Source organism: Ammodytes marinus, assembly GCF_949987685.1.
Source record: "Ammodytes marinus genome assembly, chromosome: 10".
In the NCBI taxonomy this organism is placed as follows: Eukaryota; Metazoa; Chordata; class Actinopteri; order Uranoscopiformes; family Ammodytidae; genus Ammodytes; species Ammodytes marinus.
The window spans coordinates 27,066,179-27,173,678 of NC_137214.1; the positions used below are offsets into that span (position 1 = coordinate 27,066,179).

Sequence of the window (107,500 nt, forward strand, 5' to 3'; positions counted from 1 at the left end):
AGGAATGGCTGCCAATCTGCTAATTGACAGTCTGTGTGTGTGTGTGTGTGTGTGTGTGTGTGTGTGTGTGTGTGTGTGTGTGTGTGTGTGTGTGTGTGTGTGTGTGTGTGTGTGTGTGTGTGTGTGTGTGTGTGTGTGTTATGGACTGTGACCCTACAGTCTAACCCGCTGCTGTTATGGTAACGGTTTGAATAGGAATGTTTCCTGTGCGTGGTTCTACCTGTCATGGTGACCTTTGTTCTGTGCGCTGGCTGAGAGGTGGATGAGAGCAGTCACAGCTCGTTCTCCACACGTTACATGATTTACAGATCCACCGTGACACAGGAGGCATATGGGGATATTCAGAGGCTGTACACACACACAATACACAGTCAACAAATAGACACACAAACACACACAGATGAATACTATATCAAATTGTGTTGAAAGAAAAATCTTTAAAAAGGTGCGGTTTTGCAGTGTACATCTCAACAGTTTCTTGTGTCTATGTAGCCTGTAGTAGCTCAAATGCTAACCCCTTATGTGTTAAGGAATTTCTGAATGTTTTTCCGTCTTTTCTGGTGTCAATTTTGTTCTTAAAGGGTTAGGCTGTTGAATAAACTCTGTTTAACTCTGAGGCACATTTAGTGATACATGCATGAAACTGACATACAGTAATTGTACTGAGTTTATTTGGAATTCTTGCTGAGAGTTAGAGAAGATAACGACTGCTATAGTATGTCCAGTAAATATGTCAGTGAGGTTCAAGGGTTGGACAAGAATAAATCACAAGTGCTTTAATTTTTGACACATTAATTATTTGTAATTAAATAACTGGAAATGAGAAATTACAGTATGAAATTATTTTACTATTGCTGAGAACACAGACCGCCTCTTGGCCCTCTCTCTTTCTCTATTCAGTTGTTAAAGCAGATGGTGTAATACATACATGCCTGTGGAGAAATAGCTCTCAACATGTACAACGTCGAGGGAAAACGGATTTAGAATCGGGGGATGTAGGACATGGACAAACATACTGCAGGGTTTTTTTTATTTTTTATTTTTTTTACTTGACCAAAGTGGTTTATGGAAAACATGGTCCCCACATTTGAGCAAACAAAAGCTCTTGTGTGTGGGAGATATCTCATGATGTACTTTTTTCTAAGTGGTGCTCAACCAAAAACCATAATTTCACAGTCCGGCATCCAAAATGCTAAAGGTAGCAACCACATATTTCATCAGCTCAAAATAAATACATCTCTTTTTCCACCAGAGTATTTTGGCTTTACTAAAAAAACAAAGAAGAATCATCCTTAGGACACTAGAATAAGGATAAGAGGATAAGTCTACTAAGATTATTTTATTTTATTTTATTTTATTTTTGCTCTTCTCTGTGCCCATATATGTTCAAGAATGTCGATTAAGTGCCTGTTGGTGTGTGTGTGTGTGTGTGTGTGTGTGTGTGTGTGTGTGTGTGTGTGTGTGTGTGTGTGTGTGTGTGTGTGTCTGTGTGTGCATTTGTATGTTTGTGTGTCCGTGTGTGTGCCTGTGACTGTGTGGTTGTGTGTGTGTGTGTGAGTGTGTATGCGTGCGTTTGTATGTTTGTGTGTGTGCGTGTGCTTGTGACACAGTGTGTGTATGTGTGTGAGTGTGTGTTTAAGTGCCTGAGAGTGTGTGTACACTCATCCTGCTTGTGTGTGTACACACGCTTGCAGGCTAGCTAACAGAGAGCTTGCAGTGCTACAGTAACCTTTTGCAATAATCAGTTCTGTCTGATGGGCCTCTTTAATTAACCTTGTAGGAAATTAATCCCAGTGTTAAATGGACAAGAAAAAGATGTTTGATTATGACCGCGGGCCAACTGGGACTTCTCTCCCTCTGTCTAATTGCCCAGGAAGAGAGAACAAGAGAAAAAGTATCTAAAATGAGAGAGGGAGACACAGATATAGAGAGAGAGAGAGGGGAGAGCCTAGAATCTTGTGGTGTCGTTGTTAGCGTCCTGTGTGAATGTCAGTTTGTCCCTGAAGCACTGATAAGGCTTTAAGGAGAGAGAGAGAGATGGGAAGGACGTCAGGGTGAAAAGGAGGAAATATTCTGTCATACTGACGGAGAAAAAAATACTATGAATAAGGTACAGAAATGCTTGAAGTAGTTACCGGGGAACGAGTGAGGAACTAACTGATAAGCCTAAATAGTTGTTCCTGAAGAAAGGCAAAGACAAGGCGTTTTTTTTATATAGCACAATTCAGACACGAGGCAATTCAAAAGTGCTTTAGGGGAACACAAATACATAAAACAAATGAGACATAAGAAAATATTAATGATGATTGTACAATTAGAAAATAACTATAAGCTTCCAGACATTCTCTTCAACAAGAAATTCACCTATGAGAGAAAGAGAGAGAGAGAGAAAGAGAGAGAGAGAGAGGTTGAAAATGTTGACGAGGCACACGTGGCCAATCACGTCATCAAGGGAGTGGGATTGTTTTCAGATATTCTGTTTCTGACGGTTGACAAATTGGCAGGAGCTGATGCTAAGGCCCTTGAATCTGAATCAAGGGCAATGTAGTAAATAACAAGTCACTTGAGAACGGACTGATAGGCTCTATGTTAATAGTGTGTAGTTCATAGATACACCAATCAATGTATCCGTCTATTCATCATTATATTAGTTTGCCTTCAAGGAGAGTGCAAACTGACAAGCAACAGTTTTCACTAGAAATGAACCAATATCCTGGGATTCTTCCTGAGAAGCTTCCTCCTCTTTTCTTAACTCTAGAGCTTTGCACAGACCTCCGCTATCCATGACTCATCCCGCAAGGCCTGGCTATGTGTGTGTGTGTGTGTGTGTGTGTGTGTGTGTGCGCGTGTGTGTGTGTGTGTGTGTGTGTGTGCGTGTGTGCGTGTGTGTGTGTGTGTGTGTGTGCGTATGCGTGCATGCGTGCGTGCGTGCATGCCTGCTTATGTGTGTGTGCGTGTGTGCGCATCCACTTCCCGGATCCCTGCAGGAGTCCATGTCAATAATCAGTGCAGAACGAAGAGAACTGTGTCCACTGGTGATGACTTGGTCTCGGTTTAGGTGGTCTCGACTACAACACTCGTATCAAATATCTTTGAAATGAATATCTAATCTGTGTTATCGAATTAAAAGGTAAAAAATTATGTTTTTCTAGTCGTATAGGAACTTACTATTTTTTAAAAAAAGTAATCAATACGGACCTTGTTATTACCTGCCTTGATGGACATCTGCTTAACCCATTTGAATATTGTTCTAGCCAGTGGAGCGTCCTCTTACCTCATTGTCTACGTCTCACCTTTTCCCTTTTCCTCTTGCGTGAGCTCGTTAGCGTTGGCTCATCAGCGAGGGTCAAACACTGAAACACACACATTACAACACGCCAAAGATCACCTTACACAATTTGAATAAATACAAGGCAATTTGTCACTGTCATGTCAGAGTTTTGCCCCTTTCTCTGTCTGCCCTCGCCGGCTCTCTCATCCTCCTCCTCCTCAGCAGGAAGCAGTAATGGTGATTGTATTAACCCCCTTAGCAGAGCTCGCTGACCTCCGCTTCTGTTCAGCTGGAATGGTAATAGTCCAGGAACACACACACACACACACACACACACACACACACACACACACACACACACACACAAAGACGTACGTATGTTTGAGAGCACACACAGTCATCCTACAAAACTTACCCAAAGTTGATGTGATTGAGCAAATGTTGCAGTATAACTAGCAGTATAACAGACATTATCTTAGCTGTTCTTGTAAGACAACGCACACAAGTTGAGGTGTGTAGGCTAACAAGTCCTCCAAATTATGTCATTTTGAATTTCCTTTTAGAACGACACATAGAACCACCATTTTACAGGCCGACATTGTTTTTCAGATGTTGTACGTACCACTATGACAACGTTTTGGTAAGATTGAGGCACACAAGTGGTTTGGTAAAGGTTAGGAAAAGATCATGGTTTGGGATTAAATTACTACTTTGTTTTATTTAGTCAGGCTTTCGGGGTCACAGTTACTATGTGGTAACGGTCTGGGAGCAAATCTGGACTGTCGGTAGGAAAACGGGAAATGATGCAGAAGTTTGGTAGAGCCTTTCAACATCAACTAACGCCCTCTTTTTCACCTGATCGACGCAGACCCACATTTCTTATGGCTGATGGAGTACAAACGGCATTTTCTGGAAACAACTGACACGGCCATTTTGCTTGCGAGGACAGTCTCTGTATTTTGGTGAAAAGAGAACTGTACAACTTTGCCATTGAAGCAGATGCCACAGAAAATGATTTATTATATTATATTATAAGGTTTTTCTCCACTCAGTCTTAATGAAGGAAATATTTTACTGATCGCTAAAAACTGTACATATAATAAACCACTAGAGGGCTGTATGTCTTAACGTTCTGTGATGTTGCCTAATTTGTTTGCACGCCAAAACACACACACACACACACACACACACACACACAGACACACACACACACACATACACACACACACACACACACACACACACAAACACACACACATGGATAACTTTGAACTCCCCAAATTCTTCATCTATAATAAAATCACCTACTCTGCCATGTTTAGTGTGTGATTATAGTCCGTGCTGAAGATCTTCTGCTTGCTTGTTACACATTTTTCCACCCTCTTCCTGCTCTTAAGCTGCTCTGTATAATAAGTAATTGGCTTTAATAATTAGCTAGATAAGCAGTATCGTCGGCTTATGTGACTGTTTTTGTATTACACTGATAAGAGTGGTGTGTAAGTCAGGCATAGATACATGGTCGGCGCTGAACTGAACATTTAATTACTATCTGGGAATGTGTATGTGTGTTTTATGTGTGTGTGTGTGTGTGTGTGTGTGTGTGTGTGTGTGTGTGTGTGTGTGTGTGTGTGTGTGTGTGTGTGTGTGTGTGTGTGTGTGTGTGTATGTCTGTCTGTGTATGTATATTTTTATTTTTATGTAAGGTAAGCTACAAAAAAGTGTAAGCGCATGTACAAAGTATTCTTTAACTACCAAATCTTCAAAAATAGCTGACTATACTGAATCAACAGTAAACATTGTGATGCGTTCACTTACTGTTGCATATAGCATGGTGCATTTGAACAGTGATATGACTGGTTAGCTTGGGGGAAAAAGGGTACTAACTGCATATGTATGTCTACGAACGTTTTAAGTAAAACAAATTAAAAATAAAATGTAGATCAAGTGATTTGTAATGTTAGCTTCTGAAATAGCTGAGTCATTTTACATTACCTTCATGCCTTATTTTCTTAAAAGGACTGTTTCATTGGGCTTCCTAACACATTTCCTCACACCAGTGCTGCTAGAAAGAATGCTTTTCCTGTAATTATAACACCTGGGCCAGAATCACCACCACCTGAAAAAGACCTGAATATTATGCTTGAGATATTTTCAGTATATTCTCTTATCACTTACATCCTGAGGAACCGATGTACAAACACCAAGAACTATTTCCTCTCAATTCTCCTGAGCCTTACCTCCTTAGCTGCTTTATTTTCTTTGCCAAGGTTGAAAGAAGTCTAGTGTATATCCATCACCGGTGGCTCCCTGTCCATGTGATATCGTGCCAAAATATCACCCACATCCACCCGACAGCTTCACACAGAGATCTGTGGGCCTTCAAGGCGAGACATGGCAGGCAAAAACATAGTTCTCTCAAGCAATTTTAAAATGTTTGTCTATTTTGCTTCCATAACATGTCTTCTTTCATACTAGTATAAATAAAAGGTCCATAATGTACATTGATTTAGGTGCTTATTTTAAAAACCTTGCCTGTTTGCGTCTGTATATTTCTCCTAACAATCTTTTGGGGGGAGTGTTTGCATTTATTGGACAATGAGTATTTGCATTGGGAGGAGACCAAAGAGAGAGAGAGCAGGATATGTATGCAAAATGTTGTTGTGAGTACAGTACATACATCACTCTACAATGCCTATCTACCATGGCATTTTTTTAAGAATGCAGTGCACCAGAAAGAATTATAAGACATCTGAAACCATGTGACAGAATACCAGCGCCCTCAGAAAACGACACTGCCAGAAGGACTGGCCTTATTGTATGCACTACTGGGTTGCTCCAGATCAGAACCTCTCATGATTTTATCAAAATGATCAGTTTATTTTAGATGATTTACCGACTTAGTGTGGGATGCTTTTTATATCCACATTAGCGTAAGGGTCATGTTCTGAAGCCCACAGTATCCATGGTGTGTTTGTTTGGTATGTCACGTCAATAAAAGGCAGAGGAAGCAGTATATGAGTCACAGTGGGAGGGATTCTTAAAGCAAGAAGAAGTTCACTTTTAAACTAGTGTAACATGAAGGAAAAGTTCAGGAAATCACATGTTATTGTTTATAGAAACCAACTGTGGGACTTTTCTTTCATAAGCAGCCATTCTGTTCCTCTGCACACAGATTAGATTTTTATCTGGAGTGTGCTCATATTCTGCTGGTTTAGGACAGTGCAGTAAAGAAGCATAAAGTCCCATCAATCACTGCCTCATTACCACCACCGCCTCCGCCGCCTTCCTCGCCAGGCAGCCCAAGTACTTAAAAGTGTGTGTGTGCGTGTGTGTGTGTGCGTGCGTGTTTGTGTGCATGTGTGTGTGTAAGAGAGAGAGAGAGAGAGAGAGAGAGTCTCCTCTGGTCCACTCAGGAGGAGAGTGCGAGCGATCTCTCCAGGATCTGAACGGCCTCTTTGATCTCCCAAAAGCCAAACATTGGGAGAGAGACGCTCGCCCCTCACAGAGAGGATTAAATATCCCTGAGTCGGGACATCGCACCCCACCACCCCTCATCCCCCCCTTTCCTCCGCTCCCTTCCTCCGCCCGTCCACACTGGTTATCACTGAGTCTCCAGTGGGGCTGCGAGGAAGAGGAGAGGAGAAAAAGAAAGTTAAGAAAAAATAAAATAAAAGAGTGAATGTGCAATCTTTTGCACATTCACTGAGGACATCTGGGTCCACGAGGACTTTGACTGTTTCACCCACACAGGTCAAAGTCTGGAGAGGTCACAGAACAGAACTGCCCCGCAGCTCTTTGCTGGTTTACATGTCTGTGAGTGTGTGTGAGTGTGTGTGTGTGTGTGTGTGTGTGTGTGTGTGTGTGTGTGTGTGTGTGTGTGTGTGTGTGTGTGTGTGTGTGTGTGTGTGTGTGTGTGTGTGTGTGTGTGTGTGTGTGTGTGTGTTTGTGTGTTTTGTTTGAGGATTTGTTTAGGAGAGCAGTTGCCAGTTCCAGAGTGGAATGGGTGTAGGGGATGGAGTGATGTTGAAAAAAGCTACAGTAGATGAAAGAGTGCAGGAGGTCCGAGCTGTTGTGCTAACCACTCGGAGTGACTTCCGCCCCCCACACATCCCACAGAAATTCCTCCATTGAACACTTTCCTTTCTGCCAAGCTAGATGTTTTTTGCTTTATTTTAGCCACACATATAATAAAGATGTAAAAATTGCTATAACCATATTTTTGTCATTTATGGTTACTCGTTATGCAGTTTAAGTTTTGCAAACAAATTAAAAAAGGTTGCTTTATGTCGAGCCGAGATTTCAACCCCCTACCCCTTGACACTGGCTGCATTCCAATACCCATACTATCTACTATTTAGTATGGTATAAAGGAAAGATTTAGGATGTCAGTATTTTTGTGGCCAAATTCAGTATGGTTAGAAATACCTGGATGTCTACTAAAACGGGCCGAGATTTTTACTGTAAAAAAAAACAGCAATCCTATTTGGGCGTTTCTGACCCACAATCCAGTGTGCACCTGAAGTGACGTCACATCAACTGAGCCTCCATATGAAAACATAACAGGGATGCGAGGGATATAAAATCAAGAGGCAAGATCATGGCGCAATGTTATGATGACATAAATAAGTAAAAATATGTCCCAAGTGTATGCCTACTGCATCCTAAATAGATGATTTTTATGGTCAGATGTAGTATCTGGAATAAAAAAAGAAAGAGTAGGCGATTTGGAACGCAGGGACAGAGGTAGTGCCGAAGATGAGAATCAGGATTTGACCTCAGTCTGTCTGAAACATGGAAGTATAGTCAAGGAAGAACTCCTTCAGGTGACATGATTGTAAATGGTCTTCTGTCCTAGTGTTCCAAGTGATTGTAACATTTAGTTTAAATGCAATACAGTAGAACATCTTTTATTCATTTGAATATTTAAATAAATATACTCCCATGGGAAGACTTCCAAGAGGTCTGTATATATACAGAACATCTGGCAACACTATCACCAGACAAGAGCGTTGATATTGGACATAAGTCAAACCTTTGAATACATACAATGAAAATATTTTTTTTTATGTCCAATCCAAAAAAATTTAAAATGAATCCCCCTTTCTGAAATATATACCAAGGGCAACTAAAGTATGGTTAATGTTACAGAGAAAAAAGCCTATAGTAATCCAATATGTATGTAACTCCTAGGGAATCAAGGCGGATCAGTTTCTCATGTTAGTTAAATGTGTTATCAAATGTTATCCCTGGAAACTAAACAGACTTGTGTCTCAGAATTAAACAAAAATTTAACAAATCCGTGAATGTAACTCGCTTTATTATTAGATGCAATAATGTGTTTTTTTCTTCTCATCTAATGCCTGGAATGACTTTCACATCCATTGCAGTCTTGCCAAGTGTTCATACTACAGTTTTTTTCCGATTGCTAAAGCACAATGGGCACAACTAAAACCTCATGTGCAAAACTCTTAACACAGTGTGCACTACAGAAGTCCATGTGTTCCAAACTGTGTTTCATTTTTCATTCATTTCACACAAAATGCATACAGAAACCTCATTGACCAAAACTCAAGAGCTCTTCTACCATTCATAATGAACAACCTGCAAAACACTGTGTATTTCTGGCAAAATGTTCAATTGCTAAGACACTGTTTTCAAAACTCTTAGGAACACATTCAAAACAAAATATTGGATTCTAAATTTACCTTATTGAAATTGTGGAAGAATATTACCAAGAATATTACTAATATGTAAAATAAATTGCTTATTGAATTTCAGCTAAAAGCACAAAACTTGAAAATAAAATATTACAATTTTTTTTTTCCCACTGAATCACAGACTGGTTTGCTGCCCTAAACATACCTCCATACAGAGAAAAAAGAAAATACATGTAAGATATGATGTTTATCACTGTAAAATGTGAGGCTCAATGCTGAAGATAGGGAGGAACGTAACAGTTCTCACCCACTCTGTATGAGAGATTATACTCTATTACATTTTGGTTTTTTGTTTTTCGTATGTATTGCACAAAAGGAAACTCTTGAAACCAAACCTTACACTCCCTTTTCAAAACAGTTTTTAGCATCAATATGATACACACATGCACCATTTGAATTACTCTTTCAAAGCAGCAACAATACATGGATGTGCTTTATGCAAAACACAGATGTTTTTAGAACTTTGTAAGGTTTTTGAATTTAAAAATATCTTTTTATATCTTATCTATATTTTATATCTTTTTTAAACAGACTTTTTGAAATATTGATATGCTAGCCTACTGTAAAGTTTATCTAGACACATGAAAATAAAAATAGAAAAGCTTAAAAAAGCACATTGCCTTATCCACATCACATGCAATGCCATCCTCTGACTAGCAAGTAGTAAAATATTGCCTGTTGTCCAGTCCAAATGTCCTAGTTATGGAGCTACTGTGTAGCAAGTCAGGTTAGACTCACTCAGGCCATGAGATACTGAATCAAATTGCTCTGTTTTCATTTACTATTGTTTTACCTAAACAATATGGTATGGTCAAATGGAAATATGTTACTCTTACAGTATTTTCTAATGAAAGTGCTTTATTTGAAATCACTCAGATCATTTATACCTCAAAGATTTTAAATATCAAAAGTTCATCTTTTATGTTTTGCTGCTTGTTGTTAGTGTTTTTTAAGTCTGTGTGTTGTGTGTGTCAATGTGTGTTTTTCATTGTAACATGTTGCCAGTGTTTTGCACCGGTGAGCTTGTTTTGAGACATGTATGAAGAGTTTTGTTGCTGTGAGTGACTTTTGGAGGCAAAATTAACTGAATTGCACTGATGGGTTTTAGTGATGAACACTGTGTTAAGAGTTTTGCACTTGTGGTTTCAGTTGTGCCCACTGTGCTTTAGCAATCGGAAAAAACTGTAATATTACTTAGAAGATATATTCTCTGAGTCATGCAGTGAGCACATTTCAGCGCTTTCTGTTTCATCAGCCCGGAGGAGTTTGCTAACAGAGGGAGTTAAAAAACCGTGGCGCTGGCGATAACAAAAAGTGATGATTCCAATGTTTCCTTTCTATTTGTATTTTAATTTTATACCAATCCCCCAGAAACAGACACACACACACACACACACACTCACTCACACACTCAGACACACATACAGACACAGACAAACACACACACACACACACACACACACACAGTCTCCTGCGCCTACACACACACACACACACACACACATACACACACAAATGTAAACCCGCCACTCCCCTGCCACTCGGCTTCTGAGGTTTGCAGGTCTCTGATAGGAAGCTTCTGAAATGGAAAAGAGATAACAGTAAATAAACAAACAAATAAAATAAAACCGAATTTGTGCTGGTTCAGTGCACACAGAGGGAGGGTGTGTGTGTGTGTGTGTGTGTGTGTGTGTGTGAAGCGCGCTCCACAAGGCCTGACGACCAGCCTCCACAAAAGGCGGCTTCTCAATACAGCAAAGAAACACCTAAGTGAATTTAAGCCAGTGGCGTTTATTCAGTGGGAATCTGTTGAGACTGTGTGCATTGATAGAGAGAGAGAGAAGAGAGAGAGAGAGAGACACCATTTGGCTCTCTAACAATGGAAGCTATCAGTTACTGCCTATACGCTCATTCGATATGATCTCCATCCATTATATGCAACTGAATGGGTCCCGAAAAAAAAAGTATATTATTCCAAATCACATCACAATATTGTCATTTGGCGGTGTCAGCTAATTCTCAACGGGATAACAAGCTTTCTCCCGGCTCCCTTGTCAATACCTTTTAGCTATAGTGGAAGGAACCGTGCAAAAACCAAATGTTCTGCTCAGCCAATCCGCCTTTAAAGCAGTGCCACGGGCTTTTGATGTGCGCCCACACTAGCACTTCACTCCAACTCTTCTCTGATGTTGCTTAATTACACTATCATAGTCTGTTAATTACCTTATCAGCGCCGCATAATCCCATGGTCAGTGTCTGATCGCCGTGGTATCAAAGCAAGGAGAGTCTCTTTCATGTGGTTTTTGTTTTTCGGAGTAGGAGGGGGGGGGGAAGTAAATCACTTCTGATTAGTGAATTTGGTTTCCGCAAATGAATAAGCAACGACAATATGGTGTTGTGATTCTAGGCAGGGTTTTTCGTGATACATTTCTGGTTGAACAACAGTTTCCCGCCAGGTGATTACGTGCATCTCTTGCAGTAGTACGGGTTTACAGACAGTCTTCTGAATGGTCTTTGGTTTAGGCACCTTAACAGGAACGACTCTAAATGAAACCTTATGACCTTGCATTGAGGGTTTTGTGTACGTTTACTATTTAGTGAGCTTTTGAGCAATTGCTAAACTTTTTTATTTACTTCAAAAGAGAGCAAGACTAGCTCCCATGCTAACCTGGCTAACCCTTCCTTACTCCAGTGTAAGAGATTTCTAAATTTTTGCTCCTGGGAAAGTAGATAGGCTACTGTATTTCCCAAAAACCTTGACTGTTTGAATAGTTAGTTGAACTTTAGAAGAGCAGCAATATAAGTAAATAAATAAAAGATTGTGTCAGTGAGATTTGGGAGCCGAGGGCCAACTCAAGAGTATACTTCGCATTAGAGACAGTCTGTGTGGATATGTTACGTTTGACTCCTAGCTAATATATAATATTTTAATAATATAATCTAAAATAATCCTCACACATTTTGGCACCTCTTGAGTGGCATCTGTATGTTTACCTTAGGTGCTATCTATGTGTTTGATTCCCTCTCCTTACAGCTATGTTTTCGACGTGAAGACGATAATTAAGAAATAATTGGAGGGGCCTAAGAAATGATTTCAAGTGTGGAAGATGCATGGCTTAATGTTAATTCCACTCAGAATATGTTAACGTATGCACAGATGTTAATGTATGCTTCACGTAGGGGCTCTTGTGTTGTGCACCACCTCAGTGCTTTCCCCCCACACGCGCATGTGTTCTTACCCTCAGCTCTGCCCGCAGCCTATGGCTATATACCGGCTCCGTCAATTTGGGGAAAATTTCCATTTTGCGGCAAACTCTGCAGCCTTTTGATGGATACGTCTTGCCGACTTTTATCTCTCTGCGCGTCTGCAAACTAATTAATATTTTTTTCTCTGGCACCCTCTCTCTCTCACCCTCTCTCTCTCTCTCTGTCTCTCACCCTCTCTCTCTCTCCTTCAGGCAAATATTTGTTTCCTCAGAAGTGAGCGTGGGCAAACCTTCCTCGCAGTCTCCATATGCTGCCAGCTGCCAATCAAGTGGGCTGGAACCCTGAAACGAATCGCAACCCCCTCCTCTGCTCTGTCTCCTCTGTCTCCCCTTCCTCTCCTCTAGCAGAAATGAGAGGTGTGTGTGTGTGTGTGTGTGTGTGTGTGTGTGTGTGTGTGTGTGTGTGTGTGTGTGGGCAGGGAGGATGTTTAAGGCAAATAAAGATGTACAGTGGAGAACAAGAAAGGAGATGGTTCAGACAATGGCCCAAAGCAGTGTCTCCTCTTGTTTGTCTGTCCTGCCTGTCTCTATATTAAGCTTTGTCTTTGTTGTTTTCACATTATTGTATGAATGTATTTGTTGTTCAAATGTATTGTACAGTATCTTTATAGTAGGCAAACTACATTTTTTTCAGTTCAGTTTACTTCATCATATCATTGATGAATAATTTCTTGATACACTTTACGGCAATGCAGGACACGTGAAATGTGGAACCCCAAATAAAAGCTTTTCTGAGAGGGCCCAATAACGCTTCAGAAACTATATGAATCAGCCTACCATGAAAACATACTCAGGATGGCCAACATTTATTCTGACCCCCCAACCAGTTACCCAAAACCGGAGATATAAACTTCCAAAATATATTAAGGTTAGTCTCAGGCATTCTTAAATCGCTTAATCCTAGATCTATGCTGATGGGCCTTAAATGTTGTCTTCTGGCATTGTACTGTTGGCTAAAACACAAACTGGGGAAAAACAGGTTAACATCCCCCTACAGGTCAGCAGGTGAATGAAGGCGGCAGCAGCAACAGAAGGGGATTAGTGTGTATGTGTGTTGTATCATTCACACTTCTGTATTTACTGGAGAGTTTGTCAGTTAATCTACGGGCTCAGTCACAGCAGGCCGACCCCTGAACCCCAACACACACAAACACTGCGTTGTTGTGTGGGGACATTTTAGTCCATGGAGGCTTTCCTCAACTTAGTGGCTAGTTTTACATAACGTTTGCACCGTGCCAGGTTTGGCAACTGTCAATTCTAAGACATTAAATTGTCACAAATGAAATGCACTCGGTCTTGGTAAATGTAGCAATAGGGTCGGTATAGCATGCCAGTTGCACACTCCTCCAAAACCTGTGTGTTAAAACTGCACATTTTAGAGTGGCCTTTTATTGCGATCAGCCTAAGAACACCTGTGCAATACGTAGTCAGATTTGAAACAATTTGAAAGAAATGTGTATTCGTAGAAAAGGTTTTAGATCTTTGATTTCAGCTCATGAACAATTGGAGCAAAAAGTTTTGCGTTTGTTGAATTGTTCAGTGTAAAAATGTAAGTCCTCTTATACATACAGTATCTCACCAATAACTCTGTCCCTCTTTTGCATGTTTTTCTTTCTCAATCTCAATCTAAATCGTACTAATAGGGAGATTTTTGGAAACCCAAATACACTGATGTTTTTGTGTTTGTTTGTGCACAAATAAGTTGATGGAAATATGTATTTTTTTAAAACACAAAAAAAATAAAAAGATCACTTGAGTTCAAAGTCCAAAGTGTGCCTTACATTCACACCTATGCACATCAATTGCAATGTACGTTTGTCAAGTCGAGTGCTTTAGAAAGTTACAAAAATTGTCCCCCGATCCCGCCATTGGAAAAGAGGCCACTTTACTCAATATAAATGTGGAGTAGGATACGGCATAAAAAGCAGACATTATGCTTAAAAGTACAGTCCACCAAGATAGAATGGAAACCATATGCTGTCTTCTATTATTCTGACTCTGAACAAGTTTTCAAATAGCAGCCCTTCCTCTCGGGGTGTTGAGTGCCAATGAATTCATCTGGCCGGTGCTTTTTAGCCCTTTGCTTTGAACCTCAACTTACCAGTCTATTGAATTTCCCTGCCAAATGCAGAGACAAGCTGCTACCTTTTACTGTAACGGTCCAGTATTCAATCTATCAAGGCTAAACGCAAAAGCACATTCCACTTTCAATTTGTAAAAAAATGTATTATACTTTAAATTTGCAGCCAAAAACAACAACTTGAATGTGCTGTAATATTGAAAAACACATTCTATTCATAAGTTTAAATGAGATGGAGATACACAAGAATGTAAGTGTAAGACACTAATAAGTTGCCTATTATACAGTATCATGTATCAATATGTATTAGACACTGTCTGTGTAGATAACAGACATTTACACTCTCTCTCACACACACACGTCTTTACTGTTTCCCTCCTGCCATCATCATCATCAGATGTGTGTGTAAGTGATCCTGTCTTTGTGGGGTTAATTGAACGCAGGAGCGCTGACAGTCTGAGACATAATCTGTCTGCACGAACAGAGTGTATACTTGTCTGTGAGTGTGTGTGTGTGTGTGTGTGTGTGTGTGTGTGTGTGTGTGTGTGTGTGTGTGTGTGTTGTGTGTTTCTGTGTGTGTGTGGGGGGGGGGGAGTGTTCGTGGGGAGGGACAAAGATAGAAAAAAGAACACCCACAGCAACTGTTCTTTATCCTTCCACCTGCTCCCTCTCTACCTCAACTATACGTATATCCCACAATACAGATTAGCTGTGTGTGTGTGTGTGTGTGTGTGTGTGTGTGTGTGTGTGTGTGTGTGTGTGTGTGTGTGTGTGTGTGTGTGTGTGTTAGTACTGGTGGTGGTGGTGGGGGGAGTGGGGCTGTTACTGGGGATTTAGGGGTGCACAAAAGAAACAAAAAAAGCAAGAGTGTTGCCATAAGGCTTTGCTATTATATTCTCTCATATCAGCTCTTATAATCGGTCAATTTTGACAGGAGGAAAAAACCCTTATCTAGGGGGGAGACTGTGTCCGTCTGGCCCCTACGCATGGCCCCTACGCATGAGCACACAAAACGGGCCACGCTTAAGGCCTAAAAGCAAGGGGGCTCACACACACACAGAGCAGGTAATCGGCTCACTAGCAGAGTTAGGGGTTAGAGAAAAGGGAGCAAAGAGCTCTCTCACTCCCCTCTTTTTGACTGGATTACAGCCCACCAGTATTTGGTCCAGGTGTTTCCATGGACTAAAGGGTGAGGGGTCTACATGAGGGTTAATATTCCCCTACCTACCTAGTGTGAGCCTATCCTGCTGTTTGCTGTCTGACACATATACACAGGGCTGCCCATAATAAAAGGGGGAGAAAGAGGGAAAGCTTTCTAGGGCGCAGCCAATATAGTTTTTGGAAATCAAGAACCTTCCTAATTAAAATTTATTTTGACCAACATTTTTTATTTTCACTTTAGTCAAACATTTCCTACTTCATCTTGAAAAGCTAAAATCTAAAAAATTGCATTGTTGATTGAATGGTGTTTTTATGTTAGTATTTCATGCAAAGTGTCTTTGTAATTTTTCTGTGAATTTGACAGTGAGTCTCTCTCCAAATCCATGTATGGTTTATGTAGGAGTAAGTAAAAGAGGCCCACTGACTGGACCTTTTCAGGGACCCATCCATTTGTGTGGGCGGGCCTGCATATACAAATGGGACCTTGGGCAAATAGTGCACAATTATCAATGAAAATCACGCTGGCCGTGTCTAACATAAATATATATGCATCACACACACATACACACACACACACACACACACATACACACACACACACACACACACACACACACACACACACACACACAGACTCATTACCCCTAATCAACAAGACGTATGCTCGTTGGGTTCCGTGAGTCTGTTGGGGTTAATTTGCAAAACCATTTATTACTTTATTATCGTGTCATGTCTTTATTCACGTGACGCCATATGCATAATATTAGAACGGCATATAATTGCTGACACTTCCAAGTGCAAGATTATTTCTTCCTTTAAATGAAGTGATAGTGTGTGTTCCATTGTTGTGGATGACAGGGGAGGAGACATAAGAGTTAATTAGCTGTGATTAGGACGAGCTACGGCCGCGGAACAAGCCCGGCTTCTAGCTCAATACTCGGCTCAGTAATTGCTTCCTTTCCTTCTCTTCACTTTCCACCGCTCCCTTATATGTTTCTCCGTTCTGTCCATCCATGCATAGGAGATGCTCATTTTAAAGGGGAGAGCTGGAGAGCCCTCTGCTGGCTAAAGGTGGTAATTCAACCACAGACATGAATTGAAGCGAGACTGAAGTGATAGGGTAACATTTTTAACTTATAGATATAGCATCATGAAACGTTGCCAGTTGATTACTAACATAAAACAATTATTTGTTTGCAATCTAACTAATTATGCATTTATTGGCATTTCTTTTCAATCAGAAATCTAGACGTTGGATCAAGCCAGAGATAAAAATGTTACTTAATGTTTACAGCATAGTAGAGTCCAAAGTTTTCACATAGCAGATATTGAATGCAACATTAAAAAAAAGACGCAAAACATCTAAAAATCTCAAAATGACCAGTGATTGAATAAACAATGTTTTTGTTAAATTTTATTTCTTTGTGTTTTTTGTTTCATATTGGTTGTTTGTTTTTGTTTCTTGAAGTGTGTGTTTCTGTTTCGTTTCTGCTATTTTTAACATTATGTATTATTTTGTGTACTAATTTCTTAATGCAGGATTGTTTGTAATTGGGTGTGAGGGTGGGATATGGGTGGGGTATGTTCGGGGGGGAAAAAAAGGGGAAAAAATGTATTAATCCATTGTACTGCAGTTGCTTTGCTACTCTGTGATTTAATAAAAAAAAACCTTTGAAAGAACAATGTTTTTGCTGGCAGTGTCTAGTGGGTCAGTTACCAATGTTTTAGATAATGAATGTTTGAAAACGCACAATTTGCATGGATGAAACGCTAGAACAAGTCATTCAAAATGAAACCATCTTCTATGTTATTTGGTTGTGGGTTTGACCCAACAGATAACTCAGTGAAACATGGGTCTTGGATGTGACCTTCTTTTTGGTGTCAGATATTGATCAGAAACACTTCCTTACTCATTGTGTTGAAAATTAGAATACAACCCAAACCATATATATATATATATATATATATATATATATATATATATATATATATATATATATATATATATTAATAAAATTTCCTTTTAAAACATTGTTATTGGAATATCAAGACCATCATGCTCATGCACTGCAGACATAGACGACCCTGATGCTTTAATCATGTTATCTTCTCACACCACAAAAATTGAGGGTCAAAAAATATCATGGAATTTAGCCAATTAGTTTTTAGATTTTTTTCCTTTTATTCACTAGCGGAAATATTGGCTCAGGGGTGGAAAAGTCAGGGGGTCGTGACTTTCATATTTTTTTTTTTTTTACAGAAATCTAGTTGTTGACGTAGTTTTCCTTGGACAGAATCTTGACATGGCCACCCTTAAGCTCCTCTGTGGTCCAACCCTTTTGACTGTGATGACCTCATGCAGCTGTAACTCCTCAGCCATGTCAAGCCGTTGTTGTTTGTGCCAATAAACTTGCATTAAAGAGCCAGTGCACAGCTGCTTCTCTCAACTTTGCAATGAGAAGCATCCGCAACCATTTGCCATGCAGTGCATAATATCCCAGACTATTATACAGGCTTGTGAGCTAAAAGGAGTGTCTGCCACTGATACAGCCAGTGTGTGTTGCGCTAAATGGTGGTAACAACCAGCATTGCTCACACTTTTTCACACTTTTTTCACTGTTGAACTTCCACTACTGATTAAAATATTTCATGGCGTTACTCCTCAACTTATGTTCAAACTCTTTTTTCAGGGTCTCAACTGCAGAAGACCCTTATTTGGTTAAGTTGGTTAAAATTTTAATCAACTTTTACTTGTGTCCTATACACTAAGCAAAGCACCAATCATGCTGTTGAGGAGAAATGACACAACATATTCTTTGGATCTCATACTACACGTGCCACGTTTAACCAAACACTAATCACATACTTAGATAAATGAATATATTACATTAACAATAACAATTCTGTTAAAGACAGCTATGTACCAAAATTAGAGGCCATGTTTCCATCTCTGACAACACAGTGACAGTTGACCTATTACATTTGATGGTTCTGGTGTTATATTAATGTTTAACACTCTGAAGTAGACTGTCCAACATCAGTCAGATGCTCAGATCTAGGATCAGCAGGGTATGTGCATAAGAAATACAGCATACTTCAATATTTAACTCTTGTGCGTTTTGGACAGTTTGCTCACAGTGTGTGTGTGTGTGTGTGTGTGTGTGTGTGTGTGTGTGTGTGTGTGTGTGTGTGTGTGTGTGTGTGTGTGTGTGTGTGTGTGTGTGTGTGTGTGACTGACACTGAACGAGTATGTTTTATGTGTTTGATCAGCAAAATGTCTTTGAAGCAAATATTCCCTTCCCACACACTCCACCACTCCTGCTCTTCAGATGAAAGCAGCTTTGTGCGATTGAGAATCCAACCGCTTGTCTCCACACGCTGCCCATTCAGACCAATAAAGAAAAGATGAGGATGATCCAATATCGTGGCTCTTCTGATAGCATCACAAGCCTGTGTTTCCCATATGGATAGAATGGAGCATTTGTGTGTGTGTGTGTGTGTGTGTGTGTGTGTGTGTGTGTGTGTGTGTGTGTGTGTGTGTGTGTGTGTGTGTGTGTGTGTGTGTGTGTGTGTGTGTGTGTGTGTGTGTGTGTGTGTGTGTGTGTGTGTGTGTGTGTGTTTGTGTGTGTGTGTGTGTTCTGAATTTCAGGCTTCTGTAAATAAATGTAACAGTATGAGGCAAAAGAGAGAGAAATCATAATGATTATATCTTGAGTGTATACGATCAAATATTGTTCATTTTATGTATAAAGTGTATTATGTGTATTGTATATTGTACATGATAATATACCAATATGAAAATCAGAAAATAACTGGACAATATGATTAGGATGAATGTGTAATTAGTGGGTAATTAAATTGATAATACATAAAAAAAAAATTGTTTTGTTTTCTAGTTCAAAATAAAACGATTTTCAAATCCAATTCCGATTCGATTTTGATGAGTGAGTGAAATGTGATTGGGGTGAGGGAGGCAGGTGGCTGGACTGCTGTACACAAACCAAACCCACAAACAGCTGTTCATTTCTAAAAGCCCCTGTGTGCCCCCCATAAGCATCAATTCTCTCTCTACCGCCCTCCTCCCCAACCCCATATATCCATTCCTACTAGCTAGCCCACTTTGATCACATGCCAACTCAGGACAGTAGGACACAGCTGGTTCACCCATATATATCTCACCTTACGCTCCGTGGACTCATCACAATAATGACAACAGCAATCAGCAGAATGACAGAAGAAGGCAACTGAGTGGAAGAAGTATTTATATTATTACACGATTGTTTAGAAAAAAATAAGTATTGTCTTGTATTGCTCCTTTAAAACCAATATCCATATACACCAGGTCAATCCCATAAACTGTAGCACTGGATTATTGTGGTATGATTACTCTATTATAAAAAAAAAATAACAAAGCAAGTAGTAAGCTACATTAAAATCTAATGGCTTGTGCTTTGATATTGATCATGTCTTTTTTTCCGGGCAGTTTTTACAATCCCACAAGTGTGTGCTGCTGAGTCCCAGTGCATGGCATGATAAAAACAAAATGTCAGTGCTTTCTTCTTCTGTAGGCAAAGATGGCGTTCTCACTTGCTGGCCCCCAGCGCGCGGCCCACTAGCATGAAGATCAAGCCTGCTATGAGCTCCAGAGGCACGCCGGCAGCAGCCACCATGAAGGACAGACCGTACAGCACTGAAACCTGGGCGTCAGGGCAGGTCTCCCCCCTCTCCTGGAGGACGTAGCGCTCAACCTCCACTGCCTCCATCCACAACACATAGAGAAGCAGCTGGAACAGGAACAGGCAGGCTGGGGGAGAGACATAAAGCGTATTAGGCAGAGGTGGACTAAGTACTCAACCCAAGTAGAGTCAGGGAAAATGTGAAAATGTGTTTGTCAAAATCAGTGAATATCTAATCACGATCAACGTACTGAGTGCGGCTGAAATAAATCTAGTGTTATTAAATAGCCTAGGTTCTGTAAACCGGTATGTTAACAAAGGGAGCCAACCATAGTTAGCACATGGCAGTTTACAGAGCCTAGGCTGTGTATTAACACTAGATTGTTTTCAGTGCACACACAGTATGGACAGGTAGCAGATATTGAAGAGATATTCACTGATTTCGACAAAAAGTGATGTTGACAGCAAGCATTCTCCTGAATCGCTGACTCTACCTTTATGACTTTCAAAATAGAAGAGATCTTGAAATCAGCAGTCAAAAGCAGTACTCTTCCCCAGACTTGTCCATGTAATTCTCTTCATTTCATGTGTGCGGTTTGAGCATTTCTGATATCAAGGATTTCAAATAAATGCTCAAATGGCTTTCCTTACAAGTTCCTATAACTCACTATAAAGTGTTGCTTGTTAGCTGGTTGTGTCCTAAAAGTGCCATGAGATATTTTGACAACAAATTGGACCAATATACTTGGTAATATTTTGAATATTTCCAGTGTGTAACTCCAGAGGAATGCATCTCAACTGTTACCACAGTCGCAGTGTTGTTATAGAGACCGCACTGTCTGCAGTGGGGACATCTGCTGCTCTGTGTTTGTCATGTGACAGGTATGAACAGCTGACAGCGGCGGTTGCAACTGTTTTTCTTTTTTTCTTTGTGCGTGTGTGTACATTCAACTTTTCCCCTGGCTGCAGACTTCACTGTGTGGCTTCTATTTTAATAACACGGTCATATCAACAGTCAACACATGACAACACTGACTGTATATTTTTACCGGCAGCGATGAGGAAAGCACCACTCAGCTTGTAGAGTTTGTGGCTGAAGAAAGGGATGCCGCACACCAAGAGGAAGCTTCCGCAGAGAGCCGCCACCAGACCCAGGATTATCAGCACGGTCCAGAAACCTCTCAACACTGCAAGATATATACGAACCAGGCAACCATTAACCATGAGCAGAGCAGTTCACTTTTTACATAAGGGATGTAGTAAATATTTGGACGCTGAAACTGTTAATGAAAATGTGGGAATTTTGGCAACCTGGGGGACATTTTCAAGAAGTAACTTTTTTGCCAAGAGTAAGAGTTAATGTCTATCTGATATTGCTTGGCAGGTTTCAGTATTTGTAGACTAATTTGACTACATACAGATGAATGCATGAATAAAATAATAATAATACATTTCCTTACCAAATTTGTATTCCTGGCAGTATGCTGGAGACCCATGATGACCTCAGTATTTCTCCATAGAAATGCTAATGAAGTATGAATGTAAACCCTATCTTTGCCCTTATTCCCTTTCCCAATGATTTATTTGCTCCTTCAGATGAACCCACGACCTTTCAGCTTCTCATGACTACTGAATACTGTTGGTGATTTGGGAATTCAAGCTGTTATTCCTACTGTAAAAACCCTCAGGCCGTGTATGGATACATTGATGCTTTCCTTATGATTTCACTTTCTAATTATCAATTAGATTTTTTCTTCTTCTTTGTCACCTGTCTGTAGATATGTGAGTGAGTGAGTGAGTGAGTGAGTGAGTGAGTGAGTGAGTGAGTGAGTGAGTGAGTGAGTGAGTGAGTGAGTGAGTGAGTGAGTGAGTGAGTCAGTGAGTGAGTGAGTGAGTGAGTGAGTCAGTGAGTGAGTGAGTGAGTGAGTGAGTGAGTGAGTGAGTGAGTGAGTGAGTGAGTGAGTGAGTGAGTGAGTGAGTGAGAGACTGTGTTACCTGCTGTAGCGTCATAACTTGGATGAGGCACCTGTCCGAGTGCAACAGGCAGAGGGAAGAGGTAACCATGCATACACACCTTGGATTCTGGTTGGTTTGCTACATGAAAAATAAAAAGAAGAAAATCTAATAAATAAGGCTCAAAAGAACGTACTGAGTCATACACAATTACTGTATGTAAAAGGTAAAGGGGACATACATTCAGAAACAAGTAAAACAAAAAGTTGTCTTCAGTTTGAGGTTAGGCTACATACTGCTTACATTTGAGCCAACTGTCCAAATGTTGACTCAAACATTGTTAAAACTATTTGAAAAACTTTCTGAACAAAAAATATCAAGTAGGCACAACTTTCACTTTTTTGAATTCCGAGCTGAACTCAAAACTTGATGTATCATTACATGTGGATGATAAATGATCATAATCTGAACAAAAGATAATCAGTTGGCTGAATGCAGTTTTCCTTATAGTTGGCCTCAAAACTCAAAAATGTTGTGCAGACCGTTTGAGTTGAGACACTACCTCTGAATGAACCTTTTCTTTAAGTACATGCTTTTACTGTTGTATTGAACTGTTTGTGTGATTAAATGTGAGTCTTATGTTTTTCTTATGTTGTTTGAGCCGCAAACTGAAGGCACTTTTCTATCACTTTCGGTTTTGAATTGAGTTTTACGACTTTTTCATTTTTACCGTGAAGACAAAAACTGAAAAACATTTTTCTCTCCTCTATATTTTCTGTCAAATATCCAAATTATACATATTTTTCTTCCCTGCTCTTTCTCTCACGTCAAGCAGAGCACATTGCTGAGCTTGAGACACAAAACCACATTGGACAAACCCCAAGAAAAACTTTTTGCTGCCCTCAGAAAGGCCCTGTATACATACTGAAGAGAGTGGCTAGGACTGCGTGAGCTTCGGGCTCCACCTGAAACACACATCGCCAGAAGAAGCCCTCGTGGTGCAGAGTGAGAGAGGATGGAGGAGAAGCCGTCACAACGTCCACAGACTGGATCTAAATGAGAGAAAATAAATATGGACTGACTTGGGGAAGGGACTTGAATTCCTGAACTTGAGGTTAAGAAATATGAATCGAATTTTTTAAATTGATATACGAAAACTTTTTAGTTTTTCTTACATCAAGTTGAGATAACTACCAACATAATTATGTCAACACAACTCATTACACATTTGCAACTTAAAAAGTTGAACTTAATAAACACATTTGAATGTTTATCTTGCAATCATGCATTTAACAACAGTGTGTAGATATAAAAGACAAAAGAAAAACATACTACTGGATATTATATTCCATTGCTACCAAGTCTGACCTGAAAAATGCAAATTAATTCTACACAATGCTCCTTTAAGTAGTGGTGAAAGTTCCCTTGAATAACAGACAGACAGAGAGAGAGAGAGATGGACAGTGAAATGCCTGAGGATGGATGAACCCTAAGTTCTGTCAGCTTTGTCGTCACTCTGACTCAGTGCGTCAGGGTTGCCACGGCATCAAACGTGGTTCTGATTATGGCCTGCTCCTCTGTGAGGTTTCCAAAGGGAGAACTTATGAAACACGCATGAGGGATACTCTCCATTTGCTTGTCAAAAAATATGATTGATGGTGCTGAATAACTTGCAGCAACGTTAACCATCCGCTTCTATTGGAAATGAAAGACTTTGTTGTGCTGTGATTTTGGGGAGAAGTTCACCGGGGGGATTAGCATTTTAAAAATATATCCCTTACGTTGCCTTTTTTGGAACGTTCTCACCAATGTGGCCTGGAAGATCAAACCAGGAAATTAAAGGGGCAGCTTTCCGAGTTAACACATGAACATCAGTTGACCTGTGGAGTAGGCCTACTACCAGACTGTATATAAGAGCTTACTACACTCTCTGTGGAATCAGTTGTATGGTGGATATGGAGGAGCTTTGTCAAGTCTGAGAAAATAACAATGATGATGTCTGTAGGGTGAACTCAGGAGACTTTTTTTTTAAGGTAGTTTGTGAGTTACCAGTAGCTAGTCGACCAGGTCCACCACTTTAGTCAAGATTTATACGTTGGTATCTCAACTGTCAGCATGCTAACACTAAGGTGTTGTACAAGGTAAACAGTACACCTTAAACATCAGCATGTTAGCATTTTCCTTGCAAGCATGTAAGCAAAATTAGAATTCAACCTCAAGCTTTTGGCTGCATTTTGGGATATGTAGGAGCCAGTGTTTCTGGAGTTATATCCATAGTGAAAGTCACTAAAACTAAGAGTCAGGATGTCTTTACATCTGCTTTATTTATTTGATCCATTCTCTTTTCAATTTTTTTTTTCTTCGAGTCCCCCAACTTTATAAAAATGCCAAACTCTTTTGGTGTCTCTTTAAATATCCTATAGTGGCATAGCGTGCAAACCACTGTCTACACATCATCGGATCAGGTTCCACACTGGTATTTTTGTGGTTCATATGTGATCAAAATAGTGTTCTGCTGTGAGTATTATTCATCGATAGTATAATTACATAATCTTTTTTAGTTGGAGGTCACCGGTTAATTCACTGTGTGAGGGCATATTGACGATTCTGTGCACACATGTATCTGTCTTACCTCTGTCCCATTGGCATCAGTCAGTGTTGTCTGTGTCGGCCATGTATACGGTCCACAGTTGTCACTAGCCAGCAGCCAGTAGTCTGTACCAAAGGCTAGGAACAGACACAGGGTCCCTAAAACCCCAAAAATCCCCCCAGCCAAGGTTGCTGCTCCCACCCTCATAACTCCTGAAGCCTAAAACCTATTGGGTCTTTCTCCTTAGCTGTTATAGTCCACCGGCTCCTCACTGGTGTCCACTCTGCAGCCCTCTGCCCAGCCCCTGTCCCAACCAAAACAGTCTGGTTCCCCCCTACCACTCCCTGGCATTCTGGGAGCAGTGGGGCAGAGGAGCTTCAGTAACTGAGGAGGTCAGACAGACAGGAGGGAGGGAGGGGGGCCAGAGTTATTTTAGGAAGCAGTAAGCCTGTCCTCGTCAAATTACCGTCGATGGGTGTGTGCTGTGCATTTATAAAGGAAAACAAGGAGAGGCAGGATTGGTTTGTGTGTGTGTGTGTGTGTGTGTGTGTGTGTGTGTGTGTGTGTGTGTGTGTGTGTGTGTGTGTGTGTGTGTGTGTGTGTGTGCGTGTGTGTGTGTGTGTGTGTTTGTGTGTGAGTGCGTGTGAGTGCGTGTGTGTGCGTGTGTGCGTGTGTGTGTGTGTGTGTGTGTGTGTGTGTGTGTGTGTGTGTGTGTGTGTGTGTTTATTATGGTGGACAGCGACTATCAGCATTTATGACTACAAGGTATTTTTCTACAGTAGGTATTACACTTGGAGCGTCACTTTGAAAACAAATTAGACGCAAATGACCCTGTAGACTTCCCAACCAATGGCGTTCAAGAGGTGAAACACGGAGCGAAAGGGAATATTTTTAATGCGGCTTCAAAAACACTCAAAACCAGATGGGGAATCATTTTCATTTGAACAGTTTTAATTAGAAGATGTCCACGAAATTGCAAAAAAAACATTTGATCAACCGCAAAGTCTCTGAAACCCACACCTCTAAGGCTAAATAAATATAAGGTACTTATCACTTTATGGGGCCATTTTGAAATGATTGAACACACTTAATTAATTTCTTTCCCCCTCTCTCTCTCTTTACGTCTTTTTTTCTCAGTCTCTCTTTTCATTGCTGCTTCTCGTTCTCCAGTACAAAGCTGAGCTGTTTCTTGGGAGCTCTTTCCGCTGGTTCTTGGTGGTGTGGGGTGCTCTGGTCCTCACTGCTGGCACCTAAGGGTGTTGGATCCACTGTCTGAGCTAAGGGTGCTGGGAGAGAGGAGTCTGATGAGTCCTGAAGGAAAGGCCTCATGGAAGGACTCATGGAGCAAACTACAGAGAGAAGAGACACACACTCAGTCAGAGTAGTGGGTCCTTAGTGGTCTGGGTCAAAGGTCACGAGGTGGAAAGAGGGAAGCGACATTTTTATGATAGGTCGTAATGTTATTAGCGGGTGGTTTAGTGAAGACTGAAAGCTTGAGTGACAGCAGAGGAGGGTGGGTGGGGGGGGGACTAGAATTATATATTGATTTCTTGAAACAAAAATTTGGTAAATATAGTGTTTCTATATTGTCACCCCTTTCCCACAGCAATGTCACCTTACAATAGTTTACATCAGTTTAAAAATATGTACACTTGTTTATGAAGTGTATACCCGACTGCTTAATTAGTTTAATATTAGTATTTTTGTATATTCAGATGTCATGGATTGTCGTTAGTTTTACCTGTGTGCGACCTGCTGAGTCCTGCTCTCACTCTGCGTGTGCCATTGAACTCTGGATCCTCCCCCTGGAACAATGGAAGAACGTAGAGTAAAACATACTACATCTAAAAGAGTGCTTAAAAGTAAGTCAATTGCTTCGAAGACTTAGAAGAGGATAAAATGTCGTGTTTTCTAATTGTCTGATGAGTTTTCAGATATGTTTTAATAAGATTGTACGACTTTGAAAAGTTCACTTTATATCTGCTGTATAAATCACCTGTGTGGTTGTGTTATAGGAGCATCTCTCTCCCAGACTCTGGTGTCTGTGAAGAGGCTTCCTTGCTCTGTTCAGTGCAGCGTCCCCATGCAGGGTGTGCCTGCTGTAGGCCGGTGTCTGCTGCAGTGAAAACACATGCATGAACCCAAATATTAAAAGTGAATAGTTTGCTCAAATTAAGTCCATATTTACTGAGTCCTTAATTAAAACACAAGCTGCGTGCACATAGCAACTCTGTGAATGTACCTTGTTGTTGAAGCTCTGAAGGTTTCTGGAGAGAATGCGCCGGATGCTGTCCATCTCCTCTGGTAAGAGAGGGCGACTGTTGGAGCGAGGGTCCACTCTGAAAGACAGGCGTTAATATTCTCATACCAAAAATGTTTGTTGTGAATACGGACATATTAAATTAGTTTTCAGTGGCATACTTGGGGTTTTATTGTAAGGAGCCTGAAAATAGACAATTTTGATTATGGCCATTTTTTTTTTTTTGACTTCAAACAGGTGAAAATATTGTCCTAAAGAATTCTGAAAAAATTGTTGTGTTGAATCAGGGTCCAATAATAAGAAACATACATTTCTTGGGATTTGAATTGGCACAAATAGCGATGATGCTAATGATACATGATTTGGTCCTGGAGATGCCTGAGACCTTCAACAAAAGACCCTGACATAAAGTTAAAAAAAAAAAAAAAACACTTCTCCTCACATTGGTGTTGGCGCCTGGTCGTCTCCCCTCTGCTCCCGTCTCTCCAGCTCCTGATAGACTCTGAGGATGGAGGAGCGAGCCTGGTGCTCCTCACGTATCAGGACCCGACGAAGATACTTCTTATTGAACTGCTTAAACCTCAACACACACAATCACAATGTATTTTTAATAATTTGTTGTACTATGTATGTTATGTTGTATATCTATGTGATCGAAAAACTAAACTTAATACATTACTGTGGCCATGTATAATACAACAATATAATAAAAAGTCCTAAAAATGATCAGAGACTTTTACATGTGGTATTTGCTGCCACCTTCTGGTCATAATCTGTATGTGCATCCAAAATCTCATTACAGAAAACGATGAAGTTAAATCATTAAAAACGAACTTGTCTTTCCAGTAGTGCTGTCCCCAGTAGCCGACCACGTCCTCTATTCCTGCCAGCAGGTGATCAATCAGCTGAGAGGAGACAAGATGTTAGTTTATGATTCATAGATTTGTTTTGCACCTAGATTCTTTATATACAGCTCCGGAAAAAATTAAGATACCAGTCTGGATTTTTCTTAAATCTTCCTCTCTACATAACTTCTAAATAGAAATGTTGTCAGATGTTTGCATTATAAAACCAAAATGTTCATTCTATTCAAACATATGCCTATAGTAAAACAAGAGACACTGAACATTTGCAGTGGTCTCTTAATTTTTTCCACAGCTGTACATTTTCTTTGTTTTTCTGGATGTGTGTAATGTCCTTTTAGTTTCAAAGTGAGTGTCCATGCTAGATATCTATTAAGGAAACAGACAGGACTCTTATCTGAATTACCACTATTATGTTCATTTTCTCAGATGAAAGGAAGAAGGTCAGAAGAGCAGAAGAGATCTTCGTTCACACAGATGGGTATCAATACCACAGCAAGATGAAAGACCAACTTCTACTACAGTTTTGCATTTAGACGATGTGTGATGAACCAAAACAGCAAGAAATGTATTTGAAGAAAGAACATTTGAAGATACAAAACGTGGCACTTTACAACGCATATTAACACCAAATGAATGCTTCTTATTTTGGTAAATTACACAGACTAAAACTTTTAAATAAGATAAGTGTTAAAAATGATGTTGTTTAGTTAAAACCGTATTATACTTTAATAAAGTCATATCAATGAAACATTTTGCATTAACAAACCTCACTATGTCTTAATTACTATAAAAAGTAGGCTATATGTTGCACCTGATTGAAAGATGCATTGAAGAGACATTCATATTCTTTTCCTATCACTCAATAAATAAATTGACTAATTAATCATGGAATAATAGAGCATACTAATGACTGTATATACTGTATTCCTCAAAGACCATATTGCATATTCCAGCACCTCACTGTGTGTCATGTCTCACCCTGCTGTGGATTTCCTCACTGACAGTTGGCAGCGCTCTCTTCTTCCTCTTCACATCCAGCAGATCTACCAGAGGCTTAATGGTCATCCCCTAGGTAACCAGGCAAACCAAATCTCAACAAATATTGAAACTAAAACTAAAAAGTACTACATGAAAAAAAGACTGAGTTTACATTATTCACTGTAAAATGTTGGAAAAATAAGTCAATTTTTGAGTTTTGAGGTCAAACAAAAAATCTTAATTAAGATTCAAATAAGTTTGATCAAATGAAGGCAGTTTTCCTTAAAACCTATGTGTTTGAGTTGGCATCAAAACTCAAATATGTCAGGACAAAGTTCAGGTCCAGTTTTCAATATAATTGACTTGAAAATTTGAGTTTTCAAAACCGTTTTCATTTTAACAGTGTTTTCCAAACCTGAACAAAGACAGTGAAGAGGATGACCACGATGGTGGTTGTGATGAAGAGTCTCTTCTTTGGGAAGTCGTCGATGAGGAAGACGAGGGAGAAGCAGATTGCCCCTCTCAGGCCTCCGTAGGCGATGATGAACTGATCTCTGAAGGTCACCCTGTTTCTACGGAGCTTGTTCACCACAGCAGTCAGCAGCAGGACACCTGCAGAGGGCCGGAAATGTGTTCACTGGTCTGTATGACAACTGTTTAACGAGTCAGTGATTCTGGAGAATGCCTGTATGTACTGTGTGTGTGCTGTAAGCTGAAAAAAACAGTGTTAATACACAGCCCAAGCATGTTCCTAGGTTGGCCCCCTTTGTTTTATATATCCTTTGTTTACATATCCGTTTACAGAGCCTAGGCTGTGTATTAACACTGGATTTTTTTTCAGCGCACACACAGTATAGACAGATAGCAGATCATGCGGAAATATTACTGATTTTGACAAAAGCGATTTTGTCAAAAACTATTCGCCAGAATCGCTGACTCCACCTTTATCAAGTATTATTTGTACATTTGTAGTTTTGTGTTAAGTGCAGGTACGATTGTTGAACCCACCCGAGGCCCTCCAGACGAGGCAGAGCAGCAGTGTGGAGCAGACAAAGGGCCAGCTCCACATGTGGACGTCCTGTATGGTGGACACGCCCAGGAAGATGAAGATGAGCGTTTCACTGACGCTGCTCCACATCTTCAGGAAGTACTGGATGCTGGTGTTGCTGCGCTCAGACACATTGGCCTCCACATACTGCTTCATGGTCACAGCACACGTCACAATGCTGCCAAAGGTGGTATGAATAACGCAAATATAAGCCATAAGCAAACAGATAAACCAGTGGTGTAGTGGTCTCTGAAGAAGTTGGTATACTCCTCATTTATGCCCCCTCCCAAAAAATGTTATGCCACTAGGAGGGCCGCTATAAAAAATATGCACTGTTGATAATCTTCAGGGAGTAACGATCATTATGAAATTAACGTTTGCCACAGGTATGGTTATCTATTTTTGAGTTAGGCAAATGCATAATTCTGCATTTGAGCAAACTATTCCTTATTGCATTTACTCACTTCACTTTATTTGAAGGTTGACAAAAGCTTGACCGCCAGTTTCTCTGCCTCTTTTGGCCTCTCCTAAACTTCATAGCCTGACACTAACCAATCAACATCATGCCTTAACCAGTACTAGCCATTCAACGGCAGAGTAGGGCGGTTACAGTAATGCCCAGAGACTTACAGTATACAGTCTATGCCAGAGAATATGCCTTATTAGTTTCTTTAGGAAGAAAATATGTTGCTGCACACTAGGCTACTAAATGATATGCAAAAGGATGTCTTTGAGTTTGAGTTGATACTCAGCAATACTCACGCCATGATGCCAGAGAGGTGGAGCATCTCAGAGGTCAGGTAGGACAGGTAAGAGTAGAGGAAGACAAAGAGCGGGGCGATGACCTGAGCTCTGGAGGTGAAGCGAGAGGTGAGAGCCGCCAACAGCCCAAAGAAGAGACCCACAAACAGCCCTCCCAGACCCACCACCAGCACCCTGCAGCCCCCCAGCAACACATCCAGAGCCGACACCGAGGGCAGCCGGAGGAAGGACTCAAACAGCTTGTAGAGCACCTGGTAGGAAGAGGGATATAAGGCACATACGTAGGGCAATACATTTTTTTTTAAGCTATAGTACGTAACTTTTTCTTATAAACGAATGTCTGGTAATATCAAGCCATTGCCAAATGAGTTGTCACAAAGTTGATTAAGCCTGCCAGCTCCACAAAACTTTCTCTGTAATTCTAATTATGGCTAGGTTTACCAACTGGTGTCGCCCCCTGACACTGGTGCAGGAGGTCCAAGAAGCGCCCACAAAATTTTTCAGTGGTTTATTCCACTGCTAAGAAAAACCTGATATAGCTGCGCCGGCAGTGTTGTTGAAATTTCTCAGAATTCCTGGGGGGGGGGGGGGGGGGGGCACAGAAGTTACGCACTATAGCTTCAGGACCACCTCTACAACTCACCACAGTCACTGCGTCGTTCAGCAGTGACTCTCCAAACACCAGGATGTGAAGCTGTTCGTTAACGTGCATCTCCTGGAAGACAGAGAGCACGGACACGGGGTCCACGGCCGCGATCAGAGAGCCGAACAGCAGGCAGTGGAGCAGAGAGATGTCTCCTAGAGAACTGTGGGCCAGCAGACACACTCCGTACAGAGACAGGCCAATGCCCAGCACGTTCCATAGAGTCCCCAGCACCGCATACCTGAAACAGAGATGTCACCCATTGACAAGGTGTTTAAGATCAGATCAAAGAATAGCCTATATTTAAGACCACTTGAAGCCAGTTTAGCCCCCAATATAACCTACTGTGACTCTTACATTTCCCTTTAAAGGTAGAATGTGAAATCATAGTTTTAGCGGCATCTAGTGGTCAAATTCTAGATTGCAAAGCTCCCTTGCCAACTCCTCCATTTGGACGAATTTACAGAAGCTATGGTGGCCTTTAAGGACAATAAGCTAGTTATTAAAAATGTCATCATCCACCACTGCCTCAAGTCTTTCCACAATATCAAGTGATGAGGTGAAGATGTATTTAGTTATTTATTCGAACTACTCACGTCACTACTGCTAAAACAATGTGCTCGATCACCGAAGGCTAATGTAAAGGCCCCATTAGTGTTGTTGCAATTACTCAGAATTCCACATGGGGGCGACAGAAAACTATATTGCTTTAATCTTTGTTAGAAAATGTTTTAAACTTTTTTTAAACTAGAACTTTGAGTACCTACCAGAGGATGGTGCCGAGGTTTTCAAAGAACAGCCTCCCGGGCAGGAAGTAGCCGGCGTCCAGGACGATGGGCGGGAGCAGGAAGAGGAAGAAAGCGTCTGCGCTGAGGGTCGGAGGAGCGGAGTGACGCACACCATAGATCACCCCTCCAACCAGCAGACCCACCATGATGAGAAGACAGCTCTCTGGGACCACAGCAGGGACCCGACCTGACCAGTGGAAACCTGCAGGTTAGACACATATACTGTGATCATTTCAATCGACTGTGCTGTTAAAGGCGGAGTCAGCGATGAGGAAAAATGTATTGATATAGATAAATAGGGAGTTTGACAAGTGATCCAGAATCGCTGACTCCACCCTTTAATTTTTAAGCTTTAACCTCAAGTGGAGCTACATCAGCAGCTCACATCATATAACATGCGCATTTCAGACTATTTCAATACATTCCCTAAAAATATCTTGGGAATATTTAAAATGTTTGGATTTGAATTGATGAAGCCATGGGTAGTGGCATGTGGTCCTGTTCCTTTACAAAATGAGCAAAAAGTAAATGAATACATTCCAATGTGTCTTGATGTAGTAAACTATGTAATAAAGAAATCTGAGAAACGCATTGTAACCATTGACTAATCAGAAGTCTTTATTTGCCAAAACATGTAAACATGTTTGGAATTTGTTTTGGTACAGTGGAGTTTGCAACAGGACAGGTGCAAGACAGGACAAGACAGTGCAAACCAACATAATAGTGCAAAATGAGTAAATAATAAATAATATAATAAATAAAGAAGTGCCAAAATGCCAAGAGATCAGTGATTGGGTACGACAGACCATTAGGTCACTGAGTGGGGAGACAGGTCAGGGGGGGGGGGCAGTTGCATTTAGGAGTCGGATGGCCGTGGGGAAAAAGCTGTTTGAATGTCTAGCTTTTAGAGCCTTTAGTGACCGCAACCTCCTGCCTGAAGGGAGCGGGGCGAAGAGACCGTGGCCTGGGTGTGCGGGGTCAGCCATTATCTTCCTGGCCCTCCCCAGAGCCCTGCTGTTAAACAGGGCCCCAAGGGGGGGCAAGGGGCAGCCAATCACCCTCTCCGCCGAGCGTATCACCCGCTGCAGCTTGGCCTTGTCCTTGGCCGCTGCAGCGGGGAACCAGGTGATGATGGCGGAATGAAGTAACTAACTTAATTACCCATAGTAACTTAACTACGGCATGATTGCACTTTCTTTGTTCTTGCCCAATAACAACAAAGTTCCTAAAAAGTGAAGGCATCACAACAAACCCAGAGTTTCAGTTGACTCTTTAGTTTCAGTTAAACTTTTACCCTCCAACAACATCTGACAACATCCAACGGTATCTTATATATTGTCAACCTTATATGGAATGGCAGAAAAAACATGTTACTCTCACCCAGCTTGGCCAGAGAGGCCAGCATGATCCACAGCACAATTTCAAAGGGAGCCTGCACATGGTGGTAGTCCACGCTGAAAACCCTCAGGGCCATGGGAAGATCCACAGAGGGGTCACCATCGCTGCTGTTGTAGCCCAGCGAGGGAGGCAGGTTTGGGAGTTGAGGGAGCTCCGCAGGGGGGGTCAGGGCCAAACATCCAGGCCGAAGCAGGGAGGCAGAGAGCAGCAGAGAGAGAGTCCATAGAGGAGCCATAACCTGCTGCCATGCTGGGTCAACATGGGAGAGAATGGGACAGGGGTTAGGGAGGTAGGGGGGAGGGCGAGCAACACACACACACACACACACACACACACACACACACACACACATGCACACACACACACCACAACACGACCTGGCCACAGTTCATGGAACCACTAATGTGCACAGGAATCCCTGAGCTAGCAATGATATCCATCCAGCAGTAAAGAGCTCAACAGACACACACAGACAGACAGACAGACACACACACACACTCAAAGTCCTACATTACTAATAGGACCATTATAGTAATTTTGAAAAGTAAAAAGTACATTCAGTACATTTAATGCCAAAATAATTGTATTTAATTTTTATATTGGCAGTTATAAATTAGCTGGAAAAATATAGAAATAAATAACCTAATCATCTAGATGGGGGCTTTAATCTGTCGACTCAAATCTGTTAATTAGAGAAAAACCTAACTAAATCTCTGTTTTCTATCTTTTTCAAAGGGATCATTAGCTTATGTTTTGCTGTGTGTGTGAGTGCACATTCAGTTATCCCCATTACCCAGGAAGCCTAGCTGTGAGGATTTGTCCTTCATAGCTTACAAATCAACCTTAAACAGGCAAACGCATCATAAATCTCAGCTTGTTATTTGTCAGTTCATGCTGGACCTCAGTGTGATATGCAGGTGCTCACCTTAATGACTAGATAGCCAGCCAAAGAAGAGTCAGAATGGTGGAAATATGGAGGCTGCCAGGTTGTGATGGTTGCACACGCCATGGATATTTATCAGGAATTGATTGATTACAATACACTTTACAGCATGTACAGTATACAGTGTTACAGTGATACAGGTCTTTCAGTTTTCAAACACATTAAGTGAAGCAGTCAAAATCTGAGCCTTGCAAGTCTTTGGACCGTGGGAAGAAATTCCTGTGCACTTCAGAAGAACATGCTCAATTCCAGACAAAAAGGCCTAGTAACACACCCTGAGGCAGACGTAACATTGTGCTATTCTAATTGTAATTGACAGAAAAGTCAACCTGTATGTGGAACTGTCATCCTTATGTGGAAATCAGAGCATCAAGATTACATTCATATCATCAATTTGGTCAGATTTTTGTAATTTAAAATGTAAATGTGACTGTCTTGGTATGGGTTTGTAAAACATTGTTTTGGGTAAATAAACCTCTAACGGCTTAAGAAAACTTCAATCATTTTACTATAAGATTATTTTTGTGAACTATTATCTGTGTTATAAAGCATGTACATTAATCTGAGAGTGATGTCAGGTTCCAGTCTAACATTGAGATGGTATGTCTGCATAATAGGGTATTTTTGTTTTCTGGCGACCATAATGTTGCAACCTATTTGATGCATTTAATTCATTTTGGAAGTTCAATTTGTTTTCATCATGTTTCACCACTGAAATTACATAACAGAACCCCTTTAAGTGACAACAACAAAACAAAACAAAATTACACCCTGACAGTCTCAACAAAAGCCAGATGTCCTTATGCTGTGTGTTACATTGTCCCTGTTTGTATCCACTTCAAGTCCTCCGTAAATGCCATGCTTTGTAAACGTAATGGCCACAATTAGCTGAAATGGAAGTAATCATACAAATTATACAGAAAACCCCTTTAATATATCTCAAGTATTTCTGTGAAAAGTATTAAAGGACTGACACATTATTTAAAAAACTATACATGGGCGTGCAATAGTGAATTTTGAAAATGTATTTAACAACTGAATTACCTTGTCTTGCCAAAAACAGAATATAGAACCAAAGAAAACACTAACGAGTAACAGAGAAAACAAAACAAAAACAGCAGAATTTCAAAAAATGTACTGTTGAATACTGATTTCATAACTTTTATTTTACTTCATTTTAGACCAGAATGATTCATTTACACTATGATAACATCTCTATTGACAAGTTAACATCAGTGTGTAGCATTAGCTTACACTGGACCACAGTTTGCTTGAATATAATAAATTCCTCACACATGTAATTAAAATAGAATACATTTTAACCTATGTCGGATGGTGTAGTACTAAAATCAGACAGCAGGTGGCACATGAGAGCAGTGAATGTTTCATCAAGCAAGTAAACAAAGACCTTGTACATACTGTTTACAGGTAAACAAAAATAGGCATGGATCGATGTATTAGACTGCACTTGTTTTCATGTCTCGGTTGCATGTGTGGGTATGTGAAACCTTTAACCCGTTCAGATCCCCGACAATTACAATGGACATAAATATTCCAAGGATTCTTAGACAGAGGAGAAGCAAGGAATGTGAGAGATTGAGGGAAATGCAATTAGATATTCCAACATCACCCTAGGAAGAAACATTGAATGGACCTTTAAAAACTTCAACAAGTGTTACGACTATGTCGTGATATCAAGCCAATAAACTGAATGTAGAAAAATAATAATAGAATAATTGAATAAGGGGAACCACAGTCAAGGACCACCCATTTTTGATTAATCAATAATAATGTTTTGTGTTGAAACAATACAAAATATATACATGCAATGCGGTTTAAAGCATCACTTTATTTGTTGATATTAGTTATCCATTGATAAAGAATAAATAAACTAATGTTTTTGTGGAAAAAAGTCTTTAAAGAAAATGTATAGACATTTTTACTATCAGGTACATGGTACGTGGGAACCATTACAACATTTTCTTTGTGTTTGGATCATAATTGGTTTCTGAACACGTTAAGAAGTGCAGCAGCCAAATAGACACTATAGTTGAGCATTACGTTTGATCAGGCCAGCTCCCAGCTGTATGCCTAGGAGCTAGGACTACATATTAGTCGTTTCAACTTCATTGCAGGTGAGCATTCTCAGTCTCTGAAATCCTCAGTACAGGGGAGCTGAAGTTGGATGAGCATGGAACTCCGTGCTGTGTGCTGAGGTAACTAATCTTCTTCCCACTGTCTTCTCTGGATCCTTCTACCAGACTGGGCTCCAGTGAATCAGGCCCGTTGGACTGGTTGCTAGGCTGCGGAGGAGGCACCAAACCATGCAGGAGGCTGTTCCCCAAGTTGGAGTTACATCGGGCCAAGTTATCGGTCAAATGCTGCATGTAAACCTCCTCTAGCTGTTTGTCTAGTAGCCCATTCAAAACCGAGTTAGACATAGGCTCCAAACCTGACCAGGGAAATTCTTGGCTTATGTTCACACTGGCCCCCATGACCAGATAGCCCTGGTCTGGTATGGATGGGATGGGCTCTCCTTGTTGGGCTGCCCTTTCCGAATGATGGCAGACTTCAGACACCATAATGTGCGGGTGGGTGAAAGTGGTTCTCTGTGAGATTCGGCCTGTGTCAGCCACTTGCAGGTCTGGGTACTGCTGCAAGAGGCTGCAACTGTCCAGGCAAACTGTGAAGTCAGGGTCCAGGTTTGGGACAGGGGCGCACCCAGGGATTGAGACGCCTACGGGACGATGAGGCAACACTCTCAGTCCCTGGAATTTGTTGCTGTCTAGTTCTTCCTGGGTGGGACCTGGACATAAATTGGTTTAGTTAGATGTTAAAGGTTGGTTAGACATGATGGTACCTGAAGGACAAAAACACAATGGAATTTCACAAAACACAATGACATTTTACCCTAAGGGCCACCGTATATTTGCAATATGGCACACAACTGGTATATTTAGATGTTAAGGTTGGATTGGTGTGTTTGTACGATGGCCTTGAAAATCACAATGGAATTTCACAAAACATGACATTTCACTAAATACAATAACAACTTTATGGCCACCGTATTTTTGGAATATAGCACAAAATCCTGACAAATGTATTTCTGACAAAGAAATAACATTTCAGCAAACGGGAAGTGAGTGGACTAGACCGTGTACAGTTAAGGTTAGTGCGGAGAATCAAAACAGAAAGTTAAAGATATCACTACATCATACATGTGATGTGACTTTTATAAATACATTTTGATCGTTTGGTTGATAAAGTTTTAACATTCCGTAAGGCTTGTTTACCTGCTTGAGCTGAATCTGTCTGTAGGTCTGTGGAGTCTGAATCAGAGTCATCACAGTCCAGTGGATCCGTACATTGAGAGCGTGTCTGTGATCTCTTTAGTTTGGCAGCAGAGGCAAATTTTCTCTCCTCCCTGTAACGCAGCACTCTGAGAAAACCTTCAGCCAACATGGCACTAAATGACTGTCCTATTCTTCTCTGTATACTTTTGTCTTTACCAACTTGCTGATTATTGTCTGTGCTGAAGTGTATGTGCAGCGGTGTGAATGCGTTTGTATTGGTAAGGTTCTACTGGCCTGTTTCACTTCTGCAACTGAGATGTGTCGCATCCACCCTCCCACACATAGGCCTACTTCCTTTATTAGTATGAACTGAGAATCACACTTTAGAGAGAAAAGAGAACTGTATATTTTAAACACACAGAAAATATGTTCAACCAATGTGGTTAGGAGTATTAAGATTCTTTAGTGAAGCGAAAGTAACAATACAACATATAAAGATATTACACTATAACTTTTCACTGGCTTCCTGTCAGTCGAGGAATTGATTTCAAAAATACTGTTGTTAGTTTTCAAAGCACTGAATGCGTTTAGGGCCAAAATACATTTCTGATCTGCTGCTACATTATGTATCTACTTTCGGCCCCCAGAGTCAAGAATAAACCTGGAGAAGCCACTTTCAGTTTTTATGCACCACATATTTGGAACAAACTAACATAACACTTGAGGTCTCTGTTTGCTTTCAATTGAACAAGCAACTAAAAAGTTAAAGCTAAACTTTTTAGTTGCCTGTTTAATAGTCTTGCAAATCAATCGTTTTTGATCATTTGTACATCTTTTATTACAATTGTATTGTTTAATATGTATACATTTTTGTATATTTTTCACAAAAATGAAATGAAGTTTGAAAAAAATAACTACAAATATTTGCCTCTGATATGTGGTGCAGTAGACATATCAAAAAGGCTAATATGGAAATTCTGGGGAAGGTCTGTAGAATATTGCAAAACCAAAATATAACCACCTCAAGGAGTGGGGACTTCTTCGTAATGATATCCCACTTTCTCTTTCATGATGTTCATATTTCAAAACCAATGATATCACCCATTCAACAGGCTCCTGTGTCTGTTTATCAAATCATACAGTCAGGCCACGTTCAATGAAAGATTCAGTCATATTCTGTTAAATGACGTAGGCCTATCTTAAGAAAGAGGAATTTCATGACCACAAAGGAGGACTAAGAGTCAGGTTGGCGTTTTATTTTGAAGTCTTATTTTTATTATATTTTAGGGAAGATATCTTATGTAAGACAGGGATTGCCAACACAATGTGAAACCAAACAGCGGTCCAACGACAATAACAAATACAAAATAAACTTAATTTCACATCCCTCTATGTTGCAGACTTGTTATTTTGGCATGTGTCACCATTTTTTTTTTTTTAAACATACATCATCTCGTAGAAAAAGATTTTGCTATTATATCAGCATTAAGACAATATAAAGTAAACAAAAACATAGAGAATGGGATTGTACTAGACAACTTTCACAAAAGGTGCTGCAGTTTTGGCGGTGACACAACTGTCATGACTGAATGTTTTCAAGATTTAACGGATAAGACTTGATAGAACTAATTAAACCTGTCGAGTTAAACAAGATGATCGAATGTTAACGTTGGTCAAATGATGATTAAACAAAAAAAAAATTAATAAAAAGTGTGTATATTGAGTTGTGTGTGATGGTTGTGTTCTCAAACAGGAGGCTACAGGTTCATGCTAATGGTTGATTGACATATTATTAGGCCAATAGGCTTAGCAGGCTGCGGTTAATAGGAGCAAGCAGAGCCGTTTGTAAATACCCATAATGCTCTGCTTCGGTACCTCCCTTCACTACAGCTGACAAGGCACAGCTGAACACAGATTAATACAAAAAAACATACTGGGAACAATTAATCCAAACAGTCCACATATTTATAAACTGAGTATAATTAAGCTTTTTCTTCTTCTTCTTCTTCTTCTTCCTTCTTTTTCTGGTGGATCAGTTCCAGGTTAGTCTGGATCCAGGTCTGGGGGTTCAGGGTCGATGGTGTGAAGTGCAAAAAGATGCTACTGCAGGGCTTTCTTCCTTAGAGCCTCGGCCTCCTGGAGAGATACAAGAAATTAAATGAAATTAAATCGTTATTTCAAAACAAAGAAAAAAATATATATTTAAAAAAAAACAGAACAATTTAAAAATAACAAAAAATACAATAGTAATCAAAAGCCAATTCAACATTACACACGCAAGCCCTAGACCTAGAAAAAAGTACATGAAGAAGCCTAAGCTTGTATATGAAGTCCCACCCCCAATCTTCACCATAATCAAGTGCAAGATCCAAGAGATAAGACAAAGGGGAGAAAAAGGAGGAGAAAGAGAGGGAGAGTGTGTGTTATATTAAAATGGAGGATATTGGTTTATATATCCCCTGCCACCACAGCACAGAGGGAAACCCCTGTGTTTCTATGGTAACTGGCACACCTCCATGCAGTGCCTATTGTGGCAGAGAGGAGGCGCCAGTGTGTCGGAGTGAGAGGAGAAGGAGAAGGAGAAGGGTGTGAGGAGATCATGAACAGATGTATTATGTAAGATGTGTGTTTTTCTGTATGGTAATCATCACACTGAGAGGATAAATATATATTTAGTCACATAAGCCGGTGTTACGGGAAATATGGTTTGGCTGCAGGAATTGAGGAATGCACTTCAAAGTTCAAAGAAAATGGACAGATATCAATGAGTGTGTGTGTGTGTGTGTGTGTGTGTGTGTGTGTGTGTGTGTGTGTGTGTGTGTGTGTGTGTGTGTGTGTGTGTGTGTGTGTGTGTGTGTGTGTGTGTGTGTGTGTGTGTGTGTGTGTGTGTGGTTTATGTTCATAAGCTTACTTTCGAACCCGGGGGAGCAGTCAGACCCAGAAATGCATACACGGCGTTGTCTTCTCTGGCATCGAAGAAGGCCTCGTAGTTCTGAGAAAAGACGAAGACACACACACACACACACACACACACACAGACAGAGAGAACTATAAGTGCAGGTCGATCAGGGGATCAGAATGTGGATCAGGCTTTGGATCATTGCCTGAGGGAGACAATATGAGCAGAGATGCCGCACGGATAACTCTTTGTGAGGAGCAGTTGTTGTCTTGGTGGTTTTATTTGTCAAAGGACCGGCCTCTTTAGTCAATCGGATAGGACGGCTATTGTATCTGAGAATGTATTAAGCCAGAGTAAACAAGCTAACGCATTCACCCGTTTGCTGTTTAGCGGTCTGCAGTCTCTCATTCTTGATCCCTCACTCCTTCTCATTCCTTTGTGTTCCCTCCTTTTTTCTCTCCCACACACACACACACACACACACACACACACACACACACACACACACACACACACACACACACACACACACACACACACACACACACACACACACACACACACACACACACACACACACACACACACACACACACACACACACACACACACACACACACACACACACATACCAGCGCACTAACACACACACACACACACACACCAGCGCGCACACAAGCAGCTGTAAGTATCCTGGGAAATGCCTCTCTATTTGTGTGTCATTCAATATCAATACAGCCCATCCTACATGTGTGGCTTCTCTTTGAGACACTGGTAACCCAGCACATATGCCAAATATGTGCACCCAGGCTAAAGGCCCCGGGTCATTCCAATGGGAAACTAGCATCTACAAACAGGGCAGGGCACCTGTAGAGTACAGCTGAGCTGGGCCAGGATATGAGTTATGCTACAGCCCCACCCATCTTAAGTTGGTTTTGATTAGCTTGATTAAATTGTGTCTCCACACGTGATGTTTAAAGGGATAGTTTGACACTTGAGCAACATGTGTTCACTTTCTGCTGAGAGTTACAGTATCACATTTCTGTCATGCTAGCTGTTTTCCCTCTGTTTCCAGTATTTTTAACTTAGCAAAGCTAACGTACTTATTGGTCCAGTTTCATATTTACCACACAGATGTTAAATATTGCTATTGATCTTCTCATCTTACTCTTGGCTTATAACTCCCTTTTCCCTTTTCGTTAAATGCTGTTCCTTCTGGGTTACATTTCTGGGGATGAAATTCTAACTCCTTTATACTGTATATTACATTTACTGTATTTTAAATGACTGAACATGTAAAACAGCCATCTTTTTTGGCCACTTGGGGGCAGCAGAATAAGCTAACGTCGACACATTATCTTAATCGTTAGCAAACCCTTTCCCTGTTACAAAATTCAGCAGATGTGAAGCAACTATATAGCTTGATGATCTTGTCCTATATAATGTTTTGTTTGGAAAACAACTCCTGAAAGATATATCTTTTTCAGCTGCTAAATGCTAAACTACGTTCACAAGCTGGTTGCTAACCGCCCGTCTACACTCTGGAGCTAGGCGGGGTATAGTGGATTTATCAGAGTTTTTTTTTTTACTGCTTCTACTGAAAACAAAACTGATGAGAGCCGAAGGTGTGAACCAAAATAGCAAAGTTGCAAAGCATAGTTTATTTTTTTGGCCACTTCGGAGCAGTAGACAAGATATCATCAACAGAGTTTCTACTCTTGGCTAAAATGTTAGCATCTGTTTTACACAATAGACCAGATAATGAGCAATTTCAGTATTGTACAATTATTCATTATTATGTGCAAATCAATTAAAGCATCTGTTTGCATGTGTGCCTTACCCCACAATATTTGCAATCGTTAAATATCTGTGGGGGGAGAGGGTTCCCCGTCGCCGGCCTGGACTCCTCTGGAACATTCTCTCTCATCCACTTCCTGTTGTCCTCGTCTGCGGCGATGTCACACTCCTCGAACTCGATCTTATTGGCTCCTAGGAAGCTCATCACATCCTGCTGCTGCTTCTTAATCTGCGGGTGACAGAGAGGAAGTTGTCATTTAAACATGTGTTAACTTCAACTTTATGACAGATATATATGATGCTACTGTGTTATGGCAGTACCATACTCTATTGAATTAGCCTGGGTCAGTATGTTATTCTGACGGTATGATTACCTTAAGATAAAAATAACATGATTTACTAGTATCTTGTGATAAGGGCTCTCAATTGAGTTATTTTGCAATGACATTGTCGGCTGCAACAATAAAGACTTACTCTTACTTTGATGTGAGAAACACAGATATATTGTATTGTCTTGTATTGGGCTGCTCTGTTACTAAGTCACCACCCTGGAGAGTGAACTCGGGCATGGCTAAGCAGGAACGGATTGTGTTTTATCTGCACCACAAATGCCAGATAGTGAGGAAGACGGCAACTCCCAAGATTGGACTCCAACCAAGAAATTTGACTCTTTTTGTTTCAAATGGAACTATTTCAGAAGCATTTATAATGTTTCATTGACAAATTGTCAAAACTTAAATCAGGGCTAAATGAGAAATTGAGCAAGGGAAGAATCAATTGTGTTTGCAATCCACACATGACAGTTGCTGTGTCTTCTCACAATCTTGGTTTTCATGCAGATGTGAATATGTTTGAAAGGCAGCACCCCTTTCTCACAAAAGGCCATTCTGTTTCACCATCCTGTTCCATGCAAAACCACAATATTTCCATTGAAGAAGATGCAAATAACCAACTCTACAACGCAACAGGAAATGAAAGTGTCTAAAAAATGACACTGTTGCATCCTGTGGGATGTAACGTCTTTCAATGTGTACTTTCAGGTTTGCTCTTCCATCCAAAAGCGTCCCAAATACAGTCACATAGAATAAGGAAGATACCAAATAGATGGAAATATGTGCTCATCTGGATGGGTTGCTCCTGCTTCTGCCTCTGCCTATCTATGAGGATGTGTGTGTGATTTAGTGTATTAAAGTGCGGTCCAATGAGGTCTCAGTGGGTGTGTGTAAGAGGGAGGATGGCCCTACAAGGCCAGACGGAAACAAGAGCTCCTCTGGGACTCGAGAGGAGGTAACTGGTCAAACAAGAGCCAAATAAGGCCTGCAGCACGGAGTCACACACACACAAACACACACGCACACACGTCTAGCCTCAGCTGCATCCACACACATTGACACACCTAAAATCAAACGAAGCCAAATTCATAGCATAAACACTACCAGGCTCTATGGATGACAATCAATGTATTGTCTTCCTGACAATCCAGACACCTCCGTGCGAGGGACAGGTGGATTGTTTAACAGCCATCTGCAGAAACGGCACCGTGGCATGTAAATGAGGGAGCTGACAATGCTGCTACATTAGCCTGGTGCAGTTTGAATCATTTAATGGCAGTTGCACTCCCGAGGCCAAAGTCCTACAAACTGGCTCTGTCCCCACCTGCTCTGAAACCAGCGCGGAAGTGAACAGCTGAGTGGAATGCATGAGCTCAAACTCACTCTAACTAACTTCATCTAAACAGTGACAATCCTTCTGATGTAATATTAACATGAATAGTACACAATAAGCTGGTGCTCTAACCCCAAATGACAGTGACGTAACTTCAACCTGAATCTGTTAAAAGTGGGGTCAGCAATTCTGGAGAATGCTTGTTGTCTAAAATATCTTCTCACGGCCCGCTACCTGTACGTACTGTGTGTGTGCCCGAAGAAAATAAATCCAGTAGTAAATACACAGCCTAGGCTTTGTAAACCGGCTTTGTTGCTAGCTACGGTGGGCCCCCTTTGCTTACATACCCATTGTTTGCATGCCAGTTTAGAAACAATTCTGACTAAAAGTGATTTTGTCCTCAAGCATTCTCCAGAATCACTGACTCCACCTTTAAACACAAGAGTTTACTTTTTCCCTCTCATCTCCTTTCTTTCAGTGCTCTCTGGCCTTCCCCCCTTTAGAAAGCCTGCATTGTACTGTTGCCAGGCAAAATTAATTTCTAGAGCAAACTGGCCATCTGCCCCCAACTCTAATTGCACAGTGAGAGTTCCCAGCGTTGCCCCTTTTAGCCCGTAGCATTGCTCCCCGGTGTCCTTAGTGGATTTCATGGTGATTTTAATAAGCAGGAAATCAGACTGTCTTCTAGCTTTGGGTGTGGTTATAAAGAACTACTTCACTTGTGTTCCGTTGAATGATTAATTCCTTAACTCTTCCGTCCTTGCAAGAAAGATAAGAGAGAGAGAGAAAGCAAAGTGTCAGGCCTGCACACAGTCCACAGGCAGAACCGACAGACCTTTCCATAATCAGTGCCCTCTCTCTCTCTCTCTCACACACACACAATACCTTAAGAGCTTGCCTTGGTATGCAAATACTGTATATGTTGATATTGAGTTCAACTAAATGCAAAAGCAAGAGAGACGTTGGCTGTGTTTTGTTTTCTGTAGATGTGGACCAGGCCTGCCAGCACCATGGCTGTATGGAGTCCACCACTTTGGTACAGACTGAAATATCAAAAAAAAAAAAACTGTTATAGATATTGCAATTAAATGTACGCACGATATGCATTTCAGCACCGTCATTATGAGCATGTTAGCATGCTGATGTTCGCATTTAGCTGATACCAATTTTATCAGCAAGTCTGAAAAGGCAATTACCTTATGTTATCACATTCCCAGAGACAGTCCATTTACAACCAATGAAGATATACACCAAAGTAAATCAGACTGAAATGATCAAAACGGGATTTGGATATGCAAAGATTTGAGTGGCCATCAGCACACTTTAGGGTCTGTCTCTGTATCTTTCTAGTTGATTTGAAATTTGAGCCTCAATTCATTTCCAGTGTCTTCACTATTGGAAAGTATGAAGGAATAGATCTAGGTTATAGGTTGCAGTGACAACTTATCTATTGTTGAATGGATCATTATTTTGACTCCAAACTTCGCAAATGTGGAGAGGGAATCTGCAACATAAGCTCTTTGTCTTATATTCCACATCCTCATCATGTGAGAGCTATGGTATCCAGGACAATGAGATCAGATTCAGACCTGATGATCAGCGCCTGAAAAAGGGCAGAACACTACTGGCACAGACAATGACCTGCATTGATTGGATGCACTGTATCCACAACACGCACACAGATCAATATGGTGGAGGCTGATTAACTCAGTTAGGTCGACTCGGGATTCGGTTTAATTTAATGTTCAATTCACTCTGAGAGATTATTCAATTCCTGACTACAAATAAAAAATACATTGTAACTTAATTTTGTCAAAACTTGATTACAGATATAAGCCTAAATGACCTTTCCAACAGCTTAGGAGTCCAACATTTTGAATACAGAAAACAAATCTACTCTGTGTGTGTGTGGACTGAAGGAAACATGAGTCAACCCCTGTTCCATGTGTTGGTAACAGATAAAGGTTTTGATTAGATCAAGAGTGATTTGTGCTGAAAAACAGTCGCTGGCTGGAATTTCAGCAGCAACAGTAGTCTAGCCTCCACCCCAAATCCTGAGCTCAGTCAGCAGCATTACAACGTAGTTATAAAAGAGCCTTATGCCGCTGCTCTGGCTGGGTTCCCTCACTGCTGCGTAAAAGCTTGAAACAACAACAAAAAAGGCCCAAAAAGACCTTCTATACTAACTGACTAACTGTTGCAGCTGTCCCACTTGAGCCTGGACCGTTAATGTACAATACAGCAGAAGGCTTGCTGTGAATCTGAAGGAGAGCAGTAAACACTAATGAAGTATTGCCAAGTTGTTACTGACTCTTGCTACGTTTATTGTGGCAATGAGGAAATAGCACAATAGTGGGGCTGTAGTTCTTAAAAGGGAAATGATGCAGCAAATAGGCTGTGGTGCTGACCAACAAAATCTGCTCTTTCTACAGAAGTACTTTGAATTTTAAGTTGTGCCCCATCGTCTAGATACACAGCAACAGGTGTGTTTGTGTAGGTGTGTGTGTGTGTGTGTGTGTGTGTGGTGTGTGTCTGAAAAAACGCCTAATTTGTTATTCAAATAGAGGCGTCATCTTTACAAAGTCACTGACGGTAACACTAGAAGTCTTTCTTTGGGAAACTCACAGTTACAGTCACAACACCATTTCTTCAGGTGACTCAAACTCTCTGCTGCTTCTCATTACTGTGTGGAATATATGATTTCACTCATGTCAGCTCTCGTTCATTCAGTGTTAGGGCCAACACTCTACACACAGGTCAGCGGTCAGGGCTGGAAATCAGTGCTTTGCTCAGGGAATCTAATGAATACAAATAATCCCATTTGTATCATTATAAATCCTATATATCTTTTATAGCTTATTATGTCCCTCTTTTATGACAGAAAGATTGTGTTGATTCCACACAAAAGCAATGTGTAAGGCTGTAGTTTGTTATGTTTTGCTACATGGAACTATATAATAATAAGGCACTCATGTTGTATTCTTACTCAAACTACAACTTAAAAAAGGTTTTGCCAGTTTAAAAAACATAATTATTCTACAAAACGAGTCATTTTATTGCCAAAATATTTATTTTTGAGAAATAAGAAATAGTGCACAATACACATACAATTTATCATCTAAAAAGTGTTCAACATTTTACCTTTTGCCATTTTGTCTGAAACTGTGTCCTGGGTGCTGACCATTTATGCAAAGACTATTGTTCTGGACTACAATAATGGACTTGTATAGAGGAAGAACCAATTGGCATGCAAACACACACACACACACACACACACACACACACACACACACACACACACACACACACACACACACACACACACACACACACACACACACACACACACACACACACACACACACACACACACACACACACACACACACACACACACACACACACACACACACACACACACACACGAAAAAACTAATCTATTCACAGAATCCTGCAGATGGAAATGGTTGAGGAACAGTCCTGTTGACACAGCTCTATCTGTCATTTCCATACTGTACTTCCCTGTAACTGACCTTAGTTCATCACTGCACATCTTTTCTGAATCGACTGCGGTTTGGGTTCAATCCGTTAAACCTCAAAACACACGACTTTAAGCTGGTTTTATTGATCAGGTTCTGCGTGAAACCAAAGCTAGAAATGTGGAACAGAACTTCATGACTTTAGGAAATACACATCCGTCTGAATAATGCTGACTGTAGTAGCTTTGACAAGTGCTGAGTGTAATACATCCATCGGGCTAATTTTACAGTCTCCCCCTCTGTCTCTCTCTCTCTGTCTCTCTCTCTCTTTCCCTCTCTCTCTCTCTCTCGTTGACCTGCAAATGTCTGGCTCAGTGGCGTAAGAGCTTAATATGTTGTTTTTGTAAATAATACTCCTACTTGTCTGCCTGTTATTTTGGCCGGTTGCTCCATTCAAATGCTTGAACTAGACCGGAGTGATTAACGGAGCAGCAGACCGCTGGATGGTGGAATGCAATCACATTGTTTTGTAAAGTCACTGATGCAATCAAACTGCAAGCTGGGAGGCAGAGTGTTTGGACCACAATGTGTCTCTTGGCAGCTATTGTACTGGTCTTATTGTGTAAATGGTTTTGCAATAAAGATAGGCAATACATGTAGATAGACTCTTAACATAAATCAGACAAGGAGAAAGCTGTATATAAACTCTGAAATGATATAGCATTCTCAATCCAACTATCCAATTAGCTACCATAGCTGTGTGGATCAAGATAACACAGATATACTGTTCTGTCATTTAGGCAGTAACAACTTTAGTCACTGCTTTCTGCTGCTCTGAATGTATTTTTTTTTAAATGGTCTTGCAATAAAGATAGACATGGCAATGAGATAGAAGCTAACATAAATCGGACATGGAGAAAGTCCTATAAAACCTGCGATAAAATGGCATTATCAATCCAAATAAGCTAACACGACAGTGGGGATCAAGATAAAACAGACATAATGTGCTGTTCTTTAGTAAGCTACAATGTTTCTTTAGGCTCTACTTCTATAGCTCTGAGAAACTGAGGCGACAATTTGAGTACAAGTGAGTCTGTGCAGTGTCTAAGAGGACATAAGCCTGTCCACTTGTTTGAGCAGACTCTACTAAAGAAGACGGATCAATGAGAGCTAATGTATGTTTCTCCAGGAGCCTGTCTGTCCTGGGAGACTGCTGCTGAGCTTCTGCAAACGCATCTATACTAGAAGGGCAATAAAGTCACTCTGCACCGCCCAATTAGAAGGGATCACTCTGTGTGTGTGTGTGTGTGTGTGTGTGTGTGTGTGTGTGTGTGTGTGTGTGTGTGTGTGTGTGTGTGTTTCTAATTTGCACTATTGAACATATAAAGGTGGAGTGAGTCAGCAATGCTGGAGAAGGCTTGTTATCAAAATCCCTTTTGGACAAAATCAGTGAATATCTCCTCACGATCCGCTTCCCGTCCGTACTGTGTTAGCGCTGCATGGGAAAAAAATCTGGGGTTAATACCCAGCCTAAGCTCACTAAACGGGCATGTTGCTAGCTACGGTGGGCGGGCCCCCTTTGTTTACATAGCCTGCCCTTTGTTCACATACCAATTTACAAAGTCTAGGCTTTGTATTAACAGCAGATTTTCTCACACACAGCCAGATAGCGTATTGTGAGGAGATATTCACTGATTTCGACAATAATTGAGTGAGTTTGACAACAAAGCTCTCTCCAGAAGGGCTGACTCCACCTTTAATGAAGGCTAGTAGTCATATAACATATTATGTTGACAATCCTGCAGTTGCTGTAAGAACATATATATTTGATGATAAAAATTCAAGCATCGATTCACGTGCAGTAGAAAGTTCTACATTCCTACAAATCCAGACCTCCAACAAGTCCTAAACAGAGCCTAGGTTTTCCTGGGCTGCAGCTGCAGGTCTAATAAGGGGCCCTGGGGAATTGCATCACCATCATTCCTCTCTTTACTCTGGGAGAAACTGGCAAAAGCTGAATGTCCACTAGAATGCAGGACAGTGAAGGACACACTAAAGACTGTAGTACTTATTCAGAACAAGTCAGATCTGTCCTCCTAAAACACACACACACACACACACACACACACACACACACACACACACACACACACACACACACACACACACACACACACACACACACACACACACACACACACACACACACACACACACACACACACACACACACACACACACACACACACACACAGTGAGCTGCCCTATCCTGTGCTATCAGATGACAGAACACACTATATTTGGGACATTTTATGGATTTTTTAACTGCATACCTTTCCTGTTTGTCAGCCTGGTTTCAGCAACTGTCACTACAGGAAACACTGTGTCAAACCACAGCGGTGTGAGGTGCACACTGCTTAGTTACCAGCATGGTTACCAGCCTCAAACTTCCTCACTGTCTCCTTATATGTGACAAAGTGGCACACAGTAGGCTAGTCTCGCATAGCCAGACTGCACTACAGCTAGTAGGCTAGTATGCAAGTAGTAATAGTAGTCTGTGTCCTACGTTGGCTATTGGGCAAGGCAGAGCAGCAGCATGCTTACTCAAACTTGAGAGGATGAAAGCAAGATGGACATCAGTTAATAAGTGTGTTCAATCAAAGTTAAAATGAATTCTACAGCTATTGTTGGATGCTGCAGCTGAACTCGCACATGCTGCAAAAGCCATATGCTATGCTAGTTGCGTCCATAGACTGTATACAAAGGTTGCATCTCTTACCGAAGTGGATCCGGAGGACGATGCTATGTACACTTTGATCACCATGATAAATCCGTGACGCTGACTGACACGGCTCCGGTAGACAGGCAGCGGTTGGTCGCCTATATGATTCTTGCAGACACTTTGCAGGTGGAATGCTCAGCTGCAGGACACACACTCACAAGAATAGCACACACACAAAAGCAGCAACAACAACAAACTTCGCCGGCTGCTGTAAACGCTGTGTGTCTGTTGAAGGCAGCGCAGCAGACTGTCTGCACAAATGCTCCAGTTCTCAGCACTGGATGGAACTTGGCATTCCTCCTCCTCTTCGCTCAACCTCCCCGCCCCTTTCTAGCCTCCCTCTCTTTTTCTCTCTCTCCCTCTGTCCGTAGAGCAAGAGCACACACTAGCAGACACGTACGCGGCGCGCGCACTCGCTGGGAGGCAATGGCCCTATCATGATGTCAAGACAGTGACAACAGGGTTATATTGTCTGAATATTTCAGCGTCGGTCGACCCCATTGTCTGCCAAGCCAGACGTTGCCTATTGTTCCCTTTGACACCGCAAAATGTGCGCCTCTGCAGGTGCCCTAGTAGCCTAAATGTTGGTATTATGAGTGAATTCTGAAGGGGGTGGTGGTCGATCAATTTCTTTTTTAATCTGCTGTGCTTTTGAACACGTTTTCTTGTGCGCTTTTGTGAAAAAGCAGTGTAGGTATAGAGCCAAGTGAAGCGCCCTTTTACTTGTCTAGTGCAGCCCAGTCAGCCTCATTATTAGACGGGCTTTGTAGGCCCCCTGCAGGCGTCTGGAGCAGGCGACGCAAAGGCTTCTTCCCTGAAACGAATTTAGGAAAGCCGACTGACCAAAAAAAAATTGTTGAAGAAGAGTGGGCGCCATATTGGACTCAAACACGAAGTGAATTTGTGGTGAAATGTCTCCTTTGCTGGACCGCTGCAGATGCGTGCCCGGGTTATATTTTTATTTGTTTTCTAGACAGAGCCAACAGCGGGGATGGCTGGATTTACACTGTAGCATACATGTTGCCTTCCGCTTGTGGCCTGTGTTGCGCCGCCCGAGGCCTATTTGTTACACTGTATTTAAACACACTTCTTGTACGGAGGCAATATGTCCTCGAAATGTTAAAACATCTCCACAATCTCTCGCTGGCTTCCTCCCATCTCTCTCTGCAAGAAGCCATCCGCGCACACAGACCCCAAGATCATCACCGGCCCTAAAAAAAAAAAATCCAAGTGTTCTGCAGCCCCGAATGGCGCCACCTGATTGGTCGAGCGCCTATCAATCATGCCTTTAGCCGCACCCCTCCCCCCATTCAACCACTCGCCTCTCTGTTCCACTGTGTTTACTACACTGCCGAGCATAAGGGAGACACTCGTCTTCACATGCACTGAACCCACCAAGAAAAAACAGTTTTAGTTGTATCTGTAAGAAAACCTCCACGAACTCAACATGCCCAAGAGAAAGGTACGTATTCTCAAAATACCAAAAATAGTTTGAAGGGGATATCCGCTTATAAATGCAATGCAAACGATTATGAACACATCCCTCTGAGACATTACTTAATTATAACGCATTCAAAATCCGTTATTTGTCGTCGTTGATTTTTGCCTATTTGCTAGATATAATCTCAATTTTTTTTGTGTTAGAATGAATATTTTCCCGTTCGAATTCGGCTTTTAAATCGCGTTTTTCCCCTTCGCGCCGCTGTCCTTTGGGGAGTCAGAAGTCCAGTCCTCGGTCTCCATGCAGTTAAAGCACAAGCAGCAGCCATGCTTTGCAGCTCTTGTCCACCTTCGTCGCCGACCTACCGAGAACAAACGCTTAGGTTATCGTCAATCCGCCTCCAAACCGGCTTAAAGTGGCATCAAAAAATACCTTAGTGACTTTATTTAGCATTTTGGCCGCAAAAACAAACATTCCCCGTCGTGTTTCGTTAAAATAATATATTTTCTCTCTTTGTTCATAGTCCCAAATGGCTGCAATAGCAGGGCTCTGCCGCCTGGGGGGGCGCGTGAGCACTTTTAGCAGGTCCCTCCCCCTTCTCAAAGACTCCCGCGCCAGCTTTCAAATGTGAGCTTCATGCATTGAATGGGAGAAAGAGATGGGGGAGTAAAAGAGAGGAACAGGGCATGGGCCCTCAAAACATGGCACCATAGGCCCACATGGCCGTGCCCTCACTGCCTACCACTGAGCTCACGTGCCACCTTTATATTTAAGACCTACAATCCTTAAAAATGAGCTGTATTTCACATAAAATTTAGTTTTCATATGAAACTGAAAAGTTTTTTCAGCAGGCCTATAATTATTCATAAAATGCACCTGGAGCATTTAGCAACTGTTTCCTGTTGTTATAAATACTGTTTAATCCCATAAAAATACTATTTAGACTTTTTTCTATTTTAACTTGTTATATTTGTGTTTTTTCAGAACGCAGGAGGAGAAGGAGGAGATCGGGAGGAGGTAAGAGTGCCCAAGTCAACTAACACTTCACAGCAGTGATTAAAAATGACATTTTAATCAGTATGTGGGCCATGTTAGGCCATTATCAGGAAACAAGTACTTTTTGCATTGAATTCAACTGTGTCTGTCCTGAATACAGTCCCCTATCAAAATAAAAGCCCTGTGATAACCATAGAGTTTTTATAAGGTGATAACAGTCTTTTTGTTGTTTCAGCCCGCCAGGAGATCGGCTCGGTTATCAGCGGTAAGAATAAGCACAACACACAAACTAATTAACATGAACTGAATCAGTTAATAAACATGTAAAACATGGTGGAGTGTTTAAAAGTAGTTAAACACTTGTTACTTATTACATATAGCAATAGTTTTGCTCTTAGAGACACAAAAACAAGTATTTACTCTGATAAAATACCTCAATTTGATTTATTTTGATTCAAAACTGCAAAACGTCTTGTTTTTTACGGAATTAAGCGTTATAATTAGTTAAGAATATGTAAGTAGCACAATAGGTACTAATAAAGTTGACAGAACACCTTATTTTACCATTAGGACAAGATTTAGAAAGAGGTTTGCCTGTAAAAAGTGCAGTGCTGGTATAAGGCACACTAAATACCAAATTATGGCCTAATAGAGGCTCGGAGACTCATTACTTTTAGTATTTTAATATTATCTACATTCCTTGATCAACCCAGTTAGTGTCAATCTTATGAACGTCATAAACACTCAGTAAAGGTCTTAATTAAAAGAGGTTTCCTTGACGGGAACATTTTAAAGTTGAATTCTTTGTCCCCCATTTAAAAAAGGTGTATTTTCTCACCCAAAGTCTTCTATTTATGATAATACAACTTTATGTAGCACTTTTCTTCAAGTTGTACAACGTGTTTAACAAAATAATATATAAAACAGGGCCAGGCAGGTAATGTGAGACTATAACATGAACACAGAGGAGTTAACAAACAATAAAATGCATTTTTAAGTAGATTTTTAGAAATAGAAACAGTTTAAATAAAAGCACGACCCTCACAATAACGAGAACATGTATAAATTAGCAAAGAAAGTCCAATTGTATTCAAATGTAGCTGCATTTTGATCCTATATTCCTTTTTTTCCTTCACAGAGGCCGACCGGACCCAAGGCGGAGCCAAAGGCCAAGAAGCCGGCAAAGGTGAGAGGCGCTAACCAACATAAGACACAAACGTGTGTGTGTGTGTAAATAAATGTACACGCCCACTCACAACCAGTCTGTTTTGTTCCCCCCTGCAGAAAGAAAAGGCTGTGAACGATAAGAAGGAGGACAAGAAGACCAAGAAGGCGAAGGAGAACGCAGAGGCAGAGGCAAACGAGGAAAACCACTCTGAGAACGGAGACGCCAAGACCAACGAGGTGGGTGCACCCAAAAACACAAAACCCATGTATTCCAATCTCCCTTCAAGGTTAAGTATACCAGAAAACGATTTAGGATGTCCCCAATACATACATGTCAAATGATGTATGCCAACAAACAACCCGGATGCCCTAATACATCCAATTCCATTTTGTAGTATGGAAACCAGCAAAAGTAGTTAAATAGAAAAAGTATGTTATTTGGAACGCAGGGAAAGGAAATAAAGTTGTCATGGTTTGTTTTGTATGATTCTAGACTTATTTTAGACTGAACAAACAGTATCGGCTTGAAATATGTTCAAAGTTTTGACCCTGTCCCGTCTGCTCTGTCCCACAGGTGGAGGCAGCCCCCGAAGAGGCCAAGGAGGAGGCCAAGTCCGAGTAGCACCACTGCCCAAAAGCTTTCTCCTTCTCCCCCCTTTACCCCTTACCCCCTCTACCCACCGTCCCCTCTCCCTCAACCCCTCCCTCCCCCCATGCCAGCCAGCCAGCCCCCCAAGTCTCTTCTCACACACGGTTTTCCCTCCAAGGCGTATTGTTAACAGAGGAATATTTTTATCAATGATTTTATAAGTATCCGTACAGATTTTTAGCACAAAAAGCAAAGCTGATTATGGAGCGCCTTGCAGATTTGCAGTGGTCATCATATCAAGTGTCTGCAAGCTAAGCAAGATGAACACACTAAAATCTTTTTTAAATGGCATTTCATGATTGTTGAAGGCTTGTGTGGTGTTAGAAAGTAAGTGCGTCCCTTTGCCGGATTGGCTATGTTGTGAGTTGTGTATTCCTGTGTTTTTCCTCCCTTCCCCTTCCCCTATCCTTACCTACCTTCCTCTCCTCTTCTTCCTCCACAAGGTTTAGACCCTTCCTATCCCCTTACAGTTCAGCCTTTTATCCATGTTTTAATAACGGTTCAGCCATTGTAAATGTGGGTGATTTCTTTTTAGATCTCTAAATGTGCAGTGAGTTCCCTTTATGCTTATGTCTCTCTTTGTTTTTTCTTTCAAATTTTTTCTTTTTTTCATTGAAAAATTGTGTTTTAAGAAAAAAAAAAAAAAAAGCGTGTTGAAGTGTGTTTGTCCATAAGAAAGAGGAAGATGAACATGTGAAACATTCCGGGAACAGCGATTGCCTCCGAAAAACCTGTCTCCCAGACGACCCTGCGTGTACAAAAAAAGCAAAACACAAAAAACAACAACAGCTCCTGCTCCATCCACGCTGTCATGTCGGCTTTTCTAAACACTTCTGTTTTTTTTAAAACGATTGGAAATTGGAAACCTTCTCTTGACAATTTGCAGGTGTCTGGTCCCTCTCTTATGTTCTGAAATTCTCTTAATAAAAAGAAGTCCTGGGAATTTTCCTCGAAAATCACCGTCTCCGGTTTGTTTCTTTAACAGTTGTTACGAGCTTCCACATAAACAAGACTATAGTCAATAATTGAAAAGGTTTTTAGTACTTTGCTTGCATACATTTATAACCACAGTCAACTGCAGTAATAGCTCATGTTTACAGCTGCACACTAGTAGTTATTTTATAAGTAAATGCAGAAACAATTCATCTTGTGAAAAAAATGTATAGGCATTTTTTATAGCCTGAAAACTTGTTCTCAAGGAACTTCATTACAAAGCAAAGAGAATGGGGAGATATAAAATCTGAACCTTCAACGATTCAGACAGTTGCCGTGACCTCTGACCATACAAAACATGCCTGTAATGTAATAACACTAGACAAAGCCAACATTTCCTATGAGACCATTGCTACTGGATACAGATCCATAACAGATGCAATTCATCCTACTTGTATGCTCCTCTTCGTTTAGTTTTTATCTTAACTTATTGTATGTGGGTGCTTGTTAGCTGAGGATTGAAACCCACCACCATTGATCCTGTGGTTCTGTTGTGTACGGATCTATAGGGAAGTCGGGTCAGCAAAAGGTCAGCCACAGTTTGGGACACTATTTTAAGATTCCTTGGTAAGGCGTGTATGTGTGTGTGTATGTGTGTGTGTGTGTGTGTGTGTGTCTTCTTGAGAATACATTTGCTTCCTCCTTCCTCACTCTTATACAGAGTGATTCACCCTTGCTGTGAATCACTAAAATATTTAAGTAAAGAACATACGCAACAACTGAATACCGGCTACCGGCCTCTGCTGAAGCCTCCTCCCTTTGTGTGCCTCTGTCTTTCAGCCATCACAACAGAGTGAAGTTATATACTGTAGCTGCTCTGCATGTTTTCGTTTGGAGGCCTACACCCAAAACATCCATCCACAACACATCTTTATTCCCCATAGGCTTCAGATTTAACTATATGAACTCAAGCATGTGCTTTGACCCACATTCACCTCAACCCTCAAACAAAACATCAGCCATTTATAAAGCAACATCATAAAGGAAGTTCCATATTTAGTTTACACACATAGGTTTGCATGCAATCCGTTCATGGTAGATGCCATACAAGAGGATATGCATGTATTATCAAGCAAGCATTGTGAATAGGCTTTTTTTCTGAGCTCTATGTGTGTGCATTTGTCCCCCAGCACTGACAGTGTCAGTGTGACTGTATGTATGTTTGTTCTGTGTTCTCTTAAGCCCAAACCTCCCTTTGCCACACATTAAATCATGCAAGAGTAGCCTATGTTGTGTCTTATATAGTGCAAATGGTGAGCAATGCCCTCTATTAATTATGTTAAAACAAGAGATTAAATAAGATTTGATTTGCTACAAGTGACTGCATTATGGCGTTTTCCTTGGAGACTATAGCACGTGGTAAAGTACATTTAACCGTAAATCATGCCTGAGTTTTCCTCTTCAGGTGACGCCGCGTTGCCTTCCCTCACGCTGTGTTGTGCGGCATTAACAGCCCCTCTGACCTGCATTGTCATGGCCGAGCACCGGGCTCCATTTTGTCGAAATATTTTACTGTGTGAATTAGCGTTATTGCGTCGCGCCACCACTAGATGGCAGCCTTGTCTTATATTTTAACCTGCAAACGCTCATCATGGGTTTTGCTCATAGACAGTATATCAAAGGTTTTGCTCTGGGAGATCCTGTCGGGCTTATAACCTATCAACCTTACATTTTATAACTGATGCGTCAAAATGATTGTTTTTTTACTCCCTCACGAGGCATATTTCTAGGAATTGTTGAATAGCCAGAACAGATCATACATGTATTCATGAAAAAGCACGTCAGATAGTCCAAAGTGGATCCCTCAAGGCGTTCAAATTTCCAACATTAAAAAAAAAAAAAAACTCCCATGTCTTTCATTTATAATACATGCTTCCTTTAAATTCCATGTCTCTGTTTGATGCTTTTTTCTATTGAACCAGACGTTTCAATTAAGAGCTGGTCCGAGGCCCATGGCTATGAATTCAACCCCCTCTGTGTGAGATCCTATTGATGAGTCCCCATGTGAGTGAGAACTAAAGTAAATACATTATTGATCAGACAGTAGTGTTTTCTAATCACAGACACGGTGGTCTCTCTCTCCTTCTTTCATGTGTTCAGTCCTTGTGCTCTATCCCTCCTCTGCTCCTCCACCTTTTCATTGATCGTCCATTCATCCTGTCTCCTGTGAGCGGCCCCCTGACTCGTTAATGCAGACAAACCGCCCCTCTCCGGAGGCATTCTGACATCAGAGGGCTCATTACTCCAATATTATTTTATCTTTCTCGTCTCTGCTGTGCATGCTTGCCGTATGTATGTCTGGCCCGCCTGAGCCGAATGTTTGCCTGCCTGCTTAACTGCCTGTCTGACCATCTGCTAGGCTTGTCTGTCTGCACTCTCCGGTCTTTCTTTCGCTGTCTAGTATTCTCAAGGGAGTTGTGCCCATGGTTGTGCCCCCACTGTGCGCTCTCATCCCGGCCTCTCTTAACTCTGATGGGTTTTGATTTTGTTGACTAAAATAGACCTTTTCCCCTTTTAAGCTTGTGCATATTGTATTTTGTCATCCCACGCATTTCCTAGCTGCTGTCTCCTCCTCTCACACATCCATTTACATCCACGCTGTCCGCATCATCCTGGTCAGGGTCTCTCGCACGCAGTAGGGGCTGGATGAGTCTATGTGTGTTTGTACTTGTAAATCCAGCTTTGTGAGGACCAATTTGAGGTTTTAACCTTAGGAATAAGGTCATGTTTGGAAAGTAAGGACATTTCCCCCTTCTTCCCTACTTCAATGGGCTGTTTGACAGTTCAGACATGGTTTTAAGGTTCAGGTTAGAACTAGGCCTACGTTTGGGTTAGGGCTAGAATGGCACTGAGGCATTTAGTAGTGATGATTAAGGTTAGGGTATGGGGCTTCACAATGCAATTAGGCAATGTGTGTGTGTGTGTGTGTGTGTGTGTGTGTGTGTGTGTGTGTGTGTGTGTGTGTGTGTGTGTGTGTGTGTGTGTGTGTGTGTACCTGTAAATGCAGCTTTGTGAAGACAACATTTTGAGTTTTTTTTTAACCTGAGGAAGAGTGAGGACATTTTTGAAAAGCGAAGACATTTTCACCATTTTCCCCGTATTCCCCACTTCGATGGGCTGCTTGAGGGTTCAGACGTGGTTTAAAGGTTTAGGTTAGAAGTAGTTTTAGGGTTAGTGTGAGGCAGAGCCGGCCCGAGGCATAAGCGAACTAAGCGGTCGCTTAGGGCCCCGACGCCAGGGGGGCCCCCTATACATTTTTTTTTTTTTATTTTTTTTTTTGGTTTGATATTAACATCATATTATGCAAATGTGAGTTATCTTACAAAAAAAGGCCTCTTAATTTCCCTCTCAAAGTGCACCAGATTCATGCATTTCACTTTAAAAAGGTTAAAAAAAAATCTCCGGGGGGGCATACCTCTAGACCCCCCTAGGAGGGTCTGAATCTCGGCTGTCTAATATTTTCGCAGCTGCATAGTGGAAGCACTAGCGGAAAACACTGGGTGTGTGAATGATATTTAACAAAGATCTATAGTTTCAGCAGCGCTAACATTGGAGAGGGGCCCCCTAATCATGTTTCGCTTAGGGCCCCCTGAAGGCTTGGGCCGGCTCTGGTGTGAGGGTCGGGGTTAGGCATTCAGTTGTAATGGTTAATGTTTTGTTAGGGTAAGGGACTATATGCAATGCGTTATTTCAACGACAGTCCTCACAAAGATAGAAGGACAAGAGAGTGTGTGTGTGTGTGTGTGAGAGAGAGAGAGAGAGAGAGAGAGAGAGAGTGATCGTGTTTGTTGTTTGCACACACATGTGCGTCGGTGTGTGTATTACGAGGGGGCGGGAGGGTTCTCCTCTGCGTAAAGGATGAGGATGACCTTTTACGAGGAAGTGATTTAAATGATGTCCTGTCGTCACCAGGGATACCAGTGTGTGTGAATGTGGATGATGATTTGTTGTGGAACGAACGTCACACTTTTTATGCAAATGCTAAAACACACACACACATTCACAATAGCAAGAGGAAAATATGCTCGCACACACAAGTTGCCAACAGGTCAACAGGTACACGTTGACATTTTGTGTGAAAAAGACCATGTCAAATGTCCTCCCTCCAGACGAGACCTCAGTGATGCCTGAAATAAACAGATGTTTGGTGGCAAGGTTCTCTACTATGCTACTCAGGTAGGATGTGAGGAAGGTGCTGTCTGGCTGTCCTAAATTGTTTGTGTTCGACTGTCTTGTTTATCTGCTGCCAGGCTTGCTGCACTCTATGGGGGTGGGATGTACCAGAGTGAGTGAATGGGAAGAGGCAGGGTGAGAAAGGGAGGAAGAGAAAGTACCGGGAGGTGTGTGTGTGTGTGTGTGTGTGTGTGTGTGTGTGTGTGTGTGTGTGTGTGTGTGTGACGGGGGGGGGGGGGGTGGTAGAGGAGAGGGAGCATGCAGGGGGAGAAGAGCTGGATGCAGATGGGGATCTATTCTCTCCGCGCACGCAGACAAGATGGAAATGAGTGGGTGTCTGTGACGTCAATCAGTGTAGACACCATAGATAGTATAATAAAGACACACACACACACACACACACACACACACACACACACTCACACACACACACACACACTGAGACAGTCCCCTCCTCCTCCAGTCCCATGCTAAAACATGCTTCACTGCAAACAGCAGCAGTGCCACGGATCACAGCCATAAACATCAGCACACACAAACAACCCCTCCTTCACACACGACGCCACCAGAAACAAACACAAGCCTGCACACCCACACACACACACACACACACACACACACACACACACACACACACACACACACACACACACACACACACATGCACAGTCAAACACGCAGATTTGAGTTTCAACTATGACCCGGCCGATTATGTCAGGCTCTCTCTCTTTCTCTTTTTCATACGGTGAAAAAAAGAAAGAAAACTAATTTTGTGCCATCAGCAGCATTAGTAAGAGAATATCAATAATTCAATGTAGTCCTTAGGATCTGGTTATTAAACATGTATATGCCTCAGTGTTGGAGGAAATAGGCAGATCTTTTTCTTTACTATTTGTTGACTAGTAAATGCAGCAATACATAAATATACTCCATTACAAGTCTAGTGTTTTTAAATCATACTTAAAGTGGCTACTAGGAACTTTCAGTTTTTGTTGATTTTAACAGCCCCGAGTGAACTAGAGACCGCAGGATCCATCCCAATCTATTTATATGTGACGATGTAAGATAAATAATGGTAATAAGATGATGAAGCAAGTCAACTTAGATTTAGTGCCTTTTCGGGAGACACATGATGTGCCGATCTGCCTGCTGTAAATTGTTTTATTTTAATTATTCAGTTCCAATAATGTCTCAAGAATCATAAACAATGGATCCTAAATTTCCCATAATGCAACTAGATAACAGCTTTGATAAGGATGTATCTAAAAAAGAAACACCAACGTCTGTCCAACGCCGCACCCGCAGTTTATAACGCAGGCTTCCTGTCAAAAACAATAAGTCTTAAACCTACGCCCAGACAACTCTGATGACCTCACTATGACATCAACAGCATTTTTTGAAAGCTACTATATAACCTTCTCATCACAAATAAAACAGCCCAGTTAAGACAATACACTTCACTTCACTTTTACGGTCACATTACATTAAGCTCTATCCATCTATCTATCTATCTATCTATCTATCTATCTATCTATCTATCTATCTATCTATCTATCTATCTATCTATCTATCTATCTATCTATCTATCTATCTATCTATCTATCTATCTATCTATCTATCTATCTATCTATCTATCTATCTATCTATCTATCTATCTATCTATCTATCTATCTATCTATCTATCTATCTATCTATCTATCTATCTATCTATCTATCTATCTATCTATCTATCTATCTATATATCTATCTATCTATCTATCTATCTATCTATCTATCTATCTATCTATCTATCTATCTATCTATCTATCTATCTATCTATCTACCATGGGCTGCTGTGTGAGTCCTCACACAGCTGTAAGCTTGTGTCTTTGTCACATGGCAAACATTATGATCCATTATGCTCCATTAAGTTTGCATAATTAACAAAGAAAGGTCTTAGTGACCCACGGGTTCCTGAATGGATTTGATGCCTATAAGAGATGAGAGATAGGAGGCACAGACTATATTCAGGAAACACAATTGCCGGCCCATATATTCTACACCACTGCACAATATGGTTTTATGTAAGAGGAGATAAAGGAACGATGGTATAATTTTAGCCTGAAGATAGCACATGTTGTAAGTGAAATAACAAAGTGACGTGATTACAAGTTTGACTCCTCAAGGTTTTCTGATTCAGGCTCTGTGTGTGTGCGTGTGTGAGTGGCATGTATTCTGCAAGTTCGCCTTTAAGAAATCATCCAACCATGTTACAGAGTCGTGACGACACAGGCCTCTATCTAGAGGAATAAAAACTATTTTGGATACACTCCGCACTGCTCCCAAATTTTCCTGTTAAGGATGAATTAGCAGATAAAGTTATAGTGCATCAATTTGAGTGTGTGTGTGTGTGTGGGGGGGGGGGGGGGGGGGCGGTTTGTTTGTGTGTGTGTGTTCTTGTACAGGCATCTTTGTGAGGACCAATATTAACCTTTAACCATCAGAGTGAGGACATTTTTGAAAAGTGAGGACATTTACCCCGGTCCTCATTTTTTCAAAGGCTGATACGGTTAAGACTTGGTTTTAAGGTTCATGTCATAATAGGTTTAGGTTAGGGTCAGTGTAAGGTTTGGAGTTAGGCATTTAGTTCTGATGGTTAAGGAAAGGGGCTAGGGAATGCATTATGTCAATGAAGGTCCTCAAACATACAGAAGTAAAAGAATGTGTGTGTTTAGTGGGTGGCATTATAGAACTGAAGATGCAGCAGCCACTTGCCTTGCCAATTGCTTTAGTCCTTTGAGTAAAATGCTTTTCTTGGCTGTTTTTCCCATCAAGGTTTTTATCCTCTTGTACCCTCCGCTGGAAGAGGAAGGACTGAGTCATAGCAGTCAAGGAAGCAGGTGCGCGGAGGCACAGATGAGTGTGTGCTTGTGTGTGTGTGTGTGTGTGTGTGTGTGTGTGTGTGTGTGTGTGTGTGTGTGTGTGTGTGGTGGTGGGGGGAAGGGGAGAAGGGGGGAAGAGAGTGCGTAGGTGGTACGTAGTGAATGAGTGAGAATTATGAATGGGCGAATACTATGGATCCGTTTTATTAGCTGTTGTTCATTAGTCACATAAGCAGTCACATATTCCTCTCTGCAAAGGAGCATAAAACCCTCGCAAATGATTATGGTTCCTATCCGTCGTGTGCCACTAAGTGCTTTATAATAGCAGGATCAGTGGCGACTTTCTTGGCATTCGATAAACACAAGCTCTCACACGAGACTCTTAAAGGGGACTGCTAATCGACAGACACAAAGTGACAGAGGAATTCGTTTAGGCAACACGATGCAGTTAGATGTAAATGAATGGCCTGGCAGACATTGTTATCTCGCTTCACACTTTAGATAGAGCAACATGTTTCATGCCTTACGCCTCTGTTAACCCCAACTTGTTGCTTTTGTTATGAGAGGCTGTTAGTGGCCACAAAAAAAAACTCTGAGGTAAAGAAAGATTTGAAAATATGAACAAATCAAAAGCCTTTTCCTTGTTTGTGAAATCTGCCAAACATATAGGAGAGATTATAAAATGATAAGGTAGTCAAATCAAATCAGGGACAGAAAAACAGATGTGTGGGGCTGACGTTCCCTTTTTGTCTCAGTGAGATTGAAACTGCCTGTGGTTGACGGGTGGGCAGGCCATTATGAGAATTAATGTGCATGCAGCTTTGTGTGCACATGTATGTGTGTCTTTGTGTGTGTGTGTGTGTGTGTGTGTGTGTGTGCATGCTTGTACACGTGTGTGCTGTGTTCTCCTGCTCTCACATCACTGCTGTCGTCACTGCAGCCACCTCACAGTGACTCCCCTGTGACTGAAGGCCTGACAAACCTCCCACGCTCTCCCCACCATCCACTCCCTCACTTTATCTACACTCTCACTCTGTCCTTGGCTTTCTGTCTCCCCCTCAAACTCTATTTTCTCTCAGTTCAATTTCTCTCTCTTTCGTTTTCTCCTCTCCTCCTTTCTCTCGTTTTTATCTCTCGCCCCCTCGTTCGGTGTGTGGGTCTTCCCTGTCTTCCGTCATGCTCCCTGCGCCCACCGTGCCCGCCTGTCTCCTGTCTCTATGGAAACCCGGAGTGGACAAGAGTGGCTCCGAGGTCTGTGAGATGCTGATACAGACCCTACTTGATCACAAAAGAGCCACATGCTTGCAGCCTTGCGCACACAAGCACAGAAAGCCTATACTGTGTGTAAATAGACGCATGGTGTGTGTGTGACAGCGACACTATGCCTGCCATAACACGAGATGCCTCATCTTCCCTCGTGCCCACGACTTCTCACGGGAGTGAAGTGACAGTCAAGGAAGGATGGCAATGAGTGAGTCAGGAGGGAGCTATTGTTTCATTACGCTGTCTAGGTCTCTTCAATTATAGGTGGGGAAGGGGACCACCTGATGCCACCTCTGCACATATAGTATATTCCCATCTAAGCACACATACACACACACACACACACATGTACATCCTCTTCTACTACTATCTTAGTGAGGACACTCATTGACACAATGCATTCCCTAGCCCCTATAACCTTGACCATCAGAATTAAATGCACAACCCCAAGTGAGTACCATGCAAAATGTCCTCACTTCCCAAAAATGTCCTCACGCCGATGGTTAAAAGCTAAAACTGGTCCTCCCAAAGATGCCTGATCACACACACACACAAACACGTGCACAAAGACACACACACGTATACACACACTCTCTGCCCCTCCTCCTCTCCTGTCTCTTTCAGTCTCACACCTCACGAACCATACTCTCCTCACATTTACACATTGTTGAGCCTGCTGTGTTGCGTAGCTCGTGCGTCATCGGGGTCCAAACACATCTAAAGGACAGGTGATTTGTGATAAGAGGCCTCACACACACATAATTTCACAGCTTTGGGTCGCTCTCATGGGCACCATCGTGATTTGACGGTCACGCTTAAGTGGATCATTGCAGAGCGCAATCATGGGTAGGATACGCAAGCTCTACATCATGTCGTTTTGGGAAAAATTTAAGGGAGGTGGATAACAATGAAGGAAAAACACATGAAAAAACTAATGTTGGAATTCTGTCTTCAAACCTGTGGATTATCAGTTTTTGAAATAATTCAATTTCTCTCACATTTGAAGGTTTGTTGAGTTTCCCCTTTATTTTATCAAAATGTACATGAATAAATTACAACAAACGGACTACATTAAAGAAGACATCAAAACGGGCAGCAATAACAGGGGTCAACAACTGAACACACACCCAACCCAACCCAGCCTTGGCCCAGGCCAGCCCCGTTTACACCCCCAGTGCAGTGAGATAAAGACATGCCAATGATGTCTCACATTTAGGCACTTGATTTTCCCTACAGAACCATCTTTGGTCAAAGTTGCTGTTGCACGGCTTTAGAACTTAGACTTAAACAGGTTTGAGGTGGATTTGAACTTGTTCCATGTGGATTCTGACTGTTTGAATTGGAGAATGCTGATTCATGCTGAGAGTCCCACAAGTTAAAATGCAATTCCTTTAAAGAGACTAGGAGGAAGGAAGTACATCTGCCTTGTTTAGACATGACCCAAAGATGGTTATAACCTGACCACCTCCATAAAGTAACCTTAGCATTAAATAAATCAACACTAGATGACAGTACTTCACATGATTACAGAAAGGACTCTACAAGGGAAAGGAATCAAGCACTACATCTTAACACAATTTACCTGAAAACAATGCAGTGTATCCGCACACAATATACTGTAACCAATAGGCTGTACATCTATTGCAAAGGCATTTGTTGTTGGCATTTTCTGTAGGAACTAACCAATATGTTTACCACTGAGTCTTATCTTGGAAAGTCTGCAAAAATAGATACATTTTTATTAAATTAAAAGCCTTTGCTTTGACTTCAGGATATGATCTATACCGTTTTAGCTACTCATGCATCATCTAACTATGTGCACACAGTAGACTGTATCATATGTCTGTTGCGTGTATGTACGTGTGCGTAAATGGGCATATGTGCTGTGCATGCATATGTTTGTGTTCTGATGAAAATACTGTACATACTGGTAGACTGGTCCCTCAGTATTTCTTCAGAATACACCCCTTCAGTAAAGGATTAACAAAGTTACATCAAACCTTTTAAGAAGCATAGTAGTCACACAGTATTTATTTGGCAGTGAGAGAACAGTCCTAATTTATCCATGCACAATATCAACCACAGGCAAGGTTCACGCTCTGAACAAACCCCATTAAGAACAACACAGTAAGAACATGAAGAGTGTACAAGAATTCAAGAACCTGGAAGTGTGTGTGAGTGTGTGTGTGTGTGTGTGTGTGTGTGTGTGTGTGTGTGTGTGTGTGTGTGTGTGTCAACAGCCCAGTTGGTTTCCTAGGGAGACCAAAGGGCTATGACTCATGCAGTGTTTATACAGCATTTTCTGGAATATCAACAAGATCGGAAGAATTATTATTTCCCATAAAGCCCAGATAATTACATATAATCATGTTAAAACCTTACAGAGTACTCAGGGAGTTTACTGTAAAATCCCACTCAATCCCACCCCCACAGGTCTATTATAGACCAAACAGTTTATCCCTGGATTAGATTTCTATTCTCCACCTTTGTCTTCACGGCAAGCACCTTCCCCTTGCCTGGCTGTGTGTTTGGTGTAATTATGTGTGTGTTTTAGACTAGGCCTGTCTGTGTGTGCAGGTGTAAGGGGTACGGCTGATAAAGCAGAGTTGATCCCCCTTGGGGTATGTAGTAGCTGCAGTAGCTGGGTTCTGCTAAATAGGGTGCACTGTGCTCTGCAAGGTATGGGGCAGGCTGGTAGAAGCACGTCACATGGTCTGTGTTTGGGATAATGTTCTGCTCTCCTAGAACCTTCAGTGCCAGCACTGTGATCATGTTGAGTGTCTGACGCCTCTCGTGTCCCATCAGACACACGGTGCTATCGTCCACTACGCGACGCAGCGTCATCAGGTACTGGTACTTGCTTCTCTCTTCGCCGATAAAGTGGTTCTTCAAGTAGGACAGGATCTTCCTCTGCTGCTCCTGCACGTCAGGGAAGTCAATGAAAAAGCGTGAGCACATGTAGCGTTCCAGTGTCTTTATCTGTGTCTCGCTGGCCGGTCGGTAGTCCCTGACCAACAGGTTACTATATTTCAACAAGCCACCACCTCGAATCTCCTCAGGGTTCCTGGTAGCTATCAGGCGGTAGCGAAGGTGGTCCATGGCCGCATCAAAGTCACCATACATGCTTTCTGCCAAGACTTCGACAGCAGGGACAGAACCAGAGGCCTGTGGAGTGTTGATCAATTCAAGCATGTGTGTGGTTACCTTAGGGGCCTCTTTGTTCTCAGGCACAGAGCTGGATGCCTCATCGGCCTGCGGAGGGTCCGATTCCCCTGGGCTTTCAGACTGAGAGTGAGGCGGTACATGTGAAGTGGAGCCGGGGTTTGTGATTGTGATTGGAAAAGAGACAGGCTCTGCAGCCCGAGGCGAGGATGCGATATGATCTTTTTCCTTTTTATCCTCCAACTGTAGGAGAGGAATTCTCGGCTGAGGGGAGGTCTCTAGTTCCTCGCTGTCTGTGTTCAATAGCAAAGGCTCCATGTCTGAAGATTCCTGAGGTACAAGGTCCTGGGACTCCACTGGCGGAGTTAGGCAGAGGAGGGGCGGGCTATGACAGAGTGGAGGGGGGCTTAGGCTAAGCATAGGAGGGGTCAGGTAAGGAGGTGAGCTAAGACAGGAAGAGGGAGGGCTAAAACTCAGGGGTGCTGAGCTAAAGCTAGTGGTGGGACTGACAGGGCTCAGCATTGGGGATGACAGGCAGTGAGAGGGAGGGGTCAGGCATTGGGGAGGGCTGGTGCTGGGGCTCGATGGAGTAGAGCAGGCAGGAGAAAGACTGAGTATGGGAGGGGAGAGACAGGGAATGGGAGGGGTGAGACATTGGGAAGAGGAGGGGGAACTGAGTGTTGTCTTTTGTGGGCTGCAATCTGTAAGATTCAAGACCATCTTTTTGGTCCGTAGTTCTCTGCTTTCATCTCCATCACTGAGCTCAACTTCTGAGGTATGCACAGTTTCTTGATTGTTTGAGCTGGACAGTTCAGTGTGTGAAACTAATGAGTCCACTGAGTCGAGAGGCTCTGATTGTTTGGGTGTAGGGGCCGTTTCTCTAGGGGAGGACTGGCTTTGCTCATCAAAAGCCTCATGTGTAGATGGTGATTCTTCTACAATCTGAATACTGGTCTCACATGAACTATTTGTAATAAGCTGAGGGGAAGGTGGCTCTTGAGGTAAAGCAGATATAGGATCCACAGCGGAAGTGGTGATTACATCAGGGGCTGGATCGGGAGCTGAGGTAAGGTCTGGGTTTGAAGGTAGGTCACTGGAAGGATTGGGTTCAGGCCCGGGGTTCATTTTATCAGAGACACTGGCTGTTGGGGGCTCACTGGGAGGTGTTGGTTTTGGGTCAAATGATATGATCTCAGGTTCAGGGCTAAGGCAGGGGTTTGGATCAAGATCGGGCACTAGAACAGGGTCACTTTCAGAGACTGTATTGGGGTACGGATTGGGGGTAACCTTCCTACACATCCTGCGAGGGGGTTTCGGAGAGGCTCTTTTGAGGACCACCATGTGAGATAGTCTTTCTGAGGCCTTACAAGAGGAGTTCTTTTTGTCAGAAACAAGGCTGGGTGGTGCAGGTGAAATATCCTGAGTATCTTGAGGGCTTTCGGCATCAAGTGTGTTAGGAGTTTTATCTGAGTTATCTGTGTGTAGTGTGCTGTCAGACTCCACTGTATCATGTGTGCCAATTGGCTGTGTGTGTTGAGATATGGAAGAGTCGGAGCAGGAACGATCAATACCTTGTGTGTCTTCTATGTTTTTTGCCTCTGATGCTAAAATCTCTTCTGTCATTTCCCCTATTCCCATGTCATTTTCCTCCTCTGCTTGCTCCACTGTCTCTTTTTCTACTTTAATTCCATCTGCTAACTGTGTCTCAATCTCTGCATGTGAAGATGTGCTGGATTTTAGGGCAGACACATGTTGTGTTTTATCTTCCTTTTTGTCTCCCTGATCATCAACGAAAGATTTTGACAAGTCTGTACTGTGCCATTCTTCGGAATCTGCCCAGTTTAGACACTCTGTCTGGGTTTTGTTTGAGGTTTTTGGCGGCTCTGACTGCCCCATCTGCTCTGTGAGTTCTTTCTCATCGGTGGGAGGGTTTGTGTGGTTAGATGGTTCTCCCTGGACAGACACTTCTTTGTGATTTGAATGTGCTGGTTTTTGGCCATCGCTGGAAGGAGTTTTCTCTGACTGTTCTATGTTTGTTGAGCATTTGGTCTCGTCCGAGAGCTCTAGCTCAGGTCTGAGTTCAATTTGAGTTGGAGTTTCAACTGTCTCATACGTTTCTTTCTTCTCTGACAAAACGTTTATAGATGTCTGATCAGAGAAGTCTGTCTCATTGAGGTTTTCTGTGTGTTCTGAAGCTTCTTTCAGCTCTGCAGGGGTTTTCTCTTTGTTGTCTGTTTCAACTTTGGAGTCTTTCATCTGCTTTGAATGTTCAGTTTGTTGTGAGAGTTTTGTCTGGGATTCGGAATTTACACGCACTTCATCTTTCTGTTGTGTCTGGCTGATCCGACCCCCATCTTTGTTTGATAAGTTTCTCCCGGTGGACTTCTCTGTTTCCGGAGCACTGGCTTGTTTGTGCAGAGAGGGAAAATCTTTATTCTTATTCTCTGCAGGCTGGTCCTTCAGATCAACAGTAATATTTTTGTGCAGTGAATCTTGCTGCATGTAGGACTCCAGCAGACGATCCAGAATGATCTGGAAGGAGTCGACGCTGAACTCAAACTGCCGCCTCAGCACGCTCACAAATTTGAGCTCCAGGTTTTTTCCAGAGTTGTTTGAGAGTGAAATGAGGCTCCAGCGGTCGTTGTCGTTATAGACCTTGACCATTTTCTGAACGTAGGCCTCTTTCATTGTAGCACTGCTGATCCGCTCCCTGTTGACCCCAGCAGGCAGGCACTCAAGCAGGCAGCTCATCACTGACTCTTTGATCACCTGTGAGGAGAAAAGGTCAACAATATGACAGCCAGAACTAATGACTGCAATCTGACCGCAAACACGTTTCTATCATTGAACTGACTATCGTGATGCTCTTGTGGTTTAGTTTTCTTCATAATGCAGGGATATTTTAAAACCAATACTATCGATTAAACTTTGTGCGTACATTTTCTACAATTATGTTACAGGATGACAATCAATTCACAGTCAATACAGCATCACAAAAATCTATACTGCAGACAGTAGAGAATCATTGCCGTGCTCAAGGATAATACAGCAAGTAAATGCCGGTTAATGCAGAGTGTTGATCCGCAATGCTCCACTGTGATTACATTGAGCTGCTTTCAAGTAATCATATGCTGTTTTGAAATGACTTATCTTATGTATTGTGGAAGAAGTTTTACTGATTTAATTACAATAGAAACTCCAGACAAGATACATCAGTAGTTAAGATGAGAGGAAATACACTTCATACAATGATCAAATAATGAATGTAGAGACAAGAGTAGAATTAAACTAATCAATATAAAATTGGCTTCCACAGTATTCACTTGCTTATTTCTTTGTGGATCAATATTTTATTGACACCTTCAATGCTTTTAAAGGCCTCTCTTTGCCTTCTTAACAGCACTGAGCTCTTTACATTTCTTTCTATTGTATCGTACTTTTACTATTATTGTCATGTCTATGTGCTTTTTATCTCTATTTTAACGGGAAGCTTTTAATGCATTTCTTGTTTGCAAGGTGCCATACAAATAACGTTTATTATTATTATATAGGAATTTTTAATCGCACCTGGAACTCCTCCTGATTGGGCAGCTCCACTCCAAAGATGATGTCCAGGTCCTTGTAGGTTGTTCCGTTGTCTCTGACGAGGACGTGGCTGGCCGTGGAGCCGTTCAGACGGACATCTCTGACGGCGATGCCCTGCCTCTGCAGCCTGGCCCGCACGGCGATGATGATGTCACGAGGACGCAGCTCCAACGTGGGGAAGTTCCCGCGGCCGTGAATTGGAACCACCTCCGACAGAACCTGATGCAGAACCTCCACCTGCTCAGTGTTCAGGCTGTGGAACCGCTGGCTGGATTTGGTTTCAGACATGCTGCTGCTGCCCTGAAGGGAGGGAAGTGGACATGACAATGAGAGTTTATCACAAGTCCCAAGATGTGCTATATGTTTAACTCTCTCTCACACACACTTAGCACTTACTCACACTCATATGCACACTCCGTGCCAGTCGGCAGTCAGCAAGTCACAGCTTGGCTGACAGCTTTTCCACAATGCTAATTTAACTGCTGTGTTGACGAGCTGACACATGGAGCTATTCACATTGATATGCTTTGCATAAATAGCCTTCCACTGCTCAAACAGATCATAACAAATTAAGAGAAAATGTTTTCCATGAATCACAGAATCTGAACCACACATTACGGTATTGACAAGCCAAGACTTCTAACACGTAAACGAGTCCCTTTATTTAAACCTCATCGTAGTTAGAAAAAACACCTTGCTCTGTTTTTTAAATAATATTTACTTAATTAAATTTAAATGTATTCATGCTTGATTTTTTTCTGTAAAATGATACTAATCATAATACTACTATGAAAGCTGACTAAATCTCTGTTTATTGATTGTTTCTACCAGAGGAGCAAGGGTTAAGCCGAATGAGTCATCACCAGCAGACTGCATTAATCACACCAACGTCACTAATTAAAGACACACATCTGTTTTTGTGTCTATATGTGCTGCACATGATACATTACAAAAAATGACTCCCACACACACTTATGTGAGTGCACACAAGCTTTTATATAACACCTTTGTAAAATGGAAAACAAATTGGTTCAAAGTGGGATTTCATTTTAGCCAATTATTTTTGTTTGGCTTTCACATGTGTAATCCTCCTGGCAGTTATACGTGTGTAGCCTTTTCCTTCAGACTCCATAAATCAATCTCTACAAGCTGTGGAGTGGACATATTTTTATCCAATAAACCCGACAGCATTTGCATAACCAAGTAAGTCTGAAGAGCCTCTGTAATTTGACTGGAGGACTTGCGTGCATAAAAAAGTGTTTCAGGGACTGAGTGCTCGGGGTTTGAATGTGCGACTGTGGTTCATATCGGCCCATTATGATCTATTGTTTGCTTTAATCAATACATGTCACTCAGTGCTACAGATGAATGCTGCTGATGGCTGTGATTTTGTCAATAGACACAGGGTAAACATTGGGATACTAATGAACAGTAATGGGTTGCTTTCTGGTTGCAGTTTGTCAGACACTAGACGGCTGTAGTCTGAGCCAACCACAAACAATCTATTATATATAGTGTTCAGAAATCTCCTCAGCCGTCTGGACACTTTGCAACAAACACTAAAGAATAGCACTTCACTCCACAGCTATAAAAGGCAATATGCTCATTCAGAAAGAGCTGAAGATGCTTGCCAATGACAAAGAAGTTGAGTGTGAGGACAGAAAGAACTACTGTGTGAGACATCTGTCTGCGCCACACTTTAACAAGGTGAACCTTAAACATCAGAAACAGCAATCATACGTTCAGAAGTGATGTTGACACTGATCTTATAAAGCCTACAATGGAACAATGTGTTGAGGGAGGAGGAGAAGACACTGCGGGACTGTTTTTACCCCGAGTATCTCCCCCTCCCCTATCGCACTGTTCTGCAAACTTGCAGCCTGTGAGTGACTCATCCAGGCGTACCGACTCAGCTCACACATAATCTATGGCCGTTTAAAACGCAACAAATCGGAGGGGGAATCTCACTGGACTAAATTTAGGTTACAGCAAACACAAACAAACAACACTCTGTTAACTTAGGCTGCTGTCCCCAGTAGAAAACATGTAAAGAAGTGCAGTATAGAGGAAGAAAGAAAACATGATAAAACAGTATTATCCCTGTTTAAAAAAAAACTTAGACAGTCATCTTGAAGGTAGGTTATCTCAAACTAATTTTTTTCTATTTTCACTTGAACAATAGTGGAGCGATTACCTGTGCTTCATAATAAAAACAGAAGGTAAAAATTCAGAATTTGTGGTGCACTGCAAAATGTTAAGAGATTTTGACTTACTTTTATAAAAGAAAAATCACAATCTAGTATGTGATCTTTAAAATGTATCTAAACTTGCACACTGACAATACTCTTCTAACAATATTGGGTAGATGTGTTCCCCATTAAAAAACACAAACTAGAACATATAGGCTAGAAAACTAGAACAATGTATTGAAACTGATCCAGAGCCCCTGCTGAATTTTACTCTGCCCTGCTGCTCCTCTCTCTAATCTTGTAATCACGCACTTACTCACTCCTGAGATACCAGGTGAAGCGAACAATTAACCACAATTAAGCGCCTAGCAGGATGACTTGGATAAAGGGCAGATGTAATTCTGAGAACTGCGATTAAAAACACGTTAGATCCACACATTGAATTCTCCACACAAAAAAGTAAATTAACCAACTTTACATAGGTGAAGGGTTCCTACCTGTTGCTGGAGCATTTGAAGGAGCGAGCGGCTCCTGGCGTGCCAGTAGAATATACCCTCGTGTGGGTGAAAGTGCGTGTGTCTTGTAGCCTACGTGGGGGTTGTTTCTCTGCTGAAGTTGTCCCTACTCACTCCGGCGAGGCTTGGTGCTGATGCTGCTCTGTCCCTTATAAGGCATGCGAGGCTAGAGCGTGTGCGAGGCGAGTTCATCCGGGCGCTGTCCAAGAGCTCGTGTGGTGCTGAAATGAAGACTCCAAACGAGTCCTTGCGCTCTTGTTTTCTCCTCCGGCCGCCCAGAGCGTAACGCAGTTTCCATAGCGACCTGCCGTCATTCAGTTATGGCTGGGGAGTGTGTGTGTGTGTGTGTGTGTGTGTGTGTGTGTGTGTGTGTGTGTGTGTGTGTGTGTGTTCCATAGTGTCACAACAATGATAGTGGAGTTGTGTGTTGTGGTGGTTGCGCAGGGAGAGTTAACAAGTGTAGCCTGATATAACGTGTGTATTTGCCTTGAAAATAAAACTTTATGGGCTAAATTTAGAGGAAGAAAAGGAAAGTTTTGTAGCCTACAATAAATGACTGAAACGACTCTCAAGGTTTTTATGTTAGCCTCAATGAAAGGGAGTAAAATCAGTCTTCTTACATTTTAATACTAGATGGGCTGTGCAGGACTTTTATGTTTGCAGTGAAACAACCTCAGAGGCTGATCATGGCTATATAATTTTGGGGGGATTTTTTTAAAAACACTTCTCATTCATCTCTGGGCTAGGCCTACTCACTCAAGTACACATCATTAGGCCATATCTGCTGTGTCCAAACAGGGTATGATGAGCAGATACTGTATGAGTCATCCATGCTGCTCCCTCCCCCTGACCCATCCGGTAATGCCCCCCCCCCCCCCCCCTTCTCTCTTCGGATGCCCGGTGCACGCACACAGCGGAATCTGACGTTCTTTTAGGACAACGAACCTGTTAGGTTTCTCCTCGTGCTGCAATTTCTTCCTGTCAGACTCTAGGCTATAACATGTGCACTGACCTGTCTAGACTGCCATTATCCATCCACAACTCTAATAAAAGATGGTTTCAGTCGCTATATTGGCTACTCAACAATGCACCAGAAAACCTGAAAACCATCACCACTGAAAGCGTTAAGGCAAACCTCGTGTGTCTGTATTAAAGGTCAATTTACCCCTTTCTTAAAACAGCACAAATGACGTCACTTGACGTGTAATACAACCTACCGATACCGGGTACAAACTATTTTTAGCCTGGATGGAACTTGTCTGCTTTGCACCGTGCACGCGCGCCCGTCCACTTCCACACAATCGTGACGTAGGAGGCGTGAGCGCGCCGTGTAAAATCGTGACCGCTTGACGACGGCATAAAGGAGACAAAGATAAAAGTAGCTCAAGATAGTTCACGTAGGCTATTTGGCCCAGCAATGGTTCCAGCAAATCGATGCCAATGCCATGCATTACCCAGTAGAGGCGACACATCATGTTGCATTATGCTGCCCTCAATAGTATGTTATGTATTTGTTAGCAATGCATTGAATCAGCATACAATACAAAACAGGTCAAATAAAAAGGAATTCGTAGAAAGTCGTTGCTGCTTTGAAGTCACAGTTCTGCGCATGCGTCATATGGCAGGACTTCGATGTTAACGTTTATAAGCAGCTTACAACGTTTTTCTTACCTGGTTGTGTATTCAAAAGCGGTCCCGAGACGCAATAATTATATTTTAACGATTAAAAGACAGTCTTTTTGACTGCAAGACAAATGCGACACTGCCACCTTGCCAAACTGATTTAAATCAAATGCGGAAGTACGTATAAGGGAATCATCTTGCATCGCTATAGGAGCGAATGTTCGCTAGCTTGAAAAAAAATCAAAACAAACGTGTGTGGGGGAAGCGTGTGTCTGGATGATACTTTGTGTCTGTACATAACCAGGCCGAGTATTTGTATCAGAGAAAGGCCTTCATCATGTCGAAAATGGATAGTATCCTTTTCTGTTTGTCATAAGTAACCATAGACTGTATAGGCACGACGGTATGCAGTTACCTAGCAGCAGCTTGTCAAATGTAAGCTGGATTTGGTAGCTAGTCTTTTTTAACAAAGCTAATAACTTCTGTCTAATCCCATAGTCTAATCATTCAATAATGAATACAACTCAATTGGTAGGCTAGCTAGCTCTCCATACTAATATGATGACTCTTCACTATAGTAAGAGAGAGAAAGTACTTGTCTTGCCTGCACTAGAGTTGGGTTCTCTAGCTCAATTTCTGTTGGTGCTTCATTGTATTCAGCGTAGCCTATTTTTTTTTAAAATTCTACTTTATAACCAGTTCTGTAACAAACCATTCCTTGACTACCCATACTACAGAACACCTGTTCAACCTCAAGTTTACTGCCAAGGAGCTACAGCGCAACGCCAAGAGATGTGACAAAGACGAAAGGGCAGAAAAAGCCAAAGTGAAGCAGGTTGGTCTGATAGATTTTGCGTTTACAGGGTTTACAGATCAACATTGTCCCTTAGTGGTTGGTTTTGGTAAAATATGTCCTTTAAATTAATTCAGAGTGGCATTAAAAAATCTTTAAAATTATTATATTTATCTTGCCTTGAGCTGTAGGAACTACAGATCAGCATCCAATTAGACTACAATACAGCTACATTCCATGTGATGTTTGGTTTATTTTCCCCTCTTTTCCCCTTTGTTCTCAGGCTATCCAGAAGGGGAACATGGAGGCAGCCAGGATCCACGCAGAGAACGCCATCCGTCAGAAGCATCAGTCCATCAACTTCCTGAGGATGAGCGCTCGTGTGGACGCCACGGCTTCCAGGGTGCAGACCGCGGTCACTATGAACCAGGTCAGGATAAAGCTGCTAGATGACAGCTCGGGAAAAAAAACACAAAACTTAATTTAATTTTTTTAATTTAGTGTCAAAACTTTATTGAATATAAACCCCGTAAGATGCAGCATCTCGTTTTCGGAGGGGGTCCTCAGGAAAACAACAAAAGGAACAAAAACATTGAACAAGTACAAAAAACAAGTGATACAAATATAATGACAACAACAAATTGCAATTATAGACAGAGATTGATGAAAAATAGGGTGAGAGAAGGAAAACACAGGTGTTTTGAATCCCTAACTGGAGTCAAAGCGGGCAGGGCATTGCACTTCACGGTAAGCACCTCAACCCCTAAGCCATTGAAAACAGAAGACTCAATATCAGTCCACTTTATTAACTTACTGAATAAGATGTACAAATAATATTATAGTTATTCTAGTCAAACTATGTTATACCTATACTATACTATACTATAGTAGACATGGTATACACATTTACATTGTAGATTTCAAAGTTTATATTTTGAAAGCTACATCTTATTTGAGATCATGGTTAAACAGCTGCAGTGTTACATTTTAGGGTGGTAAAATCCTAAGTGGTTTTTCCTTTAGATTCTCTCGGTGAAAGATCCTATAGAAAAGAGAAGGAGGGAGCGAGAGTGAGCAAGAAAAGCCTCGCAGACATGCAAACACAAAGCCACCAATTACATAATGTCATTAGATGCGACTCAGACTTGAGGCTTTTAGCTTTTTTGCTCTCATGGGAGTCAGCCTCCGTATATTGCTTTAATGCGGGTTCACTGTAGGACAGATAACATTTCATAGAAATGGGACTTAATGGTTGTTGTTGAAATGGAAGCACGGTGAGATGGTGTCGCTGAACAACTCTCAGAATATCTCATTGTTATGGTAATACGTCTGATTAAACAATAACACAACAGCATTCATAATAAACCTCTTTATCACAATGTGGTCTACTTTTAGGTATTAATGGGTTGGATTTGACAAGATAAGTCCTTGAAATATAGGTGATGCTTTTGGATGAGAGGTGGTCATGACAAAGTATCTGGTTAAAAAGGTAAAAGTGACACCTAGTGGGAATGTAGGGTAACAGCACTTAAAGCTTTGAAAATATCAACAGCCTTCTTTCTCCCTGTCTGACTTTAATTACGCTGATCCTGTTTTGAATCAAAACCAATGAGACCAATAAAAAGTAAGAAGACTACAGAGGCTTCAACACTTGATTTTATGTGTTTTTTGCCCAGGTTTCAAAATCCATGTCTGGAGTGGTCAAGTCTATGGAGTCTACACTGAAGAGCATGAACTTGGAGAAGGTAAGAAGCTTACCCATATCCAAAAGTGTGTGTGCGCGCACACACACACACACAAACATAAACAAAATATGTTGATTAACATTTTTTGAGTATTTTCTGTTCTTATCTTTCCCCTCAGATCTCAGCATTAATGGACAAGTTTGAAAACCAGTTTGAAACTCTGGATGTGCAGACATCTCTGATGGAAGACACAATGGGTGCCACCACCACTCTGACAACACCTCAGGTAAACAAGCACTGTCCTCTCTCACAAACCAGGGTAAACAGTTCCCCTGGGGCTACATATAAAAGGAAGTTTAACTTCAAAAATAATTTCAAACATTGAAATGATTGTTTCTCTTGGTCGACCACTAGAATGACGTGGACAGGCTGTTGCACGAGATGGCTGATGAGGCAGGGTGAGTATGGCACATATCTACAAACAACTTGGAAACATATTCTACATAACAGTAATGACAAAATCATTGGTTGATAAAGGATAAGTATAAATGCAGGGAACACAGCTAAAATGTACTAATGTTTGAAAATACAAATTACTTTGATTTAAAATTCTAGGTGCTATTTCACTGTTAGATACCTTCTTTGTAATAAAAAAGGGCCATAAATGTTTATGGTGCGATTTTTAAGAAGCTGTGTTATGAGTTCAGATAAGTTCTTCTGTTTATTATTCTATTGTATCTTGTGTATCTTTCTATGGTGTCTTTTACACTTAGTTTTATTGCCTATTCTGTTAATATTCTTTCTATCCTAACACAAATGTTAACAGTCTTTCAGAAGCAACCTTGTAATTCTTCTTTTAACAGTCATGACAGAAATAAATCCAGGCAGAAATGATAGTCAAATTGTTCCTGTATTTTTTTTCCCTTTTTTTAAGGTTGGAAATTAACCTGGAGCTCCCTTCAGGCCCGACTACCTCACTGGCTTCATCTGTGGCATCAACCGAGCAGGTTACACATCCACTATCTTTATCAATATGCTATTTTTAGTGTTTTACATTGCAGAAACACAATTCACACATATTTCTCATACAGAAACTAGTGTATTGGATTTAATGATACCCTGACAACAATCACTTTAAATGCAATTTATCAATCTGCCCCACACATGTTTTTTTTTTTCTTATTTGAGGCGCTATTTATACCGAGATGGCTACAGAAGATTTTATTGTCTATTATGATCATTTTATATTGTATTACTGCTTTTGATTTCAGTACACATCTAGCATGTGTTTGTGACAAATAAAGTTCTTGAATCCTGAATCTTGAATATTAACTAATACTATAGTAAAATAAAAATACTAATAAAATGAATGCCCTTGACAGAAAATATGTATCTCAAAGTATTTGACTGCAATCAAGACCCATTCAATTATATATGTTGCTAGACCCTCCCCTAACTGTTGTACCTGTATTGTGTTGTCCTCAGGATGAGCTCTCAGCGAGGCTGTCCAGACTGAGAGACCAGGTTTCCTAGTGACGAAATACAAGATCAGGAGAAGGACTAAGGGACAAGGAGTGAAAGGGGAGAATAAAGAAAAACAAATTGCTATAATCCAGGTGTGTTTTTAGAGGAGCTGTCTAACAGCAGAGAGGAACGGAGAGGTAAAAAGCTTATATTTAAAGTGGTACTAACTGCTTCACACACAGTCCATCCATCCAAAATAATTTGCACACCCATATTTAACAAATATTCTGATTATTTATTATCTCAACAATATGTCACTACTGTGCTGCTATGTTTCTTTATTTTAAGGTGGTATATCTTGGACATATTCCTGAATCCTGAATGGAATTTTTTGGCAAAAAGGGTTTACAAAAACAGTAGTATTTAATCTTTAAAAGCAAAGACCGCCATCCAAACTGTGTTTACGCTATGTGTAGAATGAAAGAGCAATATATGTATTGGTGTAATATTTATTTATTTATTTAATTTCATTTAATTATTGACTGACTGACTGACGGGTATTGCTAAGAGCATGCTTGTATTTCCTATGTGTATGACTGAAGATGTGGAGAGCTCCAGTATTGTTATTTTTGTTTGGCTCCAACTCTTGGCTGCAGTGCTGAAACTGAGGCTAATTTTATAATATTTATTTTACTCAAAAAGAGGGCTCATTGTAAATGTTTGCCTTGAATTTGCAGCATGTATCGCTAAGTACCGTACAGTATCCAACGAATGAGACTCATTAAAAGAGTTGTACTTGTCACAATTCGTTGTCAGTTCCTTGCTGTACTTTTTATTGTATTTTATATTTCAGTTTATTTTTTAGTTTTATTCACACATCATCATATCACTGAGAAATTATTTCGTGATACACTTAACAACAATGCAGGACGCCTGAAATTCCAAATAAGCTACTAAAAGCTTTTCGGAGGGGGCCAAATAACAAAGAACGTATAACACAGCGTAAACAAGACATTAAACCACAATTCACAATCCATGCATTCCTCTGTGTCCCGCCATGCTCCACCTCACCCCTCCCTCTCTCTCCTCCCAACAGGGAACAGATGAGAGGTCAAAGGTGTCACCTGTAGAGGAAGCGGCCTTCTGCCGTTCGCATGCCAGTGCCTCATTACACACACACACACACACACTTAGACACATGGACACACACACACACATAGACACATGGACACATGCTCACACACAGACACACACACACACACACACACACACGCTCACAAGCTCACAAACATGCGTCGCACACATACACAGACATACTCACACACATGCTCAGACACACGCTCTCACACACACACAGACACACGCGCAGAGTTCACCATATCGCAGGGGGGGGGGGGGGGGCGAGACTCAGCTGGGAGCCATTACAGGTGCCGTCCAAATACACACACACACACACACACACACAAACATCTCTAGATGAACTGATGGGAGTCTTCCAGAGTGACACTGGGCCACCTCTGACCTTCTTTGTGTCCTTCCTAATCATCATCAGCACTCACTTAAACCACATTCACAATCATCATCAGTGCCGCCAGACTGACACAAGTCTCTATTCTGTCCTATTACGCACATAACTTCCCCATGTCCTCAGACCGGAGACACTGACCCCAATGATCCAACAGCTGTCAGTCATTTCTGCCCAGGAGTTAGATCACCAGAAATTAAAATTCCATGTCCCTCTGTTTTTGTCAGAGCCCCACATTCTACTTGGTAAGTTTTGTTTGAAATATATTTTTTTAGCCTTAGTGGCCATCTCTTTTAAAGGTACAGTGTGTAAGTATGTTTTAATTGTGTAAAGAACCCTTACCCTCGAATAAGCATTTTATTTCTACATAGGAGCAGGGCGTGCTGTCTTGTTTCACTGCCATGTTTCTACAGTAGCATAGAACGCACAAACTTAACGGCCTTACGTGTTTTTATATATCGTGAGTGTCTGCCCGAAATGCAACTGTTGGAAGAAGAAGAAGAAGAAGAAGTACTATAGAATAGATAACTAAATACATCTTCACCTCATCACTTGATATTGTGGAAAGACTTGAGGCAGTGGTGGATGATGCCATCTTTAGTAACTAGATTCTTGTCCTTGAAGGCCACCGTAGCTTTTGTAAATTCTCCGAATTGGAGGGGTAGAGACTAGGGGTGGGAAAAAAAAATCGATTTTCCGATTAATATCGATTCTCTCTCGAACGATTCTGAATCGATTCAGAAAAGTTAATAATCGATTTTTATTTATTTTTTAATAATTTTTTTTTTTATAATTTTATTTTTTTATTTTTATTTTTTTGTAAATACTAATACTTCCTGCGCCATTGCGCATGCACACCACACATGTGCGAGTTGTTTCCAAAGTGGCTTCAAAAGGGCTGAGAGCAGCAAACCCATGACCTGCACCGGCTTTATCTCCGTTTACGTTTTTGTATGAGAGCTGAATTCCAAGCCATACTTTTTGTACAATGTGTTGAAATGACATAGAAAATAGATAATAGAATAGAAATCCTATAGAAACATGATTTACGAGATTAGAAATAAAATAAAACTGAATCGGTTTAGTTTTTACATACTTCCATATTGTGTTGAAAGCTGCATTGATTATAGCACTGTTCATAGAAAGTCATATTTGTGACAAGAAAAGCTTTTCTCTTAATACAATATTAGAGAAGGCAATTCATCTGTTGATTGTCTTTAATGATCATCACAAAAGTAGGAAGTGATTAGCAAACTCTGAGTAGCAAACTCAGATGTGCATATAAATATATTTTTACATAAAAAATGTTTTGCATTGAGATGCATTGAAAATCGATTTTGAATCGAATCGTTGACCCCTGAATCGGAATCGAATCGAATCGTGAGGTGCCAAGAGATTCCCACCCCTAGTAGAGACAGAGCATTGTAATCTAGATTTTTCTCTGCTAGATGCCTCCAAAATACACCTTTATTACAGACAGCACCTTTAACTCTGATTGAAGCCTTGAGGGTCTTCCATGGCCTAATTGTCTCTCTGGCGTGTGCATCTCGACATATGTGCAGAGATGCCTCTTCCAGATGTGCTGGAGACAGCTCCTGTATGGGGGGGAAACCCGTGTTTGTTTATATGTGTGTGTGTGCGTGTGTGTGTCAGGTGTTGATACGTAGTGGTCTTCTTCCTCACTCCTTTAGGATACCCGCTGACAGGCCGGGATCCGGTGGGCCGGTGGTCCCGTCCCTATGGCGACCTGTCTGCTCCGCGCCACACACACGCTCAGCCTCTGTGAAAAAGCTCTAATTACAAGAGATCAGATGCTAGATGATTCACTCCCAGCCTCGGAAACAGTCATTCCAGACAGTTAGTCATGTGCTGGGATTCGGCAGGAAAACTTACACACCAGATTTTTATCTAGAGAATTTAACTTGATGTAACACTATTTTACAGGACTGTCATTACGAATAGTTCTCCGTGAGGTTTTATAGAAACAAGTGTGTAATTTAATATCAATAGGAACATAGAGGAGGGTGTTCGCCAGGAAGAAATTCCCATTGTTTATGTCAAATTAATTTGTGCGTAACTTCAGCTTGGAATTTCAGAAATGAGTCTAAACATAAAAACGCAATATGTTAAAATATTTAGTCTGAGATCTTAGAGGAATATTGAATTGAGTTATCAGCTGAAGCCATAAGACAGTGAGTTGATAGACAGAAAAGTTTTGTGTTAATATTGAATAATTTAAAGAAAAAATAATCTAGTTCCAGCAAATTTTCTGCTTTAATTTCTCATATACCAAAATAAACTGAACATAGTATTCTTTGTGCGTTTGGAACTTTTAGTTGGACAAATGAAGACATTTGAAGATGACTCCTCGGGTTACGGCAAGTTGTGATATTCGCTTATTTCCACATTCTTTTTCGACTAAATAAATAATCAAAATCTTCGGATTAATCAATACCGGAGAGTCATAGTTGCAGTCAAGCTTGCGTTTAAATTGAGCAGTTCTTCAGCGAAAATTCCCATTTCCCCTATAATTACTATGAAATTACATCGTTCCGTCCAGGAAACCACCTAAGAAATGTTTTGAAAATGACTCACCTGCAAACTATAGAGTTACCAGATGTCCTTGTGTGAACCTAAAGGTCACCAAAATATTGATACTAAATATTAATAGCGTAAAAAGGTTTGCTCTCCTGCAATAAGACGTTATACATATTACACATTATATTTCACAAGAATTTCTATATACTGCTTGGTTTTTTTTTGTATCTTATTTGTGGTATGCCTTTAAAAGTTGTTCTATGACCACAATTCAACCCATTAACCACAACATGTTGTCATCAGTTGTTAGTATAGACTGTAAAGACAGACAGCAACTACTTAAGGTGGCATTGTAGGAAGCACTGGCTATGTTTTCCCTCTTGTCCTCTCCTTGTCTCCTCTCTCTTCCTCAGAACTCCCCATTCGGAATATTCTATTACTACGCGTGAAAGGTCAGGTCAAACACAGGAAGCCGAGCTGATTGGTTCTACTCGGATATCGACGGCATGTGTGACCAATCGCTGCGGCCCAGGGCTTTCCCCATACACTCCATCTGCTGCTGCTGTTGATAAGTGTGTGTCTAATCGTTCCAGCTTCAGGCTTTCCCCTGTTTCCACTCACCTCTTGACCATTGCTTCCTGTCAGATGTGTTAATGCTGCTTTTAATCAGTTTTACTGTCTCGTGCACACACACACACACACACACACACACACACACACACACACGCACACACACACACATAAACAGAGATACATACACACTCGCACACGCACATGCACACACACACACGCGCACACACACAGGTACAGCTGGCCCTATCCATCCCTGGTCTACAGTGGCACGCTTCATTAAGATTTCAGTTCACCCCATCACCCAGCCTGATATCTCTTACAGTCAAACAACCCGTGAACATGGACATGTAGCCCCGACTTTGGCTCTTTATTGAGGCTGTCTGCCAGTCTTTGTGTCCACTACACACAAACACACACACACACACACACACACACACACACACACACACACACATGAACCCAGTGCAGTATGGAATCTGTGCCACACTTTATTATTGTATTATAGTTCATCACCTCACGTACAGGCAACTGTTGCTTCAGGCTAAACTGTAAAAACAATCCATGCCTTTACTTTTTCTCCGGGGATGTCTCTCCAGAGTGCTCCTTTGTCTTATAAGCTATTGGATGATTTGGTTTAGACACTGATTTAATATACATTTAATATTTAACATATGATATTTTGTTTTATTTTTACAAGGAAAATATGTACAGCATGACAATATGCAGTCGGAGTTTGCAACAATCATACTTAAATCATTCATATTTGCCCACAAACTTTCACCCAGGTATTCCAGAGTTGACGTGCTGTGTCTCACTTGTCTGGTTGTGTCAGTTGACCCGTGGTGAGGTTATGAAGTTGAAGGGGTTAATGAGGTGTTACTCTGTCTGTAGTTGTTGACAAGATGACTGTCCCCTGATAATGAGAGAAACAGGAAGAGAGGATCTATTAGGATTTATACATCTGGAACTAGACTGTTATTATTATTCCAGTGGATGGGACTGTTAGGAGTGTGTGTGTGTGTGTGTGTGTGTGTTTGTGTGTGTGTGTGTGTGTGTGTGTGTGTGTGTGTGTGTGTGTGTGTGTGTGTGTGGTGCATATGGTAAAACACTCTGCAGGTCTGCTGTTAGTCACACTCTCGCGTCTCAAATTGAATTAGCGTTGACAGCGCACAGCGCCAGCCGCGTGTATGTGTGTGTGTGCACTTGGGGCACTAGCTGTTGGCAAGATAGTGTAAGTGTGTGTGTGGGTGTGTGTGTGTGTGTGAAACAGAAGAGAAAGAGGGGCCTTCCTCCCCTGAAATCAATTAAACGAGTATAGGTTTGTGGTTGTGGGGGTGAGGGGGACACATCCTGTAGAGGGCAGCCCAGACAGACAGCACCATCTGGGGCATGCGGGCGGGTCGACCCTTAAGGTTGAGACATGAAAGAACCAGGGCAGGGACAAGAGGAGCGGAGAGTACAGGCCGGCGTTAAATCACTCCTTTCTCCCCACCCTGTACCCTCACCACAGCCCCTCATATGCCATCCGATATATCAGCCACGGAGCATCATTCTCACTCCATCACTCTCCTTATTCTCTCCATTCTCTCTCTCCCACTGTAGTGTCTGTCCCAGGAGTGATAACCTGTCATACACAGGAAGCAGAAATAGGTATGAGCCATCTATCTGCCTGTCAGAGAGAGAGGGGCAAAGAGAAAAAAGAATATCTCACATCTCTTGTTCCAAAGGGGTTGATTTATAGGTCCTGTATTAAATAAAAACCAATGCCAGATAGTGCCTCTCTCTCTCTCTCTCACACACACACACACACACACACACACACACACACACACACACACACACACACACACACACATACTCATGCACCTGTAGGTCCCCCCTCAGGTCCGTCAGACAGCGGAAGGAATTAGCACACACACACACACTCTCTCGTTTAGGGTGAGGGAGGGCGCCTCCGCATGATAGACAGCCGGGGTCAGAGTGTGCGTTGTGTTTGTTGGTTGTGCGCTGAGTGCTGACAGCCCTCTTCCAGCCACCCTGCACTCACACACACAGTTCCACTGATGACCAAACAATCAGACTGAACAAGACCAAATTCAATTGAATTAAAGGGGCTAATGGTTAAACATGATCACTCGTGTCACGGTGGCAGTTCAATTTATAATGGGTTTAGCATACACAGGAGCATATATGTTAGCACTTAATGCTCAAGTTATATGGCAGCGGTGGAAGAAGTAATTAGATTATTTAATCAGGTTAAAGTTGCAATATCGCCATTTATAGTGTTAAGCAAAGAGTGTGCAAGAATGATCAGCAGAAATGTACTGATCAAATGTATAACTATGCAGGCAACTGTTGTTATGTAAGTAAAGATTTTACCTTCAGATTATTTGAACATGTAAATCGTATTTTCTTATAGGTCGAAGTGGTTCTACTTTTAAATATATTGTGTGGTAGTTTTAATCACTGTTTAATAACGCATCAGATTTTATTGGTTACTTTTATGTTTTTTTTAATCTGAAAATCTGAAAATCAATAAGAAACTACAGCAGTACCACAATGTAGAAAACCCTGCATTTTGAAATCTTGAAGAAATACATCCTTGAACTCGAGGAAACAAGGGCTCTTGTAAAGTTGATATTCACAGGACAGTGACAAAGTATTAAGCGAAATTATATTATATTATACGATAACTATCTGATGCAGTAACTTGTGAGCAGTACTTCAATATTGAAGCTGGTTCAAATGGATCACATTGTATATGCGTTGTACTTTTTGATGGTTTTATTTGTAAACCAATGCATGAGTTTCTTCGAAAACTAGGCCTATGGCAGATTTCTGCATGTGAGAAGATGTTTTATGTTATTTCCCATCGAAATGTGTTGGAAGAATTAGAAGTCAAAAGTATCATAAGTACATAGATTGACAGTAGTTCGGCAGTGCAACAACAAATCAGACACTTTCCCGTTATAAGTGGATATATGCAGCATTGCTGAGAGTTCACTTCAGCGATTTGAATGAGGAAAGGTGAAAATATAGACGTGCCTTGTGAGGGGAAAGTGCAAGAGCTGTTAAGTTTATTAACACTTTCTCTGGTGTGAGTGTGAGGCCCAGAGCACTCAGTGGAAACCCCTACACACGCGCACACACACACACACACACACACACACACACACACACACACACACACACACACACACACACACACAAACACCTACATACATTGACTGACAAACAGACAGAAAGACATGCCGGCCAGGTGCCAGGACACATGTTAAAGCAGTTTGTCCTCCACTCATCTAACCTCTGCTCCTTATGGACAGGGGGCCTGTCAGGGAGCACATGCCTAAATAATGCCCCAGTGACCCGTGTCTTTACACACACTTGTGGTCATACTGTGAGCACTACACAAACACACACACACACACACACACACACACACACACACACACACACACACACACACACACAAAGCAACATGCAAATTCACTTCAGAGGCTCCTGGTTCTGTCAGCACTTGTGTGATCTAATGCTCTCATCACAGTGGAAGAGGATCTCGCACAGTCTGGCTCTATATTTAAAATGAACTTGTTGATGTTTCCAGCAACAGAGGATGTCTCTGTGATTAAAGGGGAAACAGTGGTGAGACGAGACGAGAGGAATTTGACTATCCAGGCGGCAAAATATAGTCTGACCAAGCAGCATATGTGTGTGTATAGGCCTATGCTGTGCCTGGCTTGATAGGGGCAGCAGCAGAAGAGCACTTAATAACTGTTAAACTGCCCGTTGCTTTTCGCATTACTCACTCGGTGTAATTCAATTTCGACCACAGCTGCTTTCACTTTCAACTTTACAGCTGAGCTCAGTCCTGTCCCATAATCTGACCTGATAAATAACCAGCTTTTATTGAGTTTGCAGAGAAAACAGCGTCCAGTATAAACCTGCACAAGACACTCACCGAAGCCAAATAGGAGCAAGGCTGGAGGGCATGGAGCTGACAGGGCAAAGGACTGCTTCTCTAGGTGTGTGTGTGTGTGTGTGTGTGTGTGTGTGTGTGTGTGTGTGTGTGTGTGTGTGTGTGTGTGTGTGTGTGTGTGTGTAAGCAAGTGTATGGCCACTACCCTTAGGAGATACCTGACAAACGCGTGTGTGTGTGTGTGTGCATGTACCATATATGCTAATCTAATGAAGGCAGAGTATATTTACACGTCCCGTCTCTGTGGCCCAGCTTCTCTCCTGTTTCAGGATGCCATTTCACATGATTGGAAACAAATGACTTCAGGGTCACATTTCTCTCCCTTTACGGCCTGTCAATCACTGCTGGAACGGCCCCAAAAAACTTCCCTCCGTGTGTTTTCACAAAGTCGAACCTGCACAGTTTCCATGTTATTCCAGTCACCACCTTCAAGAGGATTAGGTTGACACATTATCAAGCAAATTCACAAAGTGTGTGGGGGACGGACAGCGAGGTTAATCATCGACAGGCTGATAAAAGGTTAACTCAACAGCGGTTTTCAAACCAAATTTGAAGTCTAACGAGTTTTTAAACAACTGTAAGATTGATAAGATAAGACTTACTGGCCAGTATGAAAGCTCTTTTTGAGCTCATAATGGAATAAGGCCTAAATAGGCTAGGAATAAACGTCACTTTTTCCTTTTCAGAACTTAATTTGATCACAAAATACAGTTGTACAATCCATTCCTTTTAAGGATTATTGTGACACTTTTTTGCATTCACAAAGATACATACTTCCAAGTTTTATTGTATGCTAAACATTAAGCATGACCCAAAATGTGCAAGAACATGGACAAAATTTAACCCCCCTCCCCCCAAAAAAAAGCATCTCTAAAATCAACTTACACGTTAAATCATTTGTTCTCGTCATACTAAAACTAAGATATAAAATTGAGTGAAGCCACTGCACTGAGCAAAAAAATAACCTTTTTATTTGTTTTAAACAATTAAACAAATGTGATACGACGTCTAAACCATAGAGTGTTGGTAGGTGCATTTTGTTACATTAGGACAGTTGTCAGTCTATAAAAGCTAACTGAAGCCACCCTGCTGCTGGGGTGTAGGTTACTTTTTTAGCATACAAACATGGAAGTGTTATCAAGTGTTTTCATTTTGCTCTCAGCAAGCAAAGACAAAAGTTGTTACCCATAATGGCAAACCATTTATTTGAATAAAAATAAGGCTATAATCTTATGTATGTTGTTTACGGCTTGCTATAAAAATCAGTACTATTTCGACACTAATAACGGCAGGTGCTCAAATATTATTCTATGTTATGTGTGTCTCTGTGTCACTCTATGGGACAGCGGCAGGTGCAGAGTTCAACTATCCTGGTATGCAAGCAATTTGTCTAATTTTAAGATCAAGAATTAGTTGGGGCAGTTTAAAAATGATTGTCCTACATTGGCAAACATGGAAATGACAGACAGTATCAAATAACCAGCACAGATTAAAGTCTGCGTGTAGACAAAGGGCACGCTGTTTGATAGCAGCACCTGACCGCACGCTGAAACCTGGGCCATCCCCCTGCCCCGAGTTCCCTCAATTAACAACTTCCTGCTATTTCCACGTCCCGCGCGCATTAGCTCACTGCCCTGCGCGGCTGTGACAAGTAAATTGCTGTTTGGTTATGACCGTTTGTCGGGAAACAGGCCATTTCCCCCGCTTTGCCTAAACCGCTGCTCCTAGCTCTGTGGAGAGAGGGAAATGGAGAGAGAGGGAGAGGTGGAGAGAGATGGAGAGGAAGAAATAGAGAGAGGGGGAGAGAGAGAGAGGGAGAGGTGGAGAGAGATGGAGAGGAAGAAATAGAGAGAGGGAGAGGGAGAGAGAGAAAGAGGGGAAGAGAGAGAGGGGGGAGAGAGAGAGAGGGATGGTGCAGGGTTTTGGAGTCTGAGCTGAAGGCAGGAATTATCACATCAGCGGCTGAACGGGCGTGCCCTCTTTGGTATGGACAAAATAACACAGCATTATGTTGGCCCACAGTAGTGAGAGTTTTTCATTCGGCCCAACTCTCTGTGTTCTCCGTGGCACACCAGAAAATCCACTTTCTCAAAGCCTCCCGCACACTGTAAAAAGAGAAAAAGTTAGGAAAGCTGAACTTCCTGAAGGCAACTGTCTTCACTTGGTTTTTGAGTTTTGAAGCAAACTGCCTAGATTTGAACCAACTCATTATCTTTAGTTGAGACAACTTATCATGCATATGTAGTGAAAATGTATCTTTCATGTGTATAAAAACGTCTTAGTTCTTCATGCAAAGAATTACAGACAATAACAGCTGTGCCAAATTGTTGTCTGTCATAGAGATGACAGACAATTCCAAGTCGGTCAAAATGCTGATTCTAACACTGAACAGTGAAACCTTCTAAAGAGGGATCTTTCTGAACAGAAAATAATAAGTTGGCACAACTTTAACTTTTTGGAAGTCTCATATATAGAACTCAAAACTTGAAGTTACATAACATTTGATTCTTAAGTTATCTCAACCAAAAATAATAACTTGGCTCAACTAAATGCAGAAAAGTTTGAGTTGGCCTCAAACCTCAAACATCTAGTGAAGACAGTTCCCTTGAAAATTCTAAAGTCTTGCTAACTTTTTAATTTGTACAGTGCATGTGTCAGAGAGTCAAGACTTTGCCCAGACGAATTGATTTAATTGCTGATCCTGGAACAATGTTACAACAATGACTAGAATAATAAATGAATTAGAGGGTATAAGAAGCCTTATTGCGGATCTCGTTATAGACTGTACCTAATAAAAGGCCTGTGCAGAATAACCCTTTCACCCCCACGCGTCTCTGATTAGTGCTGTTATTGGTAATAAAGTACGGCAATGGAAACTGGCCGTCTGAACCCTGGCAGCTGTTGCTCTTCCTCTAAAATCACAGAGAGACTTGATGAGCTCATGTTATTAGTCAGGGGTGGCCAAGCCTGACACCGACATCCAGCCAGGTTTGGAGCACGAAAAACGCGAGAAAAAAACACTCTTTTGTTGAACGTTGTATATTTGCAACATAATGCGTGTCCTATTGCAGGAACACCAGAGCACCTCAAAGGAGATGTTTGCATACTTTCTCATGCAAAATCAATTTCCTGTTGCACAATAGCACATATGTGTTTCTGTTTGACTTTGACGCACACACACGGAATATTCGGAATACAACTGGAAAACACAAACAACAAAGGCGTTTCCTCTTTCATTCTGTTTATACACGCACTATTTATGGGGAAAAAGGAACATTTTGCACATGAACTGAACAAGAAAATATGAAAAATACTTCAATTGTCAACTCTTTGTGTTTATCAATATTTATATTACATACCTCTGGTCCTATTGCGGATGCTCTTTGGTAAAAACCATTATGGTGTATGAAGTAGTTCAAAGTGAAACTGTCCCATATTGTCAAACTCATTTTGTCCCAAATCAAAATCTACATATTGCCATCATAACCACTCCAATGTCGGCCTTTGATGAATGCGCTCAGTGAAGAGGAGATCTGCTTCAGGATCAGTTTTTAGTTTTTGTGTGCTAGTAAATCCAACACATTGTCCTTTACACAGTTTTTAAATACAACAAAAATGCCCCCACACCGCCACAATCCTTTTTTTATTGCTCCTTTGAGTCTTGCTCCAATAGAGCGTTGCCCCCCCCCCCCCTCCCCCCTGTTCTGATGCAATATGCTCTGGCTCGTTACACTCAATGGGCCGGAGCCTTTACAGTGCGGTCCAGCTGTCAGAGGCAGTGGTTGGTGGTTGGGTGCCACGGCGACTGGCGCAGCAGACAGTCTGTGGTGTCTTCGGCCAGTTTGGCGTGTTGTCGGGAAATAGCTGCGTTGAGTTGGGGGTTGAGGGGGAAGCTGTAGCGGTACAGACAGTAGGGGCCCGCGCCGGTGTCGGACAGATGGGGGAGGAGGGTCGGACTATGAGGCCCCAGGGGGCTGCTGCTGTGGAGGGGGAAGAGGCAGGGCGTCCCGTGGAGACATGGGTCCCTGCAATGGGGAGGTCTCTTGGCCTGTAGGGCTGAGAAGAGCGGGTGGTCCGCCAGTGAAGGAGGCAGTGGAGGTAGGCCCCTCAGTCTGTCCATCGCACCCAGGGAAGAGAAGGCTCGGCTGGATAGCGAGGAGCCGGGTGAGGGGCTGGAGGATTTGCCGTACAGAGGGAGAGAGAACGCGTGGAGAGCAGCGTCGGGGCAGGAGAGAGCTGACATGGAGAATGGATGGAGGGGTGAAGAAGAGGAGAGAGGGAGGAAGGTCTTCATGCTGTTGGCTGGTGATCCGGAGCTCCCTGTTGGGAAGGACGTAAGAAAGTTGGAATCATAAAGACAAAATCCTTCTTGGAGCAGAGGAGTCATAACTATGTAAGAATAGAAATGGTAACATATCTGAAGTTCCCAAGTTAAGGAGACAAAATACTCATCTCACTTATTTATTAGGCATTATTACTTATTTAACAACACTGACGTCGGAGAGTCGAATCACAAAGACAAATACTTGTTGGAGGTACAAGGATTTAGTAGCCAGAAATAACTAATCCATAATTTATATTATTTGACTAAATGTTAGCGGCATGCTTATGAAAAAGATAATATATTATCCTCATCAGAAAGTTGAATGACATAGACAAAACACTTCTTGGAGCATCCCATTGCTCTGGAGACACAGGGACTATTCACTGGTGCTTAGCCAAAGCTGATTCAACATTGTTACATACAGTATAACATGAAGTTTCACAGCACACAAATCCAAACAGTCCTAACCGAAAAGCATTTTAAACTCAAGTCATTATTATATTATGTCTATTTGGTGCCATAGTATTGAGTGTGTTTATTCCAAACAGTTATTTCTGTTTTTTCAGAACTCTCTAGTAGCCTTGGCATCATAACTCTCTCAATCCCACAGAATTATAATGAAGACGGTGAACCGTGATTTAGTAATAATAAGTATTGCAGCGTCGTACCTTGGAGCTGTATGGTGAATGGCTTAAAGTCTAAGCTGAGCGGGCCTCTCCAGGGATAGGACTCCAACAAGCCATCCAACACTCCCCTAGACACACATAAAAAAAACACACACACACACACACACACACACACACACACACACACACACACACAAAGACACACACACATACTGTAAAAGCACTGAAAAATGTTATTCCAGGTATTTAAATATTGGTTCTGAGAGGTGTGAAATTCTGCACTACGCAGTTTGACTTCATTGGAAGGTTTTATGTGGTGTCGGATGTCGGCGGTTGAAGCTTAAAGTCCCTCTTGGGTATTTGAGTGAAGTGCTTTTTGAGCTGTAACAAGTGTGAAGGATGTTTGGGTTTTGGTACCTATTCCTTCCTGGATCTCGGAAGCCCTTGGCGAACGGGTTCCTGTCGATCTTTAGTTTTGTGATCTTGCCCAGGGAGAGAGAGGAAAAGACATATACTGTAGGTTAGAACCAAAAACGAACAATGAACTCAGCTTTACTGCTGTACAGAGAGTGGCATAGCTCTCCTTATGGGGTGTGTGTGTGGGGGGGGGGGTAGGGGGGAGGGACTGCATCTCCCAGAAGCACCCAGGGCGATCGGCCATGTCAAACAGGGTTCTTGGAGGTCGTACAGTTTTATTTGGTGCATTTACGGGCTGTGGACTCCAGCGGCCGGTCCCAGTCACAGCTCGTTACTGAGTTTCTGTAATAATACGTTCGCTGATCGTAAAAGGAGAACTGATGAAAAGAGCTGGCTGTCCCCGCGGACGGATACCGTTACTGGAGGAATGGTAGCCAACAGTGGGGTCAGTTAGCTCCCCTTGCACATTAACACACACACACACACACACATGCGCGCACAGTCTAACACACACACACACACACACACACACACACACAAACGCACACACACACACACACACACACACTCGATCTGAACAACTGGCACTGGCAGAAAGTCAGGACAGTGAAATTTATGGTTTTGCAGAGACCACAGAGGAAAGGGCCTCATCACCTGCTGGATGTTTGAACTAAAGCATTTTGATTGGATCTTTAAAGAATATTACTGAGTGTACAACAATAGAAAATACATGATATTTGTTTCCCCAATATTTCTGGTGCATAAACATAGGTGTTGATTTTGGGGGGGAGAATGCAGGGGATATACCCCCTTTAATATTTAGATGAGGTCAATTTGGCCACTTCAAAAAAAAATGATAGACAACCCCCTTATCCCGAAAACAATCATTTGTGTATCTACCTGTAACTATTTACTGTATTTCCAAACCATTTCAGACACCCCTAAAGTAGGCCATACTATTTTAACTTTGCTGACTTCCCACTATTGCAGTGACTTTCTTCAAACCAAATTGAATAAATTAAAATATTTCAACCATAAATTGATGCAGAAAAAGTATAAATTTTTTTATCAGAATCCTGTAATTTAAGTGCTTGACGGTCAAAATTTACTTGGGTAGCACCCCCAGACTTAATGTGCCCCCCCCCCCCCCCCCACCATGTTGAAACAAAACCTACGTCCATGCGCATAATGGTTATAAAATGTAAACACAAAACATCAGATATTTAACAAATATTTGTAACTGAGACACAAATTCATTAACTAAATAAACATGCCTTATTCTTCTATGTTTTATAAAATCCAACAATAAAAATCCAATAAAATGCAATACTTTCTTGAACACCCACAGTTGAATCCATTGTTCATGGTTTTGTCAGCAGGTATGTCACTCTTCAGTCTCACCTGTTGGTTCTGATAGGCTGTTACCGTGGTGAACTCTGTCTCTGGGAAGGAGAAGCTGTGCACTCCCTCAGCGGGCAGAGACTGGATCTGTGACAGGTCCATGCGAGGGTCGTGTCTGATGATGTGAACGCGGGGCTTGTATTTATGCATCGACTGCAGAATGATCTGGAGGACGGCAAGAAAAAAAACGGTATTTTAATGTTTTATTGACAAGTGTAGATTCGATTATATGATTAACTTGAAGTTGAACTGTAGAAACAAAGGTATACAGTAGGTGTAATGCCATTATCAATATGAGAAATGTTTTCTCAATTAAGCAATTCATCTTTCGGTGTTTAAAATGTCAGACATGAGTGAAATATGCCAATCACAATTTTCTATAGCCCAAGGTGATGTAAAAAATGTTTTATTTTGTCCAAAAAGGGGTACATCTACATAACTATCACATTCTGCAGAATTTTTTTAATGATATTTAACTGTATTAAGATTAAATAATACAAATAGTTTTTAGTTTTTCAGATTACTCAGTATCAGTGATTAATCTTGTTCCAGCTTCACAGAAAATGGTAAGCAGTTTGTGGATATTGCTCAAACTGTTGCTAAAACTCTGTATTTTTGATCATTTTAAACACATAAACATGAAAAACTATGTTGCTCTCCACACTCATCATTTCCGTTACACAACTGAATAGTTGATTTATGGATAAATATGTTACTAGACAGGTGTCATAATTCATTACAACACGATAATACATTGCAAAATAGTCCTACATTTGGTGTTACGTACAATAAAACTAATAAGGATTAAGCCCCAAAACAAACATTAAATATCATTAATGTGGTGTAAAATACAAATATTTAACTCTTACATTTTCAAACATGTGCGTTAAAGTGCAGCTTTTTTAACCTGTTATCAGACAAAGCCGAATAAACAAAGCGGCAAAACTGCTAAATTCAATTGCAAAAAGCAAACTGTGTCCACTTCAAAAAGGGTACGGCCATCAACACATCACGCATCACTGTTTAAAAGCAAAATGAGTGAAAGTGACCACAACAAGATCAGATATGATGAGGCTGATTTAGATCATATCCCATTTAGATCATATCCCGTAAGAAGGAATCCTCTAAACACACACACACACGCACACACACACACACACACACACACTCACTCCTTGGTGCTCTTTATAAACACACGGATCAAGTGAAAAGCCTCCTGCAGCCTCCCCAGTCACCACATCTGTCACATCTGTACATCACTGAACCTTTAACAGGAACTTCTGGAGCTAGGGAGGATTTCCACTTCCTGTCTCTAGTGTTGCTTCAATATGTGTTCAACCGCAATCCAAGCAAGACTGAAGCAATTTAAGATTCACTCTGATGCTCCCTTAACATCATACACACCATTATCAAATCAACTGCACAATGTATGTTTAAAGTAAGACAAAAATGAATGACCAGACCATTTTTGATTTTTTTTTAAAATATCATCAAATAATTACATTTATATTTAAACAAGCTACTGTTTGAACTACTTATATGTGTATTTGAGTTTGTGGGTTGACCTTGTGGATTGAACAAAACAATGAAATCAAACAAAGCCATGATGTTGTACAGTTAAAAAAGGTACAAGAAAACAGTACTTGACCAATAGCGAAAGGAGGAGAAGACCTGAGCATATATTGACTCAATTCAGTGCTCCATTTGCAAAATAATCACTTCATATTATTGTATGACTTGAATTATTGTGTATCCATATTTTAATATTTTCTTCTAAATTAATATGATATTATAAAGTAGGGGCCGGACTATTTAAGTATTGTGCTTCTGCCTATTCCTTCTCAAATGCATCCTTGTTTTTTGACGGAATGTGATTTATTTTATTTTATTCTTTAACAGTATGTTGATTGTTTGAGATCAATAAAAGATAACTTAAGTCACACAACAGTCCTGTCATGAGTTAAGGCATAAAATACACAAGACTCATCTTAAATAGAGTAAGAAACTACAAATTTGCCTTCCATCCTTTCACTAAAAAAGTCTCACCTGCATGCTGCACAGATCTACCAGCCACTATCAGTTCGAGACAGACTGTATAAGTATTAGGTTAGAGAGAGAGAGAGAGAGAGAGAGAGAGAGAGAGAGAGAGAGAGAGAGAGAGAGAGAGAGAGAGAGAGAGAAAGAGAGAAAGAGAGAGAGAGAGAGGAGACAGCGCATGCTCAGATGGGTTACCTACATGTCCCTTATCGTCCATCTCGTTGTTGGTGAGCTTGACGCGGTCAAAGCTGATGACCTGACGCATCCACGTCTCGCCTGCGCACGGAGAGTCCGGGTGCACGTAGAGCCGCGGAGAGATGCACGAGTGGTCCGTGTTTCCCGCCACCATCCACTGAGAACTGTGGTACACATACCTGCACAAGTACGCATGTGCATAAATGGATAGGTAAGGAATTAGTTTGTTAATTTATTTATTTCAAACACATATAGATTAGATTAGATCGATAGATCGACAGACAGACAGACAGACAGACAGACAGACAGACAGACAGACAGACAGACAGACAGACAGACAGATAGACAGATAGACAGACGGATAGACAGATAGATAGATAGATAGATAGATAGATAGATAGATAGATAGATAGATAGATAGATAGATAGATAGATAGATAGATAGATAGATAGATAGATAGATAGATAGATAGATAGATAGATAGATAGATAGATAGATAGATAGATTCAAATATTTTACACACACACACACACACACATTTACCTGTAGCGTTTTGAGTCCACGGGCATGACATCCATTGCAATGTAATACTGCTGGCACGGGTCCAGGTCGCGCACCTTTACGCGCACAGAGGGAAACATCCTCCTAACGAGAGAGGCGAAGAGAAGACACTTGATTAGAAATTGGCAATGGCTCGTATTTGGTGCCGTTTTAAAGTTGAATATATGGGCTCAAGCCGGTGAGGATTATGCATCATAAAACCCACACAGAGAGATCCCGTCGCGGCCAAGTTCAGAGTAAAAGTTCACGGACCTCGAGGGGGCCACGAGGGCATCTTCACTGCCGAGATTTATAGCGCGTGTTCTCCATAATTGAATAAACGGAACTTAGATTTCAGCGAGTGGTTATGTCCCAATAACTCATCCCGGCAAGGAAACAGAAGATGGCTACCCTTCAGACCGCGAATGGATTTCTTTTGACACTGGAAGATAAATTTGTTTTTAATCGGCCCAGGGATATTTCTGTATAGTGAGTGCACCACAGGATTTCATATTGTAATCGATAGTCTTGGATCACATAAAAACGAACAACCGGAGAATAGAGTTTAATGCATTTGGACAAAGTTTTAATAATTCCCCAAGTTTAAGTTACTTTCGTCAAAACCAATAAATCTGACTCACGGGACACATACTATTAATTTTATTTTTATTTTAAATTATTATTCCAGAGTATAAAATAAACTCAAAAAAACGTCCAGACCGAGGAATTATTATCTCTATTTCGACATGTAAATATAACTATAAATATAACTTCACAAGTTACAGTTTCTGCTCTATCATTTATTAACCAATGACTTCTTGCAATTTGTCTAAAATAATGTAAAACACATGACAGTTAGTGATCGGCTGCAGCGCGCGCAGAGCCGTTTTACACCTGATTAAGTCGCACCTGTGACCGCAGAGCAGTTCATGGAAATATCATATCACATCATACATCGTGTAATTTGATAAAGACCCCCCAGCGTGTGTTTCATTTATAGTAAAATTGTAACGGACCAAAAACTTTGCTTTGCCACTTTTTTCATTTGATATTTTCTGTTATTTTTTAGGTTTAAACTGACTTCTGTCCAGTTTTTCTTTATCATATTTGAGATGAATTTCAAACGAATAAAAAATCCTATCTTACAATCAAATGTAATAGAACTTTTGTTTTGTTTGATCTGATGGGTCTGGTTTTAACACTAAAATATTTCAAGCACATGCAGACCAAATCAAACATATAACCTATATTATAAATAATGACCAGTACATTATTGTTAAATATTATTCCTATTGCTCACGGTTATAAAGGGTCAAGAAAGCATTTGAATTTTAAAGATTTCCAGGATAGGAACAACACCTATGCACCTATATTCCAAGGATTTGCAAACAGCGTCTTTCTCATCCAGACTGAAGTTTCTACCTGCCAGCTTTGGTGATGATCATCTCGGTGCCGATCTCATGGAATCTCTTCCAGAGCTCGGAGCCCTGGAGCTCCACACGGACGCCTCTGTCCACTCTATCCAGGCGGCAGTCGCTCTCCCTCGGCTTGAGCTTGTTCTCCTCCCCGCTGCTTAGTTCAGCCTCTCCAGCCTTAAGCGCCTGTCTCTCCGGGTCACCTGAAGTGTCCTCTGTCTTTCTCCGTGTGGAACCTGCTTTCTTCATGTGGCTGACTGGATATTCGTTCAGGCCTGTAAAGGGGCAAAGAGATGGGATGAGGGGCGTTGATACAAGAAGCCTGGTAGCCTTTAATATGCAAAACATTTTGTTTTACAAAAACATTTATAAGTTTGCTCCAACTTTAACGTTTTGATTTAAATAAGCGGAAAATAGATCTTACAATGCATGTATTACAATTATAATACAAAAAGTATCGCAGAGAGTTTACCAACAAACTTGGGAGATTATTTACAAAACTTTTTTCCCCCCACGAAAACAATTTTGTTTAATCATATTGAATTGTAACTGATGAAATATTATGACAAGGTAAATTGTAAACATGTATTAAATCAATTAAATCTCGCCCTGATTAAGCAAAATAACTTGCAAACGGCTGATTATGCAGTGGGTTTTATTATTCCATCTCGTGCGTAAAATGTGCTTCTATTAAAGACATTTGATGTTCTCGGAAATCCACCAATCCTTCCGCCTCACCGGTGAAGATGCTCGTCTCGCTGCCGCTGTCTCCAGCTGAACTTGACTCGTGTCCCTCCGACACTTTCATCCTCTTGCAGGGTTTCCCGACCAGCGCTTCCACCGAGAAGGCGTGAGCCCGGGAACTCAGACCCTGCATCTTTAGGCTGAAATATCCTCGTCTTTTCTGCAAGTCTTAGTGTATATCCGTCTGAACTGTGACTTTTTCCCCTCACAAGCTTGGGTGTCCCGACTCATTCAAAGGACAGTAACGGGGGTAGATCAGGCAGCAGCAGCAGCAGAAGCAACAGCAGCACCTTAGGGAGCCCCTCTTCTCTCTCGGCGGCTCCGTGACGCTGCGTAATTGATCCGGTGCGTTTCCATGTGTTCTCCAAGACGCGCGCGCCCTCATCCAAAAACTCCTTGATTGTTGGCACGCCTCTCGTCCACTCAAACTACAATATTCCCTCTCTCTCTCTTTCTCTCTCCTTCTCTCTCTTTTTCTCTCTCCTACTCTCTCTCTCCCTTAATCCGTTACTGTGTCTCCCCTTTCCGTGTCTGTCTCACACGGAGGTTGTTCCTCTGGTTCCCCTGTGCGCGTCACAGAAAGGGAGGTGCACGGTGCATTCCTCTACACATGGGCCTGCGCTGCAAAAAATATCACACTCAACCAGGCCTTAAATCTTACCCTGTGTTCCAATACCAATACTCCCATACATCCCAGAAAAAAAGATTTAGGATGTCTAAAGCATTATGCCGAAAAATACCCAGATGCCCTACTACATCCAATTTCATTTTGTAGAATGGAATCCAGCATGCTTTGTATGGTGAAAAGAAAAAGTATGTGGTTTGGAACGCAGGGTCTGTTTCCTGAAATAAAAAAATCGTAATACGTTTCTGCAAAAGAGAAATACAAAAAATGTCTCCAGGCCTATAGCAATCCCATTTTCATTTGGAAATGTCAACACCTTAAAATGATGCAAAATGAGGTAGAACCTTTGATCATTATCAACAGGTGTAACTTGATTCAAGACAGATCTTTAATTCAGTGTATTTAAAAAAATATCAACTTACCTAACAATTTAGTAGGCCTAATTGTCCCACTTGTTGAAGCAAACTAATGAGTCTCGATACAATATTAATTTAACATAAATTGTATTATTACAAATAACATTTTTTGCAGTGTTTTCCTGGTCACAGTGGCCTTTCAGCATCCAGGACAACCGAGAAGCAGCATCTTTACGCACGGTCCGATGATGATACAGTTTAGGCGTTGGTTCCCTTTTAACGGTTTGCGATATTTTGTAATTAATTGTAGGAGCAATTGATTAAAAGATAACATTTAGAGAGTAGTATACCACACAATAATACAAATAAAATAAGTATTTAGACAGCTGATGGAGTTTAGCCTACACTCAGGATTTAAGTCTCCAATGTAATTGAATTCAAATGAATGAAGCACATTTTCTGTAATTGCTTTTGCACGAGCAAACTGTTGACCTGCGTGTGTTGCTTTCCTCCATTTAGACATCCCATAGATAAATAGAATGAACGTTTTAGAGCGCTGGCAGGGGGACTCTAGGCACAAATATTTAAGTCTTATAATTCAGACCATCTGGAAGGTCAAATATCCCCATGAAACTCGCTGCATTTTCTGTTTTCTGAAGCTAACATTTCCTATATTAATTTGAGGGCTTTCCTTAAAGCGGTCTCTTGTCTTCCGTCCCTCCGGTATAAAAGTGGGATTTGTTTTCTTCATTTTCTTCTCCTTTTTGCGGTGCCCGGTGAGGGTGTGCGCCCAGTCTGGTTCTCATAAGAGCGGGAGATCAGATGTAGTTCGGCGCACAGGGAGAAAAACTAGGGCCGTAATGACAGCTCGGGATTATTACATTACTCCTCGACATGAAATAGATCCGCTTTACACAAATAAAAGTCAGCGAAGGCTCTATTTAAAATGTTTTTTAATCACATGATATAATTGCTGTGAGGAGAAAACAAATGAGGGCTGTGTTTACGGCACGGTTGGTTTGGTTGGTGATGGAAATCTCTGACAACAGCCGGGAAATGGGAGAACTATGACCAACCGGAATCACATGCTCTCTGTCATCATAACCAGAGGACTGCGGCCGGGATTTCTGTTTATTTTTGTTCCAAACTTGTCGTTTTCTTCCAATGCAGTAATAAAAATAATGCATCCAACAAACACGCGGGCCTGGAGTCTAGAATAGTGCAACAGAAATAAACGGCTGCTGTGCGTTTCTGTGCGCACGGGGCCCCAACACTGAAGCCTCTTATTGAACGGAAAGACGTGAGAAACTGATAGAAAACGTGTGTGTGTGTGTGTGTGTGTGTGTGTGTGTGTGTGTGTGTGTGTGTGTGTGTGTGTGTGTGTGTGCGCGTGTGTGTGTGTGTGCGTGTGTGTGTGTGCTTCTCAAAAAACTCAAATTTGAGAGATTATTCTGCCATGTTGTCTTCGGCAGTCAACTCATACATCTTCGTTGTAGGATTATGAACTGTCAAACGAGTGATGGAGATCGTTGTGCCATGTGCTTTTCTGATTCTTAAAAAAAAAAAAATCTGCATTTGTCCCATTCAGGGATGTTTGGCACATATGTTTCCTCTTATTAAGCCCAATACGCACGCTTGGAGGAAACAAGACTCAAATCCAATTTAGCGTCGGCCTCGGGTTTCCATTAATGCGGAAGTTTGATGATCAGCTGCAATTAGGCTTTCCGATCACTTTGCGCCTTCAGGGCCGCTCGCATGCTGTTGATTTGCGTATCCAGGGCCCTAATGAATGATCATTGGTGAATAATTGGTTTGCAATTGAAACTTAGTGGCAGGCTTCAGACGCTCAAGTGCAACACATTAATCACGATTGAAACGTAGACTGCAGTTGGTTAAAGGGAGATTTGGCTGTTTGAAAATGTGGTTTTTATTGAACTAAATAGTTTTGCTTCTCTTTTTCCAGTACAAATGCTTTGTTTTATGACATGCACCATGCATGCATCAGGTTTTCACTAAGACTTGATGACTGACATTAAGCTGAAATGTGTGTGTGTGTGTGTGTGTGTGTGTGTGTGTGTGTGTGTGTGTGTGTGTGTGTGTGTGTGTGTGTGTGTGTGTGTGTGTGTGTGTGTTAGTCTGTGGGTACAGCTGAAGGCTGGTGCCCAAAGAGTAATCACGACCAGCCCCTGCATTCATGGTAGGAGTCTGTCTGTACTGTATGTGTGCACATGCTCACAAATTAATGCCTGTTTATGTGTGTGTGTGTGTGTGTGTGTGTGTGTGTGTGTGTGTGTGTGTGTGTGTGTGTGTGTGTGTGTGTGTGTGTGTGTGTGTGTGTGTGTGTGTGTGTTTATAAACAGTCCTGTCTGTCTGTTGCTCAGTGCTGAGTGGATGTGACGGGGCCCCCTGATGGTTTGTTTTAAGTTGGATCCTGATGCTGAGCAGTTAGTGTGTGTGGGTTTCTGTGTGAGTGTTTATGTGCGCGTGTGTGTGTGTGTGTGTGTGTGTGTGTGTGTGTGTGTGTGTGTATGTGTGTGAAGGTTATTCTGGGCATGGGCTGCGGGAGCGGATGCCCACTCAATGCCAAACGTCAAACTTCCACCACCCCGTTACTCTGCGACATATGTGGAGTGTTTGAATATAGAATGCTGTACACACTTAGTGCATTGTGGCACTAATGGGTTGTGAGTCTCTCTGTATATCGGACACGAATGAGGGCTCACTTGGAGAAACACACTACTATATACAGAGACAATGATGTGCTAATTGTTTCCAACGATGCTCCTGACATACATTTGAATCATCTTTAAATGAGGATTGCATGTAACATACAGTATGGACTGTTTGTTATTTACACATGTTGTTACAGAGTGCTTTTATTCAACTTTGAATAGACAGCATCAAAGGATCATGAGATTATGTGAAAGGGGGATGAGAAAGAAGAAGAAGAGAGCAGAAACAGAACTATGGCAACCAGTCAAAACTCTTTTTACAACATGACCAATTATAGAGTGACAAATTCCCAAGACCCTGACATGTCATCAGCTCCATGGCGTGTGTATAGGCCTCTGTGTGTGTGTGTGTGTGTGTGTGTGTGTGTGTGTGTGTGTGTGTGTGTGTGTGTGTGTGTGTGTGTGTGTGTGTGTGTGTGTGTGTGTGTGTGGCTGATTGTCTGGAAGGACTTTCCTGTCACATCTGCTACTCATAACCTCCTTCTTGTCCCTCTCGAGGGGTAAAGCTGTCGAGACTCCGCGGGGATCCTAAACAGAGTTCTTCTTCGTGGCTTCTGCCTCTGTTAACATGTTAACAGCTACTTAAAGGTGAAGTCAGTGATTCTGGAGAACCCTTGTTGTCAATTTTTGGGTTCAAAATCAGTGAATATATCTTCATGATCTGCTATGTACGTACTGTGTGTGTGCTGGACAAATCTAGTTTTTATACACATTCTAACCTCTGTTAACTGGTATGTTGCTAGCTACGATGGGCCCCCTTTTGATTACATACCCTTTGTTTACATACGAGTTCACAGAGCCTAGGCTGTGTATTAACACCATGTACTTTTTCAGTTCACACACAGTACAAACAGGGAGTGGATCATGGGGAGATATTCACTGATTTTTGACAACAAGTGAATTTGACAACTAGCATTCTCCAGAATTGCTGACTCCACCTTTAATGGGTGAGTCAGTGAGACGCTGATGATCACGGACTCCTCTGCTCCGCACAAATTCATTGGCCGTGTCTGCCAACACAGTTGCATCCTGCCCTCTTGATTGGCCGTTGAAAAGCGTCCAAATCCTCTCCTCCAATCAGCTCTCATTGGCAGAAATGTGCAGTTAATTAGATTTGGCTGCCGATGACAACGAAGACAATCTCCCCCTGTGAACCACAAGAGAGACAAGTTTCAGCTGTCGGCTGCAGTGTGACCACAAATTGCTTCACGACAGCCATAATAAAAACAATATTAATAAGATGAACACCAAAACAATAAAGACTGATGCACAGAAGTAAGAATTTTGAGTTTGAACATTGAAATGGGAATAAAACCACATTTAAAAACAAAATTAAAAACTGTTTTAAAGATAAAAGTCAATACAAACTTTAAAAGGTAATATATTGTAAGAAGAACGGAATACATTAAACGATAAGGCTAATTATATTCTCTACTTTTATATATAAATAGCCAAACCAACATTAAATTGATCCTACTGGAGCTACCAGTGGTTTTGGTCTGTGCTATATCTTATGGGCTAGAGCTCCATTATTGTCCCAAAAACTATTAAAAACACATCAATGAGTCACACTAGGCAACATGTTTTTCACATGGGCGTTGTTGTCCACTTTCATTACATTCCACATATACTGTCCAGCAGCGATACTGAAAAACCAAACCCAGGGCTGGAAATTACCCCAAACAAATGCACAATTTACCTTTTTTTCTAAGTAACTTTTGCTCTCAAGTGCCAAACTGTTTTCGGAAATTATGTAGCCATTTTTGTAGGCGAAACACAGGAGGCAAAAACATTGTTTTTTCAAGCAATTTTGCAATTTTTGGCTTCCATAACACGTCCTCTTTTATACTAGTATAAATAAAAGGTCTAAAATGTACATTAAGGTGTTTATTTTACTTAACTTTGTCTGTTTGGATCTGTGTATTTATCCTAAAACCATCCATAACAGCCATTACCTCAAAACTGTGAACCAAAAATCTCAACTTCTAAAGCAACTATCTTTACATAATCATTCCTAACACTATTCTAGAGGTTATTACAAAAGGATTTGCTATATAATTTTAAGTTTCTGATTTATGATAGATTTTCTTCTTAAAAACATGCTGAAAACAAGAACTGTACATATTTTTTGATTTATAAAATTTTAAAAAAGGCTGATTTCAAAATCTGTTCTATGAAAACTTTGGACTCCAATATGTTTAAAAAACTAAATAAAGATTTTAAATCTGGCTTCATCCAAAATCCAGATATTTAGTTTTTAAAGAGATGCAAATTGACACACCATAACTTAGATATGGCCATATTGCATATGCATTTAAACACTTCTGAAAAAAATGGAATGCAAAAAATAACAATGGCAAAGTTTCCTGATGATATATATAAGTTAATAATGTGACCCTATTCACCTGCCGTGTCTCACCTTAACATTAAAGGTGCCAACACATTTCTTAATTAACTTCGACCAATATAAAAACCTAATGAGCAAAGAGACAGAAATGTTAGTTTTCCTGTGTTGCTAGTATCCAGCTGTAGCACCTTTCCCTGCCCTTCTAGCTGCTCTATGGGTCTGGCTGCCTGCACGGTGCCTGGGCACGCAGCCTGGTACCAGCGCCTTCCCCCTGCCCACAGTGTAGGAAGATTTAATGGCTCATGTGCCACGGCATCCAGCCCTTCACTGGCTCCCTCTGCCTCCGGTGGGTAACGAGAGGGGGATGAGGGGCAAGAGAGAAAAGAGGAGAGGAGAGCCACATCTCTGCCAAGACACAGCAGCAGCCTCCTCTCTCTCACCACAAGTGTGTTGTGAATTATCTTCTCCCTCCACCTCTCTCCTCCCCCCTTCTCTTTCCCTTTCTCTTCCTAAGCCCCTAGTTATCCCTGTGCTACTCACCCTCTTCCTATTAAACACATATAGATCTTGGTCTGTCCACAACGCTTTTCATGAGGCCCGCTGTGAATCCGGCTTCTACGGCACATTCATCTCACTTGTTTGGATAGCTAATTCTTTTTGATGAAAATTGCCTCTTTTCTCTCTTTCTCTCTCTCTCCCTCTCCCTCTCCCTATGGCTGCCAGTAACTGGTGTGGTTAATGGTTGCGGTAAAAAGAAACAAAAACAGCCGTAATTGATAATGAGAGTCAGACTCTGCATGTGAGGATCAGAGTTGAGCGCCTTTTACGTTTGGGAGTGACGGCTCAGACGTGCCGCTGTGCCAAAGCAGGACTCTCTTCCCAAGAAGGGTGTCAAGGGGTTGGGCAAGTAATCCACGGGGTGTTAGAGTGTAATTTCCTAATGCCATAATGTGTAACCAGCACATTATATTGGACTGTTTGGATAAAATTAAAGGGAACGTTGCCAGCCACTCAAACATAAACAGACTTACAAGACTGTTAGCTGACTTAAGAAGCGGGCGTTTGAGATGTGTTGAGGGCTCCTTTTGGTGTTGTTAACATGCATGGTGAGGAGAGCTAGTCATTATCCATTGGGAAAGCATTGCTTGGTGTAAATGTGGTAGGAGGAGGTTGTTGTTAAAGGAACCCCCCCCCCCCAAAAAAGTCCCACACGTCTTTATCTGTTTTAGTCCCGCTGAGCGCAATCGTTCTTAACACAAATATTCCTTATCAAAGCCATCGCCACACAGTGGATCGGGGAATTATTTTTAGATTGTCCCTGATAAATGAGGGGTTTCGTATTTCTGGATGTGGTTCTCGAGGCGAGGGGGGAAGAAAAGTGAACATTTTAGGGGAAAAAAAGCTGAGAGAAAGAAAAAAAACCTTTTGGCAGAACCACAAAAGCTTTTAAAAACAACATGTGAAAAATCTGCAGTCCTTTAACAGTTAGCTTGTCATTTTTATTTGCCTCTTCAGATGGTGGCAGCGGTTATCTTTCAGGCGCTGCCAGCTGGGATTGGCTTGCTGGCTGGAAGGCTCGGGCCTGGCCCCCGGGTAGCACTCTTATTATCATCACCACACACTGTAATTCACATGTCAATCACGCACACAGAACCAGAGCAGTGCAGAGCTGAAGGGGGGGAGGGGGGGGGCTGGTTAGAAGGGGCCGCCGACTGGGGTGATGGTGCGGGCGGGGCAGGGGGGCTGCGCGTTGAATACTTCCAGCAGGCCCTAATCGGACCTTTCATCCCTCATCTCTGTAAAATGGACCTGGATTGGGCTATGATTGGTTATAATACAGGGCTGGCCCGGGCTGTGTAGCAGGAGCCTGAGCTGGACAGAGCTGCTGTAAGAATAGGACTGACCTCTGAGGAAGGTTAAACTGTCAAAGAGTGTTGGCCGGATTTCTTTGCCTGGCACGACTTCCACTCTTAGCTGAGGTAGACACGGTGGACTGAGAAAACAGCATTAATCTTGCAAGAATTCTAAGTTTTTGAAGCCAATAGGCACAAAAATATGAAAATGTCTGTTTAGGCTGAAAACATATTGGCAATGAGGCTTCAGGACAAAGACTGTGTATGTACTTGAAATGCTTTGGGTTTTGGATGAAAACTGATGATTTTGCATAAGATGATGTGCCTTTATTCCAGTGTTATGTCTCCATGGAAACCTAATGTGACCTACTCCAGATCGGGGCGGGTTGCAAACTTGCATC

At 41.5% G+C, this 107,500-nt stretch overlaps 8 protein-coding genes across 8 annotated transcripts; 2 read left to right on the forward strand and 6 right to left on the reverse strand.

The window, feature by feature from the left end:
• Positions 1–19,812: 19,812 nt before the first annotated feature.
• LOC307256819 (transmembrane protein 182-like) lies at positions 19,813–24,921 on the reverse strand (the record flags this gene model as incomplete). The annotated part of the gene is made up of 5 exons (XM_080035923.1): positions 19,813–20,299; positions 21,221–21,358; positions 22,167–22,265; positions 23,050–23,176; positions 24,757–24,921. 5 exons carry the CDS (start codon positions 24,919–24,921, stop codon positions 20,079–20,081), a joined length of 750 nt encoding a protein of 249 aa, XP_079892049.1. The 3' UTR covers positions 19,813–20,078.
• A 939-nt stretch (positions 24,922–25,860) lies between these two features.
• LOC307256985 (sodium/hydrogen exchanger 2-like) lies at positions 25,861–33,692 on the reverse strand (the record flags this gene model as incomplete). The annotated part of the gene is made up of 13 exons (XM_080036100.1): positions 25,861–26,063; positions 26,456–26,519; positions 26,711–26,830; positions 26,957–27,053; positions 27,417–27,554; positions 27,809–27,879; positions 28,819–28,908; positions 29,234–29,430; positions 29,827–30,044; positions 30,629–30,879; positions 31,272–31,512; positions 32,039–32,261; positions 33,440–33,692. 13 exons carry the CDS (start codon positions 33,690–33,692, stop codon positions 25,861–25,863), a joined length of 2,166 nt encoding a protein of 721 aa, XP_079892226.1.
• Positions 33,693–36,526: 2,834 nt separating this feature from the next.
• LOC307256986 (uncharacterized protein) lies at positions 36,527–37,862 on the reverse strand (the record flags this gene model as incomplete). The annotated part of the gene is made up of 2 exons (XM_080036101.1): positions 36,527–37,206; positions 37,694–37,862. 2 exons carry the CDS (start codon positions 37,860–37,862, stop codon positions 36,527–36,529), a joined length of 849 nt encoding a protein of 282 aa, XP_079892227.1.
• A 1,088-nt stretch (positions 37,863–38,950) lies between these two features.
• sh3bgrl (SH3 domain binding glutamate-rich protein like) lies at positions 38,951–50,577 on the reverse strand. Its single transcript, XM_080035538.1, has 4 exons — positions 50,313–50,577; positions 42,433–42,618; positions 40,605–40,685; positions 38,951–39,829 (listed from the first exon to the last, which is right to left on the reverse strand). Exons 1-4 carry the CDS (start codon positions 50,355–50,357, stop codon positions 39,794–39,796), a joined length of 348 nt encoding a protein of 115 aa, XP_079891664.1. The 5' UTR covers positions 50,358–50,577; the 3' UTR covers positions 38,951–39,793.
• Positions 50,578–51,641: 1,064 nt separating this feature from the next.
• On the forward strand, positions 51,642–55,524 carry hmgn6 (high mobility group nucleosome binding domain 6). The gene is made up of 6 exons (XM_080035099.1): positions 51,642–51,777; positions 52,741–52,773; positions 52,988–53,017; positions 53,891–53,938; positions 54,037–54,156; positions 54,494–55,524. Exons 1-6 carry the CDS (start codon positions 51,763–51,765, stop codon positions 54,539–54,541), a joined length of 294 nt encoding a protein of 97 aa, XP_079891225.1. The 5' UTR covers positions 51,642–51,762; the 3' UTR covers positions 54,542–55,524.
• An 8,960-nt stretch (positions 55,525–64,484) lies between these two features.
• On the reverse strand, positions 64,485–71,109 carry tent5d (terminal nucleotidyltransferase 5D; the record flags this gene model as incomplete). Its single annotated transcript, XM_080036102.1, has 5 exons — positions 64,485–64,575; positions 66,449–67,023; positions 69,508–69,789; positions 70,588–70,905; positions 71,020–71,109. The coding sequence occupies 5 exons, from the start codon at positions 71,107–71,109 to the stop codon at positions 64,485–64,487; spliced, it is 1,356 nt and encodes a 451-aa protein (XP_079892228.1).
• A 4,057-nt stretch (positions 71,110–75,166) lies between these two features.
• Positions 75,167–79,197, forward strand: LOC307256751 (charged multivesicular body protein 1B2-like). Its single transcript, XM_080035843.1, has 8 exons — positions 75,167–75,285; positions 75,670–75,767; positions 76,009–76,155; positions 77,402–77,470; positions 77,589–77,696; positions 77,825–77,868; positions 78,345–78,417; positions 78,896–79,197. Exons 1-8 carry the CDS (start codon positions 75,270–75,272, stop codon positions 78,941–78,943), a joined length of 603 nt encoding a protein of 200 aa, XP_079891969.1. The 5' UTR covers positions 75,167–75,269; the 3' UTR covers positions 78,944–79,197.
• Positions 79,198–91,255: 12,058 nt separating this feature from the next.
• tbx22 (T-box transcription factor 22) lies at positions 91,256–99,319 on the reverse strand (the record flags this gene model as incomplete). Its single annotated transcript, XM_080035272.1, has 8 exons — positions 91,256–91,806; positions 92,479–92,564; positions 92,854–92,918; positions 94,255–94,419; positions 96,491–96,665; positions 97,031–97,132; positions 98,450–98,717; positions 99,181–99,319. 8 exons carry the CDS (start codon positions 99,317–99,319, stop codon positions 91,256–91,258), a joined length of 1,551 nt encoding a protein of 516 aa, XP_079891398.1.
• Between the last annotated feature and the right edge of the window lie 8,181 nt (positions 99,320–107,500).

Bases quoted from the DNA above. Each gene is read 5' to 3' on its own strand.
- sh3bgrl (XM_080035538.1), bottom strand. From the start codon at position 50,357: ATGGTGATCAAAGTGTACATAGCATCGTCCTCCGGATCCACTTCG. The intron at 42,619-50,312 runs GTAAGAGATGCA...TGTCACCCGCAG, and splicing joins CGTCCTCCGGATCCACTTCG to ATTAAGAAGCAGCAGCAGGA. The intron at 39,830-40,604 runs GTAAGCTTATGA...GTATCTCTCCAG, and splicing joins CTGCTCCCCCGGGTTCGAAA to GAGGCCGAGGCTCTAAGGAA.
- hmgn6 (XM_080035099.1), top strand. The intron at 52,774-52,987 runs GTAAGAGTGCCC...TTGTTGTTTCAG, and splicing joins AAGGAGGAGATCGGGAGGAG to CCCGCCAGGAGATCGGCTCG. The intron at 53,018-53,890 runs GTAAGAATAAGC...TTTCCTTCACAG, and splicing joins GATCGGCTCGGTTATCAGCG to AGGCCGACCGGACCCAAGGC.
- LOC307256751 (XM_080035843.1), top strand. The intron at 75,768-76,008 runs GTTGGTCTGATA...CTTTGTTCTCAG, and splicing joins AAAAAGCCAAAGTGAAGCAG to GCTATCCAGAAGGGGAACAT. The intron at 78,418-78,895 runs GTTACACATCCA...TGTTGTCCTCAG, and splicing joins CTGTGGCATCAACCGAGCAG to GATGAGCTCTCAGCGAGGCT.